The sequence below is a fragment of the Oncorhynchus keta genome, chromosome 9 (genome assembly GCF_023373465.1).
Source record: "Oncorhynchus keta strain PuntledgeMale-10-30-2019 chromosome 9, Oket_V2, whole genome shotgun sequence".
NCBI lineage: Eukaryota > Metazoa > Chordata > Actinopteri > Salmoniformes > Salmonidae > Oncorhynchus > Oncorhynchus keta.
The window spans coordinates 17,093,878-17,238,056 of record NC_068429.1 but is presented as its reverse complement, the minus strand read 5'-3'; the positions used below and the strand labels follow the sequence as shown (position 1 = coordinate 17,238,056).

General features: G+C 43.7%; 2 protein-coding genes across 7 annotated transcripts in view; one reads left to right on the top strand and one right to left on the bottom strand.

Annotated features, from left to right (window-relative positions):
- The first annotated feature begins 31,476 nt into the window (after positions 1-31,476).
- On the top strand, positions 31,477-96,117 carry setx (senataxin). Its single transcript, XM_052525387.1, has 25 exons — positions 31,477-31,661; positions 33,158-33,355; positions 49,987-50,197; positions 50,338-50,444; positions 51,695-51,914; positions 58,212-58,319; positions 60,478-60,658; positions 60,755-60,842; positions 62,469-66,038; positions 66,270-66,378; positions 66,532-66,705; positions 71,882-72,105; positions 72,320-72,472; positions 72,698-72,845; positions 73,070-73,171; positions 73,265-73,377; positions 73,707-73,778; positions 75,475-75,624; positions 78,097-78,204; positions 79,681-79,865; positions 87,508-87,600; positions 88,276-88,431; positions 92,569-92,664; positions 92,838-92,925; positions 93,017-96,117. Exons 1-25 carry the CDS (start codon positions 31,659-31,661, stop codon positions 93,722-93,724), a joined length of 7,365 nt encoding a protein of 2,454 aa, XP_052381347.1. The 5' UTR covers positions 31,477-31,658; the 3' UTR covers positions 93,725-96,117.
- Positions 96,118-117,420: 21,303 nt separating this feature from the next.
- Positions 117,421-144,179, bottom strand: part of ntng2b (netrin g2b) — a 199,409-nt gene continuing 172,650 nt past the window's right edge. For all 6 annotated transcript variants that reach the window (XM_052525382.1, XM_052525385.1, XM_052525386.1 and 3 more), the window contains 3 exons: positions 121,360-121,527; positions 120,028-120,162; positions 117,421-118,510 (listed from right to left, as the gene is read on the bottom strand). In XM_052525382.1, the coding sequence (XP_052381342.1) occupies positions 118,290-118,510; positions 120,028-120,162; positions 121,360-121,527 (524 nt within the window). In that variant the 3' untranslated portion in view covers positions 117,421-118,289. The remainder of the gene's footprint in view (positions 118,511-120,027; positions 120,163-121,359; positions 121,528-144,179) is intronic.

The following is a 144,179-nucleotide window of genomic DNA, read 5'->3' as shown; positions in this document are numbered from 1 at the left end:
TACCCTGCATGTGTGTTTTAATGAACGTTTGAGTTTTAACAAGTGCTATTAGCATTTAGCGTAGCGCATTTGCATTTCCAGATGGCTAGATGGCACGCCTGCGTGTCGGGTGGGCTTAAGAGGTTAAGCCAGTACATGTCCAGGCACGTCTGAAGTTTGCTAGAGAGCATTTGGATGATCCAGAAGAAGATTGGGAGAATGTCATATGGTCAGATGAAACCAAAATATAACTTTTTGGTAAAAACGCAACTCGTCATGTTTGGAGGACAAAGAATGCTGAGTTGCATCCAAAGAACACCATACCTACTGTGAAGCATGGGGTGGAAACATGCTTTGGGTCTGTTTTTCTGCAAAGGGACCAGGACGACTGATCCGTGTAAAGGAAAGAATGAATGGGGCCATGTATCGTGAGAATTTGAGTGAAAACCTCCTTCCATCAGCAAGGGCATTGAAGATAATACGTGGCTGGGTCTTTCAGCATGACAATGATCCCAAACACACCGCCCGGGCAATGAAGGAGTGGCTTCATAAGAAGCATTTCAAGGTCCTGGAATGGCCTAGCCAGTCTCCAGATCACAACCCCATAGAAAATCTTTGGAGGGAGTTGAAAGTCCATGTTGCCCAGCAACAGACCCAAAACATCACTGCTCTAGAAGAGATCTGCATGGAGGAATGGGAGAACTTGCACAATTGGTGGCTGACTAAATACTTTTTTGCCCCACTGTATGTGGTATAGATCAAGGACAGGACAGGTGTTCGAACAGAGGTGCTTAAAGGAAGGCGCACAGGTAGGCCTCTTTTTAAATCACAGTAATAGGCAGTGATTTGTCGGTCACAGTGAGCTTGATCACGTGAAATAATCATTTTCATAGTATCACTTTCATATACTGTACATTAAGACAAATAGAGTATTAGAATGCATTTTACATAACCTGATAATGACTTGATATTTGAGTGCATTCACAACAAGCCACCTGCAGACAACTTACAAAATGCAATATTGCATTTCAGGGTTAGTTTTTCTGATGAAAATAGTTATTTGATGCATGGCCTACTATTTATCTAACTGGGAAAATAAATTCCTATGTCTTGTGTGTAGAATCCTTTTTCCAAAATTGATTTAGGTACTTTTTTTGAAGAGGTATGAGGGTTGTGGTTTTTGGTTGACCCTGATGGACAGAAGGAGAAGGAGGAATCGGAACACACTGCATTCAAATTCTTAGTTATTCCATTGTACTGGATCTAAGTGTAATACTTTTTTATGACATACTGTGAAAAACTCTCTTGGCTGCTGGCTCTGTCACTTTCAGACATGTGCAGAGCAGACGTGAACCACAGGGGTTCTCTGTAAAGAGAGAGTCATCCAAAAGGCACAGACACACCCCAAGACTTTCAACTGGCACCGCTGACCTGTATGTATTCTCTCCTGATTGGCTCTGTGGTGCACAGTCTGGCAGTCTGACGAAAGTGCCAGAGGTATGAGGAGAGACATCCTCCTTTGTATTTATGGGAATAAATATTTCCTAACACTTTGGATCCTGTTCTTGGACAGTTAGAAGACAATGCATCAATGCAAAAAGGTATTACTGTCCATGAGTAACCTCAACCTTGTGGGTCTATGGGTGTTTGGGCCAATAAAGTGCCAACTCAATTCTACCACTGACTAGTCTCTCATCCTCTATGAATGGAGACACGGCAATAGTTTTTAATCTAAATCAGCTTTTTTTTACTGGAGTACACTAACCCCTAATTGGGGCTCTTTTCTTGACACACAGTAGCAGTTTACCAGATAAGAAGTTTAAGAAGATCAAAAAGTAGATTGTTGTAAGGGTGTATTCCATCTTGTGCTGGCCTCATTGTCATATCCATTCTGGATTCTGAGTGGTAAAATCATAGTCGAAAAATGCCTCTATGTATGTGTATACATTTTCCGGCCAAGACAGATCTGCCAAAGGGGGTGGAGTTGCAATCTACTGCAGATACAGCCTGCAGAGTTCTGTCATGCTATCCAGGTCTGTGCCCAAACAGTTTGAGCTTCTACTTTTAAAAATCCACCTTTCCAGAAATAAGTCTCTCACCATTGCCGCTTGTTACAGACCCCCCTCAGCCCCCAGCTGCGCCCTGGACACCATATGTGAATTAATTGCCCCCCATTTATCTTCAGAGTTTGTACTGTTAACTGGGATATTGTTAACTGGGATATGCTTAACACCCCGGCCGTCCTACAATCTAAGCTAGATGCCCTCAATCTCACCCAAATTATCATCGAACCTACCAGGTACAACTCCAAATCTGTAAACTCAGGCACCCTCATAGATATCATCCTGACCAACCTGTCCTCTAAATACACCTCTGCTGCCTTCAACCAGGATCTCAGCGATCACTGCCTCATTGCCTGTGTCCGTAGTGGGTCCGCGGTCAAACGACCACCCTTCATAACAGACAAACACTCCCTAAAACACTTCAGCGAGCAGGCCTTTCGAATCGACCTGGCCCGGGTATCCTGGAAAGATATTGACCTCATTCCGTCAGTAGAGGATGCCTGGTTATTCTTTAAAAGTCCTTTCCTCTCCATCTTAAATAAGCATGCCCATATTTCAAAAAATGTAAAACCAGGAACTGATATAGCCCTTGGTTCACTCCAGACCCGACTGCCCTTGACCATCACAAAAATATCCTGTTGCGTTCTGCATTTGCATCGAATAGCCCCCGTGATATGCAACTTTTCAGGGAAGTTAGGAACCAATATACACGGGCAGTTAGGAAAGCAAAGGCTAGCTTTTTCAAACAGATATTTGCACAAACTCCAAAAAGTTCTGGGACACTGTAAAGTCCATGGAGAATAAGAGCACCTGCTCCCAGCTGCCCGATAAATCTACGATTATCGAGAATTTCAATAAGCATTTTTCTACGGCTGGCCTTGCTTTCCACCTGGCTACCACTACCCGGTCAACAGCTCTGCACCCCCCACAGCAACTTTCCCAAGCCTCCCCATTTCTCCTTCACCAAAATCCAGATAGCTGATGTTCTGAAAGAGCTGCAAAATCTGGACCCCTAAAAATCTGCTGGGCTAGACAATCTGGACCCCCCTCTTTCTGTTCAACCTCTCTTTCTTATCGTCTGAGATCCCCAAAGATTGGAAAGCTGTCACGGTCATCCCCCTCTCCAAACTGTTTCAGACCTATATCTATCCTACCCTGCCTTTCTAAGGTCTTCGAAAGCCAAGTTAACAAACAGATCACCGACCATTTCGAATCCCACCGTACCTTCTCCGCTATGCAATCTGTTTTCCGTGCTGGTCATGGGTGCACCTCAGCCACGCTCAAGGTCCTAAACGATATCATAATCGCCATCGACAAAAGACAATACTGTGCAGCCGTATTCATTGACCTGGCCAAGCCTTTCAACTCTGTCAATCACCGCATTCTTATCGGCAGACTCAACAGCCTTGGTTTCTCAAATGACTGCCTCGCCCGGTTCACCAACTACTTCTTAGATAGAGTTCAGTGTGTCAAATGGGAGGGCCTGTTGTCTGGACCTCTGCCAGTCTCTATGGGGGTGCCACAGGGTTCAATTCTCGGGCCGACTCTTTTCTCTGTATACATCAATGATGTCGCTCTTGTGGCTGTTGATTCTCTGATCCACCTCTACGCAGACGACACCATTCTGTATACTTCTGGCCCTTCTTTGGACACTATGTTAACTAACCTTCAGACGAGCTTCAATGCCATACAACTCTCCTTCCTTGGCCTCCAACTGCTCTTAAATGCAAGTAAAACTAAATGCATGCTCTTCAACCGATGGCTGCCCGCATCTGCCCACCCGCCTAGCATCACTACTCTGGACGGTTCTGACTTAGAATACGTGGACAACTAAAAATAACTAGGTGTCTGGTTAGACTGTAAACTCTCCTTCCAGACTTCCAGATATTAAGCATCTCCAATCCAAAATGAAATCTAGAATCAGCTTCCTATTTCGCAACAAATCAGCCTTCACTCATGCTGCCAAATATACCCTCGTAAAACTGACTATCCTACCAATCCTTGTCTTCGGTGATGTCATTTACAAAATAGCCTCCAACACTCGACTCAGCAAATTGGATGCAGTCTATCACAGTGCCATCGGTGTCACCAAAGCCCCATATACTACCCACCACTGCGACCTGTATGCTCTCGTTGCCTGGCCCTCACTTCATATTCGTCGCCAAACCCACTGGCTCCAGGTCATCTATAAGTCTTTGCTAGGTAAAGCCCCGCCTTATCTCAGCTCACTGGTCACCATAGCAGCACCCACCTGCAGCACGTGCTCTAGAAGGTATATTTCACTGGTTACCCCCAAAGCCAATTCCTCCTTTGGCTGCCTTTCCTTCCAGTTCTCTGCTGCCAATGACTGGAACAAATTGCAAAAATCACTGAAGCTAGAGACTCATATCTCCCTCACTATCTTTAAGCATCAGCTATCAGAGCAGCTGTCACATTCTGACCTTTATTTAGTATAGTCAGGGCGTGAGTTGGGTTGGGCAGTCTGTTTGTGTTTCTATGTTTTTCTATTTCTGTGTTTGGCCTGATATGGTTCTCAATCTGAGGCAGCTGTTTATCGTTGTCCCTGATTGAGAACCATATTTAGGTAGCCTGGGTTTCACTGTTGGTTTGTAGGTGTTTGTTTCCGTGTGTGTGTTTGTCGCCACACGGTACTGTTGCAGTTTGGTTATTTCACGTATTTGTTTATTGTTTTTGTATTTCATAGTGTTCAGTGCTTTTCTTATTAAAATCGTCATGAACACTTACCACGCCGCATCTTGGTCTGATCCTTACTCCTCTTCAGACGAAGAGGAGGAAATCTGCCATTACAGAAACACCCACCAACAGAGGACCAAGAGGCGTGGTAATGGGCAGCCATCAACAGCGGCCGAAGACACAGGACTCATGAACTTGGGAGGAAATTCTAGACGGGAGAGGACCCTGGGCACAGCCAGGGGAATATCGCCGCCCCAAAGCAGAGATGGAGGCAGCGAAGTCAGAGAGGCGCTGGTATGAGGAGGCAGCACGGTGGTGCGGTTGGAAGCCCGAGAGTCAGCCCCAGAAATTTCTTGGGGGGGCACACGGGGAGTGTGGCGAAGCCAGGTACGAGACCTGCGCCAACTTCCTGTGCTTACCGGAGAGCGAGGGGGACCGGGCAGGCACCGTGTTATGCTGTGGAGCGCACGGTGTCCCCGGTGCGGGTGCATAGCCCGGTGCGGTACATTCCAGCTCCTCGTATCGGCCGGGCTAGAGTGGGCATCGAGCCAGGTGCCATGAAGCCGGCTCTACGCATCTGGTCTCCAGTGCGTCTCCTTGGGCCGGCGTGCATGTCACCAGCCTTACGCATGGTGTTCCCGGTTCGCCAGCCCAGTGCAGGCTATTCCACCTTGCCGCACTGGCCTGGCTACCGGGCACATTCAACCAGGTAAGGTTGGGCAGGCTTGGTGCTCAAAAGCTCCAGTGCGCCTGCACGGTCCGGTCTACCCAGTGCCACTTCCACACACCAGCCCTCCGGTGGCAGCCCCCCGCACCAGGCTGTCTCTCTGTTTTCTGCCTACAGGGTCTCCCGCCTGTCCAGCGCTGCCAGAGCCTTCCTCCTCTCCAGCGCTGCCAGAGCCTCCCATCTGTCCAGAACTGATAGTCTCTCATCTGTCCTGAGCTGCCAGAGTCTCCCGTCTGTCCTGAGCTGCCAGAGTCTCCCGTCTGTCCTGAGCTGCCAGAGTCTCCCGTCTGTCCTGAGCTGCCAGAGTCTCCCGTCTGTCCTGAGCTGCCAGAGCCGCCAGAATCGCCCTTCACTCTGGAGCTGCCAGAGTCTCCCGTCTGTCCTGAGCTGCCAGAGTCTCCCGTCTGTCCTGAGCTGCCAGAGTCTCCCGTCTGTCCTGAGCTGCCAGAGTCTCCCGTCTGTCCTGAGCTGCCAGCCAGGAGCCGCCAGAATCGCCCTTCACTCTGGAGCTGCCAGAGTCTCCCGTCTGTCCTGAGCTGCCAGCCAGGAGCCGCCAGAATCGCCCTTCACTCTGGAGCTGCCGGAGTCTCGCGCCTGTCCGGCACTGCCGGAGGCGTCCTTCACTCTGGCGCTGCCGGAGTCTCCCGACCCATGTCTAGGGTACCCAGTCCAAGGTCGGTGGAGAGAGTTGCCGCTTTAAAGAGGCCACGGAGGCGGGCAAAGAGGCGCCCTAGAACTATGGTGAAGTGGGGTCCACGTCCCGCGCCAGAACAGCCACCGCGGACAGACGCCCACCAAGACCATCCCCTACAGGTTCAGGTTTTGCGGCCGGAGTCCGCACCTTTGGGGGGGGGGGTACTGTCACGTTCATAACTTTATTTCCTTTATTTAGTATGGTCAGGGTGTGAGTTGGGGTGGGCAGTCCATGTTTGTGTTTCTATGTTTTTTCTATTTCTGTGTTTGGCCTGATATGGTTCTCAATCAGAGGCAGCTTTTTATCGTTGTCCCTGATTGAGAACCATATAGGTAGCCTGGGTTTTCACTGTTGGTTTGTAGGTGTTTGTTTTCGTGTTTGTGTCGCCACACGGTACTGTTGCAGTTTGGTTATTTCACGTATTAGTTTATTGTTTTTGTATTTCATAGTGTTCAGTGCTTTTCTTATTAAAATCGTCATGAACACTTACCAATGCCGCATCTTGGTCCGATTCTTAATCCTCTTCTGAACGAAGAGGAGGAAATCTGCCGTTACAGCAGCTTACAGATCATTGCACCTGTACGTAGCCCATCTGTAAATAACCCATCCAACTACCTCATCCCCATATTCTTATTATTTATATTTTTTAAATTGCTCATTTGCACCGCAGTATCTCTACTTGCACATTCATCTTCTGCACATCTCAGTGTTTATTTGCTAAATTGTAATTATTTCACCACTACGGCCTATTTATTGCCTTACCTCCCTTATCTTACTTCATTTTCACACACTGTATATAGTCAATAACACAATAGAAAAGTCTATGTTTGTTTACTCCATGTGTAACTCAGTGTTGTTGTTTGTGTCACACTGCTTTGCTTTACGGTCGCAGTTGTAAATGAGAACTTATTTTCAACTGGCTTACCTCGTTGAATAAAGGTGAAATAATATATTTTTTAAATACTGTATGTGGGAATGTCTTATGTCCATCCTACATGTAGTGTTGGTACATGGAATATTCCTCAACTGCATATATCATAAATTGCTATTGCAAATAGAAGTATTATGTTCAACAACTTATATTTTCAGATATTATTTTGACAAACACACTGGTGTTTACAATTCATTTTCTATTGTCATAGATTTGGTGGGCACTGTCATCTGTGATCTTTGTGATATGACTTTCTTTAAGCACGTACTGATGAAACTGTCACTTAATATTTTTTTCTTAAAGTCTACAAACGCTCTGCATTTATTCACTCTCTTATAGAGTTGGATCCTATATGCTACTTTTATTATTGTCCTGTAAATGGTTCAGTGCCTATAATTTAGGCTGTGTGAAGAATGGGGAATAAAGGAAATTACCTATACTAATAAATTACTACTAGATTATAGTTATAAGAAAAACAGCATACAGAGTTGGCTTGTGTATCCATTTGCCTATAACTAATCATAATTCCATTAGTTTTACATAAAAAGAGAATACCTCAAAACAGAAAAGACGACTGGGGACATAAAGTGTAAAGGAGGGGAAATAACTCACAACATGCAGCAGGACACCTTCAGCTGTGGGGTCTTTGTAATGCAGGTTTGATAGTTATATTTTCAATAATAATGGTCCTTCTGTGGCTCAGTTGGTAGAGCATGGCGCTTGTAACGCCAGGGTAGTGGGTTCGATTCCCGGGATCACCCATACGTAGAATGTATGCACACATGACTGTAAGTCGCTTTGGATAAAAGCGTCAGCTAAATGGCATATATTATAATGAATGGTTAGCTGTTATGTCACAATTAGGTCAAAAACCCTCATTTATTTTTTGGTGTCGATGGCCAAGGAAGTTGCACAGAACTTCCCTAAACTTCCACCAAAATCCCCTTCCAAATTGATATGGAACCTTCAAAAACACATGGAGCAACTGCGGAAAGAAATCGCCGAGGATAGACAAAAAATGTCTGGTATGTACGGACGTTTAATTCGAAGTAAATGTAAATTCTTTATTTTTATGTAGTTGTGTGGGACAGCCATATGTTCATACCTATGATTTCAGAGTTCAACAAAGCCAACAACTGCTTCATGTGTGCCACTGATAAAGAACCTGGATGTGGCCCAAAGACTGACTGGGTTAGTAACTTTATTTAACATGTTTATAATATTTTGACAAGAGTGACGGCATGTAAGACCATTTATGATATAACACAATGGATGGCTAATTTATTCCTCATACTGCATTGATGTTTGATGTTATTTATAACGTGTTACGTTTTGTTTTGATAGAACCACCGTTGCAACGCAAAACATTCAATGTGCTGTAACTAGGAATGAGAGAGTTCAACAGAGGAAAGAACACAAACTGGAAGTGCAGTCTGTTGTTGATAATGTCTGCTGTACCCCATCCACACTGAAGAGGCTCTGACATGTACATCAACCAGGGTTAATGTATGCTGTACCCCATCCACACTGAAGAGGCTCTGAAATGTACATCAACCAGGGTTAATGTATGCTGTACCCCATCCACACTGAAGAGGCTCTGAAATGTACATCAACCAGGGTTAATGTATGCTGTACCCCATCCACACTGAAGAGGCTCTGAAATGTACATCAACCAGGGTTAATGTATGCTGTACCCCATCCACACTGAAGAGGCTCTGACATGTACATCAACCAGGGTTAATGTATGCTGTACCCCATCCACACTGAAGAGGCTCTGACATGTACATCAACCAGGGTTAATGTATGCTGTACCCCATCCACACTGAAGAGGCTCTGACATGTACATCAACCAGGGTTAATGTATGCTGTACCCCATCCACACTGAAGAGGCTCTGACATGTACATCAACCAGGGTTAATGTATGCTGTACCCCATCCACACTGAAGAGGCTCTGACATGTACATCAACCAGGGTTAATGTATGCTGTACCCCATCCACACTGAAGAGGCTCTGACATGTACATCAACCAGGGTTAATGTATGCTATACCCCATCCACACTGAAGAGGCTCTGACATGTACATCAACCAGGGTTAATGTATGCTGTACCCCATCCACACTGAAGAGGCTCTGACATGTACATCAACCAGGGTTAATGTCTGCTGTACCCCATCCACACTGAAGAGGCTCTGACATGTACATCAACCAGGGTTAATGTACATGCTGTACCCCATCCACACTGAAGAGGCTCTGACATGTACATCAACCAGGGTTAATGTATGCTGTACCCCATCCACACTGAAGAGGCTCTGACATGTACATCAACCAGGGTTAATGTATGCTGTACCCCATCCACACTGAAGAGGCTCTGACATGTACATCAACCAGGGTTAATGTATGCTGTACCCCATCCACACTGAAGAGGCTCTGACATGTACATCAACCAGGGTTAATGTATGCTGTACCCCATCCACACTGAAGAGGCTCTGACATGTACATCAACCAGGGTTAATGTCTGCTGTACCCACACTGAAGAGGCTCTGACATGTACATCAACCAGGGTTAATGTATGCTGTACCCCATCCACACTGAAGAGGCTCTGACATGGACATCAACCAGGGTTAATGTATGCTGTACCCCATCCACACTGAAGAGGCTCTGACATGGACATCAACCAGGGTTAATGTATGCTATACCCCATCCACACTGAAGAGGCTCTGACATGTACATCAACCAGGGTTAATGTATGCTGTACCCCATCCACACTGAAGAGGCTCTGACATGTACATCAACCAGGGTTAATGTATGCTGTACCCCATCCACACTGAAGAGGCTCTGACATGTACATCAACCAGGGTTAATGTATGTCATCCACACTGAAGAGGCTCTGACATGTACATCAACCAGGGTTAATGTATGCTGTACCCCATCCACACTGAAGAGGCTCTGACATGGACATCAACCAGGGTTAATGTATGCTGTACCCCATCCACACTGAAGAGGCTCTGACATGTACATCAACCAGGGTTAATGTATGCTGTACCCCATCCACACTGAAGAGGCTCTGACATGTACATCAACCAGGGTTAATGTATGCTATACCCCATCCACACTGAAGAGGCTCTGACATGTACATCAACCAGGGTTAATGTATGCTGTACCCCATCCACACTGAAGAGTACATCAACCTGCTGACATGTACATCAACCAGGGTTAATGTATGCTGTACCCCATCCACACTGAAGAGGCTCTGACATGTACATCAACCAGGGTTAATGTATGCTGTACCCCATCCACACTGAAGAGGCTCTGACATGTACATCAACCAGGGTTAATGTATGCTGTACCCCATCCACACTGAAGAGGCTCTGACATGTACATCAACCAGGGTTAATGTATGCTGTACCCCATCCACACTGAAGAGGCTCTGACATGTACATCAACCAGGGTTAATGTATGCTGTACCCCATCCACACTGAAGAGGCTCTGACATGTACATCAACCAGGGTTAATGTATGCTGTACCCCATCCACACTGAAGAGGCTCTGACATGTACATCAACCAGGGTTAATGTATGCTGTACCCCATCCACACTGAAGAGGCTCTGACATGTACATCAACCAGGGTTAATGTATGCTGTACCCCATCCACACTGAAGAGGCTCTGACATGTACATCAACCAGGGTTAATGGGTTAATGTCAACCTGCTGTACCCCATCCACACTGAAGAGGCTCTGACATGTACATCAACCAGGGTTAATGTATGCTGTACCCCATCCACACTGAAGAGGCTCTGACATGTACATCAACCAGGGTTAATGTATGCTGTACCCCATCCACACTGAAGAGGCTCTGACATGTACATCAACCAGGGTTAATGTATGCTATACCCTATCCACACTGAAGAGGCTCTGAAATGTACATCAACCAGGGTTAATGTATGCTGTACCCCATCCACACTGAAGAGGCTCTGACATGTACATCAACCAGGGTTAATGTATGCTGTACCCCATCCACACTGAAGAGGCTCTGACATGTACATCAACCAGGGTTAATGTATGCTGTACCCCATCCACACTGAAGAGGCTCTGACATGTACATCAACCAGGGTTAATGTACATCAACCTGTACCCCATCCACACTGAAGAGGCTCTGACATGGACATCAACCAGGGTTAATGTATGCTGTACCCCATCCACACTGAAGAGGCTCTGACATGTACATCAACCAGGGTTAATGTATGCTGTACCCCATCCACACTGAAGAGGCTCTGACATGTACATCAACCAGGGTTAATGTATGCTGTACCCCATCCACACTGAAGAGGCTCTGACATGTACATCAACCAGGGTTAATGTATGCTATACCCCATCCACACTGAAGAGGCTCTGACATGTACATCAACCAGGGTTAATGTCTGCTGTACCCCATCCACACTGAAGAGGCTCTGACATGGACATCAACCAGGGTTAATGTATGCTGTACCCCATCCACACTGAAGAGGCTCTGACATGTACATCAACCAGGGTTAATGTCTGCTGTACCCCATCCACACTGAAGAGGCTCTGACATGTACATCAACCAGGGTTAATGTATGCTGTACCCCATCCACACTGAAGAGGCTCTGACATGTACATCAACCAGGGTTAATGTATGCTGTACCCCATCCACACTGAAGAGGCTCTGACATGTACATCAACCAGGGTTAATGTATGCTGTACCCCATCCACACTGAAGAGGCTCTGACATGTACATCAACCAGGGTTAATGTATGCTGTACCCCATCCACACTGAAGAGGCTCTGACATGTACATCAACCAGGGTTAATGTATGCTGTACCCCATCCACACTGAAGAGGCTCTGACATGTACATCAACCAGGGTTAATGTATGCTGTACCCCATCCACACTGAAGAGGCTCTGACATGTACATCAACCAGGGTTAATGTATGCTGTACCCCATCCACACTGAAGAGGCTCTGACATGTACATCAACCAGGGTTAATGTCTGCTGTACCCCATCCACACTGAAGAGGCTCTGACATGTACATCAACCAGGGTTAATGTCTGCTGTACCCCATCCACACTGAAGAGGCTCTGACATGTACATCAACCAGGGTTAATGTATGCTGTACCCCATCCACACTGAAGAGGCTCTGACATGTACATCAACCAGGGTTAATGTATGCTGTACCCCATCCACACTGAAGAGGCTCTGACATGTACATCAACCAGGGTTAATGTATGCTGTACCCCATCCACACTGAAGAGGCTCTGACATGTACATCAACCAGGGTTAATGTATGCTGTACCCCATGCACACTGAAGTGGCATGTACATCAACCAGGGTTAATGTATGCTGTACCCCATCCACACTGAAGAGGCTCTGACATGTACATCAACCAGGGTTAATGTATGCTATACCCCATCCACACTGAAGAGGCTCTGACATGTACATCAACCAGGGTTAATGTATGCTGTACCCCATCCACACTGAAGAGGCTCTGACATGTACATCAACCAGGGTTAATGTATGCTGTACCCCATCCACACTGAAGAGGCTCTGACATGTACATCAACCAGGGTTAATGTATGCTGTACCCCATCCACACTGAAGAGGCTCTGACATGTACATCAACCAGGGTTAATGTATGCTGTACCCCATCCACACTGAAGAGGCTCTGACATGTTAATGTCTGCTGTACCCCATCCACACTGAAGAGGCTCTGACATGTACATCAACCAGGGTTAATGTATGCTGTACCCCATGCACACTGAAGAGGCATGTACATCAACCAGGGTTAATGTATGCTGTACCCCATCCACACTGAAGAGGCTCTGACATGTACATCAACCAGGGTTAATGTATGCTATACCCCATCCACACTGAAGAGGCTCTGACATGTACATCAACCAGGGATAATGTATGCTGTACCCCATCCACACTGAAGAGGCTCTGAAATGTACATCAACCAGGGTTAATGTATGCTGTACCCCATCCACACTGAAGAGGCTCTGACATGTACATCAACCAGGGATAATGTATGCTATACCCCATCCACACTGAAGAGGCTCTGACATGTACAATATGATGTCCATATAGTCTGAAGGAAATTATTGTTCAAAAAAACATTCATATGATAACTCAATGATAATTTTATAACTTTATTCATAAGATGAGGGAAAATGTATGGACATTACTGCATAGGACAAAGGCCTCAATGGAATATGCTGGAGCAACCAATGGTAATGGTTGCTCTAGCCCAACAATCGATTTAATCTTTATATAACACTAAAACACCTGAATGAATTAAACACAACCAAACACTTAAGAGCCCCGGTGGTATAGGGGACCTGAAGATTTGATATTCTAACGTCAGGTGTGCTTCTCATGTGTTTATGTACAGTAGGTTCACCAGCCGACCTATATCAAGACACCCATGTTGACTGTATTCCCCCTGTGAAGATGAGTAATGCTGCAGCAGCATCAGTTTCTACTACTTCTTCATCTTTTTCCAGACATGAAAGAAGACTCCCCACAGTTATATGACATGGTTGTCATATGCTGTGCTTTGGACAATTTGAATGATTCTGTTGTGTCAATTGAGTAGAGCACCTTGTCATGACAAAAGTGCCCCCTTAAACTGTATGAATATAATGTATTTGGAACGTTTAAAAGACTTGTTGATATTGTAAACATACTGTACTTTAAGCCATGTTGTTGTCCAAGTGTAAAGACAAGTATTTTGTCATCTTTGCTTTGCCTAGCCCCATTGAATAAAAAGTATTTCTTATGGCCCAACTATTGCCATGTTCCTTGCTTTTCAGAAACATGGTTCTGAAACCAGATGCACCCCATGGCTATCCAACTCCATGGATTCTTCATTCACCGGGCAGACAGAATAGTGGAGTCGGGGAGAGGCTGCCTTTCTGGTTCCGGTGATATTAATTTGGCGTCACTAAATTGAATAACTGAATAATTTTGCACGCCCAATTTTTCAGTTTTTGATTTGTTAAAAAAGTTTGAAATATCCAATAAATGTCGTTCCACTTCATGATTGTGTCCCACTTGTTGTTGATTCTTCACAAAAAAATACAGTTTTATATCTTTATGTTTGAAGCCTGAAATGTGGCAAAAGGTCGCAAAGTTCAAGGGGGCCGAATACTTTCGCACGGCACTGTATCTACCTCCATCACCCCAGTATCCCTGCACATGTAAATATGGTATTGGAACAAACTCTTTTAATATTTCCTGTATATAGTATGTTTGTTTACTTTATTGTGTATTTCATATTTCTTGTGTGCTTTTTTTCTAGAAATACATTTGATTATTGCATTGTTGGTTTTTGAGTTTGCAATAAAGGCATTTTACTGAGCATGTGACATTAACTTGAAACGTGTCATTCCTTTACAATTTAAACACATTTAGTGTAGACAATGTAGTTGTGGTAGTTTTTTAAAGACTATCTTCAATATCACGGTGGTGCCTCCAAGTGCCACTCAGACCCTCTGGGAGAAAAGTATCTGGCATTGAACTTGGTAGTAGTTGTATGTTTTAAGCTAAGGATCCCATCTGCTTCCAGACATTTCACCACCTCGATTGCAAGGGTTGGATATCAACTAAACAATCTTGTCAGCACAAGGCATGTAGAAAATCTAGTATAATGATCAGCCTCATACATTGCCTACTGGTGTAGTTTTTAAATTGATAACATATAGCTGAACAATACAAACATTGTGTGGGTTAAGCTATTATCTAATTCAGATGCACAATGTCAAGGGGTAGAGTTTTATTCTAGCCCCAGACAAACAGACCTGATTCCTCTTGTCAACTAATTATCAGGCCCTCAATGAGTTGAATCCGGTGTGCTGTTGGGGGTACTCAAGGACTGGAGTTGGGATCCACTGCTGTAGGCATATGGCTGCATTGGTGTTGCATGCCATTATCAGCTGCATAATAGGTTTACTTTTTAAAAATTATTTAACCTTTTTTTAACTAGGTGTCACTGGAATTTCATAATTCCTATTAATTATACATCAATTAAATCACTGTCTATTTTATAAAAATGTGTAAGATTCCTATTTACATAAAATAGACAGAGACCAGTCTTATCAATATTAGATAATAGTATTTATTCTCGGAGCGCGCTCCCATGTAACCACGAACAACAGTTTATATACAAAATGATAGGTCATAGGTTATAAAACGTTTCTCCTCCTATCAACCATTCCAACCCCTTTGCTCTCTTAGTCCAGACACACAGTTAAATCAAGATAAACTTCTGAAGTTTTCATCCATCACCATTCAGCAGACAGTTCCAGCTAATGGAAAACCTAAGAAAACACACTCTGCCTTATCTAAACATCCCAGAGCTAAGTTGAGTCTGTTCAACCATAGGTTAACAACCTTTTCTGCTTACTTAAAAACCCACAATTCCAGTCCCCTCTAACCTGGCTGGAATGGTATTTATTTTATTACCCCCTGTTTCATGCTCCACAATCCCTTCCTTATGAAGTAATATTGTTAATCAGATATAATAAAACAGAGTAGAGTTTAATTAGTTATAGTTCTATTTCAAATGTAGATATTGTTTAGTCATTATTCCTATCAATCCCAAAAAATCCTATCACTAGGCAAGTCAGTTAAGAACAAATTCTTATTTACAATGACGGCCTTGGGTTATCTGCCTTGTTCAGGGACAGAACGACAGATTTTTACCTTGTCAGCTCGGGGATTCGATCAAGCAACCTTTCGGTTACTGGCCCAACGCTCTAACCACTACCTGCCGCCTCCCACATGGCTGATGTCCTGAAAAAATTGTGACAATCAAATACATCTAATTGGAGAGCTTATGACTGACAAAATGGTCATGTTCATTTGAGAAACGAACACAAACATTCCATTCCCCTCTTTATAGCAGGATTGTGATCTGTAATTAATCAACATTAACATTAGTTCATCTTGAATAATAGTTAAGTTAACAATTAAAACATGTTTAAACACTTAACTTCAAAGAATCAACACTGTTTCATATCATTTCAAAGTGTACAAGTAAGCTAACTCAAATGTAAAGTTTTAGTAACAAGTAGGCTATTTATCACAAAAGCATAATTACAGGTAAACAAAAATAATTCAATACCGGAGGTGGCCAACCTCACTCCACTGATCCCTGATCTACTGGGTGAGCAGACTTCCTTTCCAGCCCAACTGTCATGTTTTATCATTGGTTATCATGTCTTGTCTCTTTGCTTTCCCTTCTGTTCGTTTCCCCCTGCTGGTCTTATTAGGTTCGTTCCCTTTTTCTATCCCTCTCTCTCCCCCTCCCTCTCTCTCTTCTCTCTATCGTTCCGTTCCTGCTCCCAGCTGTTCCTCATTCTCCTAACTCACTCATTTACTCTTTTCACACCTGTCCCCTATTTTTGCCCTCTGATTAGAGCCCTATTTCTCCCCTTGTTTTCCGCTTCTGTCCTTGTCGGATCCTTGTATGATGTTCGCAGTTCTGTGTCCTTGTCTCGCCCTGTCGTGTTTTACCGTCTTCAGATGCTGCGTGTGAGCAGGTGTCTAGGTCTGCTACGGCCGGTGCCTTCCCGAAGCAACCTGCAGTCTATGCTCGAGTCTCCAGTCAGTCCTTTCTACTGACGAGTGGATTTCAGTTTTCCTGTTTTGTTTTCACCTTGATAATTTCCAGGATTATCACTTTTGTCAAATACTGGAATAAAGACTCTGTTTTGTTAAAGTCGCTTTTGGGTCCTCATTCACCTGCATAACAGAAGGATCCGACCAAGAATGGACCCAGCGACTACGGATTCTCGCAACACTGCCGTCGAGATCCAGGGAGCTATGCTCGGCAGACACGAGCAGGAATTGTCTGCTGCTCGTCATGCCGTTGAGACCCTGGCCGGCCAGGTTTCCGACCTCTCAGGACAGTTTCGGAGTCTTCGTCTCGTGCCACCAGCTACTTCCTGGTCTTCCGAGTCTCCGGAACCTAGGGTTAATAACCCGCCATGTTACTCTGGGCAGCCCACTGAGTGCCGCTCCTTTCTCACCCAGTGTGATATTGTGTTCTCTCTCCAACCCAACACATACTCTGGAGAGAGAGCTCGGATTGCTTACGTCATTTCACTCCTTACTGGTCGGGCTCGGGAGTGGGGCACAGCTATCTGGGAGGCAAGAGCTGAGTGTTCTAACAATTATCTTAACTTTAAAGAGGAGATGATACAGGTTTTTGATCGTTCAGTTTTTGGTAGGGAGGCTTCCAGGGCCCTGGCTTCTCTATGTCAAGGTGATCGATCCATAACGGATTACTCTATAGAGTTTCGCACTCTTGCTGCCTCCAGTGACTGGAACGAGCCGGCGTTGCTCGCTCGTTTTCTGGAGGGACTCCACGCTGAGGTTAAAGATGAGATTCTCTCCCGGGAGGTTCCTTCCAGCGTGGACTCTTTGATTGCACTCGCCATCCGCATAGAACGACGGGTAGATCTTCGTCACCGAGCTCGTGGAAGAGAGCTCGCGTTAACGGTGTTCCCCCTCTCCGCATCTCAACCATCGCCTCCCTCCGGCTCTGAGACTGAGCCCATGCAGCTGGGAGGTATTCGCATCTCGACTAAGGAGAGGGAACGGAGGATCACCAACCGCCTTTGCCTCTATTGCGGTTCTGCTGGACATTTTGTCAGTTCATGTCCAGTAAAAGGCCAGAGCTCATCAGTAAGCGGAGGGCTACTGGTGAGCGCTACTACTCAGGTCTCTCCATCTAGATCCTGTACTACCTTGTCGGTCCATTTACGCTGGACCGGTTCGGCTGCTTCCTGCAGTGCCTTGATAGACTCTGGGGCTGAGGGTTGTTTTATGGACGAAGCATGGGCTCGGAAACATGACATTCCTCTCAGACAGTTAGGGAAGCCCACGCCCATGTTCGCCTTAGATGGTAGTCTTCTCCCCAGTATCAGATGTGAGACACTACCTTTAACCCTCACAGTATCTGGTAACCACAGTGAGACCATTTCTTTTTTGATTTTTCGTTCACCTTTTACACCTGTTGTTTTGGGTCATCCCTGGCTAGTATGTCATAATCCTTCTATTAATTGGTCTAGTAATTCTATCCTATCCTGGAACGTTTCTTGTCATGTGAAGTGTTTAATGTCTGCTATCCCTCCTGTTTCTTCTGTCCCCTCTTCTCAGGAGGAACCTGGTGATTTGACAGGAGTGCCGGAGGAATATCATGATCTGCGCACGGTCTTCAGTCGGTCCAGAGCCAACTCCCTTCCTCCACACCGGTCGTATGATTGTAGTATTGATCTCCTTCCGGGGACCACTCCCCCTCGGGGTAGACTATACTCTCTGTCGGCTCCCGAACGTAAGGCTCTCGAGGATTATTTGTCTGTTTCTCTCGACGCCGGTACCGTGGTGCCTTCTTCCTCTCCCGCCGGAGCGGGGTTTTTTTTTGTTAAGAAGAAGGACGGTACTCTGCGCCCCTGCGTGGATTATCGAGGGCTGAATGACATAACGGTTAAGAATCGTTATCCGCTTCCCCTTATGTCGTCAGCCTTCGAAATTCTGCAGGGAGCCAGGTTCTTTACTAAGTTGGACCTTCGTAACGCTTACCATCTCGTGCGCATCAGAGAGGGGGACGAGTGGAAAACGGCGTTTAACACTCCGTTAGGGCATTTTGAGTACCGGGTTCTGCCGTTCGGTCTCGCTAATGCTCCAGCTGTTTTTCAGGCATTAGTTAATGATGTACTGAGAGACATGCTGAACATCTTTGTTTTTGTCTACCTTGACGATATCCTGATTTTTTCACCGTCACTCGAGATTCATGTTCAGCACGTTCGACGTGTACTCCAACGCCTTTTAGAGAATTGTCTCTACGTGAAGGCTGAGAAGTGCGCCTTTCATGTCTCCTCTGTCACATTTCTCGGTTCTGTTATTTCCGCTGAAGGCATTCAGATGGATCCCGCTAAGGTCCAGGCTGTCAGTGATTGGCCCGTTCCAAGGTCACGTGTCGAGTTGCAGCGCTTTCTAGGTTTCGCTAATTTCTATCGGCGTTTCATTCGTAATTTCGGTCAAGTTGCTGCCCCTCTCACAGCTCTTACTTCTGTCAAGACGTGCTTTAAGTGGTCCGGTTCCGCCCAGGGAGCTTTTGATCTCCTCAAGAAGCGTTTTACATCCGCTCCTATCCTTGTTACTCCTGACGTCACTAAACAATTCATTGTCGAGGTTGACGCTTCTGAGGTGGGCGTGGGAGCCATTCTATCTCAGCGCTTCCAGTCTGACGATAAGGTCCATCCTTGCGCTTATTTTTCTCATCGCCTGTCGCCATCGGAACGCAACTATGATGTGGGTAACCGCGAACTGCTCGCCATCCGCTTAGCCCTAGGCGAATGGCGACAGTGGTTGGAGGGGGCGACCGTTCCTTTGTCGTTTGGACTGACCATAAGAACCTTGAGTACATCCGTTCTGCCAAACGACTTAATGCACGTCAAGCTCGTTGGGCGTTGTTTTTCGCTCGTTTCGAGTTCGTGATTTCTTATCGCCCGGGTAATAAGAACACCAAGCCTGATGCCTTATCCCGTCTCTTTAGTTCTTCTGTGGCTTCTACCGACCCCGAGGGGATTCTTCCTGATGGGCGTGTTGTCGGGTTGACTGTCTGGGGAATTGAGAGACAGGTTAAGCAAGCACTCACTCACACTGCGTCGCCGCGCGCTTGTCCTAGTAACCTTCTTTTCGTTCCTGTTTCTACTCGTCTGGCTGTTCTTCAGTGGGCTCACTCTGCCAAGTTAGCTGGCCACCCCGGCGTTCGGGGTACGCTTGCTTCTATTCGCCAGCGGTTTTGGTGGCCTACTCAGGAGCGTGACACGCGCCGTTTCGTGGCTGCTTGTTCGGACTGCGCGCAGACTAAGTCTGGTAACTCTCCTCCTGCCGGTCGTCTCAGACCGCTTCCCATTCCTTCTCGACCATGGTCTCACATCGCCTTAGACTTCATTACCGGTCTGCCTTCGTCTGCGGGGAAGACTGTGATTCTTACGGTTGTCGATAGGTTCTCTAAGACGGCACATTTCATTCCCCTCGCTAAGCTTCCTTCCGCTAAGGAGACGGCACAAATCATCATTGAGAATGTGTTCAGAATTCATGGCCTCCCGTTAGACGCCGTTTCAGACAGAGGTCCGCAATTCACGTCACAGTTTTGGAGGGAGTTCTGTCGTTTGATTGGTGCTTCCGTCAGTCTCTCTTCCGGTTTTCATCCCCAGTCTAACGGTCAAGCAGAAAGGGCCAATCAGACGATTGGTCGCATATTACGCAGCCTTTCTTTTAGAAACCCTGCGTCTTGGGCAGAACAGCTCCCCTGGGCAGAGTACGCTCACAACTCGCTTCCTTCGTCTGCTACCGGGCTATCTCCGTTTCAGAGTAGTCTGGGGTACCAGCCTCCTCTGTTCTCGTCCCAGCTCGCCGAGTCCAGCGTTCCCTCCGCTCAGGCGTTTGTCCAACGTTGTGAGCGCACCTGGAGGAGGGTCAGGTCTGCACTTTGCCGTTACAGGGCGCAGACTGTGAGAGCCGCCAATAAACGTAGGATTAAGAGTCCTAGGTATTGTCGCGGCCAGAGAGTGTGGCTTTCCACTCGTAACCTTCCCCTTACGACAGCTTCTCGCAAGTTGACTCCGCGGTTCATTGGTCCGTTCCGTGTCTCCCAGGTCGTCAATCCTGTCGCTGTGCGACTGCTTCTTCCGCGACATCTTCGTCGCGTCCACCCTGTCTTCCATGTCTCCTGTGTCAAGCCCTTTCTTCGCGCCCCGTTCGTCTTCCCTCCCCCCCCGTCCTTGTCGAGGGCGCACCTATTTACAAGGTACGGAAGATCATGGACATGCGTTCTCGGGGACGTGGTCACCAGTACTTAGTGGATTGGGAGGGTTACGGTCCTGAGGAGAGGAGTTGGGTTCCATCTCGGGACGTGCTGGACCGTTCGTTGATTGATGATTTCCTCCGTTGCCGCCAGGGTTCCTCCTCGAGTGCGCCAGGAGGCGCTCGGTGAGTGGGGGGGTACTGTCATGTTTTATCATTGGTTATCATGTCTTGTCTCTTTGCTTTCCCTTCTGTTCGTTTCCCCCTGCTGGTCTTATTAGGTTCGTTCCCTTTTTCTATCCCTCTCTCTCCCCCCCTCTCTCTCTTCTCTCTATCGTTCGTTCCTGCTCCCAGCTGTTCCTCATTCTCCTAACTCACTCATTTACTCTTTTCACACCTGTCCCCTATTTTTGCCCTCTGATTAGAGCCCTATTTCTCCCCTTGTTTTCCGCTTCTGTCCTTGTCGGATCCTTGTATGATGTTCGCAGTTCTGTGTCCTTGTCTCGCCCTGTCGTGTTTTACCGTCTTCAGATGCTGCGTGTGAGCAGGTGTCTAGGTCTGCTACGGCCGGTGCCTTCCCGAAGCAACCTGCAGTCTATGCTCGAGTCTCCAGTCAGTCCTTTCTACTGACGAGTGGATTTCAGTTTTCCTGTTTTGTTTTCACCTTGATAATTTCCAGGATTATCACTTTTGTCAAATACTGGAATAAAGACTCTGTTTTGTTAAAGTCGCTTTTGGGTCCTCATTCACCTGCATAACACCAACAATAGCACACTTGATTATAAACTATTTAGGTTTGATACCTTGAATCAGGTGTGTTATTTCTGGGCTGAAACAGAAGTGTGCACACCTAGTATGGTTGGCCTGCTCCAGTTGTCAAAGGTTTATACATTGCATGACTTTTAAACTGTATTTTTGTTTACAAACTTTGCCAACATAGGTACACATATAATATATATATATATATATAATACATATAATATATATAATCCATGGTATACAAGGATGCACCCTTTTTCTCTTGGGACATTCATTGAAACTGCCTGCAGATGTAGAGGTCCCATGGCTCTCTGAGGACAGAAGACATCACAAAGAAACAGGCTGCAGATGTAGAGGTCCCATGGCTCTCTGAGGACAGAAGACATCACAAAGAAACAGGCTGCAGATGTAGAGGTCCCATGGCTCTCTGAGGACAGAAGACATCACAAAGAAACAGGCTGCAGATGTAGAGGTCCCATGGCTCTCTGAGGACAGAAGACATCACAAAGAAACAGGCTGCAGATGTAGAGGTCCCATGGCTCTCTGAGGACAGAAGACATCACAAAGAAACAGGCTGCAGATGTAGAGGTCCCATGGCTCTCTGAGGACAGAAGACATCACAAAGAAACAGGCTGCAGATGTAGAGGTCCCATGGCTCTCTGAGGACAGAAGACATCACAAAGAAACAGGCTGCAGATGTAGAGGTCCCATGGCTCTCTGAGGACAGAAGACATCACAAAGAAACAGGCTGCATTTTTACTCAAATTAGACAGCCCTAATTATGTTACTACATCTCTGTCCTCAGTTTCTTCTTGCTAGGGACTAGAACTGGAGAATATTTGCATAATGTCCTCCCACAAAGGTACCTGCTCTATCCAGAGTAGTCTGCTCTCCCTTCTTTGACATCTAGAACTGCTAGCGAATCCTTTCACCGTCTTCCATGATTGTTAGCTAGCTAGCTACAAATGCATTTAGTTACAACAATAAAAACATCAAGATAGATCTAGCTAATATGAAGTTAGCAAGCTGGTGATATTTAATTAACTTAGCTAGCTATACAATATGTAAAGCACAGGAGGTTGGTGGCACCTTAATTGGGGAGAACGGGCTCGTGGTAATGGCTGGAGCAGAATCCGTGGAATGGTATCAAATACAAACGCATGGTTTCCAGATGTTTGATATTCTATTTGATTCGTTCCAGCCATCATTATGAGTCGTCCTCGCCTCAGCAACCTCCACTGATGTAAAGGCAGTGAACGTTACCTTAGCAGATCATTTGAGTTAGTCTGCACATTACATTTCTGTAGCAAGCTAAGTTAGCTGATAATACATTTTTGATCATATACAGTGCCTTGCGAAAGTAATCGGCCCCTTTGAACTTTGAGACCTTTTGCCACATTTCAGGCTTCAAACATAAAGATATAAAACTGTATATTTTTGTGAAGAATCAACAACAAGTGGGACACAATCATGAAGTGGAACGACATTTATTGGATATTTCAAACTTTTTTAACAAATCAAAAACTGAAAAATTGGGCGTGCAAAATTATTCAGCGCCCTTAAGTTAATACTTTGTAGCGCCACCTTTTGCTGCAATTACAGCTGTAAGTCGCTTGGGGTATGTCTCTATCAGTTTTGCACATCGAGAGACTGAAATTATACACAAAATAACGACCGTGAAGCTATAATGAGAACTGTCCTGATACAAGCAACTAACATAGACAATCACCCACAAACAAACAGTGAAACCCAGGCTACCTAAGTATGATTCTCAATCAGAGACAACTAATGACACCTGCCTCTGATTGAGAACCATACTAGGCCGAAACATAGAAATCCCCAAATCATAGAAAAACAAACAGACTAAATGGCCCCACTGGACTGAGGGGCAGCTCCGGACTGAGGGGCTCCGGCGCCTCTGGACTGAGGGGCTGAAGTTCTGGCAGCGCCGGACAGGCGGGAGACTCCGGCAGCGCTGGAGAGGAGGAAGCGCTGGAGAGGGAGGCTCTGGCGGCGCTGAAGAGGAGGAAGGCTCTGGCGGCACTGGAGAGGAGGAAGGCTCTGGCGGCACTGGAGAGGAGGAAGGCTCTGGCGGCACTGGAGAGGAGGAAGGCTCTGGCGGCACTGGAGAGGATGAAGGCTCTGGCGGCACTGGAGAGGAGGAAGGCTCTGGCGGCGCTGAAGAGGAGGAAGGCTCTGGCGGCGCTGAAGAGGAGGAAGGCTCTGGCGGCACTGGAGAGGAGGAAGGCTCTGGCGGCGCTGGAGAGGGAGGCTCTGGCGGCACTGGAGAGGAGGAAGGCTCTGGCGGCGCTGGAGAGGGAGGCTCTGGCGGCACTGGAGAGGAGGAAGGCTCTGGCGGCGCTGGAGAGGGAGGTTCTGGCGGCACTGGAGAGGAGGAAGGCTCTGGCGGCGCTGGAGAGGAGGAAGGCTCTGGCGGCGCTGGAGAGGAGGAAGGCTCTGGCGGCGCTGGAGAGGAGGAAGGCTCTGGCGGCGCTGGAGAGACGAGGTGCACTGTAGGCATGGTGCGTGGTGCCGGCACTGGTGGTACTGGGCCGAGGACACGCACCTCAGGGCGAGTGCGAGGAGAAGAAACAGGAAGTACTGGGCTCTGGACACACACAGGATGCCTGGTGCGGGGAGCTTCCACCGGAGGGCTGGTGCGTGGAGGTGGCACTGGATAGACCGGCCCGAGAAGGCGTACTGGAGGTCTCGAGCACCGAACCTGCCCAACCTTACCTGGTTGAATGCTCGCCGTAGCCCGCCCAGTGAGGCAAGGTGGAATAGCCCGCACTGGGCTGTGCAGGCGAACCGGGGACACCATGCGTAAGGCTGGTGCCATGTATGCCGGCCCAAGGAGACGCACTGGAGACCAGATGCGTAGAGCCGGCTTCATGGCACCTGGCTCGATGCTCAACCTAGCCCGGCCGATACGAGGAGCTGGGATGTACCGCACCGGGCTATGCACCCGCACTGGGGACACCGTGCGCTCCACAGCATAACGCGGTGCCTGACCAGTATAATCCTACCTGCCTTGGCCACACTCCCCGTGTGCCCACCCCCCAATACATTTTTGGGGCTGCCTCTCGGGCTTCCTAACCAGCAGTGTTCCCTGGTATCGCCGGTTCCTCTCTCCGGCTGCCTCTGCTCTCCTAGCTGCCTCCACCTGCTCCCAAGGGAGGCGATCCTTTCCCGCCAGGATCTCCTCCCATGTGTAGCAACCCTTGCCGTCCAAAACGTCCTTCCATGTCCATTCCTCCTTCGTGCGTTGCTCCTGCTGCTGTTGCCTGTTACCACGCCGCTCTACTACTCTCACCACTTATACCAGTACAGAGGGAGGAGTGGTGAGATTTCTGTCAAATCATAACTGGAATTTCTATTCAAAGCAAGGTTTACAAAAGAAAAACATAAACTCAAATTGTACCTTTTGTAATGACCACCCAGAAACGGTGTTGCTTCTTTTTTGGCATTGTATTCATGTAAGGAAACTGTGGCAAGACATTAGTAGATTTATAATTGAACACATTTATGAAGATTTTAGAGATGTATTGCTTGGATTCCTTACCTATGATTAGAAATAAGCTGAAACAATTTTATGTAATTAATTTCATTATTCTTTTGGCCAAATTTCATATTCACAAATGTACATTTACAAACAAAACACCACATTTCCTTACCTTACAAAAATAAATTGAACTATATTTTAAGACAATTAAACACTCTACTAACAAAAAAATGCTGTTAAGAATTATTGTCCCATTCTGATCTTTATTTCCTTTGTTTTGTCATTATTTAGTATGGTCAGGGCGTGAGTTGGGTTGGGCAGTCTATGTTTGTTTTTCTATGATTTTGGGATCTCTATGTTTCGGCCTAGTATGGTTCTCAATCAGAGGCAGATATCATTAGTTGTCTCTGATTGAGAATCATACTTAGGTAGCCTGGGTTTCACTGTTTGTTTGTGGGTGATTGTCAGTTAAAAAAATCATAGAAAAACAAACATTATTGATTTTTACCGCTTTAAATGGCATTTTATAGATTTTATGTATTTATATGAAATCAAAACAAAAATTTGTATTCAAAACAAAGGTTGGAAAATTATGCAAGACATTTATAGAATAAACCATAATTAATTTATTTTATGTTTCTGTTACAATCAATTCATTAGTTTAGATTTTTACCATTTTAAATGGCTTTTGGCGACTGTCTGTTGACTGTCTGTTGACTGTCCGTTGGCTGTCTGTTGACTGTCCGAATGTGTGAATATAAAACCAACTTTACCTTGGTGATTTTAAAGTGATGTAACTGTGGGGACGCCGATGGTGTGGCATATGGGGGTTGTGCAGTGGTGAAAAGACAGGTGGAACTTGTCTTTTCGTGGACTTCAGGAAACAGCAGAGGGTGCACACCCTTATATACAGGTACAATGGGGGGACCGCAGTGGAGAAGGTGGAAAGCTTCAAGTTCCTTGGCATTCACACCACTGACAAACTGAAATGGACTACCCACAAAGACAGTGATGTGAAGAAGGCACAACAGAGCCTCTTCAACCTCAGGAGGCTAAATAATTTTGGCCTGTCACCTAAAACCCTCACAAACCTTTAAAGATGCACAATTGAAAGCATCCTGTCGGGCTGTATCACCACCTGGTACGGCAACTGCAGCACCCTATGTCACAAGGAGGCCAAAAAGATCATCACCGACATCAACCACCTGAGCCACTGCCTGTTCCCCCCGCTATCATCCAGAATGCGAGGTCAGTACAGGTGCATCAAAGATGGGACTGAGAGAGTGAAAAACAGCTTCTATCTCAAGGCCATCAGACTGTTAAACAGCCATCACTAGTACATTAGAGGCTGCTGCCAGTATGCATAGACTAGAAATCACTGGGCAGTTCAAGGAATGGAACACCAGTCACTTTAATAATGTTTACATATCTGCCATTACTCATCTCCAATGTACAGTTGTGGCCAAAAGTTTTTAAGTCATTTAGCAGACGCTCTTATCCAGAGCGACTTACAAATTGGTGCATTCACCTTATGACATCGAGTGGAACAGCCACTTTACAATAGTGCATCTAAATCTTTTAAGGGGGGGGGGGTGAGAAGGATTACTTTATCCTATCCTAGGTATTCCTTAAAGAGGTGGGGTTTCAGGTGTCTCCGGAAGGTGGTGATTGACTCCGCTGTCCTGGCGTCGTGAGGGAGTTTGTTCCACCATTGGGGGGCCAGAGCAGCTTACAGTTTTGACTGGGCTGAGTGGGAACTGTACTTCCTCAGTGGTAGGGAGGCGAGCAGGCCAGAGGTGGATGAACGCAGTGCCCTATTACTGCACTGTCAGAGCTAGAAGCACAAGCATTTCGCTACACCCGCAATAACATCTGCTAATCACGTGTATGTGACCAGTACAATTTGATTTGATTTGGGTATGACGCTACAAGCCTGGCACACCTGTATTTGGGGAGTTTCTCCCATTCTTCTCTGCAGATCCTCTCGAGCTCTGTCAAGTTGGATGGGGAGCATCGCTGCACAGCTATTTTCAGGTCTTTCTAGAGATGTTCGATCAGGCTCTGGCTGGGCCACTCAAGGACTTTCAGAGACTTGTCCCGATGCCACTCCTGCATTGTCTTAGCTGTATAATTGGGGTTGTTGTCCTGTTGGAGGGTGAACCTTTCATCAAGAAGCTCTCCGTACTTGGCTCTGTTCATCTTTCCCTCGATCCTGACTAGTGTCCCAGTACCTGCCACTGAAGAGTGGCTTCCATCTGGCCACTACCATAAAGGCTTGATTGGTGGAGTGTTGTAGAGATGGTTGTCCTTCTGGAAGGTTCTCCACAGAGGAAATCTGGAGCTCTGTCAGAGTGATCATCGGGTTCTTGGTCACCTCCCTGACCGACCAAGGCCCTTCTCCCCCGATTGCTCAGCTCTAGGAATTGTCTTGGTGGTTCCAAACTTCTTCCAGGTAAGAATGATGGAGGCCACTGTGTTCTTGGGGACCTTCAATGCTGCAGACATTTTTTGGCACCCTTCCCCAGATCTGTGCCTTGTCACAATCCTGTCTCGGAGCTCTACGGACAATTCCTTCTACCTCATGGCTTGGTTTTTGCTCTGACATGCACTGCCAACTGTGGGACCTTTATATAGACAGGTGTGTGCCTTTCCAAATCATGTCTAATCAATTGAATTTACCACAGGTGGACTCCAATCAAGTTGTAGAAACATCTCAAGGATGATCAATGGAAACAGGATGCACCTGAGCTCAGTTTCGAGTATCATAGCAGTGTCTGAATAGTTATGTAAATAAGTTATTTCTGTTTTTTAAATTTTAAATACATTTGCCAAATTTCTAAAAACGTGTTTTTGCTTTTGTCATTATGGTGTCTTGTGTGTAGATTGATGAAAATAAATAATGTAATTTAGAATAAGGCTGCAATGGTAACAAAATGTGAAAAAAGAGAAGGGTTCTGAATACTTTCCGAATGTACTGTATGTCAGTCAAAGACACTCATATTGTAACACAATTTGGTACACATGTTGCTAACACTGTCAAGACTCAACATATGCGAGAACAATCATGTTTATCTCTTGGTCTGTATGAAATTTGTCACACATGCTCAGGGATATGAGTCTAGCTAACCCACACGATATCTCAAACACCACTGGACTGACTTTTACAAAACTCGGGTGAATGATGCGTCTTGCCATAGACATCCGGTATGTACATCATTCGTGGGGGACAACATATTTACTGTTTCCTTGTTTTGGATTGAAAAGGTCTAGGTAGACTAGCAACCTGAAGCTTGAATATATACCAAATTTGATCACATTCACATTTTTCCTTAACACAAAAAAATGGGCCTATTTTAGGCTTTAAATACCTAGTGTAGGCTATACATATTTCAACGCTACCACTTTGTTTCCCCTGGCCATAGGGGATCCGAGCGTATAGGCTTCTCTGGGCTATCTGCAGCTGTGGTTGTTATCGGTTGATCATATTGAAGCACAGATTAATTGTGCATGATTAGATAAATCCTGTGGCAAATCAGTCTAAACAACAGTACTTTTTTCTGCTTTTCAACGCTTTTGTGTCAAAAGTGCTGGGGAAAATGTCAGCTAGCCGTACGTTTGCCAGCAGCCCTGCTGTGCTGATCTCTGCAATAAGAATATATGGAAATCGGCACGCACCGCTACAAATTAAGAAACTTATCCTATATGTAAGCTCTATCTCTATCTAAATGTTTAGATAGTACTGACATTAAAAATGATTGTTATGTATTATTATTACTACATATCATCATTAATGATATTCATTCAACTGAGTTAGTTTCCCTGTGTGTTTATTTGTGTAATAAATAACTAGTCCCTGAGTCGGAGTACTATGTCAGGCCTTACCTAAAAACAGACTGTTAGAATTACAGTCTGACTGAAGCAGGAGTCTTTACAAGTCAGAATGTTGAATATAATTACATTTTAACCGACTCTACCAGTTGTACATGCTGTTGGTCCTTTTGGCGGTAGCAGGTGGAGATGAGTAAACAAGATTTTCCAGTGGATACCCTTGTTCGCCCAACTTTTTACAGCACCAGTAGGTTCTGTAGCATCGCTTATTTTCCATCTCTTGCAATACGTAAATAATAACCGAATGTAACCAAACATAGTCAACCGAAACACACCCACTGGCAATCAGCTGGAAGTGTTTGGAGCCATATTGTGCAAGTGTTTGTCACATGTGGATTGCATCAGTATTGAAAATAAAAACCGGAAATACAAACTGATATGCAAACCAGTGTACTGAAGGTTAGGTTGATAACGCTTCCCTGTAGATATTTTGTATCTGATTAACTCAGACATAGGGACAAAATCTGTGGACAACAGGTGAAGTAAGTTGAAAGAACATTTGTTCAACATTCTAACTTGTTCAAAAATGCTGAACCCACATGTTAGACGAGAGAGTGAGTATTTCACTCTTCGATTCTAAAAGGCTACATCAGGCACACTTCTCTCTAAAATAGGTCCACTTCTCAGTAAGTAAGGAATGTGGAAAGAGCCTCCCTTGCAGAAGGAAGATGGCGGAGAGGTGGTGGGGTGTTGGACGAAGGCCGCTGTGGGGAAGATGGCGAAAAAGGAAATAAGCAAGAAAGTGGAGTATATTCTGACTAAATGAGTGGGGGATTACACAGGCCTTCTGAAATATCTGGTGAAGGAGAAGATGATGAACAAGAAAAAAAGGAGAGACAGAATATTTTTTGAGTGAGTATGGAATGGAGGATTGCACAGAATTTTTCGAAGAGCTTGGGGAGGAATTGGGACAGGATGAGAGTGAGGATACATTTAAATGTAGTTGCAGGTGCAGTGATGACTGCCGAGAAGAAGTTGAGTGTAGAGGGAAGTAGCGTGGTGAAGAAAGTCGGCGTCAAGTGCAAAAACAGGGATATGTGCTCCAGTAGTTCAGAGATGGAACTTGTTGAGTGTGATTGCCGAGTTTGGGCCTAGTCCCAAGGAAGATCAGGATGATTTTGGCCCAGTGGGAGTGAGATTTGTAGAGATAATGGATCCTTGCTGTTTGGTTGATTCATATGTGGTGTCAAGTTGGGTGGAGGAGAGGTTGGGGACTGTTGGTCCTTCTGTAGCTCAGTTGGTAGAGCGTGGCGCTTGTAACGCCAGGGTAGTGGGTTCGATTCCCGGGACCACCCATACGTAGAATGTATGCACACATGACTGTAAGTCGCTTTGGATAAAAGCGTCTACTAAATGGCATATTATTTTTATTTTATTATTATTATTATTTGTTGAGTTGGTGAAGGTAACTCGGAGTGCACTTGTGATGATTTATTGTGTTTCCAAATGCTCAGAGGAGAGGGCGCTCCAGATTACGAGATTAGGGATAATAATTGTGACATGCTTTGCTCTCCGGAGCAGGGTGCCGTTGAAAGGAATGATAACAGGGGTGGCATTAATAAGTGCTGAGGAAGAGCAATTGAAATGGAAGATTGCCGGTGTCTATGACACCCGCAACTTGATAAGACGTAGATCCGGTAGGGAAATTGAGAAGACATTATCTGTCATGCTGAGTTTTGATGCAGAATCATTACTAGATAAGGTCAAGGCAGGAAGTGTCAGTTATCCCGTGAGAGTTATGCTGCGATGAAAATATTACGTTGTTTTAGGTGTCAGGGTTATGGGCATATTACAGCAGTGTGTAGGAGGGAGATGTTAGTTGTACTGCAGAAATGTATCTTAATTCACAGAAAATAGAGAGAAGAGAAGTACTTGGGATTGTGAGAATTTACTGCAGAACAGCTGCAGTAGGTGTTGAGTGGTAGTGATATCCTCTCAGACCTGGTCTGGAGTAGGTCCACATTCCTTACTTACTGAGAAGTGGACCTATTTTAGAGAGAAGTGTGCCTGATGTAGCCTTTTAGAATCCAAGAGTGAAATACTCACTCTCTCGTCTAACATGTGGGTTCAGCAGAAGAGAAGTACTTGGGATTGTGAGAATTTACTGCAGAACAGCTGCAGTAGGTGTTGAGTGGTAGTGATATCCTCTCAGACCTGGTCTGGAGTAGATCTAGGTGGGGTTAAATAGTGGATGGGTGGTGTTTTTTTATTTTTAGATGGGGCTAATATGTGGTTGGGTAATTTTCCTTATCCTTTTCCTAATTTTGTGTCTGAGATTATAATGTAGGTATGCCGTGAAAGGCCTCACACACCAGTACAGTAGGTGGCGGTGTATGCACCTAAATGTTGGATGCGATCTGCCAACCAAATCCCAAAGAAGAAGTAATAAGTAAATTAGCAGGGGACAAGGGGAGTGAGAACATCACTGGTTTGGCTCAGAGGAGGTTTTGTTCTTGAATGACCGCGTGTGTTTGCAGTGTAAACAGCACGTTAGCGAGAAATGTCATTTAATGTTCGTTATATTGGGAATCTATATATCTACCAAGATGAAATAAATTAGTGCAACGTTTGGATTAAGCACTTGTTCAACATGGTGAGTTCTGGTTAAACAATACGCGAATTTGTAGCCAGCTAACGACTTTCCAGACCGCGGCAGGGTTCGACTCATGCCACCAGGTTTACATCCTTGCTTTCACCAGACAACTTTGTCGACACAACTGGAAGCTAGACTACAAACGTCTCTAAAATCGCCAACAATTTGAATGTCGTGACATTTGCTGATAAGGAAAAGAAGTAGCTAGCTAACTATTCAAGTTGGCGTCATATCTAGCTAGTTAAGTTAGTTACATTTAAAATGTTCCTGTTTGTTGTGCATCTAGCTGAAGCTAACGGTGCGTTAGCCAGGTAACTAGCTACAATTTGCGCTGCTAGTTGCTAACTACCTAACCAGCCACTTGACGAATCACTTGATGATTTGCAGATTTAAAACAACATTTAGACAGTCACGCACACCAACATATGGAATATTAGCGATATTGGAGGTCTTTTGTTGGTGAAATGGGGCCTGACACTGCTAGGCCAACTAGATATGGCCTATGTCACTGTAAACGGTGTTGGTAGTACAGTAGACGGCCTAGTAATGTTATTACTAAATGCTCGTAGTAACGGTAACTTGGTTACAACTTTCGCATGTGTCAACATAAAATTTTTCTCAAGCTTTTTCTACTAGTTATATAAGATTTCAAGTTGGCATATTCACTTTAACAGCAGTTACGTTACGGTACCAAAAACTACCTTAAAATAAAAAGGCATACTTACTGTAATTTAGCTAGCTATATCAAGCCCTGTTTACTGTACTTTAGCCAGCTAACTAAATGTACAGTAATTAGGCCTTGTTCTAACTAGCTAAAATACAGGAAGTAGGCCTTTTATTATTTGACGGTAGTTTTTGGGACCGTAACTGCTGTTAAAGTTAATATTTGTACCTGACACCTCCAATTGTTTAGAGTTTTGGGCCAAGTAACCGAAAGGTTGCAAGATTGACTCCCTGAGCTAACAAGGTACAAATCTATCGATCTGCCCCGGATCAGGGCAGTTAAACCACTGTTCCTAGGCCGTCATTGTAAAATAAGAATTTGTTCTTAACTGGCTTGCCTAGTTAAATAAAAAATAGTCTCAAACTGTGGTTTCAAACCATGGTGTTTGAGACAAAGTAAGCTTGAAGTGCCTGTCTTCTGCCAGTTTTCTCACCTCCCGGCCAGGGTTTCACACCCAACTCAATGGGATTGTTTATGTTGGATAAGGCTTCCTGGGGTACTTGTTTCTTGAATGGGAACTTGTGACCTTGCTGTACTATCCACTTAACTATTGTGACTGCTCAGCCAAATCCCAGTGTCATAAACATTTACCAGTTTGTAGCACCAAATACATTTCTACAGATTTGATTTAGGTGGCCAATGCTGCTCATTGATAAAGTGGATGTGTGTAAGCAGAACCAACGAGTTCATTGTCCTCAAAGCAGTACATTCTTGCATGTTGGATGTCAAATGATCACAAGGTCTAGCAACACTCTCATCTTGTCCCTTGTAGATGAGCATGTGCCGTTGGTGCACGTCTTTGGGTGACGATGTTGCAAAACTGCTCCAGAGGTACTGGGATCTGTCTTGGTTAGCAGAGGATGAGGAGGCAGTCAACGAGAAGGTGGCACTCAACGATGACCTCGACAAGTGCCTGGAGTGTGTGGTAGCGTACCATCGGGCGAAGGAGGAGTTACCTGGACTGCACCGGGTAAGGATGAACCAAACAGTGGTTGCTCAACTGAAAGTTTTGTTATACTGCGTGACTTCAAAGTAATTTGTGGTTTAGTACGGTACTCTGCATCACTACTTCATTGCTCCAGAGCAGCGCAAGGGGGAGTTAGAGCACTGATTATGATTTTGGGTCCCAAGGTGCTACTTTGTCAACCTGACAGTGAATTGGCGACATAAACCAAATAGAAACTGATAATGGTGCGTGTCTTCAAAAATTGAATTTCAATAAACTGAATGAGGATGAAGGTGATTGAATTTAGAACAATACTGTAAGAATTGCTAATCCTCTGTCCTGCAGCTCACACCCAGATAAATACACAGATTTTTTTTCAAATAAAATTTTATTAGTCACATGTGCCAAATATGGCAGGTGTAAGACCTTATAGTGAAATGCTTACATACAATCCCCTAACCAACAGTGTGGTTTAAAAATATATGGATAAAAATGAGAGAAGTGATTAGAGCAGCAGTAAAAAAAAATATTATTTGCACACATACATACAGGGGGGTGCCGGTTAGTTGAGGTAGTATGTACATGTAGGTAGAGTTATTAAAGTGACTATGCATAGATGGCAACAGAGATTGGCAGTGGTGAAGGGAGGGGGTGGCAATGCAAATAGTCTGGTTTGCCATTTGACAAGATGTTCAGGAGTCTTATGGCTTGAGGGTAGAAGCTGTTTAGAAGCCTCTTGGACCTAGACTCGGTGCTCTGGTACCGCTTGCCGTGTGGTTTATGGTTAGGTACATTCGTGCAATGTTTGCTTTTGTTAACTCATCCCCCGTTTGGCGAAGTAGGCTGTGATTCGATGATAAATTAACAGGCACAGCATTGAATATATGCAACGCAGGACAAGCTAGTTAACTACACATGGTTGATTTTACTAGGTTATGTGAAGATTGATTGTTTTTTATAAGATAAGTTTAATGCTAGCTAGCAACTTACCGTGGCACCTTACTGTACTCACGTAACAGGTGGTCAGCCTGCCACGCAGTGCTCGTGGAACGCAATGTAAACGGCCAAACTGTTACAGACTTATATCCATCCTGCCCTGCCTATCTAAGGTCTTCGAAAGCTAAGTCAACAAACAGGTCACTGACCATCTCGAATCCCACCGTACCTTCTCTGCTGTGCAATCTGGTGTCCGAGCCGGTCACGGGTGCACCTCAGCCACGCTCAAGGTACTAAACGATATCATAACCGCCATCGATAAAAGACAGTACTGTGCAGCAGTCTTCATCGACCTGGCCAAGGCTTTCGACTCTGTCAATCACCATATTCTTATCGGCAGACTCAGTAGCCTCTGTTTTTCTGATGACTGCCTTGCCTGGTTCACCAACTACTTTGCAGACAGAGTTCAGTGTGTCAAATCGGAGGGCATGCTGTCCGATCCTCTGGCTGTCTCTATGGGAGTGCCACAGGGTTAAATTCTCGGGCTGACTCTTTTCTCTGTATATATCAATGGTGTTGCTCTTGCTGCGGGCGATTCCCTGATCCACCTCTACGCAGACGACACCATTCTGTATTCTTCTGGCCCTTCCTTGGACACTGTGCTATCTAACCTCCAAACGAGCTTCAATGCCATACAACACTCCTTCCGTGGCCTCCAACTGCTCTTAAATACTAGTAAAACCAAATGCATGCTTTTCAAACGCTGCCTGCACCCGCACGCCCGACTAGCATCACCACCCTGGATGGTTCGGACCTAGAATATGTGGACATCTATAGGTACCTAGGTGTCTGGCTAGACTGTAAACTCTCCTTCCAGACTCATATCAAACATCTCCAATCCAAAATCAAATCTAGAGTCTGCTTTCTATTCCGCAACAAAGCCTCCTTCACTCACGCCGCCAAATTTACCCTAGTAAAACTGACTATCCTACCGATCCTCGACTTCGGCGATGTCATCTACAAAATAGCTTCCAATACTCTACTCAGCAAACTGGATGCAGTTTATCACAGTGCCATCCATTTTGTTACTAAAGCACCTTATACCACCCACCACTGCGACCTGTATGCTCTAGTCGGCTGGCCCTCGCTACATATTCGTCGCCAGACCTACTGGCTCCAGGTCATCTACAAGTCCATGCTAGGTAAAGCTCCGCCTTACCTCAATACCTCACTGGTCACGATGGCAACACCCACCCGTAGCACGCGCTCCAGCAGGTGTATCTCACTGATTATCCCTAAAGCCAACACCTCATTTGGCCACCTTTCGTTCCAGTTCTCTGCTGCCTGTGACTGGAACGAATTGCAAAAATCGCTGAAGTTGGATACTTTTCTCTCCCTCACCAACTTCAAACATCTGCTATCTGAGTAGCTAACCGATCGCTGCAACTGTACATAGTCTATCGGTAAATAGCCCACCCAATTTTACCTACCTCATCCCCATACTGTTTATATTTATTTACTTTTCTGCTCTTTTGCACACCAATATCTATACCTGTACATGACCATCTGATCATTTAACACTCCAGTGTTAATCTGCTAAATTGTAATTATTCTCCTACCTCCTCATGCCTTTTGCACACTATGTATATAGACTTTTTCTTTTTTTTCTACTGTGTTACTGACTTGTTAATTGTTTACTCCATGTGTAACTCTGTTGTCTGTTCACACTGCTATGCTTTATCTTGGCCAGGTCGCAGTTGCAAATGAGAACTTGTTCTCAACTAGCCTACCTGGTTAAATAAAGGTGGAATAAAAAAATCTAAATAATCGGCTTCCAAAAATGCTGATTAATTGGTCAACCTCAAGTATGTACAGTTGAAGTCGGAAGTTTACATACACTTAGGTTGGAGTCATTAAAACTAGTTTTTCAACCACTCCACAAATGTCTTGTTAACAAACGATAGTTTTTGCTAGTCGGTTAGGACATCTACTTTGTGCATGATACAAGTCAGTTTTCCAACAATTGTTTAGACCTATTATTTCACTTAATTCACTGTATGACAATTCCAGAGGGTCAGAATTTTACCTCCGCTAAGTTGACTGTGCCTTTAAACAACTTGGATAATTCCAGAAAATGACATCATGGCTTTAGAAACTTCTGATAGGCAAATTGACCTAATTTGAGTCAATTGGAGGTGTACCTATGGATGTATTTCAAGGCCTACCTACAAACTCAGTGCCTCTTTGCTTGACATCATTGGATAATCAAAAGAAATCAGCTAAGACCTTAGAATAACAATTGTAGACCTCCAGAAGTCTGGTTCATCCTTCGTAGCAATTTCCAAAAGCCTGAAGGTACCACGTTCATCTGTACAAACAATAGGACGCAAGTATAAACACCATGGGACCATACAGCAGTCATACCGCTCAGGAAGGAAACGCGTTCTGTTTCCTAGAGATGAACGTACTTTGGTGTGGAAAGTGCAAATCAATCCCAGAACAACAGCAAAGGACCTTGTGAAGATACTTTTGTACCCGTTTCCACCAGCATCTATATCCACAGTAAAACAAGTCCTTTATCGACATAACCTGAAATGCCGCTCAGCAAGGAAGAAGCCACTGCTCCAAAACCGCCATAAAAATGCCAGACTACGGTTTGCAACTACATGGGGACAAAGATCTGACTTTTTGGAGAAATGTCCTCTGGTCTGATGAAAGAAGAATAGAACTGTTTGGCCATAATGACCATTGTTATGTTTGGAGGAAAAAGGGGAGGCTTGCAAGCCAAAGATCAGATCAAATCAAATGTATTTATATAGCCCTTCGTACATCAGCTGATATCTCAAAGTGCTGTACAGAAACCCAGCCTAAAACCCCAAACAGCAAGCAATGCAGGTGTAAAAGCACGGTGGCTAGGAAAAACTCCCTAGAAAGGCCAAAACCTAGGAAGAAACCTAGAGAGGAACCAGGCTATGTGGGGTGGCCAGTCCTCTTCTGGCTGTGCCGGGTGGAGATTATAACAGAACATGGCCAAGATGTTCAAATGTTCATAAATAACCAGCATGGTTGAATAATAATAAGGCAGAACAGTTGAAACTGGAGAACACCATCCCAACTGTGAAGCACAGGGGTGGCAGCATCATGCTGTGGATGTGCTTTGCTGCTGGAGGGACTGCTGCACTTCACAAAATGGATGGCATCATGAGGAGAAATTATGTGGATACATTGAAGCAACATCTCAAGACATCAGTCAGGCAGCCAAGTTAAAGCTTGGTCGCAAATGGGTCTTCCAAATGGACAAGCATACTTTCAAAGTTGTGGCAAAATGGCTTAAGGACAACAAAGTCGAGGTATTGGAGTGGCCATCACAAAGCACTGACCTCAAACCTATAGAAAATTTGTGGGCAGAACTGAAAAAGCTTGTGCAAGCAAGGAGGCCTATAAACCTCACTCAGTTATTTCAGCTCTGTCAGGAGGAATGGGCAAAAATTCACCCAACTTATTGTGGGAAGGCTACCAAAAATGTTTGACCCAACTTAAACAATTTAAAGGCAATGTTACCAAATACTAATTGAGTGTATGTAAACTTTTGACCCGATGGGAATGTGAGGAAAGAAATAAAAGCTGAAATAAATAATTCTCTATTCTGACATTTTCACAATCTTAAAATAAAGTGATGATCCTAACTGACCTACGACAGGGAATTTTGACTCAGATTAAATGTCAGGAAACTGAGTTTAAAATATATTTGACTAAGGTGTATGAACACTTTAGACTTCTGTACGTACTGTCACTGTGAGGACGATGTCATCGATGCACTTATTGATGAAGCCAATGACAGATGTAGTGTACTCCTCAATGCCATTGGGGGAATCCCGGGAAAATATTCCAGTCTGTGATAGCAAAACAGTCCTGTCGTTTAGCATCTGATTCATCTCACTTTTTATTTTTATCTAGTCACTGTTGCTTCCTGCTTTAATTTTTGCTTGTAAGCAGGAATCAGGAGGATGGAATTATGGTCAGATTTGCCAAATGGAGGCTAAGGGAGAGCTTTGTATGCATCTGTGTGTGGAGTAAAGATGGTCCAGAGTTCTTTTCCCCCTGGTTGCACATTTTAACTTGTTGATAGAAATGAGGTAAAAAATATTTAAGTTTCCCTGCATTAACCTCTTGAAGCTAGGGGGCACTGTTTTTATGTTTGGAAAAGTAACGTTCCCAAAGTAAACGGCCTATTTCTCAGGACCAGGTGCTAGAATATGCATATAATTGACACATTAGGATAGTAAACACTCTAAAGTTTCCAAAACTGTCAAAATGCCGTCTGAGTTAAACAGAACTGATATTGCACCTAAACCGGAGGAAAATCCAATCAGGAAGTGCCCCTGTTTTTGAAACTTCTGTTCTTAATCATCCCTATTCCCCATTTTAAAGGGATATCAACCAGATTCCTTTTTCTATGGCTTCCCTAAGGTGTCAAAAGCCTTTAGACATAGTTTCAGGCTTTTATTTTGAAGAATGAGCGTGAACGACCACATTGCGTAAGTGGATAGGTGGGGGCTCTCGGAGTGTTGTGCGCAAAAGAGAAAGGTGGCTATTGTTACTCCCGGTCCTAGTGAAAAGCCAACTGTCCCGGTTGATATATTATCGAATAGATATTTGAAAAACACCCTGAGGATTGATTATGAAAACCGTTTGACATTTTTCTGTGGACATTATGGATATAATTTGGAATTTTTGTCTGCGTTGTCGTGACCGCTCTTTCCGGTGGATTCCTGGGCATAACGCACCAAACTAACAGATATTTGGATATAAAAAATATCTTTATGGAACAAAAGGAACATTTGTTGTCTAACTGGGAGTCTCGTGAGTGAAAACATCTGAAGATCATCAAAGGTAAACTATTAATTTGATTGCTTTTCTGATTTTTGTGACCAAGTTACCTGATGCTAAGTGTACTTATTGTTTTGTCGAGCGACCGATAGACTTACACAAACGCTTGTATTGCGTTTGCTGTAAAGCATCATTTCAATCTGAGACGACAGGTGGATTAACAAAAGGCTAAGCTGTGTTTTGCAATATTGCACTTGTGATTTCATGAATATGAATATTTTCTAGTAATATTATTTGACTGTGGTGCTATGCTAATCAGCGTTGCTGATGACAATTATACCGGATCCGGGATGGGTGGTTCAGTGGTTAAAGTCCTTGGCTACTAGGAGCGCCGCCTCTGGATGAGCGTTTTCCTGTTTGCTAATTGCGGTATACATCTCACTGAGTGCAGTTTTAGTGCCTGCATTAATCTTCCCAATAACTCGTCCATTTTGTCCAAAGATTGCATGTTTGTGAGCAGAATTGAGGGGAGTGAGGGTTTTTTCGCTGGCCTCTTTCTCCGCCTCTTCAAGCAGATCACTGGGGTCGGGGCCTGTTCCCGAGGGAGCTGTATATCCTCTGGCTCGTCAAAGTCATGAAAGAAGAAAAAGGACTCTGCTAGTCTGAGTAATCGCAGTCCTGATGTCTAAAAAATATTTTCGGTCATAAGAGACGGTAGCGGCAACATTATGTACAAAAAGAGTAAAATAAATAAGTTACGAACAAAAAACACTATCGGATGGGGACACGAAAAACATCTGCCTTCTGCACTGGCGCCATCTTATCATTTTTGTTACTACTTGTCAGTATTACTTAATAAAACTGTTACTCTAAGGTTTTTATTCTAAGAGAAACTTGGATTACAATTAGGGTGTTGAAATGTTAGGATTATTTTGCTCCTACAGTAGTACTGTAGCGTACTCCTGACCGGTCACGTTGTACAGCCCCCGAGGGGCGCAGTGGTCTAAGACACTGCATCGCAGTGCAAACTGTGTTGCTACAGATGCTGGTTCTCTCCCTCTAAAACCAGAAATAAATAATTCTATATAACAAACTGGCTTTATTTAAAAATGAGTAACAATGTCTCACCCCATGTTCAAGAATGGGTTTTTCCCCACTCACTTTACGTTATTTGAAAACAAAATAATCTCTAAAATATCGTAATTTTTATAACAAAGCTATTCATTTTAGAATTATATAAAAGCCCCTTAAATATTCTCATATTACCAACCTTTTTCACAAGTGTAGCAGGCTGTGAATTCTGCAAACAATGTTTCTAGCAGGACAATATATATTGGTCATGGCTCCTGAGTGGTGCACAATGAAATTGCCTTGCAGTTCTCCAGCTTTATCCACTGAGATAGCGGTAGGCGCACAAGGTTCAAGGCACAAGTGCAGGAGGCACGGAACGGGCGGCAGAGCAGCACACAAGACTGACCTAGCCCATGGAGAAGGGAGGAGGAGGGTGGCGGGGTGGACCCCCTTCCCACTGGGTAGCACAGAGCAACATTTTAAGGGGCATTGCAGTAATAATGGCGCTGACTAGGTGCCGGTTTGTTTTAGTGTGAACTTGCAATGAAACTAATAATGGTGTGAAAAATGCCCCTTAGATATGAACTCAGAGGGCAGAAATTATTAAATATTAGAGCATTAGACCTGTCACTAAAGGCGTCAGTCAAAAGATCTACTTAAATCCGAACTGGATTGATCTACCATTTCTATCATGGGCTGCTGTAATCGATGGGGGCTCAGGGCGGTACTATTTAGGTCATCTGATGAAGGTGCACATGGATCAGATTCAAACTTTGAAGACCGAGATCAAGTCCTTGAAGGCAGACCAGTAGAAAGAGAAGCATTATCCGAGGGCAGAAAATACAGGCGAAAGCTAATGCGTTGGCGGAGAGTCACGCGTCGTTGGCGGAGAGTCACGCGTCGTTGGCGGAGAGTCACGCGTCGTTGGCGGAGAGTCACGCGTCGTTGGCGGAGAGTCACGCGTCGTTGGCGGAGAGTCACGCGTCGTTGGCGGAGAGTCACGCGTCGAAGAGGGCAAGGAACAAAATGGAGTCACAATCTATGCCAGGCACACCTGTGAGCTCTGGAACTCCACTTCCGACAGGCAGAGCCAAGATGGGCGGCAGCGTAGCCTAGTGGTTAGAGCATTGGACTAGTAACCGAAAGGTTGCAAGATCAAATCCCCAAGCTGACAAGGTACAAATCTGTCGTTCTGCCCCTGAACAAGGCACTGTTCGTAGGCTGTCATTGAAAATAAAAATTTGTTCTTAACTGACTTGCAAAAGGTAACTGCCCCCTCAAAAATAAACTTAATGGTATTTGAATGTTTGGTTTGTTAAAGGTGATATGCCATGTGTAATGTCAATTTTTATAGTTTAATTTGCTACTTGAGTCATCGCTCTCTCTCCATGCCACTTTCCACACTGACCTAGCCATGACCCCGGTCACTCAAGGAGGCCATTTGATGTTCCTCAACCACGAGACACTTTATTTTTATTTTACCTTTTATTTTACTAGGCAAGTCAGTTAAGAACAAATTCTTATTTTCAATGACGGCCTAGGAACAGTGGGTTAACCTGTTAATCCTACCCCCTACTTTTTCGAACATTCTGTTAAAAATCTCGCAACATTTCAGCGCCCTGCTACTCATGCCAGGAATATAGTATATGCATATGATTAGTATGTGTGGATAGAAAACACTCAGACGTTTCTAAAACTGGTTAAATCACGGCTGTGACTATAACAGAACGTGCGTTTCATCGCACACTATACATCTTACCAAAGCGCAGGAAGATCTGATCACTGAAAATTGGAAAATATATCAATGCGCCACTTGTATGTATTGTTGAATGGAAACCACATTACCTGGAGCCGAGTTTGATTGCAACTCTTGTTCCTACAGCTTCAAACATTTCATCACAATGTCACCAGTCTTGTCAATTGCCTAGGCTTTGTTTCAGTTTGGTCAAACGAAGTCAGGATGTCTGTGCGGCGAGTTGTACAGTAACCTGGCGACTGGACTTAAGTTCTGCATTTCCTCCGAACCTTGTCTCCGACAGGATGTTTTGGAGTAGAAATGTCTGAAAATGATTAGACAAAGACGTGCGAGCTATTGAATATACATCTGTTTGTCTTCTTTTCCAGTGTGGTCCCAGGTTGTTTGTGATCAATTTGATAGATTATTAACGTTTACTAATACCTAAAGTTGCATTACAAAAGTTTTTCAAAGTGTTTTGTGAAAGTTTATCGTCGACTTTTTTAATTAAAAAAAATGACGTTGCGTTAAAACGCTGTTGTTTTCCTTGATCACAGTCTTCATAGATCGATATCTAGGCTATATATGGACCGATTTAATTGAAAAAAAGACCCAATAGTGCTTATGCGACATCTAGGAGTGCCAACAAAGAAGATTGTCAAAGGTAATGAAGTTTTATATTTTATTTCTGCGTTTTGTGTAGCGCCGACTATGCTAATTATTTTGTTTACGTCCCCTGCGGATCTTTTGGGGTGTTGCATGCTATCAGATAATAGCTTCTCATGCTTTCGTCCTCTGCCATAAAAGCATTTTAAAAATCTGACTTGTTGGCTGGATTCACAACGAGTGTAGCTTTAATTCAGTACCCTGCATGTGTGTTTTAATGAACGTGTTTGAGTTTTAACATGCAGTGCTATTAGCATTTAGCGTAGCGCAGTCGCTCCACTTGCATTTGCCAGATGTCTAGATGGGACAGGATCATTGTCATCCCGGGTCTGCAAGCTGCAGTCCCTTTCTATTGAGAGGTTAACTGCCTGTTCAGGGGCAGAACGGCAGATTTTGTACCTTGTCAGCTCAGAGGGATTTGAACTGAGTGCAACTAATTTACTGGGTTACTAGTCCAAACTAGTCCATCTAGTAAGCAAGGCTACCCTGCCGCCTTCCCCACTTGCTGTTTGTCAGTCTGCATGGTCAATGCAGCACATCTGCAGAAACAATGTTGATGATAACAATGCTGTTTTCATCTTTGTTTACAGAATTTTAATAAACATACAAACAATCTCTCTTTGCGTATAACAATATAATGACACTATCAGTTTGTTTTCTGGCTGGATGTGTGCATCAGCAAACTTTTTTGTTTTCGCATGACTTGTTTGTCTTTTCTGTTGGTTGCATGATCTTGCAAGTGCTCTCTCCCTGCTTGCCAGGAAACTTGAGACACTAATTGTTATCTGCTAATAGCTAGCTAGCTAATAAATGTACTGACACTACACCCAGTGGTTAAGAGCAAACGTTTAGGTCAGAGCTTCAAGTGAGATTCAGCCTTTGACATAATACCAGTGACGTTGCATCACAGACCTAAATCAGCATGTTTGTGCAACAGTAGCTGAATAGAGAGAACATGCAATGTCAAGCCTTAAAGCTGTATAGGGTCCCCTACTGGAAACACTTATCAACACTTTAGTTTGTAATCCTCTGTCTCAATAACTGCCTGGCATTTTAATTTGTTGTCATATCAAACATTGTATATAGAATAACTATCTTCAAAGTAATGACTCGGAACATCGGGGTTGGGACGTCGGGTTTGAAATGAAAGCTTCTTTTAGTTATACTACTTGTTCACGTCACTTAACAACTTTAGATTCAACAAAACAAAGTTGCCTGCGAGAGTCAGGATAATCACTTGTTCATAACTGCAGAGTTCTCTCTCTACTTCCGGTCGCAAGGCATTCTGGAACTTGCAGTCAAAAGCGTAATCCAATACATATTTTGTTGTATGTAGTTCTCGCAATCTCCAACACACAAATTCTAATACAGTTACATATGTAAATAACTTTAAAGAAAATATCTTTAGATACTTCATTGAGCTGTAACTGTAAACATTAACTCTGTAACCCATTCAAGTTACAACACTATATTCAAAGTGCCCACTATTATATTCTAACAATAGAATTAGAATAGTCATTCTATTTCCAACAGTTTTGCTCTAATTCACAAGTTAAATCACAATTGCAACATATTAAAATTTTCCCGTTTTAAACAAGATATTTTGTCACAAAGATGCTCGGCTATGCATATAATTGACAGCTTTGGAAAGAAAACACTCTGACGTTTCCAAAACTGCAAAGATATTGTCTGAGTGCCACAGAACTGATGTTACAGGCGAAACCCAGATAAAAATCCAACCAGGAAGTGCCGCATTTTTTGAAACCGCCTCATGCCAATGACCCCTTATATGGCTGTGAATGAGCTACGAATGAGCTTACGTTTTCCACGTATTCCCCAAGGTGTGTACAGCATCTTTTTAGGCATTTCCATTGAAGAATGGCTGTAAGGGACCATATATAGCAAGTGGTCACATGTGTCTCCCGCAGAAAATCTTGCGTAAAATACTGAGGTAGCCATTTTTCCAATCGCTTCTTATGAGAAACCAATTGCCTCGACGGATATATTATCGAATATATGTTAAACACCTTGAGGATGGATCCTAAACCACGTTTGCCGTGTTTCTGTCAATGTAGCTAATTTTGAAAAAAGTTTGGCGTTGTAGTAGTAGCATTTTCCGGTCGATTTCTCAGCCAAGGATGATTAAGAAACGGGAGCTTTTTCGCCTACAAAAATCATATTTTTCGGAAAAAGGAACAGTTGCGATCTAACTGGAAGTCTCCTGAGTGAAAGCATCTGAAGTTCTTCAAAGGTAAATTATTTAATTTGGTTGCTTTTCTTATTTTAGTGAAAATGTTGCCTGCTGTCAGCAGAGCCTAGCATAGCATTATGCCATGATAAACTTACACAAATGCTTGTCTAGTGTTGGCTGTAACGCATATTTTGAAAATCTGAGATGAGTGTTAACAAAAGGCTTAGCTTATGCTAATGCGTTTGAGGCTATGATTACGCTCCCGGATACGGGATTGCTAGTCGCAAAAGGTTAAAACCTCTTAGAGCTACTACCCCCCTACTTTTTTAAATTTCCGCCTGAAGACATACCCAAATCTAACAGCCTGTAGCTCAGGCACAGAACCAAGGATATGCATATTCTTGGGACCATTTGAAAGAAAACACTGAAGTTTGTGTAAATGTGAATTGAATGTTGGAGAATATAACACAATAAATATGGTTTAGATAATACAATGAAAAACCATACATTTTTTCTTTTTTGTATCTTCTAAAATGAACAAGATGAAACAAACATTCAGGATGATGGGGACAATTTCAGTGAAAAATTATAAGAGGGCAACAGTACTTGTGCAAAGTTTCAGAATGATAACTTCCAAAATGAGTGTGTTACGTGACATTTATCATGAAGTCACCCAGGTGTCCCACACAAGTAGCCCAAATGTACCCAAGTGGCTAAATTGGTGAAGGTATACGTTTTGAAACCAATAACAATATACAAAATACCCAAATGGTATTCTAACACCCTCTCCCTCCCCCAAAAATTGAGAAAAAAATATGGGGGAAAAAGTATATATACATTTACAAAATAACATGAGTAACTATTTACACACTTTAAATATTTGGAAGACCCTCAGTCCTCTATCAAATCAAATGTATTTATATAGCCCTTTGTACATCAGCTTAATATCTCAAAGTGCTGTACATAAACTCAGCCTAGAACTCCAAACAGCAAGCAATGCAGGTGTAGAAGCATGGTGGCTTGGAAAAACTCCCTAGAAATGCCAAAACCTAGGAAGAAACCTAGACGAACCAGGCTGAGGGATGGCCAGTCATAATCTCCACAGAGAACAGAACATGGCTGAGATTTTCAACCATTCATAGATGACCAGTAGGATAATAATAACAATAATAATAATAATAATCACAGTAGTTGTAGAGGATGCAACAGGACAGCACCTCAAGAGTAAATATGAACAGTTTAGGGTTCCATAGCCGCAGGCAGAACAGTTGAAATTGGAACAGCAGCCAGGCCAGGTGGACTGGGGACAGCAAGGAGTCATCATGCCAGGTAGTCCTGACGCATGGTCCTATAGGGCTCAGGTCCTCCGAGAGAGAGAAAATTAGAGAGCATACTTAAATTCACAGGACTCCGGATAAGACAGAAGAAGTACTCCAGATATAACAAACTGACCCTAGCACCCTGACACAAATTACTGCAGCATAAATACTGGAGGCTGAGACCGGAGAGGTCAGGAGACACTGTGGCCCCATCCGATGAGACCCCCGGATAGGGCCAAACAGGCAGGATGTAACCCCACCCACTTTGCCAAAGCTCTACACAATATTGTGCTGCTGATGCCAGGTGCCATAGCGGTCTCTTTCTGCTGTAAAGAATGTGGCGCAGTTGGAGGACTTCATTTAGCAAAGAACACAGCGACGCCTCCATGCTGTGCCCTTTTGGCACTGAGGCACATCCATGCCTGCAGAAATAATATATATATATATATTTTATTATTATTATATATATATATTTATTATTATATATATATTTATTATATATATATATTTATTATTATTATATATATTTATTATATATATGTATTATTATTATTATATATATTTATTATATATATATATTTATTATTATATATATATATATTTATTATTATATATATTTATTATTATTATTATTATTATTAGGTTGAATATACACTGCTCAAAAAAATAAAGAACACTTAAACACAATGTAACTCTAAGTCAATCACACTTCTGTGAAGTCAAACTGCCCACTTAGGAAGCAATACTGACAATAAATTTCACATGCTGTTGTGCAAATGGAATAGACAACAGTTGGAAATTATAGGCAATTAGCAAGGTGATGACAACTTCTCAGTTGCTATGCTTCCTGGCTGATGTTTTGGTCACTTGAATGCTGGCGGTGCTTTCACTCTAGTGGTAGCATGAGACGGAGTCTACAACCCACACGTGGCTCAGGTAGTGCAGCTCATCCAGGATGCAACATCAATGCGAGCTGTGGCAAGAAGGTTTGCTGTGTTTGTCGGCGTAGTGTCCAGAGCATGGAGGCGCTACCAGGAGACAGGCCAGTACATCAGGAGACATGGAGGGCGTAGGAGGGCAACAACCCAGCAGCAGGACCGCTACTCCTGCCTTTGTGCAAGGAGGAGCACTGCCAGAGCCCTGCAAAATGACCTCCAGCAGGCCACAAATGTGCATGTCTGCTCAAACGGTCAGAAACAGACTCCATGAGTGTGGTATGAGGGCCCGACGTCCACAGGTGGGGGTTGTGCTTACAGCCCAACACCGTGCAGGACTTTTGGCATTTGCCAGAGAACACCAAGATTGGCAAATTCGCCACTGGCGTCCTGTGCTCTTCACAGATGAAAGCAGGTTCACACTGAGCACATGTGACAGACGTGACAGTCTGGAGACGTCGTGGAGAACGTTCTGCTGCCTGCAACATCCTCCAGCATGACCGGTTTAGCGGTGGGTCAGTCAGTGGGGTGGCATTTCTTTGGGGGGGGGCACACAGCCCTCCATGTGCTCGCCAGAGGTAGCCTGACTGCCATTAGGTACCGAGATGAAATCCTCAGACCCCTTGTGAGACCATATGCTGATGCGGTTGGCCCTGGGTTCCTCCTAATGCAAGACAATGCTAGACCTCATGTGTGACCTCTTGTTTTAAGGACATTACATCAAAGTTGGATCAGCCTGTAGTGTGGTTTTTCAGTTTAATTTTGAGTGTGACTTCAAATCCAGACCTCCGTGGGTTGATACATTTGATTTCCATTGATGATTTGTGATTTGTCAGCACATTCAACTATGTAAAGAAAGTATTTAATAAGAATATTTCATTCATTCAGATCTAGGATGTTATTTTAGTGTTCCCTTTATTTTTTTGAGCAGTGTATTATGACAGATCAGCTAGATCTACTGTCTTTATTATATTACAACGGACCAGCTGTATCTACTTTCTCCATTTCACTTTGGCCATTATTGTGGGCAATGCCTTCCCCTCAACAGCCTCAAATAGGCTATATCATGTGGGTTGGGGTGGGGCAGCAGACACACGCATCTCACATTTCATGACATTACATGTTGAAATATTGCTTCTAAAAAATAAAAATCACATTTTATATTATTAATTTCAAACCAAGTGCATTAGCATGAGAATAACTTACCAGTCCAAAACTATGTCCTCTCTCGTTCAAAAAAATATTCCTCCACTTGGGAATCGCAAAATGAATCGTCCTACAACAATCTCTCACTTTCCCAATCAATCTATTCTAAAATTGTGTGTACATATTTAGATTTAGCTTTCCCTGACGTAGTCGCCATAATGATTGAGATACAAATAGCTGAATATGCGAAACAACGCTGTGCGTAATCTGTGTTGCTCCTTCCGGTATGAAACTTCAATAGCGAATTACTCTCTTTACGCCAGAGCTTACTACATGGGTTGGTCTTGCAACACATAAACATGACCTATTGCCGTTTACCTCAGCTCATTGGCTATCTACCCAGCTAGATTTCAAGACGATCAGTTGTCATTGGGTTAAAATAGTCAATCAACGAAACAGAGGGCAAATCATTGGTGCACAATGATGTCATTACTTGTCTTCAAATCGGCTTCTTTCAGTCAATACATCCCGCGAAATGACCCATCAGGTTTGATTGGGAGTCCCATTTGGACATTTCTCTCCCTCTAAAAACATAAATATTTTGCCCTTTATTCAAATTACAATCACTCACTTTTTTGAAAAATGAAGTCATCTCAAATATATTTTATTTTCATATATATAAAGTTGATCAAGTTGATGGCACAGTCATATAGCCCCGGCACCGACATAAGGCTTATGCTCTTAGTACTGTAGCCTACTCCCGATCGTCATATTGTACAGCGCCATACCTTCGGGTTCCATCCGAACAGAAACCCAGAGGGTTTCGTTTTTTTTGGAATAGTAACGACAGAATGTTCATCAAATTAAGAAAAATGTGGTAATCAATCTATGTTCTTACAAAAAGGTTTTAAATTCTCTTGTAATGCCAATTTTAAAGACTATCAAATGCTTCTCGAAGATTCTCTCTGGTGGTAAAAATGTCTGACAATTAAATCATGTGCCATAGAATTCTGCAGCAGCCCGCACAACTTTTAAAGGAGGAACTGTTAAGAGAATTAAGTTCTCATGTTAATTAACCAATTCAATTAAACTACTGTCTGCTATATCAGGATTTGTAGGATATTGTAGACTGACAGAGGCCAGTCTACAATAGTCATGAATGTTTATTTATGAGAGCTCTGCCTATCATTTCCTGTACATTGGTCTATATACCTCACATTTTGTCATAAATGTCCCTCCTCCTCTGAGACAATGACAATATAGTTCACAAGTCTTCTCCTTCTCACACATTGTCTGCCACCTGTTATACAATTTACTACAAGCCCAAGGTCTCTCCCCTCCCTGGGTGGGGAGAGAATGTCATGTAAGTAACACAGTAGTACAGCTTGTCTGTCAATAGCTCCTCTTATCATTTGTTTCACTCTTGCACCCTGCTTACATACTAAAAAGGAATAAAAAGTCATAGTTCTAATTCTGACTAGATTTATGATTCTAATGAATTTCATACAATCGTACAGTGACAGGGTAGAATTCTGTTAGTTATAGTTCTACGTTAAATGTATACATAATTGAGTCATTTTTCATAACAGGAACCTCTATGGTTTGTGGTAGATTAATCCACAAAGATGAGTATTAAAATAAGACCACAATATGGAGAGGCAGGTGTGATCACAAAAGGCACTTACTTGAAATACTCTAGTCAGTGTCCACATACTTTCCCTATGTTTTTATCTACTCCTTTCCTCAACACAACCCCTTTGATCTCTTGCTCTTTCTCCCCCTCTCACTCACTTATCCCCCCCCTCAAAAAACTCTCTCCCACACAGAGTCTATGGGAGTTGGAGACGTCCAGGCTCCTGGACTTGTTTTCACATGCAGCAAAAGACGCACAGCCGGCAAAGGACCTCAGCTATGTAGAAGAGGACGGCCGGGAAATCGGAGTGTCAAACATCAGCCCCGCAGTGTACGAGGACCGTCTTGGGGTTCCCCTGTCAGAGGTCCTCAAATACCCCTACCTGCTGGCATCCCCTGAATTGAGTGAGTACTCTTTCATTTCAATTTGGGTGATGAATTCCCTATAAATGCCCCCAAACCAAATGTAGGAATGAAACATGCTTGATTAAGTCCTGGACTGTGTTCTTGGTGGGAATAAATTCATCAGATGTTCTCTTTTCCAGGTGAAATGTGTGTTGAGGCAATTTGTAAGATGGAGGAATATAACTCCTTCCGGGTGTGTTCTAAAGATCCAGGGATCTACCTCCTCCTCGTCCACCCCAACGAGACGGTAATAACTTGCTGAATTGTTACAAAAAACAAATGTGGACTTTTATGGTTTGATGGTAATAAAACAAAAAATATATACATTTGGTTTATCTAACACGTCTTTATATTTGCTAAAGAGCTTAACCTCTTACTCCTACCCGACACGCAGGTGTCCCATCTAGACATCTGGAAATGCAAATGCGCTACGCTAAATGCTAACAGCACTCGTTAAAACTCAAACGTACATTAAAATACACATGCAGGGTACTGAATTATAGCTACACTCGTTGTGAATCCAGCCAACAAGTCAGATTTTTAAAATGCTTTTTCGGCGAAAGCATGAGAAGCTATTATCTGATAGCATGTAACACCCCAAAAGACCCGTAGGGGACGTAAACAAAATAATTAGCATAGTCGGCGCTACACAAAACGCACAAATAAAATATGAAACATTCATTACCTTTGACAATCTTCTTTGTTGGCACTCCTAGATGTCCCATAAACATCACTATTGGGTTTTTTTCCCCCGTTTTAAATCGGTCCATATATAGCCTAGATATCGATCTATGAAGACTGTGTGATCAAGGAAAAAAAACATTGTTTTTTTAACGCAACGTCATTTTTTAAAATTAAAAAAGTTGACGATAAACTTTCACAAAACACATCGAAATACTTTTGTAATGCAACTTTAGGTATTAGTAAACGTTAATAATCGATCAAATTGATCACGAGGCGATGTATATTCTATAGCTGTACGTCTGGAAATAATGTCCGGGTAAATCTCAACCAAAATATCCGGTCGGAGACCGGAAAGAAATGCGCTGCCTCGTGTCCGTTTGACCAAGAAACAAATCCTAGGCAAATGACAAGACTGTTGACATCGTGTGGAAGCTGTAGGTATTGCAACCTCGGCCCCATTTAATGTGGTTCACATTCAACAATGGGTTCAAGTGGCGCATGGATATATTTTCCCATTTTCAGTGATCAGATTTTCCTGCGCTTTTCGATGAAACGCACGTTCTGTTATAGTCACAGCTGTGATTTAACCAGTTTTATAAACTTCTGAGTTTTCTATCCACACATACTAATCATATGCATATACTATATTCCTGGCATGAGTAGCAGGGCGCTGAAATGTTGCGCGATTTTTAACAGAATGTTCGAAAAAGTAGGGGGTAGGAGTAGCAGGTTAAGGCTCTCGTCTGTCTGACATGGTCACAAAAGCTTCTCGAAGTCTCTACGGTCATAACTTCTGCTGTTTTTTTCTTTCAGGTTAGGCGGTGGGCAATTGGTGCTGCAAGGTCTTTAGGTAAGGTGGACCGAGACGACTTTTATGACCTTCAGGACATCTTCACCTGCATGTTCTACATTGTCGAGCTGAGAATCCCCCAGAACTTCCCAGACATGGATACGTCCTATGATCCGACGACTAAGATGACATTGCTGCAACCGCATCTTTACGATTCCAAAAATGCAAAAAACTACTGGTTGGGTATGTTTCTTTGCCCTGTGTTCACATTTTGGGGTCTTCCAGACCTTTCTCCAAGAGTATGTTTTTTGTGAAACAATTGATAAATGCTTGACGTTAAGTTAACCATTTCTAAAGTGCAAACAACTACTAAACCCGTTATATGATCCACAGCAGTGTTTTATACACCGAACAAAATATATTAACGCTAAAGATTTTACTATTACAGTTCATATAAGGACTCAATCAATTGAAATAAATAAATTAGGCCTTCATCTCTAACTCCCCATCCCTGGTCCGGGAGCGTAATCATCGACTGACACTAATTAGCATAACGCAACGGACATAAATATTCCTATTCATGAAAATCACAAGTGAAATATATTGACACACAGCTTAGCATTTGGTTAATCACCCTGTCATCTCAGATTTTCAATATATGCTTTAAAGCCAAAGCTAGACAAGCATTTGTTTAGTTTATCGATAGCCTAGCATAGCATTTTGTCTAGCTAGCAGCAGGTAACTTGGTCACGGAAATCAGAAAAGCAATCAAATTAAATCGTTTACCTTTGAGCTTCGGATGTTTTCACTCACGAGACTCCCAGTTAGATAGCCAATGTTCCTTTTTTTCCAAAAATATTATTTTTGTAGGCGAAATAGCTCCGTTTGTTCTTCACGTTTGGCTGAGAAATCGCCCGGAAATTGCAGTCACAAACACGGTAAAATATTCCAAATTAGCTCCATAATATCGACAGAAACATGGCAAACGTTGTTTATAATCAATCCTCAAGGTGTTTTTCAAATATCTATTCGATAATATATCCACAGGGACAATTGGTTTTTCAGTAGGACCGATTGCAATAATGGCTACCTCTGTATTTTACGTGAGACTCACTCTGAGAGCCATCAGGGGACCACTTGCGCAATGTAGCCGCTTACGCGTATTCTTCAACATAAATGCGTAAAACTACGTCACAATGCTGTAGACACCTTGGGGAATACGGAGAAAAAGTAATCTGGTTGATAGCCCATTCACTGCTCAATTGGAACGCAGAGCTTTCAAAAGATGAGTCACTTCCGGATTGGATTTTTCTCAGGCTTTCACCTCTGCAATATCAGTTCTGTTATACTCACAGACAATATTTTTACAGTTTTGGAAACTTTAGTGTTTTCTATCCTAAGCTGTCAATTATATGCATATTCTAGCATCTTGTCCTGACAAAATATCCCGTTTACTACAGGAATGTTATTTTTCCAAAAATGAAAATGCTGCCCACTAGTCACAAGGTTAATCTATGAATTTCACATGACTGGGAATACAGATATCCATCTGTTGGTCTTTGTGTATCAGAATCATTCAGTATCTGGTGTGACCACCATTTGCCTCAAGCAGTGCGACACAACTCCTTCAAATAGTGTGGATTAGGCTGTTGATTATGCGCAGTGGAATGTAGTCCACTCCTCTTCAATGGCTGTGCGAAGTTGATGGATATTGGGAGGCAACTGGAACACGTCATACACTTTGATCCAGAACATCCCAAACATGCTCGATAGGTGACATGTTTGGTGAGTATGCAGGCGATGGAAGAATTGGGACATTTTCAGCTGTTAGGAATTGTCTGCAGATCCTTGCGACATGGGGCTGTGCATTATCATGCTGAAACATGAGGTGATGGCGGCGGATGAATGGCACGACAATGGGCCTCAGGATCGCATCACGCTATCTCTGTGCAGTCAAATTGCCATAGATAAAATGCATTTGTGTTTGTTGTCTGTAGCTTATGCCTGCCCATACCATAACCCCACTGCAACCATGAGGCACTCTGCTTACAATGTTGACATCAGCATACCGCTCACTCACATGATGCCTTTGACGCTGTCTGCCACCTGCCCGGTAGAATTTAAACTTCCCTGGGACGGTTTCTGACAGTTTGTGCAGAAATTCTTGTGGTTGTGCAAACCCACAGTTTCATCGTCTGTCCGGGCGGCTGGTCTCAGACGATCCCGCAGGTGATGAAGTCAGATGTGGACGTCCTGGGCTGGCGCGGTTACATTTGGTCTGCGGCTGTGAGATTGGTTGGACCTACTGCCAAAGTCTCTAAAACGAAAGAGGTGGCTTACAACCTCATCAAAAAAAGAAACAACTTTTCAGGACCTTGTATTTCAAAGATCATTTGTAACTTCACAGAGCTTCATTGTGAAGGGTTTAAACACTGTTTCCCATGCTTGTTCATTGAACCATAAACAATTCATGACTTTTTATGGCTGCAGGGGCAGTATTGAGTAGCTTGGATGAAAAGGTGCCCATTGTAAACGGCCAGCTCCTCAGTCTGTTGCTAATATCTTATTATTAGTAGTAGTAGTAGTAGTAGTAGTAGTAGTAGTAGTAGTCAAAATATTGTCTGTCAAGGTGTCAAGTCTTCAGACATAGTTTCAGGCTTTTATTTTGAAAAATGAGCCAGAACGATAACATTGCGTCAAGTGGTCACATGAGTTTTGCTCACGCAACAGAATTTGGACAGCTATTGTTTTTCCCTCTCCTACTGTGAAAGACATTGATTGATAAATCAAATCAAATCTTATTTGTCACATACACATGGTTAGCAGATGTTAATGCGAGTGTAGCGAAATGCTTGTGCTTCTAGTTCCGACAATGCAGTAATAACCAACAAGTAATCTAACTAACAATTCCAAAACTACTGTCTTATACACAGTGTAAGAGGATAAAGAATATGTACATAAAGATATATGGATGAGTGATGGTACAGAGCAGCATAGGCAAGATACAGTAGATGGTATCGAGTACAGTATATACATATGAGATGAGTATGTAAACAAAGTGGCATAGTTTAGTGGCTAGTGATACATGTATTACATAAGGATGCAGTAGATATAGAGTACAGTATATACGTATGCATATGAGATTAATAATGTAGGGTATGTAACATTATATTAGGTAGCATTGTTTAAAGTGGCTAGTGATACATTTTACATTTCCCATCAATTCCCATTATTAAAGTGGCTGGAGTTGAGTCAGTGTCAGTGTGTTTGCAGCAGCCACTCAATGTTAGTGGTGACTGTTTAACAGTCTGATGGCCTTGAGATAGAAGCTGTTTTTAGTCTCACGGTCCCAGCTTTGATGCACCTGTACTGACCTCGCCTTCTGGATGATAGCGGGGTGAACAGGCAGTGGCTCGGGGGGTTGTTGTCCTTGATGATCTTTATGGCCTTCCTGTGACATCGGGTGGTGTAGGTGTCCTGGAGGGCAGGTAGTTTGCCCCCGGTGATGCGTTGTGCAGACCTCACTACCCTCTGGAGAGCCTTACGGTTTTGGGCGGAGCAGTTGCCGTACCAGGCGGTGATACAGCCCGCCAGGATGCTCTCGATTGTGCATCTGTAGAAGTTTGTGAGTGTTTTTGGTGACAAGCCAAATTTCTTCAGCCTCCTGAGGTTGAAGAGGCGCTGCTGCGCCTTCTTCACGATGCTGTCTGTGTGTGTGGACCAATTCAGTTTGTCTGTGATGTGTATGCCGAGGAACTTAACTTACTACCCTCTCCACTTACTGTTCCATCGATGTGGATAGGGGGGTGTTCCCTCTGCTGTTTCCTGAAGTCCACAATCATCTCCTTAGTTTTGTTGACGTTGAGTGTGAGGTTATTTTCCTGACACCGCACTCCGAGGGCCCTCACCTCCTCCCTGTAGGCCGTCTCGTCGTTGTTGGTAATCAAGCCTACCACTGTTGTGTCGTCCGCAAACTTGATGATTGAGTTGGAGGCGTGCGTGGCCACGCAGTCGTGGGTGAACAGGGAGTACAGGAGAGGGCTCAGAACGCACCCTTGTGGGGCCCCAGTGTTGAGGATCAGTGGGGTGGAGATGTTGTTGCCTACCCTCACCACCTGGGGGCGCCCCGTCAGGAAGTCCAGTACCCAGTTGCACAGGGCGGGGTCGAGACCCAGGGTCTCGAGCTTGGAGGGTACTATGGTGTTGAATGCCGAGCTGTAGTCGATGAACAGCATTCTCACATAGGTATTCCTCTTGTCCAGATGGGTTAGGGCAGTGTGGTTGAGATTGCAACAATTATATATTTTAAAAACAACCTGCGGATTGATTATAAAAAACGTTCATGTTTCTGTGGACATTATGGAAACTTTGGAATTTTTGTCTGCGTTCTCGTGACCACTCTTTCCTGTGGATTTCTGAACGCGACAAACAAACGGAGGTATTTTGGATATAAAAATCATCTTTGTGGAACAAAATGTAACTGGGAGTCTCGTGAGTGAAAACATCCGAAGATCATCAAAGGTAAACGATTAATTTGATTACTTTACTGATTTTTGTGACTGAGCTATGTGTACTTAATGTTTTATCGTGCGATCGCTAAATTTACAAACTCTTAGATTGCTTTCGCTGTAAAGCATAATTTCAAAATGAGACGACAGGTGGATTAACAAAAGGCTAATCTGTGTTTTCCTATATTGCACTTGTGATTTCATGAATATTCATATATTTATTATATGTAGCGCTATGCTATTCAGTGGTTGTTGATGACACTTTTCCGGATTGCAGCCATAAAAAGTTAAGACACAAACAGCTTACAGACAGTAGGCAATTAAGGTCACAGTTATGAAAACTTAGGACACTAAAGAGGCCTTTACTGACTCAAAACACACACAAAAAGATGCCCAGGGTCCCTGCTCATCTGCGTGAACGTGCCTTGGGCATGCTGCAAGGAGTGATGAGGAATGCCACAAGGAGGGATGAGGAATGCAGATGTGGCCAGGGCAATAAATTGCAATGTCCGTACAGTGAGATGTCTAAGACAGCGCTACAGGGAGGCAGGACGGACAGCTGATCATCCTCGCAGTGGCAGACCATGTGTAACAACAGATCGGTACATCTGAACATCACACCTCCGTTACAGGTGCAGGATGGCAACAATTGCCCGCGTTAGACCAGGAACGCACAATCCCTCCATCAGTGCTCACACTGTCCTCAATAGGCTGAGAGAGGTGGACTGAGGGCTTGTAGGCCTGTTATAAGGCAGGTCCTCAACAGACATCACCGGCAACAACGTTTCCTATGGGAACAAACCCACCATCCCTGGGCAAGACAGGACTGGCAGAAAGTGCTCATAACCGACGTGTCACGGTTTTGTCTCACCAGGGGTGATGGTCGGATTCACGTTTATCGTCAAAGGAATGAGCGTTACACTGAGGTCTTTACTCTGGAGCGGGATCCATTTTGAAGTGGAGGGTCTGTCATGGTGTGGGGCGGTGTGTTGCAGCATCACCGGACTGAGCTTGTCTTTGCAGGCAATCTCAACGCTGTGCGTTACAGGGAAGATATCCTTCTCCCTCATGTGGTACCCTTCCTGCAGGCTCCTCCTGACATGACCCCACAGCATGACAATGCCGCCAGCCATACTGCTCGTTCTGTGTGTGATTTCCTGCAAGACAGGAATGTCAGTGTTCTGCCATGGCCAGCGAAGACCCTGCATTTCAATCCCATTCAGCACGTCTGGGACCTGTTGGATCGGATGGCTAGCCCCCCACCCCCCCAGGATTGCCCGGGAACTTGCAGCTGCCTTGGTGGGAGAGTGGGGTAACCTCTCACAGCAAGAACTGGCACATCTGGTTGCAGTCCATGAGGCGGAGATGTACGGCAGTACTTAATGCAGCTGGTGGCCACACCAGGTACTCACTGTTACTTTTGTTCAGGGACACATTATTCCATTTCTTGTTCAGTTTGTCTGTTTAATCTTATGTTCATATAAATATTTCCACTTTAAGTTTGCTGAAAATTATCGCAGTTGACAGTGAGAGGACGTTTCAATTTTAGTGTTAGGTAGTGAAATAAAAATTACGTTCTCTGGCAACAGCTCGGGTGGACATTCCTGCCGTCAGCATGACAATTGCATGCTCCCTCAACTTGAGGTATCTGTGTCATTGGGTTGTGACGGCTACGTTGTAGTGTCCTTTTATTGTTCCTAGTACAAAGTGCAACTGTGTAATGATCATGCTTTTAATATGACACACCTGTCAGGTGGATGGATTATCTTGGGAAAGGAGAAATGCTCACTAACAGGGATGTCAACAAGTTTTTGTACAACATTAGAGAAATAAGCCTTGTGTGCGTAAGGAAATTTTTAGGTGAGATTTAATTTCAGCTCATGAAATGTGGGACCAACACTTTACATGTGTTTTGTTCAGTATAGATTTGATTGAGCAACAGGGTAAACAGTACAGAATGTGAATAGAGAACTTGTTCATGAGTAATGGCGTCAATATTAAGCATCAGTTTATGCCCTCTCCCCACCCCCAGGTATCTGTATGCTTCTGACACAGCTGGATGCCCAGGCTATGGACTCCCTGTTCCTGGGGCCAGACAAACAGGCCAACATACTGCTCTGTATCCTTAATGCCTTGAAGGGTAAAGGAATAGCTACTTTATATCTTATCGTAAAATGTTTTCCTATTTCCATTGTGCCAAATTAACATAATGCTGGTCAGTAGAGCTAATTTGCAGTCTTCAGTTTCATCTTTGCAAGTAGTAAATGTAACCTTTTAATTTAACCAGGAAAAGACCTTAATGGTTAGAAACCTATTTTGCAATAGGGACCTGGCAAGCGGTCAGTAGGAAGAAGTCTGCATGTACATACACTGCTCAAAAAAATAAAGGGAACACTTAACCAACACAATGTAACTCCAAGTCAATCACACTTCTGTGAAATCAAACTGTCCACTTAGGAAGCAACACTGATTGACAATACATTTCACATGATGTTGTGCAAATGGAATAGACAACAAATGGAAATTATAGGCAATTAGCAAGACACCCAATAAAGGAGTGGTTCTGCAGGTGATAACCACAGCCCACTTCTCAGTTCCTATGCTTCCTGGCTGATGTTTTGGTCACTTTTGAATGCTGGCGGTGCTTTCACTCTAGTGGTAGCATGAGACGGAGTCTACAACCCACAAAAGTGGCTCAGGTAGTGCAGCTCATCCAGGATGGCACATCAATGCGAGCTATGGCAAGGTTTGCTGTGTCTGTCAGCGTAGTGTCCAGAGCATGGAGGCGCTACCAGGAGACAGGCCAGTACATCAGGAGACATGGAGGAGGCCGTAGGAGGGCAACAACCCAGCAGCAGGACCGCTACCTCCGCCTTTGTGCAAGGAGGAGCAGGAAGAGCACTGCCAGAGCCCTGCAAAATGACCTCCAGCAGGCCACAAATGTTCATGTGTCTGCTCAAACGGTCAGAAACAGACTCCATGAGGGTGGTATGAGGGCCCGACGTCCACAGGTGGGGGTTGTACTTACAGCCCAACACCGTGCAGGACGTTTGACATTTGCCAGAGAACACCAAGATTGGCAAATTCGCCACTGGCGACCTGTGCTCTTCACAGATGAAAGCAGGTTCACACTGAGCACATGTGACACATGTGACAGTCTGGAGACGCCGTGGAGAACGTTCTGCTGCCTGCAACATCCTCCAGCATGACCGGTTTGGCGGTGGGTCAGTCATGGTGTGGGGTGGCATTTCTTTGGGGGGACCGCACAGCCCTCTATGTGCTTGCCAGAGGTAGCCTGACTGCCATTAGGTATCGAGATGAGATCCTCAGACCCCTTGTGAGACCATATGCTGGTGCGGTTGGCCCTGGGTTCCTCCTAATACAAGACAATGCTAGACCTCATGTGGCTGTAGTGTGTCAGCAGTTCCTGCAAGAGGAAGGCATTGGTGCTATGGACTGGCCTGCCCGTTCCCCAGACCTGAATCCAATTGAGCACATCTGGGACATCATGTCCCGCTCCATCCACCAACGCCACATTGCACCACAGACTGTCCAGGAGTTGGTGGATGCGTTAGTCCAGGTCTGGGAGGAGATCCCTCAGGAGACCATCCTCCACCTCATCAAGAGCATGCCCAGGCGTTGTAGGGAGGTCATGCAGGCACGTGGAGGCGACACACACTACTGAGCCTCATTTGGACTTGTTTTAAGGATATTCCATCAGTTGGATCAGCCTGTAGTGTGGTTTTCCACTTTAATTTTTGAGTGTGACTCCAAATCGAGACCTCCATGGGTTGATAAATTTGATTTTCATTGATAATCTTTGTGTGATTTTTGTCAGCACATTCAACTATGTAAAGAAAGTATTTAATAAGAATATTTCATTCACTCAGATCTAGGATGTGTTATTTTAGTGTTCCCTTTATTTTTTTGAGCAGTGTGTAATACATTCAAAATAATTGCAATGGTCAATTTGAAGAAAATGTATCAGGGTTTTCAACACTGACAGCGACGTCTCCTCCAGTTTTTTTAGTCTTTCGTAGTTTGTTCCAACACCAGAGAATGTTATAGGATATATATTTTTTGTTCTTGCACATTTCAGCCCTAGGAACTGCGAAAGAGCCCTGACTGAGCATAGGCTGTGGGATTGTGATGTTAGTTGGGAGCAAAGATATGTAGGGAGTTGCCCAGCACTGCCTTGTACTCAAGTATGTTCCTGTGCTTAACCATAGTCCAACACAGATAAAAATGAACCTTCCTAAATTACTTAGCTAGTAATATGTTAACGTTTATTTCCCCAGATGAAGAACCATCCAACGAGATGGATCCCTTCTGGCCAGTCTTGCAATGTTTTATGGTGATCTTGGATTGTTTGGGCTCCAGGTTTTGGGGTCAGATTGAGCCATCCCAAGCCTTCCAGGCCATCACACAAAGCCCTAGCTACTCTGGAGAGCTCGAAAGCATCCGACAACAAACCATGATGTACGTTTCACTCTTTATCTTGCCTTGAATTATTTCATATTGTTATTTCTTCCAAGTTAAGAATATGGTTGATACTATTCTTCTTTTGCTCCGTAGATCACGGGTTAAAACAGAAACTACATATGATGATGACATGGTGACCTGCAGTCAGATGGTATATGACAGTAACACCAAAGTGACCAAGGTAATAACAACCATCTGTTGCATTTGTATATTATTAGTTGTATCTAATTCCTCTTTGTACATCTGTGGTTAGTGTTGTGCACTTGAAGCTTTCCCAGGACATGACCTTTAGAGTAAAAAGCACGATGCGGAACACCGCTTTAACAAGCTCTTCTCAAGCTCTTCTCCCTCATCTTTGAATCCTTCTGTAAGAAAGCTTGCTTCATGTGCTACCAGTCAAGAGCGTCCACTAGTCAGGGACAGTGTTGAGGTTATTTATTGCGAGCTGTCTTAACAAGTCCAATACAGCAAATGAAAGAGACACATCTTGTTAATCTACCCATCGTGTCCGATTTAAAAAAAAAAAATAATAATAATAATAAATAAAAAATAGTTTTACAGCGAAAACACAACATATATTTGTTAGATCACCACCAAATCCCAAAAAACACAGCCATTTTCCCCAGCCAAAGATAGTCACAAAAGCAGAATTGGAGATAAAATGAATCACTAACCTTTGATAGTCTTCTTCAGATGACACTCATATGACATGTTACACAATACATTCATGTTTTGTTCGATAATATGCATATTTATATCCACAAATCTCGGTTTACATTGGCGCCATGTTCAGAAATGCCTCTAAAATATCCGGAGTAATTACAGAGAGCTACATCATAACAGAAATACTCATCATAAACTTTGATGAAAGATGCATGTTTTACATATAATTAAAGATACACTGTTTCTTAATGCAACTACTGTGTCAGATTTTTTTTAAACGTTACGAAAAAAGCATACCATGCAATAATCTGAGACGGCGCTCAGACGTAAATATATTTCTCCGCCATATTGGAGTCAACAGAAATACGAAATTACATCATAAATAGTCCCTTACCTTTGATGATCTTTCATTAGAATGCAGTGCAAGGAATCCTAGTTCCGCAATAAATTGTTGTTTTGTTCCATAATGTCCATTACAAGAGTCCAATTAGCTACTTTGCTAGCACGTTTAGTTCACATGTCCAAAAGCTGGCACTGGTCCAGGCGAACACGGATAAACTTCAAAAAGTTATATTCCAGGTCGAATAAACTGGTCAAACTATGTAGAGAATCAATCTTCAGGATGTTATTATCATATATCCAATAACGTTCCAACCGGAGCATTCGTTTTTGTCTACAGAGTAATGGAACACAAGGCGATATAATGACTACTATGCGTAACCAGGACGTAGGAAGTGCGAACAGATCCATATTTTATTTGGATGTGAATAGGCGATGAGTTGAAAATCAACCAGCCCCAGAATTTCCACTTCCTGTTTGGAAGTTTGCCTGCCCTTTGAGTTCTGTTATACTAACAGACATAATTCAGACAGTTCAGACAAACTTCAGTGTTTTCCATCCAATTATATAATAATAATAATATGCATATATTAGCATCTGGGACAGAGTAGGAGGCAGTGAGTTAAACATGTGGGGTACATCTCTGTGCAGTGGCCTTTAGTTTGATTGAGCCATTCCAGGTGTGACACATGGTTTTATTACATGTCATATTACAAAATACATTGAGTTGAAGGTGTGTTAACTTCCTATGCATTTCTCTAATCTTATGTAATACCATGATATGTATTACTATTTTATTTTGTAGGGAAGCAGACGCTCACGTGGTGTGGATAGCAATGTGGTCTATGAGGATATGAGTTCTCTGGTCAACCTCCTGCATTCAGACGTTGGACAGGCATTGCGTGTGCACGACAGCACATTTCTCTGGTTCATCCCCTTTGTAAAATCTGTTATGGACCTTGACGAACACAGCGTCCTATACATTACTGAGGTTGTCCACTACCTATGTGGGGAGATCAGCACAGACCTCCCGAAGCCCCAGGTTCGCATATGTGACAAGGTCACAGAGTTCTTCACTCTTATTCTGGTCCATATCATCGAATTGCACCTGGGGAGTGGCCGCATGAATATGCTCTATTACTGCGCTCCCAAGTGGGTGGGCGTGTTAGTGAAATGTGCCACCCTGCCTGGTGACGCTTTCGTCCATACCTCTGAATGTCCAGTTTCTCACTCTGTGTCTTCCACATCCTCCTTGAGGGTCAGTGTGCCCCGAAAGGCCTCTACTAGCAGGGCTGTTCCACAGGCATGCATGCATATCATCCGGTCCCTGCTGAAGGAAGGGACCAGGTTGAACCCCAACAGCAAGTGCCACCACTTCCTGAACCTTCTGAACAAGCACCTCAGAGACGGGCAACAGAGGGAGTGGAAGCTGATTAGGCCAGAGATTCAGGAGCTTCAGATCTGTTTGAAGGACTATGTCAAGATGATGATGAACAGGCCAAACATAAGTACTTCTCCACCTGAACCGCTGGACATTGAGGCAGGGCCTGTGGCACCAACCACACTACCACTTCAGTCAAGCAATGACCCCTCGGGACCTAGCAGCTTAGCTGAATTTAACCCTCCTATAAAACAGGAAGGGTTGTGGGATGATGTCGAAGGCAGTACATCTGGTGGTGGGGATTTTTCTGGAGTTCAGAGGGGGTGGGACATAAACATAGCGTTGGTGAAAAAGGAGCCCCTAATGCCTGAAGAGGAGTTTTTAGAGCCGACTAATGATTCTAGACCAACCCAAGACAACTTAACTTCCTTGAGGGCAGATCCAGAGAAAATACAGGTGATCAAATCCAGACTCGGCCAGCTTATGACCAAGAAGTCCAAGTCTGAGAGAGCGAGGCCCTCTGTAGGGCTCAGTGAATTCGGTAAAGAGAAACCTGAAAATCTGCTCACCAGCCGTAGAGAGGAGGCATCCAACCTCCAAGGCATTAGCAGACACCCTCCATGCCTCCAAGAATCCATAGACAATGTGCCTCTCTCTGTTTTAAAAAGTAATCTTAAAGCGAAAAAAGGCTCCAAATCCTCACGAGATCGGAGTAAAGGAAACTCGAGACAATTTGACCGACCACAATCCCCACCAAAGTCAACTTCAGATGTAATTGTTATATCTGATGATGAGGCTACATTAGATGTTGGTAGAGCAAGAAGGCCTGAGTGTTTGTCTGAGAACTACCAAATTAAAAATGAACCAGATGCCTCTGACAAGAATCGTAGTCCCTGGCGTGATTACGATGGAGACATGAGTGAATCTCAGGTGTTTGAATTTGAAACACAGGAAGATATGGTGTCTGCCTGGTCCAAAAGAGATTCGGAAAGTAACATGCCACCCGAAAAGCCCAAAGACGATAGCCCTGTCAGTCCAACTTCAAGAGAGCCTTTATCAAGCTGGGAATGTGATACACAACCGATCTATGACGAGGATATCGAAAGAGCCTGTCAGCAGGTTGAGAAGGAGCTTGAGAAGCCTAAGACCCCACCTCAAGGGCTCAAACGGGCCATTGTTGTCAAAAAAAGAAATATTCTTGTTGATGCAAAACCATTGGCCTCCAAATGCCTGAGCAAGAAACCTACCGTGGTAGAAAAACGATTCAAAGAGCCTGTGAAGGATGCTCCCCATGCAGTCACACCGCCATTGAGAAAAAGCAGTTCAACGGTACGTTCAAACAGACTGGAAACTGAGACACACTCTTCCTTAACCACATCAGCTATCTCACACAAAACGTCATTAACTCCAGCCATTGTCCCTCCTAAAAAAGTCAGAAAAGCCATAGAGCCTGTGTCCACAGCTGAGAAGCTTGGCCTTAAGAAGAAGGTGCGAAAGGCCTTTGATCTTTCCCAGGGATCACGTGATTCTGTTGGTGATCTGAGGCACCACGGCGCTACAGTCAATGTCCCACAGGCCAAGAAGCTGACCCGACAGACCAAGAGGTCGAAGGTGACCTTCCCTCAGAAGAGAGTGGTCAAAGGGAGTAACAATAAGCTGTTCCAGTTCTTCAGGCAGAGCAAGCAGGCATTGGGAGCCGGAATCTCTGAAAAGGCAGAGCCAATGAAGAGAAATCCGAAAAAGATTGATGAAATTCAAACTCCCAGTTTTGCTACAGAGGAGGACGATGAAGACGAGGACTTGCAGTGTTCCCAGCAAGATCCTGCCCGTCATGAGGAACAGCTGACGTTCAATCGCAGCTCTCAAAGAGCCAATGAGGACAAACCAGCATCCTCTAATACAGTGAGTAGTGTGTTGTCTAACATGGACAGGCAGATCTCTCCATACTTTCAAAGGAATGATGTCACACCTGGACCTTCTGGTCAAGTCCCCAATAGCAATGAAGGTGAAGATGATGATGAAGACTGGATGCACCTCACCCAAATGGAACCAACTGAAATGGAGATGTGCACGCAGTTGGAGGAGGAAGAAGATTTCTTCTACACACAGCGGGACCCTGTAGACATGGACATTGACGCAGACAGCCAGAGGCCCTTTGAGGATAAAGGAGGGTCTTCAGACTTGACATGGTTTAAACAGGCAGACGAAGGTCAAGAGGCTCCACTTGCCACACAGACTTTTAAGAAACCGGCTACTCCGCCACCCTCACGCTCTAACTTGACTCAGGATGATGAGCGCTTGTTCCTGAAACCAGGAATGTCTCCTATGTCAGTTAAAAAGGCCAAGCCGTCCACCACCAAGATCTACGCAACCTCAAGCTCCAGGAGTGCCTCCTTGGTGCAAGAGATGGAGAGAACTGCCAATGCTCCATTTTCGGCTTCTTCTGCACCTGCTGGAAGAGGTAGGCCTGCCCGGCCAGTTGTGCCTGCCCGGCCAGTTGTGCCAGTCCTGCCAGTCGTGCATGCACAAAGTCCCTGTGTACGACAACTTCCTCCTCATCTTGAGGTTGGTCAGTCTCTTCCACTGAATCGACTCTTATACAAACCCATCGCACCACAACCACCACCTAAACCCATTCCACCAAAACAACCACCACCCAGACCTGAACAAAACCTCCCCCGTCCACCTTGCCTGCCCCTCCGCCCTGTCCAGCACAGCAACACATGTTCCACCCCCCAGCCCTCCACCTCCAGGCATGACGCCCCTTTCCGAAGTCAGATACCCAACCCAGAGGTTGGCTTCAGATTTGATACCAGCTTCCTAGTTCAACACATCCTGAAATGGACCTTTGATATGTTCAGTAACTACAAGCAGTTTGGTATACCCTCTGAGGTATGCGAATTACCACTGAAGGAAGTAGGATCCAGCTTCAGCTCTTATGATGAATACTACAAGACCTTTTACCCCCTGCTTCTCACCAACACTTTTGAGGAGGTCAGTAGTCAATTTGTTACAAAATAGATTGTAACTCGTTTAGGTGTGACTTTTGTCCTGCTATGGTGCATTTAGGCTGAAGGCAACTGAAAAGAATGGCCAGTCTAGCATTCCAAAGAATTTACATTTTGGCAAATTTTAGTGGTGAGTAATGAGTCACAAAATAGTTTTTAATGGCGATCTCTTGGAGTTGATGTCTTCTATTAAGGTCAAATTCTCTTCTCATCAAAGCTTGCAGGTGAATGGCTAAAGAACAAGGAATCGGGAAAGGTGGTAACTCAGAATTTAAAAGTTGTCGCACATGAGTACAGCCACAGTGTTTGGAATGTCAGCTTTACAGGTAAGCTTAAGTAACCAATTTTTTATATAGAGTATGCTAACCATTTAAAAACAGCAATGCTTGAAGCTTGCACTAGACTCTACATACTGTAAACAATTGTTAATTGTGATGTTGTCCCAAAGCTGAGCCACGTAACAAACCTATTTTTGTCAGCGAGCATTATTGCCAGTGATGACTCCCGTCAGATGTTCCCACGGGAGGAGGACCTGGTCATTCTGTGGCTGCCCCAGAATAGAGGTGCTTACTCTTGGCATGAGCAGGACCTCTTGGATCCCCAAGAACAATTTGGATATGTGCAGAGATCCAATGTCTGCAACGGAGGCGTGGGTGAGTACATTTGTGTGTAAGAGGCCAAGAAGTGATACATTAACTTCTTATGGTATAGGGGACGGATGCTTCCCACTTGGGCAAAAAACAGGGAAAATGCAGCGCGGCAAGTAAAATAAAAATGATATAAAAATCAAACTTTCATTAAATCACACATGTAAGATACTCAATTAAAGCTACACTCGTTGTGAATCCAGCCAACATACCAGATTTTTAGGCTTTTTGGCGATAGCATAAGAAGCTATTATCTGATGATAGCACAATAGTAAACAAAGAGGGTAGCATATTTCAACCCTGCAGGCGCTACACAAAACACAGAAATAAAATATAAAACATGCATTACCTTTGACGAGCTTCTTTTGTTGGCACTCCAATATGTCCCATAAACATAACAATTGGTCCTTTTGTTCGATTAATTCCGTCCATATATATCCAAATGTCCGCGTTTTGATCCAGAAAAAAACAGCTTCCAAAAAACACAATGACTACAAAATATTTCAAAAGTTGCCTATAAACTTTGCCAAAATATTTCAAACTACTTTTGTAATACAACTTTAGGTATTTTTAAATGTTAATAATCGATCAAATTGTAGACGGGTCTATCTGTGTTCAATACAGGAAGACAACAAACCAACGCTACTTTTCACGTCTTGCGAACTCAACAGTATTACCCAGTTCCTAGATGGCCTACGTCTTCATTGCACAAATGAATAACCTCAACCAAATTCCAAAGACTGGTGACATCCAGTGGAAGCGGTAGGAACTGAAAACACGTTCCTAAGAAATATCATTTGCCAATGAAAACTCAGAACACAGACAGAGACCAAAAAAATAAAACATTCTGAACGTTTAGTCTTCAGGTTTTGCCTGCTACATAAGTTCTGTTATACTCAGACATGATTCAAACAGTTTTAGAAACTTCAGAATGTTTTCTATCCAAATATGCATATTTTTAGTAGATCTTATATTCCTGGCATGAGTAGCAGGGAGTTGAAATTGGGCACGCTATTTATCCAAAAGTGAAAATGCTTCCCCCGATACCTTAAGAAGTTAAGGGGGTTGTAATTGCTATGGAAAGACAAGTTGAATAGAAAAAACATTGTAGACCTCCAAGTCTGGTTCATCCTTGGGAGCAATATCCAAACGCCTGAAGGTACCATGTTCATCTGTACAAACAATAGTACACAAGTATAAACACCATGGGACCACGCAGCTGTCATACCACTCAGGAGACGTATTCTCTCTCCTAGAGATGAACGTACTTTAGTGCGAAAAGTACAAATTAATCCCACAACAACAGCAAAGGACCTTGTGAAGATGCTGCAGGAAACCGGTACAAAAGTATCTATATCCACAGTAAAATGAGTCCAATATCGACATATCCTGAAAGGCTGCTCAGCAAGGAAGAAGCCACTGCTCCAAACCGCCATAAAAATGCCAGACTACGGTTTGCAACTGCTCATGGGGACAATGATTGCACTTTTTGGAGACATATCCTTTGGTCTGATGAAACAAAAATGGAACTGTTTGGCCATAATGACCATCGTTATGTTTGGCGGAATAATGGGGAGGCTTGTAAGCCGAAGAACACCATCCCAACCGTGAAGCACTGGGGTGGCAGCATCATGTTATGGGGGTGATTTGCTGCAGGAGGGACTGCTGCACTTCACAAAATGGATGGAATCATGAGGAAGCAAAATTATGTGGATATATTGAAGGAACATCTCAAGACATCGGTTAAAGCTTGGTCGCAAATGTGTCTTCTAAATGGACAATGACCCCAAGCATACTTCCAAAGTTGTGGCAATATGACTTAAGGACAACAAAGTCAAGGTATTGGAGTGGCCATCACAAAGCACTGGACCTCAAACCTTTGGGAAATTTGTGGGTACAACTGAAAAAGTGTGTTCAGAGCAAGGAGGCCTACAAACCTGACTCAGTTATTCTAGCTCTGTCAGGAGGAATGGGCCAAAATTCACCCAACTTATTGTGGGAAGCTTGTGAAAGGCTACCCAAAACATTTGGGCCATCTGAAGTTGAACTATTTTAAAGGCAATGCTACCAAATACTAACTGAGTATGTCAACTTCTGACCCACTGGGAATGTGATGAAAGAAATAAATCTCTACTATTTTTCTGACAGTTCACATTCTTAAAATTAAGTGGGGATCCTAACTGACCTAAAACAGGGCATTTTTACTAGGATTAAATGGTGAAAAACTGAGTTTAAAATGTATTTGGCTCAGTTGTATGTAAACTTCCGACTTCAACTGTAGCTATGCAGCGACGCTCCCCATCCAACATGAGCTTGAGAGGGTGTGCCAAGCTTATAGCATTTATTGCAATCGATTTCATTTTACCTTTACCCAAGAACTTAAGGCTGTTAAAATTTCCGAAGGTGCTTCAACAAATAATTGAGTAAAGGGTCTGAATACTTATATAAATGTATTTCCGTTTTTTTATTTGTAATAAATTTAAACATTTCTAAACCTGTTTCTTCTTTATCATTATGGGCTTTTGTGTGTAGAATGATGAGGAATAAACATTTTAATCCTTTTTTGAATATGTGGAAAAAGTCAAAAGGGTCTGAATACTTTCTGTGTGTGTATACAGTACCAGTCAAATGTTAGAACAAACCTACTCATTCAAGGGTTTTTCTTTATTTTACAGATTTCTACATTGTAGAATAGTAGTGAAGACACCAAAGCGTTGAAATAACCCACATGGAATCATGTAGTAACCAAAAAAGTGTTTATTCTTCAAAGTAGCCACCCTTTGCTTTGGTCTAATGTCCATTCCTCGTGTTTCCTTCCGTAGTGGTTTCTTTGCAGCAATTCGACCCATGAAGGCCTGATTTCACGCAGTTTCCTCAGAACAGTTGATGTTGATGTCTGTTACTTGAACTCTAGCATTTATTTGGGCTGCAATTTCTGAGGCTGGTAACTCTAATGAACTTATCCTCTGCAGCAGAGGTAACGCTGTGTCTTCCTTTCCTGTGACGGTCCTCATGGCAGCCAGTTTCTTCATAGTGCTTGTTAGTTTTTGCAACTGCACTTGAAGATATTTTCTGCATTGACTGACTTAAAATAAAGATGGACTGTTTCTCTTTGCTTATTTGAGACTATTTGGTAAAATACTTGTTATTTTACCAAATAGGGCTAAAACAACTGATTGGCTCAAATAAATTTAGGAAAGAAATTTCACAAATTAACTTTTAACAAGGCATGCCTGTTTAATTGAAATGCAGTCTAGGTGAGTACCTCATGAAGCTGGTTGAGAAAATGTAGAGGTTACTACATGATTCGATATGTTCTTTCATAGTTTTCATGTCTTCACTATTATTCTACAATGTAGAAAGTAGTAAAAATATAAAAACCCTTGAATGAGATAGGTGTGTCCAAACTTTTGACTGACACAATTTGTGTGTGTATATGAGAGCCATTTATCCATTCACTATAATGGGGATCCAGTTGATGACTAATAATGCCTTGATCTTCTGTGGCTTCATTTAGAGGGGCCAGTCATTTTACCCAGAGGGGTATACTACAAAGGAGAATCATTGTTAGCCAGCTAGCTTTCATAAGCAACCGCAAATAACTATTGATTTGATGGTTCCTTAAAAAAGCTAAACTTGGATGTCTTTATGTACGTTAAATCGATTAGACCATGCCCATATAAAATCAAAGTTTGTCACGTGCGCCGAATACAACAGGTGTAGTAGACCTTACAGTGAAATGCTTACTTACAGGCTCTAACCAATAGTGAAAAAAAGGTATGAGGTGAACAATAGTTAAGTAAAGAAATAAAACAGTAAAAAGACAGGCTACATACAGTAGTGAGGCTATAAAAGTAGCGAGGCTACATACTGATTGAGGCTGATTGAGGTAGTATCTACATGTAGATATGGTGAAGTGACTATGCATATATGATGAGCAGAGAGTAGCACTAGCGTAACTTTATTTTATATAAAGATATCAGAATATTTAGTAAAAGGCCTCCCGAGAGGTGCAGTGGTCTAAGGCAGTGCTAGCTGTGCCACTAGAGACCAGGCTGGTTCGAGTCAGGATCTGTCGCAGCCTTCCGCGACCAGGGGAACCATGGGGCGGCGCACCATTGGCCCAGCGTTGTCCGTGTTAGGGAGGGTTTTTGCCGGCAGGGTTGTCTTTGTCCCATTGTGCTCTTGCGACTCCTGTGGCGGGCCAGGCGCATGCACGCTGACACGGTCGCCAGGTATACGGTGTTTCCTCCGACACATTGGTGTGGCTGGCTTCAGGGTTTAGCGGGCACTGGCTTGGTTTGGTCGTGTTTTGGAGGACGCACGCCTCTCGACCTTCGCCTCTCCAGAGTCCGTACGGGGGTTGCAGCGATAAAACGAGATTGTAACTACCAATTGGAAACCACGAAATTGGAGAGAGAAAAGGGTAAACTTTTTTAAGAGATCACAATTTTTTATAATTTAGTAAACCTCAGCTGGTTGCCTCCTTTTATCCAACTTTGTAGTATACCCCTCTGGACCAGTTTTTGAAGGTAGTTTAGCAAGCCACTGCTAACTAGTGGTAACTCTGAGACTTCCAGTCATTGCGCTGAATTCCTTCAACTGCACGCAGAGACATAAAAATGTTATCCATGACTTCATCTGACTGTACAAGTAGAAAAAGGGCTTAATTGCCAAAATCACTCACTATCCCTTTAGAGGATAGCTGATAAGTCATGTTTTTTTAAACTTCAGTTACCTTTTGTCCATTCATCCTCATCATATATGCATATAAACTGGTTGGTTCAAACCTTGAATGCTGATTTTTGGGCTGACAGCTGTGGTATATCAGGCCGTATACCACAGGTATTACAAAACCATTTAGTTTTACTGCTCTAATTACATTTGTAACCAGTTTATAATTGCTATAAGGCACCTCGGGGGTTTGTGATATATCAACAATATACCACGGCTAAGGGCAGTGTCCAGGCACTCCACATTGCGCCTAAGAACATCACTTAGCCGTGCTCTATTGGCCATATACCACACCCCCCTCGGGTCTTATTGCTTAAGTATGCAATGTATTATTTTACAATATTTCATTATTTTTAATACAATACTGTGTTTTACTGTTAGTGTTGATTTAATTTTAAATGTACTTTATCCAATGCTGGATATGATGTATTTCTCTGCTGCCCTTCAGGCCAGTGCCCAACTCTGAACCTGATGATAAAGACCCTGGGGAATGTGAGGTTGGCGAACAAGCAGGCAGTGCGCTGTGATGTGGTGGGCTCCCTGGTCAGCACCATGAGGGAGTTCAGGGCAATCTGTCTGCTCAATGGCAGCTCTATGCGCAAGCCCCTCTTGGCCCCACATGTCTCCTACTTCCAACCTGGCCCGGAGGTCATCCCCAGCCTCAACCTGCCTGTAAGAAACCGTTTGAGTATGGAGTGTTTAGGGTTTTAAAAGTGAAGTTATTCCTTTGTGGAACTATTGGATAACCAAGTGCTGAAGATTTGTGACTTTACTTTTAAGTCTGACATGACCAATTGTTTTTGTTTAATTTGAGGTGGCCCTTACATGTGTAAAAATGGCCTTGTATAGATGTAAACAGTATGTCTGTATGATGTGTTTGGCCCAGGATTACAACCTAGACCAGATGAGGGCGGTGACAACCGGTTTGTCTGTCATCAGGAACCAGCAACTCACCCCAAAAATCTGCCTGATACACGGACCCCCAGGAACGGGAAAGAGCAAAACCATCGTGGGTATGCTGCAAAAGCTGTTCTCTGAGGTATGCTGTTTGCCTTGTTTCTGGGCACTGTTTTGTTGTTCAATCCTGGGCTAAGGTCATTAAACACAAGACATTTTCAAAAACCAAAATGAACTTTTCTTTTGCTCTCGTGTTCTTTAGTGTTTATTTTTATTTCCTATTGAATAACCTCGGCTTAAGGGCATTGTGAAATTCTAACTTTCGTATAATTCCCTGTGTTCCCCTCATTCTCATAACCATATCCAGGGAGTACAGAGCATGACTCCTCCAGTAAACAGACATTCTGAACCCCGACGCATGAGGGTCCTCCTGTGTGCCCCGTCCAACGCCGCCATCGACAACCTGATGAAGAAGATTATCCCGGTCTTCAAGGAGAAGTGCAGGAACATCCAGGGTACGCTACCTCAACTATGGAAATCCTCATGAATTGGGAAACTGAAATAGATTAATGAAATATGCCTATTTGGAAAAATTTTAATGGGTAAACGTTAAAAGGCAATTCAACCACAAATGATTGTTTCACGGAACTGCTATGGATAAGAGCGTCTGCTAAATGACTTAAATGTAAATGTAAATGTAAATGTGAAGTTGACATTGTCCTGGATGGCTTTCTTAAAGGTAACTGTGGGGACATCAATCTGGTGAGGCTTGGGAACGAAAGGACAATCTCCAAGAATTTAAAACCTTTTAGCCTGGACAGTCAGGTGAAAAACAAAACACGTGAGTCTGGAGAGCGTGCGCGGGCACAAGTATGCACACGCCTTCCTCAAATCACTTCAATAAAAAACGTGTGTTGTCCCTTTTCACCTGCAGAAAGGGCCCAGATGTCACAGGACTCAGACATCCACCGGCGCAGAGCACAGCTGGACGAGAACATAGACAAGATCTCCAAGATATTGCCAAAACTGCAAAAGAAAGAGGAAATGGTACATGCATGCTTCACCCAGCAGAGGCTACCAGAAGGCTGGCCTCACCTACTGTTCTACTCTGGGCTCTTACTTTAATTATGGGCCTCTGTTCAGATGCGTTTACAGTCGACATGGGTTCGATTCTAGCCCACTGCCCTTTGACTCACCCTCTTTCAATCTCCCCTATCTTTCCAACACTTTACTATCTCTTCAATTAGAAATTGCAAAAGGAGTGGGATTGCCCCACTCCTTAAAATACCTTTAAAAATATGATGGAATGGCATGTTTTTACATTTTTCTGCTTTTCATGATTTCTCTTCCTGCGTCTTCCATTGGCTTGTGTGTAGTACCATGAGCTGGCAGCACAGAAGTCCAGAATGCTCCAAGAGAGAGAGACACTCAGCCTCCAACTCAAAAAAGTAAGGCCCTCAATCACATGACCATTATATACACTACATGTCAAAAGATTTAGAACACCTACTCATTCAATGGTTTTTCTTTGTTTATGATTCTCTACATTGTAGAATAATAGTGAAGATATCAACACTATGAAATAACACGTATGGAATCATGTAGTAACCAAAAAAGTGTTAAATCAAAATATATTAGAGTTTCTTCAAATAGCCACCCTTTGCCTTGATGACAGCTTTGCACACTCTTGGCTTTCTCAACCAGATTCAGGTGGTAGTCACCTGAAATGCATTTCAGTTAACAGGTGTGCCTTGTTAATTTGTGCAATTTCTTCCTTTAATGTGTTTGAGGCAATCAGTTGTGTTGTGACAAGGTAGGGGGGTATACAAAAGAAAGTTCAATTTGGTAAAAGACCAAGTCCAAATTATGGAAGGAACATCTGAAATAAGCGAAGTTGAATGACAGTCCTTTAAGACATGAAGGTCAATCAATGTGGAACATTTCAAGAACTTTTAAAGTTTCTTGTAGTGAATTTGCAGAAACTGTCAAGCGCTATGATGAATCTGGCTCTCACGAGCACCGCCACAGGAATGGAAGACCCAGAGTTCCTCTGCTGCAGAGGATAAGTTCATTAAAGTTACCAGCCTTAGAAATTGCAGGTTAAATGAATGCTACAGAGTTCAAGTAACAGACACATCTCAACATCAACTGTTCAGAGGAGACTGCGTGAATCAGGCCTTCATGGTCGAATTGCTGCAAGGAAACCATGATTGAAGGACACCAATAAGAGACTTGCCTAGGCCAAGAAACATGTGCTGTGGACATTAGACCGGTGGGAATTTGTCCTTTGTTCTAGAGTCCAAATTGGAGATTATTGGTTCCAACCGCTGTGTCTGTGAGATGCGGTGTGGGTGAATGGATGGTCTCCGCATGTCTATTTCCCACCGTAAAGCATGGAGGTTATTTAGAATTCATGACACACTTAACCAGCATGGCTACCACAGCATTCTGAAGCAATACGCCATCCCATATGGTTTGCGCAACGTGGGTCTATCGTTTTGTTTTTCAACAGGACAATAACCCAACACACCTCCAGGCTGTCTACGGGCTATTTGACCAAGGAGAGCTGACCTGGCCTCCACAATCCCCCGACCTCAACGAAAGTGACATTGTTTGGGCTGAGTCGGTCCACCGAGTTAAGGAAAAGCAGCCAAGTGCTCAGCATATGTGGGAACTCCTTCAAGAATTTTGGAAAAGCATTCCAGGTGAAACTGGTTGAGAGAATGCCAAGTGTGTAAAGCTGTCATCAAGGCAAAGGGTGGCTACTTTGAAGATTCATCTAAAAATATATATTTCAATGTTTTGCTTACTACATGGTTCCTTGTGTTATTTCATAGTTTTGATGTCTTCTATTATTCTACAATGTAGAAAATAGTAAAAATAAAGAAAAACCCTTGAATGAGTAGGTGTTCTAAATATGACCGGTAGTGTACATGGATGACCTTAGCAACGTTGTCATGTGTATAAGGGGTCATTAGAGGCGTTATTATTCAGGATGGATTAAAGAAAGGGAGAAAAACTAATTTGATGGGAAAGACTTCTAATTAGAAATGCTTCTTTCTCTCATAACCCTCATGCTTTCTCTTCCCTCTGTCTGTCGAACTCATTCTCTACATTTTTCTCTCTTCTTCCTCCCACTATCAGTCTCGTATTAGGAAGCAGGAAACCCAGGCCCAGGTACTGCAAGATGCCCATATGGTCTGCTGCACCTTGAGCACCAGCGGCAGCACCGTCCTGGAGTCGGCGTTCCGGCGCCTGGGACACAAACCCTTTAGCTGCGTCATCGTGGACGAGGTCAGATTTTGGAGCTCTTATACTTTGGCCGCATTTCAATAGTTGTTCCATCTACCAAAGTGGTGCTGGAGACTCACGGTGTGCAAGCACACTAGGCTGCTGCAGCACCCATAACTCACATTGGTGCCACAAATGAGAAGCAGAAATCAATTGTGCCGTTTTTGAACATTGATTAGTGATTGTCAAGGACTCACACACAGACATGCCAAAATATGTGTGGAGGCTACAAAATAACTTCATAGGCTATTTATCTGATTATGGGGTTTGAATATCACGGTACAAAATAATTTGCTAGCTCTTAAAGGGCCAGTTTTACGTAATTATTCAGACCTTTTATTATGAGACTTGAAATTGAGCTTAGGTGCATCCTGTTTCCATTGATCATCCTTGATGTTTCTACAACTTGGAGTCCACTTGTGGTAAATTCAATTGATTGGACAGGATTTGGAAAGGCAAACAACTATCTATATTAAAGGTTGACCGATTAATCGGAAGGGCCGGTTTCAAGTTTTCATAACAATCGGAAATTGGTATTTTTGGATGCCGATTTAAAAAAATATATATATAAAAAATAAAAAAAATAAAAAAAATACTTTTAACACCTTTATTTAACTAGGCAAGTCAGTTAAGAACAAATTCTTATTTTCAATGACGGCCTAGGAACAGTGGGTTAACTGCCTTGTTCAGAGGCAGAACAACAGATTTTTTTACCATGTCAGCTCGGGGATTCAAACTTGCAACCTTACGGTTAACTAGGCCAACGCTCTAACCACCTGCCTCACGGGGAGACTGCCTGTTACGCGAATGCGGTAAGCTGCTAGCTAGCATTAAACTTATAAAAATCTATCATAATCACTGGTTAACTACAAATGGTAGATGATATTACTAGTTTATCTCGCTTGTCCTGCATTGCATATAATCGATGCGGTGTACATTCGCGAAAAAGGACTGTCGTTGCTCCAACGTGTACCTAACCATAAACATCAATGCCTTTCTTAAAATCAATACACAGAAGTATATATTTTTAAACCTGCATATTTAGCTAAAATAAATCCAGTTTAGCAGGCAATATTAACCAGGTGAAATTGTGTCACTTCTCTTGCGTTCATTGCACGCAGAGTCAGGGTATATGCAACAGTTTGGGCCGCCTGGCTCGTTGCGAACTAATTTTCCCGAATTTTACGTAATTATGACATAACATAGGTTGTGAAATGTAACAGCAGTATTTAGACTTAGGGATGCCACCTGTTAGATAAAATATGTAACGGTTCCGTATTTCACTGAAAGAATAAACATTTTGTTTTCGAAATGAAAGTTTCCGGATTCGACCATATTAATATAATACATCAATCAATTTAGCCTCAAATAAATAATGAAACCTGTTCAATTTGGTTAAATAATGCAAAAACAAAGTGTTGGAGAAGAAAGTAAAAGTGCAATATGTGCCATGTAAGAAAGCTAACGTTTAAGTTCCTTGCTCAGAACATGAGAACATATGAAAGCTGGTGGTTCCTTTTAACATGAGTCTTCAATATTCCCAGGTAAGACGTTTTAGGTTGTAGTTATTATAGGAATTATACTTATTATAATTATAGGAATGATACAAACTGAGCAGTCGGGGGAGAAGGGCCTTAGTCAGGGAGGTGACCAAGAACCTGAATCTCAGACCATGAGAAACATTCTCTGGTCTGAAGAAGCCAATATTGTGGTCTTTGGCCTGAATGCCAAGTGTCAGGTCTGGAGGAAACATCATGCTGTGGAGATGTTTTTTGTTGTCAGAGACTGGGAGACTTGTCAGGATTGCGGGAAAGATGAACAGAGAAAAGTACAGAGATCCCTGATTTATAAACCTCATCCAAAGCTCCCAGGACCTCAGACTGGGGCAAAGGTTCACCTTCCAACAGGACAACGACCCTAAGCACACAGCCAAGACAAATCAGGAGTGGCTTCGGGACAGTCTCTGTCCTTGAGTGGCCCAGCCAGATCCCGGACTTGAACCCGATCCAATATCTCTGGAGGGGCCATGAAAATAGCTGTGCAGTCCCTTCACATGCAACCTGACAGAGCTTGAGAGGAACTGCGGAGAAGAATGGGAGAAACTCTCCAAATACAGGCGTGTCAAGCTTGTAGCGTCATATCTAAGAATACTAGACTGTAATTGCTGCCAAAGGTGCTTCAACTGATTAAAGGGTCTGAATACTTATGTAAATGTGAATTTTCAGTTTATAATTTAAAACATTTGCAAGAAATCTACCTGTTTTTGTTTTGTCATTGATGTGTGTAGATTGAGGCGGGGAAAAACACTTCCAAACAATTTTAGAGTAAGGCTGTAATGTAGCAATGTGGGAAAAAGTCAAGTGGTCTGAATATTTTTTGAATGCACTATATGAAAACACCTTCACACTGCCTCAGTATGAATGTGAGAAACCAAGAGCATTTCCCCCCCCCAACACATTTCGTTGTGTGGTGCAGGCAGGGCAGGCCACCGAGACGGAGACTCTCATCCCTTTGCTCTACCATTGCAACGCCCTCATCCTGGTGGGAGACCCCCATCAACTGCCCCCTACGGTTATCTCTCAGGTACTGCAGCTCACTGTCACTACCTGAAAATACACCTGCAAGAGATTTTTATTTTACTTGGCAAGTCAGTTAAGAACAAATTCTTATTTACAATGACAGCCTACTGGGGAACAGTGGGTTAACTGCCTTGTTCTGGGGCAGAAGGACAGATTTTTACCTTGTCGGTCTTTACTGGCCCAACGCTCTGACCACTAGGCTACCTGCCGCCCCTTTTCTTACTCATGTGAGTCTTTCAACACTTCTCAGGTCAATCATTCTGACTAACAATTAAACAGAAACTGTGTATTTTCATTGTTCCCCTGGCTGCTTGTTTCTCCCCATATAGATATCCATTACCAGTCAAAAGTTTGGACACCTACTCATTCAAGGGTTTTTCTTTATTTTCTACATTGTAGAATAATAGTACAGACATCAAAACTATGACATAACACATGGAATCATGTAGTAACCAAAAAAGTGTTAAACAAATCCAAATATATTTTATATTTGCAGTACTTCAATGTAACCACCCTTTTCCTTGACAGCTTTGCTTTCGCTCAGCCAGCTTCATGAGGTTTTCACCTGGAACGCTTTTCCAACAGTCTTGAAGGAGTTCCCACATGATGAGCACCTGTTGGCTGCTTTACCTTCATTCTGCGGTCCAACTCAACCCAAACCATCTGAATTGGATTGAGGCCAGGTCATCTGATGCAAAACTCCATTGCTCTCCTTCTTGGTCACATAGTGATTTTCTTTGCAGCAATTTGACCATGAAGGCCTGACTTACGAAGTCTCCTCTGAACAGTTGATTGTTACTTGAACTCTGAAGCATTTATTTAGTCTTCAATTTCCGAGGCTGGTAACTTTAATGAACTCATCCTCTGCAGCAGAAGTAACTCTGGGTCTTCCTTTCCTGTGGCGGTCCTCATGAGAGCCAGGTTCTTCATCAGTGCTTGATGGATTTTGCAAGTGTGCTTGAAAATTTGCAACGTTTTGGAAATTGTTGAATGACCCTCATGTCTTAAAGTGATGATGGAATGTCATTTCTCTTTGCTTATTTGAGCTGTTCTTATCACCATAAGACCCAGTCCATATGATGGTATCTTCTGTATACCACCCCTACCTTGTCACAACACTGATTGGCTCAAACGTATTAAGAAGGAAAGAAATTCCACAAATGAACTTTTAACAAGGCACACATGTTAATTGAAATGCATACCTCGTGAATCTGGTTGAGAGAAGACCAAGAGTGCTGAGCTGTCGTCATGGCAAAGGGTGGCTAATTTGAAGAATCCCAAATATATTTTGATTGAAAACTTTTGGTTACTGCATGTGTTATTTCATAGTTTTGATGTCTTCACTATTATTCTACAATGTAGAAAAAATAAAGAAATCCTCCAATGAGTAGGTGTCAACTTTTGACTGGTACTGTACATTAAAAGGTTTAGTGTTAGGTAGATTAAGTGTTGCATTTAAATGTGATTTGTCTTCTGTCAGAAAGCGAAGGAGTTGAAGTACGGCCAGTCCCTGATGGCTCGGCTGGTGAAGAACCTGGCTCGCTACTGTAAGGAGAACAAGAAGCCCAGCCCTGTGGTCTTCCTTAGCTGCCAGTACCGCATGCACCCCGAAATCTGCGAGTTCCCCTCCAAGCACATCTACTGCAAGGCCCTTAAAACTGACAGGTATGTTCCCTCCCTGCCCACGCCTTTAAGACACACGGACTTGATTCAGTAGGAATGAATTGTCTAGTTATGGTTTTCATGTTCCTAAAGCTAGAGAGATTGTGAGCAAATATTTAATTACAACTTAATGCACCGATCATTGAACACAATTTGTTTTAGTATAGTGGTGTGCACAGTGCTGCATTATTAATGGTGACTGTTTTTTTATGTTAATGCTATGGAGGTTTCCAGACACTTTCTTTATTTTATTTCTAGTTTTGTCTCGTTTTTGAGAAACCTACCCCAGCCGCAATTCACTTAGTCATTGTGCAGTATCAGGGCATGCAAACTACATTTTTGAAACTGACACACGGTATAGTGATGTAGGTCTTTAATGTTGTACACATATAGTGTCTTGTGAAAGTATTCACCCCCTTGGCATTTTTTCTATTTTGTTTCCTTACTACCTGGAATTAAATGTAAAAATGTTTTGTATCATTTGATTTACTCAACATGCCTACCACTTTGGTGGAAATAAGAAATAAGACCAGAAAAACAGAACTTGAGCGTGCATAACTAATCAACCCCCAAACAAAAAGTCAACACTTTGTAGAGCCACCTTTTGTAGCAATTACAGCTGCAAGTCTCTTGGGGTATGTATCTGTAAGTTTGGCACATCTAGACACTGGGATTTTTGTCCATTCTTCAAGGCAAAACTGGTCCAGCTCCTTTAAGTTGGATGGGTTCTACTGGTGTACAGCAATCTTTAAGTCATACCACAGATTCTCAATTGAATTGAGTTCTGGGCTTTGACTAGGCCATTCCAAGACATTTAAACGTGTCCCCTTACACCACTCAAGTGTTACTTTAGCAGTATGCTTATGGTCATTGTCCTGCTGGAAGGTGAACCTCTGTCCCAGTCTCAAATCTCTGGAAGACTGAAACAGGTTTCCCTCAGGAATTTCCCTGTATTTAGCGCCATCCATCATTCCTTCAATTATGACCAGTTTCCCAGTCCCTACCGATGGATAACATCCCCACAGCTAGATGCTGCCACCACTGTGCTTCACTGTGGGGATGCTGTTCTTGGGTAATGAGAGGTGTTGGGTTTGCACCAGACATAGCATTTTCCTTGATAGCCAAAAAGCTCAATTTTAGTCTCATCTGACCAGAGTACATTCCATATGTTTGGGGAGTTTCCCCATATGCCTTTTTGGCAAACACCAAATGTGTTTTTTGACACTCTTCTGTAAATCCCAGCTCTGTGGAGTGTATGGCTTAAAGTGGTCCTATGGACAGATCCTCCAGTCTCCACTGTGGGTCTTTTCAGCTCCTTCAGGGTTATCTTTGGTCTCTTTGTTGCCTCTGATTAATGCCCTCCTTCCCTGGTCTGTGAGTTTTGGTGGGCGGCCCTCGCTTGGCAGGTTTGTGGCGCCATATTCTTTCCATTTTAATGGTGCTCCGTAGGATGTTCAGTTCGCAAAAAAAAATTAAGAACCTAACCCTGATCTGTACTTGTCCACAACTTTGTCCCTGACCTGTTTGGAGAGTTCCTTGGTCTTCATAGTGCCGCTTGCTTGGTGTTGCAGACTCTGGGGCCTTTCAGAACGTGTGTGTATATATACTGAGATCATGTGACAGATCATGTGACACGTAGATTGCACACAGGTGGACTTTATTTAACTAATTATGTGACTTAATAAGTGATCAAATTGATCACGAGGCGAAGTATATTCTTTAGCTGTCCGTCTGGAAAAAATGTCCGGGTAATTCTCAACCAAAATATCCGGTCGGAGACCGGAGGAAATGCGTTGCCTTGCGTCTGTTTGACCAAGAAACAAAGCCTAGGCAAATGACACGACTCTAGACAACGTGTGGAAGCTGTAGGTATTGCAACCTCAGCCCCATTAAATGTGGTTCACCTTTATCAATGGGTTCAAGTCGCGCATGGATATATATTTCCATTTTCAGTGATCAGATTTTCCTGCGCTTTTCGATGAAACGCACGTTCTGTTATAGTCACAGCCGTGATTTAACCAGTTTTATAAACGTCTGAGTTTTCTATCCACACATACTAATCATATGCATATACTATATTCCTGGCATGAGTAGCAGGGCGCTGAAATGTTGCGCGATTTTTAACAGAATGTTCGAAAAAGTAGGGGGTAGGATTAACAAGTTAAGGTTATTGGTTGTGGCAGATCTTATTTAGGGGCTTCATAGCAAAATTGGTGAATACATATGTATCACCACTTTTCAGTTGACGTTAACCTGTTTATCCACTTGTCCTTCAGACAAGGTGACTGAAAATGTTGTTTGATGCAAGAAACCACTTAACAAAATAAATGCATTATTATTCCAATAGCCTTATTACAGAGAATCAGACAAATTATGCTACCCTCTGCCTATTGGCTACTTGGCTTATTCAAGCCTGTCTCAAAATACAACACTGCCCCTTCAAGACAAAAATGTTCTTTACTTGACTTGCTTTTCAAATAGCTTTTGGAGGAAGCAATCACTCCCCTATTGCTGCCTACAAATTATCTATAACTGGGATAGTAACTCACTAACTCGCAAAGGAAATGAAAAATATTTGCACACATGGCTACATGCAGCTCTGGCTTTGATCTCAAAACAAGTGCATCTCCTCACGACTGCTCATGCTGTAAACACCGTCCAGTTCAACATAAATGGCACAGATCCATATATGACAAAGGTCTTTTTGCATAGTGGCCTATCGCAGCTCTGATTTGGTTATGCCGCTCAGGTCTGTGAGTACCGGCTGAGTTAGAATTGCAATAGAATCCTACACTGAATTTGGCCTACAACAAAATCTCCTGCATAGTTATTTTTTGTTTCAGTATGTTGCTTTGAAAGTGGCTAATATTATGTATATACCCCAACCAGAAGCCATGGATTACAGGCAACATCCACACTTAGCTAAATAGTGGAGCTGCCGCTTTCAAGGAGCGGGACTCTAACCCGGAAGCTTATAAAAAATCCCTCTATTCCCTCCTCCGAACCATCAAACAGGCAAAGCGTCAATACAGGACTAAGAACGAATCGTACTACACCGTCTCCAACGCTCGTCGGATGTGGCAGGGCTTGCAAACTATTAGATTACAAAGGGCAGCACAGCTGTGAGCTGCCCAGTGACCCGAGCATACCAGACGAGCTAACTAACTTCTATGCTCACTTCGAGGCAAGAAACACTGAAACATGCATGTGAGCATGAGCTGTTCCGCTCGACTGTGTGAAAGGCTGGTCATGGCTCACAACACCATTATCCCAGAAACCCTAGACCCACTCCAATTTGCATACCGCCCCAACAGATCCACAGATGATGCAATCTCTATTGCACTCCTCACTGCCCTTAAACACCTGGGCAAAAGGAACACCTACGTGAGAATGCTGTTCATTGACAACAGCTCAGCATTCAACACCATAGTGCCTTCAAAGCTCATCAACAAGCTAAGGACCCTGGACTAAACACCTTCCTCTGCAACTGGATCCTGGACTTCCTGACGGGCTGCCCCCATGTGGTAAGGGTAGGTAACAATCACATCCGCCACGCTGATCCTCAACACGGGGGCCCCCCAGGGATGTGTGCTCAGCCCCCTCCTGTACTCCCGGTTCACTCATGACTGCACGGCCAGGGCATGACTCGCACACAATCATCAAGTTGGCCGATGACACAACAGTGGTGAAATAGCCTAATGGGAGGTGGTCAGAGACCTGACCGTGTGGTGCAAGGACAACAACCTCTCCCTCAATGTGACCAAGACAGAGGAGATGATTGTGGACTACATGAACATTCCCCCATTCTCATTGATAGGACTGTAGTGGATCAGGTTGAGGGCTTCAAGTTCCTTGGCGTCCACGTCACAAACTAACATGGTCCAAACACACCAAGACAGTCGTGAACAGGATATGACACAACCTATTCCCCATCAGGAGACTGAAAAGATTTGGCATGGGTCCTCTGATCCTCCAAAAGGTTCAATAGGTGCATCGCCACCTGGTATGGCAGCTGCTCGGCCTCCGACCGCAAGGCACTAAATAGGGTGGCGCGAATGGGGCCAAGCTTCCTGCCGTCCAGGACTTCTATACCAGGCAGTGTCAGAGGAAGGCCCTAAAAATCGTCACTCCAGCCACCCCAGTCATAGACTGTTTTCTCTGCTTCCGCATGGCAAGCAGTGCCGGAGTGCCAAGTCCGAGGCTTCTTAACAGCTTCTACCACCAAGCCATAAGACTCCTGAACATCTAATCAAATGACTACCCAGACTATTTGCATTGACCTTTTAAGCTGCTGCTACTCTCTTATCTATGCATAGTCGGTCTAATAACTCTAATAACTACATGTACACTACCGTTAAGTTGGGGGTCACTTAGAAATGTCCTTGTTTTTGAAAGAAAGCCCATTTTGTCCATTTAAAATAACATAAAATTAGTCCAGCATCCCGGAGTTGCCTCTTCACTGTTGACGTGGAGACTGGTGTTTTGCGGGTACTATTAATAAAGCTGCCAGTTGAGGTGTCTGTTTCTCAAACTAGAGACTAATGTACTTGTCCTCCTGCTCAGTTGTGCACGGAGCCTCCCACTCTTTCTATTCTGGTTCGATCCAGTTTGCGCTGTTCTGTGAAGGGAGTAGTACACAGCGTTGTACGAGATCTTCAGTTTATTGGCAATTTTTCACATGGCATAGCCTTCATTTCTCAGAACAAGACTGATGAGTTTCAGAAGAAAGTTAATTTGTTTCTGGCCATTTTGAGCCTGCAATCGATGCTCCAGATATTCAACAAGTCTAAAGAAGGCCAGTTTTATTGCTTCTTTAATATCAGCACAGCAGTTTTCAGCTGTGCTCACATAATTGCAAAAGGGTTTTCTAAAGATCAATTAGCCTTTTTAAAATGATCAACTTGGATTAGCTAACACAATGTTGCCATTAGAACACAGGAGTGATGGTTGCTGGCCTCTGTACACTTGTGTAGATTTTCCAATAAAAACCAGCCGTTTTCAGATACTATAGTCATTTACAACATTAACAATGTCTACACTGTATTTCTGATCAATTTTATATTTTAATGGAAGCAAATTTTAAATTGTACCTTTATTTTACTAGGCAAGTCAGTTAAGAACAAATTCTTATTTTCAATGACTGCCTAGGAACAGTCTGTTCAGGGGCAGAACGACAGATTTGTACCTTGTCAGCTCGTGGATTCGAACTTGCAACCTTTCGGTTACTAGTCCAACGCTCTAACCACTAGGCTACCCTGCCGCCCCAAATGTGCTTTCCTTTGAAAAACAATAACATTTCTAAGCGACCTCAACTTATGAACAATAGTGTACATATTACCTCGACTAACCTGGACCCCCCCTGTATATAGCCTCGCTATTGTTATTTTACTGCTGCTCTTAACTTATTTATATATTATAATTTTTTTTGGGGGGGGGGGGTATTGCTGCGTTGTTGAAGGGCTTGTAAGTAAGCATTTCACTGAGGTGACAAATATTTGATTTGATAGTGTTGATTTTATCACAATTGCCACATTAAAGGGAAACGTTGATTGTGTTAACAGGGAGAACTCTAGAGTTACGTCGAAGTTCAATCTCGTGCTGCTTTCCGTGGGCTGATATTTCTAATGCGCAGCAGTCCCAGGGAGCTGCGCGGCAATGTCGGGGATATTGTACGACTGAGCGCGGCTTAGAGGGAACATTGATTATGTTGCGGAGAATGTTCAGAATGACCAACAGTACAAGTCAAAAGTTCAGACACCTAATTTCAAGGGCTTTCCTTTATTTGTATTTTGTTCTACGTTGTAGCTGAAAGCTAGGGGGCAGGATAAATAGCGTGCCCAATTTCAACTTCCTGCTACTCATGCCAAGAATATAAGATATGCATATTATTCATAGATTTGGATAGAAAACACTCTGAAGTTTCTAAAACGGTTTGAATCGTGTCTGTGAGTATAACAGAACTTATGTAGCAGGCAAAACATTGAGGACTAACTGTTCAGAATTTTTTCCCCCATTTTTTTCCCCCCCATTTTTTTAATGTTTTTATTTTTTTATCATATTCCAAATATACTTTCAGTTCCTACATCTTCCACACGAAGTCGCCAGTGTTTGGAATATGGCTGAGGTTATTTATTTGTCGGCCAAGTAGGCCAACTCAGAACGGGGGACCCTTTTGTGAGTTGCACAAGACGTGATGAGCAGAGTTTTCTTTTCATTCATGCATTGAATACAAATTGCCCCGTCTACAATTTGATCGATTATTAATGTTTAAAAATACCTACAGTTGTATTACAAAAGTAGTTTGAAATATTTTGGCAAAGTTTTTATAGGCAACTTTTGAAATATTTTGTAGTGACGTTGCGTTTTTCTCAGCTGTTTTTTTTATGGATCAAACGGGCTTTATAAATGGCCATTTTCGATATATATGGACGGAATTAATCGTACAAAAGGACCAATTGTGATGTTTATGGGACATATTGGAGTGCCACCAAAAGAAGCTCGTCAAAGGTAATGCATATTTTATATTTTATTTCAGCATTTTGTGTAGCGCCTGCTACACTAGCCCTTTTGTTTACTACTGGTGCAGATTGGTGCATGCTATCAGATAATAGCTTCTTCTGCTTTCGCCGAAAAGCATTTTTAAAATCTGACATGTTGGCTGGATTCACAACGAGTGTAGGTTTAATTGAGTATCTTACATGTGTGATTTAATGAAAGTTTGAATTTTATAGCATTTTATCTGCATTTCCCCTGGCAATTGGCCAGTTGAGATGCTAGCGTCTCCCTATCCTCAAGAGTTAATAGTTAAGACATCAAATCTATGAAATAACACATGGAATCATATAGTAACCAAAAAAAGTGTTAAACAAATCCAAATGTATTTTACTTAGATTATTTCCTGTAGCGGTCCTCATGAGAGCTGGTTTCATCATAGCACTTGATGGTTTTTGCGACTGCACTAGAAGAAACCTTTCAGAGTTCTGTATACCACCTTTACCTTGTCACAGCACAATTGATTGGCTCAAACGCAATAAAGAAAGAAATTCTACAAATTCACAAGGCACACCTGTTAATTTAAATTCTAGGTGATTACCTCATGAAGCAGGTTGAGAGAATTACAAGTGTGCAAAGCTGTCAAGGCAAAGGGTGGCTTCATATTTTGTTTAACACTTTTTTTGTGTGTATGTATGTTATTTCATAGTCTTCACTATTATTCTATATTGTAGAAAATAGTTTTTTAAAATGTAAACCCTGGAATGAGTAGGTGTCAACTTTTGACTGGTGCTGTACATCACAATACTGAGACCATGTCAGTTTCTATAAGGATGTTTTTGGGTCTTTGATCTTTTAATGTCCTTTGCGTGCCCTGATACTGCACAACAAGAAATGAGGGTGTGAATTGCGGGAATTCTCCTTTTTAAGTGTTTAGCATTGCATGTGAATTTTTTTATTTATTTATCCTTGATTTAACTAGGCAAGTCAGTTAACAACAAATTCTTATTTACAATGATGGCCTACCGGGGAACAGTAGGTTAACTGCCTTGTTCGGTGACAGAAGGACAGAGTTTTACTTTGTCTAACTTTTCGGTTACTGGCCCAACGCTTTAACCATCACTATCATTTGTGTGTGTGTTCCTGTCTTCAGTGAGACTGCAGAGAGGAGGGGGAACATTGGCTGGCCTCTCCTGCCCTACCGTGTGTTTGACGTGACCGACGGTCAGGAGGTCAAGGAGGGAGCGTAAGAAATGCTCTGGATCATGTTCCTATGACTTCTCCCATTTAATTCATTCTACTGTAGGCTTCATGTTAAAGGGATAGTTCAGTGACTTTGCATGATTTAGACATTTGGTTTCTTATCTCCAACATTCTAGGGCACATAAAAATCATTCCATGGAGGGCAGAGTGTGTTTGTTTTTTCTTTTCAATTAAGCCCTAGACGACCAGGTGTGTGGAGTTCCTTAACTAATTGGTGACCTTAAAGTACAAAGGAGGAGTGAAAACCCCGACACTCGGCCCTCCATGGAATAAGTTTGACACATTTGATCTAGGGCCTTCAAACTCAACTCTGGACCTTGAAGCCAGTTCCACTGCTTGTTTTCATTATTCCCCTGTAATCCGAGACCTATTTAGACCTGGCGTACCAGGTGGGTGCAATTCATTCTCGGGTAGAACAGAAAACCAGCAGGCTCCGGACCTCGTAGGGTAAGAGTTGAATACCCCTGGTCTAGGGACAGGGAGTGACTGCGATCCACACTTTGATTTTGTTAAACTAGCCACGGCCAACAATTGTAAACCATTTTTGGTCCAATTCCCAACCTCTTGCTGAACAATCCCTTTAGTGACATTGCGAAAAAGTGCTTGTGACTGAATACATGTTGAATGACTGTTTGATTGCCGTCTGGCTGGTCACCAGGTCGTTCAGCAACCTGAAAGAGGTGCAGCTGGTAGTGTTCCTGCTGAGGCTGATGGCTGAGAAGCAGCAGGTCAAGGTGGGGGTCATCACGCCGTACAATGCCCAGAAGGACCGCATCAACCGCGAGATGGCCAAGGTGGTCAACAAGAACCTCACGTGAGTCAGGTGCTGCACCATAAATGTGCATTCTCATTGGGGTTAGTAGATTGCCAGGGTCCGTTCGCACTGCTGGTGTAAAAAGAAACCATTTGCCAGAAAAGGAAGCCATTTCAGTAGTCTTAGCTTGCAGAATCATTAGAGCCAAAAGAAATGGCCTTTCTGCTGTAGTTGTTCCCCGCTAGCAGTGTGAAGGGACTCTAGAATGACCAAAAGAAATGGCTTCCTTTCTGCTGTAGTTGTTCCTCGCTAGCAGTGTGAAGGGACTCTAGAATGACCAAAAGAAATGGCTTCCTTTCTGCTGTAGTTGTTCCCCGCTAGCAGTGTGAAGGGACTCTAGAATGACCAAAAGAAATGCCTTCCTTTCTGCTGTAGTTGTTCCCCGCTAGCAGTGTGAAGGGACTCTAGAATGACCAAAAGAAATGGCTTCCTTTCTGCTGTAGTTGTTCCCCGCTAGCAGTGTGAAGGGACTCTAGAATGACCAAAAGAAATGCCTTCCTTTCTGCTGTAGTTGTTCCTCGCTAGCAGTGTGAAGGGACTCTAGAATGACCAAAAGAAATGCCTTCCTTTCTGCTGTAGTTGTTCCCCGCTAGCAGTGTGAAGGGACTCTAGAATGACCAAAAGAAATGGCTTCCTTTCTGCTGTAGTTGTTCCCCGCTAGCAGTGTGAAGGGACTCTAGAATGACCAAAAGAAATGGCTTCCTTTCTGCTGTAGTTGTTCCTCGCTAGCAGTGTGAAGGGACTCTAGAATGACCAAAAGAAATGGCTTCCTTTCTGCTGTAGTTGTTCCTCGCTAGCAGTGTGAAGGGACTCTAGAATGACCAAAAGAAATGGCTTCCTTTCTGCTGTAGTTGTTCCCCGCTAGCAGTGTGAAGGGACTCTAGAATGACCAAAAGAAATGGCTTCCTTTCTGCTGTAGTTGTTCCTCGCTAGCAGTGTGAAGGGACTCTAGAATGACCAAAAGAAATGGCTTCCTTTCTGCTGTAGTTGTTCCTCGCTAGCAGTGTGAAGGGACTCTAGAATGACCAAAAGAAATGGCTTCCTTTCTGCTGTAGTTGTTCCCCGCTAGCAGTGTGAAGGGACTCTAGAATGACCAAAAGAAATGGCTTCCTTTCTGCTGTAGTTGTTCCTCGCTAGCAGTGTGAAGGGACTCTAGAATGACCAAAAGAAATGCCTTCCTTTCTGCTGTAGTTGTTCCTCGCTAGCAGTGTGAAGGGACTCTAGAATGACCAAAAGAAATGGCTTCCTTTCTGCTGTAGTTGTTCCTCGCTAGCAGTGTGAAGGGACTCTAGAATGACCAAAAGAAATGGCCTTTCTGCTGTAGTTGTTCCTCGCTAGCAGTGTGAAGGGACTCTAGAATGACCAAAAGAAATGGCTTCCTTTCTGCTGTAGTTGTTCCCCGCTAGCAGTGTGAAGGGACTCTAGAATGACCAAAAGAAATGGCTTCCTTTCTGCTGTAGTTGTTCCCCGCTAGCAGTGTGAATGGACTCTAGAATGACCAAAAGAAATGGCTTCCTTTCTGCTGTAGTTGTTCCCCGCTAGCAGTGTGAATGGACTCTAGAATGACCAAAAGAAATGGCTTCCTTTCTGCTGTAGTTGTTCCTCGCTAGCAGTGTGAAGGGACTCTAGAATGACCAAAAGAAATGGCTTCCTTTCTGCTGTAGTTGTTCCCGCTAGCAGTGTGAAGGGACTCTAGAATGACCAAAAGAAATGGCTTCCTTTCTGCTGTAGTTGTTCCCCGCTAGCAGTGTGAAGGGACTCTAGAATGACCAAAAGAAATGGCTTCCTTTCTGCTGTAGTTGTTCCCCGCTAGCAGTGTGAAGGGACTCTAGAATGACCAAAAGAAATGGCTTCCTTTCTGCTGTAGTTGTTCCCCGCTAGCAGTGTGAAGGGACTCTAGAATGACCAAAAGAAATGGCTTCCTTTCTGCTGTAGTTGTTCCTCGCTAGCAGTGTGAAGGGACTCTAGAATGACCAAAAGAAATGGCTTCCTTTCTGCTGTAGTTGTTCCTCGCTAGCAGTGTGAAGGGACTCTAGAATGACCAAAAGAAATGGCTTCCTTTCTGCTGTAGTTGTTCCTCGCTAGCAGTGTGAAGGGACTCTAGAATGACCAAAAGAAATGGCTTCCTTTCTGCTGTAGTTGTTCCTCGCTAGCAGTGTGAAGGGACTCTAGAATGACCAAAAGAAATGGCTTCCTTTCTGCTGTAGTTGTTCCCCGCTAGCAGTGTGAAGGGACTCTAGAATGACCAAAAGAAATGGCTTCCTTTCTGCTGTAGTTGTTCCCCGCTAGCAGTGTGAAGGGACTCTAGAATGACCAAAAGAAATGGCTTCCTTTCTGCTGTAGTTGTTCCCCGCTAGCAGTGTGAAGGGACTCTAGAATGACCAAAAGAAATGGCTTCCTTTCTGCTGTAGTTGTTCCTCGCTAGCAGTGTGAAGGGACTCTAGAATGACCAAAAGAAATGGCCTTTCTGCTGTAGTTGTTCCCCGCTAGCAGTGTGAAGGGACTCTAGAATGACCAAAAGAAATGGCCTTTCTGCTGTAGTTGTTCCCCGCTAGCAGTGTGAAGGGACTCTAGAATGACCAAAAGAAATGGCTTCCTTTCTGCTGTAGTTGTTCCCCGCTAGCAGTGTGAAGGGACTCTAGAATGACCAAAAGAAATGGCTTCCTTTCTGCTGTAGTTGTTCCCCGCTAGCAGTGTGAAGGGACTCTAGAATGACCAAAAGAAATGGCTTCCTTTCTGCTGTAGTTGGAGATAGCAGTGTGAAGGGACTCTAGAATGACCAAAAGAAATGGCTTCCTTTCTGCTGTAGTTGTTCCTCGCTAGCAGTGTGAAGGGACTCTAGAATGACCAAAAGAAATGGCTTCCTTTCTGCTGTAGTTGTTCCCCGCTAGCAGTGTGAAGGGACTCTAGAATGACCAAAAGAAATGGCTTCCTTTCTGCTGTAGTTGTTCCCCGCTAGCAGTGTGAAGGGACTCTAGAATGACCAAAAGAAATGGCTTCCTTTCTGCTGTAGTTGTTCCCGCTAGCAGTGTGAAGGGACTCTAGAATGACCAAAAGAAATGGCCTTTCTGCTGTAGTTGTTCCCCGCTAGCAGTGTGAAGGGACTCTAGAATGACCAAAAGAAATGGCCTTTCTGCTGTAGTTGTTCCCCGCTAGCAGTGTGAAGGGACTCTAGAATGACCAAAAGAAATGGCCTTTCTGCTGTAGTTGTTCCTCGCTAGCAGTGTGAAGGGACTCTAGAATGACCAAAAGAAATGCCTTCCTTTCTGCTGTAGTTGTTCCTCGCTAGCAGTGTGAAGGGACTCTAGAATGACCAAAAGAAATGGCTTCCTTTCTGCTGTAGTTGTTCCCCGCTAGCAGTGTGAAGGGACTCTAGAATGACCAAAAGAAATGGCCTTTCTGCTGTAGTTGTTCCCCGCTAGCAGTGTGAAGGGACTCTAGAATGACCAAAAGAAATGGCCTTTCTGCTGTAGTTGTTCCTCGCTAGCAGTGTGAAGGGACTCTAGAATGACCAAAAGAAATGCCTTCCTTTCTGCTGTAGTTGTTCCTCGCTAGCAGTGTGAAGGGACTCTAGAATGACCAAAAGAAATGGCTTCCTTTCTGCTGTAGTTGTTCCCCGCTAGCAGTGTGAAGGGACTCTAGAATGACCAAAAGAAATGGCCTTTCTGCTGTAGTTGTTCCTCGCTAGCAGTGTGAAGGGACTCTAGAATGACCAAAAGAAATGGCCTTTCTGCTGTAGTTGTTCCCCGCTAGCAGTGTGAAGGGACTCTAGAATGACCAAAAGAAATGGCCTTTCTGCTGTAGTTGTTCCCCGCTAGCAGTGTGAAGGGACTCTAGAATGACCAAAAGAAATGGCTTCCTTTCTGCTGTAGTTGTTCCCCGCTAGCAGTGTGAAGGGACTCTAGAATGACCAAAAGAAATGGCTTCCTTTCTGCTGTAGTTGTTCCCCGCTAGCAGTGTGAAGGGACTCTAGAATGACCAAAAGAAATGGCTTCCTTTCTGCTGTAGTTGTTCCCCGCTAGCAGTGTGAAGGGACTCTAGAATGACCAAAAGAAATGGCTTCCTTTCTGCTGTAGTTGTTCCCCGCTAGCAGTGTGAAGGGACTCTAGAATGACCAAAAGAAAAATTGTATTCCAGGGTGGACGTTGACACTGTGGAAGGCTTCCAGGGCCGAGAGATGGACTGTGTCATTGTCTCCTGCGTCAGGGCGAGCCACGAGCAGGGCGGCATTGGGTGAGTGTACAAGCTTTCCTGGTAAGGTCATGTGACCAGGCCGTATACTTGGTAATGATATAACAAATTGGATTTATGTAACGCTTTACGTAAAGTAGTATTCATACTACGAGTACTGTGCTTACCTGGGGTATGGGTATAGTTTCTGATCTATGCTGGACCCCCCCCCCCAGATTCCTGGGGAATCGCCAGAGGTTGAATGTGACCATCACCCGGGCCAAGTTTAGCCTGTTCATTCTGGGCCATCTACGGACACTCCAGGTAATTGGCTCCACCTCCTGTATCTGTATGGAGGCCTGTGTCTGGTTGCATTTCCTTTTCCAGCCTCGTGTTGATTGTGTGTCTGTCCTAGGAAAACCAAGACTGGGGTGCGCTCATCAAGGATGCTGCGACACGAGACGTCATTATATCAACGAATGAGATGACCTTCAAGACGGACGCCAGGAAGATCTTCAAAAAGGAGCTGACCAGGAGCTCGTCTTACCCCCTCAGAGAACCAGGCCCTCCCTCTGCTGCCCCCTGTCCCAACGCCGATCCCCCCAGGCCTGCTCCCTTCCAGCTACGCCGCTCTTCTGAGCCAGCCCTGTTCGCCCAGGGCAGGGACTCCCCCCAGCAGCCCTGGTCGGCATCCCCTCCCCAGGACGCTGACAGGCCCAGAGACCCCCGTCTGGTAGTCCAGACACCCCAGCATAGACCAGACTGGAATCCGGGAGCTGAAAGAATCAGGCTCCCACAAGCCGAGATCAGAAGAGACCCACGAGCTGAGAGGGATCCACGAGGATGCAACAGCCCAGAACAGCGTCACCCAACTGGGTACCAAAACCAGAGATGGGCTGTCAGGGAGAGGGACAGAGAGCAACACCGTTCACCAATCACCGCGCCATACCCAGGAGATGGAGTCAACAGACCACCGAGGGACCCCAGTCAGAGAGACTATAATTGCTACAGTGCTACAGCCTTCAACCACCACACACACACTCACCCCCGGAAACGAGACCCAGACCCCCGATGGATCCCTCCCACCCACTCCAAGAGGGGGAGAGAGAGGACTGACCACTGACTCTGTTTTGGTTTGTTTTTTTATTGGTGTGCTTTCTGATAAATTCAGGGAATGGGAACGAGAGTGGAAGGGCAAGAGATTACGCAGAGTAGTTTGGTTGTCGAACAGTCAGTCAAAAACATCACTGTTCACCATCTCAAGCAGTAATATGATGCTGTTGTATCATTTACAAGTCAGTTAATTTTATTTCTGTAATAAATGTAATTGTTTTTGTAATAAGCTGTTTAATGACTTATGGCTGGAGTATGTGGGTTGGCCCTGGCCTCTCTAAAAAAACTGCCCTTTGTTTGGACAGTGGGGGCGGGGCCTTTTGAAAGGGCACTTGTACTATAACACTGGTACTTGTGTGTTTCCAGTTTATTACTGAGAGATGTAACCAGGGTAATGCACTGTGCCTGTGACTTTTATTCATTTTCTTTTTTTGGTTCACAATTTTATAATTTCCTAATCTCATTTTCTTACGTGCTCTGCATTTGTATAGAAATGTTCTGGACTTCATAAAAGTGCAAAGACTAATGTCACTGGTACTCAATGTTTGATACCTGGTTATTTATTAGTAGTATAGCCCACGTAACAGAATGGCTGTTACATTACAATTTTAAGTACACACTATTTCCGCTTATAGCATATATTAAGTGCAAAAGTATATCTCGTCAGCCATAGTTATTTGACTATAGGCAATTATTTTAGTTTTATTTTGCTTTTAAAGTGTCGTCCTTGTTTAGCACCAGGATGCTGATTAACTGAGGCAATTAAGGTTACATTTTGTGATTGGAATGGGCCTGGTTGTTACATTAAGCATCTTTCTAGAATGTGTAACATGGACCCATACGTAGTCTTAAGTGAGCGCTGTAGCTGGAGCATGTGGGACAGATGTTGCATTTCTAAATAGGGAGACATGTTGTACAGTAGTTAAATGCCATTTTATGCCCCGGAGAAGCTTTGACATCTCTGGTCACTTTCTTCTGCTGGTTTATCTGTACGGTATTGGATGCACTTTTATTTGTTGTATCACACTGTGCATTTACACAAGCTCGTTTTCACACACACAACTCTATCAACAAAACTCATTTTAAGTTACCTTTCTTGTCGACAGAGACGAGGTTATATGTATTATTCACCGCTGTTGGACTTCAGGCCAGCTACCTCCTCAAATGTTGGAACCAAAGACTTCCTGTGACTCTCAGCAACTGCAGTGAAGTATACATGGCTTTATTCCTTCTGCGTGTCACCTGTCACAATACTGTCCAGTGTTTAGAAGGTAATGGTTCAGTGAAGTATACATGGCTTTATTCCTTCTGCGTGTCACCTGTCACGATACTGTCCAGTGTTTAGAAGGTAATGGTTCAGTGAAGTATACATGGCTTTATTCCTTCTGCGTGTCACCTGTCACGATACTGTCCAGTGTTTAGAAGGTAATGGTTCAGTGAAGTATACATGGCTTTATTCCTTCTGCGTGTCACCTGTCACGATACTGTCCAGTGTTTAGAAGGTAATGGTTCAAATAATTTCTTCATTTCAATGCAATATAGTTTCTGGGAGAAATAGTTTTTCTAAGACCTGTGCCCCAAAAGTACCACAGTGCCAGTTTAAACCAAATCAAGTATGTAGATCTTTTTTAAGTTGATAAATGAATCATCTTATTTGAAATTGAACAATTGTTTACATTTAAATTTAATCTGCAAAATTATTTTATTTGTTTGCAATTGGTGCTTGTTCACCTGGGGCATGTTCAACAGGACTCATTGTTTTGGAATGTTCAAAAAACAAACATGCATCTCTGACATGCAGAATAAGGAGGTACACAGGTAGATGGTACAACTCATCATACCACAATCCTTTCACCAGTTCTGATTGGTATAGGTACAACTTTCCTCTAAGGCCATAGTTTCCATTCTCCTAATGCTTGTGTAGGACTGTGTGGTAGGGGAATCTGGTCCTAGATCAGTGCGGTTCAGCCAGGACAACTCCCACGCTGGTCTCTGATCTGTGCCCCATCTCCCAGAGGATCTCCCCCACACGTCTCAGTTCATCCCACTGCCCTTCATGTTAACAATACAGACTTCTTCTGAAGCGGAGCCCAGAATAGAGATGCCTTACAGAAAGACTAGAACAGGATTGTATTTTACCACCGCCTGAATGTCTTTTCTGTCTTATTACATGCTGACACCCACCCACTTTTTTTTTTGTATTTTTTTTTTTGCATTCCTCCCAGGTGTTCGTGGTGCTTTTGTCTAAATGTGTTCATCCTGTTACGGCGTGAGTGCATTTCACCTGTAGTTCTCTTGTTTACATCCAATGTCACCGACTCCACTAACACGGGGAACTACTTTCTCAATGAAGTGTTTATTTTTTAATAAAGTTCTACTCCAAATAAAGGATGCCACACAGTACCTAGGGTGTCATTAGGATGATCCTTTAAACCCTGGGTTTCCACGCCAATGACGATCTCTTAGTGGGAGAAACATAGAAATAGTGTTTATGGGGTCTTTTCCTATTCTAGTAAGTCTATTTGTATGTGGAGACCATTATGTGTTGGCCTATTATTGTCATTTTGTTCTCAGAACCTTATATGGGTATTTAAATGTTTGTTAGGACATTATGGTGCCATTTTTGGTTTAATTTCAGCTGGATGTGTTGGTGTCAATCATGTCCGCTCCTTTTCTGTTTGCATAAAACATGTCTGACCTGAATGAAATTACATAGGTGAGAGTGGAGTATGTTGAGCCATTTTTTTAACATTCAGCATCACTACGTCAAGGGAAATGTAGTATTCTTTCTAACGATATCTACATATACACTATATATACAGAAGTATGTGGACACCCTTTAGTGGATTCTGATTTTTCAGACACACCTGTTGCTGGCAGGTGTATAAATTCCAGCACACATCCATGCAATCGCCATAGACAAACACTGGCAGTAGAATGGCCTTCATGAAAAGCTCAGTGACTTTCAACATGACACTGTCACAGGATGCCATCTTTCCAAAAAGTCATTTCGTCAAATTTCTGCCCTGCTGGAGCTACCCCGGGAAACTGGAAGTGCTGTGATTGTAAAGTGGAAATGTGTAGTCTAGGAGCAACAACGGCTCAGCCTCGAAGTGGAAGCCACACAAGCGCACAGAATGGGACCGCTTATTGCTGAAGCGTGTAAAACATCTTCTGTCCTCGATTGCAACAGTCATTACTGAGTTCCAAACTGCCTCTTGGAAGCAATGTAAGCACAATAACTGTTCGTTGGGAGCTTCATGAAATGGGTTTCCATGGCCGAGCAGCTGCAAACAAGCCATGCGCAATGCCAAGCGTCTGCTGGAGTGGTGTAAAGCTCACCGCCATTGGACTCTGGAGCAGTGGAAACGTGTTCTCTGGAGTGATGAACGCGCTTCACCATCTGGGTTTGGCAGATACCGGAGAACGATACCTGCCCGACTGCATAGTGCTAACTGTAAAGTTTATAAGAGGAATAATGGTCTGGTGCTTTTTGTCATGGTTCGGGCTAGGCCCCTTGGTTCCAGTAAAGGGAAATTGTAATGCTACAGCACACAATAACATTCTACAAATTCTGTGCTTCTGACTTTATTGAAACAGTTTGGGGAAGAACCTTTCCTATTTCTGTGCACAAAGCGAGGTCCATACAGAAATGGTTTGTTGATCGGTGTGTAAGAACTTGACTGGCCTGCACACAGCCCTGACTTCAACCCCATCATATACCGTTGAGATGAATTGGAATGTCGACTGCGAGCCAGGTCTAATTGCCCAACATCAGTGCCTGACCTCACTAATGCTCTTGTGGCTGAATGGAAGTTTGTGGAAATATTGAATCAAATATTGCTCAGATACCGGAAGTTGTAAATTCAAATACACTTTATTACAAAGTAACAGAGCTGAGGAATTCCATTGAACTGACTTTTCTTGTTACAGACCTCAGGCTTTGTAGGTTTCCACCTTCAAATAACACAGTCACTCTTCTCTATGTAGATAATTAACTCCCCTTGGCTTTGAGCCACCAATATTTTGTCTCAATTCTTGCTTGTTAACGCCCACATCTGCTTCAGTTTAGATTATATTGGTGGCGGCGCCATAGTGTTCATCTAAAGAATAATACATTTATTGCATATATACTTTCCCAGTATAAGTGTTTTTCTAATAATACTTGATTAGTACAACCACGGATTATTTTACATTTTCTGCTTCTGTTGTGTTTTTACATTTCTAGTGGTTATTGACCCAGTCTGTACACTCTCTTATGGATTCTGCTTCTGTTGTTTTTACATTTCTAGTGGTTATTGACCCAGTCTGTACACTCTCTTATGGATTCTGCTTCTGTTGTGTTTTTACATTTCTAGTGGTTATTGACCCAGTCTGTACACTCTCTTATGGATTCTGCTTCTGTTGTGTTTTTACATTTCTAGTGGTTATTGACCCAGTCTGTACACTCTCTTATGGATTCTGCTTCTGTTGTGTTTTTACATTTCTAGTGGTTATTGACCCAGTCTGTACACTCTCTTATGGATTCTGCTTCTGTTGTGTTTTTACATTTCTAGTGGTTATTGACCCAGTCTGTACACTCTTATGGATTCTGCTTCTGTTGTGGTTTTACATTTCTAGTGGTTATTGACCCAGTCTGTACACTCTCTTATGGATTCTGCTTCTGTTGTGTTTTTACATTTCTAGTGGTTATTGACCCAGTCTGTACACTCTCTTATGGATTCTGCTTCTGTTGTGTTTTTACATTTCTAGTGGTTATTGACCCAGTCTGTACACTCTCTTATGGATTCTGCTTCTGTTGTGGTTTTACATTTCTAGTGGTTATTGACCCAGTCTGTACACTCTCTTATGGATTCTGCTTCTGTTGTGGTTTTACATTTCTAGTGGTTATTGACCCAGTCTGTACACTCTCTTATGGATTCTGCTTCTGTTGTGTTTTTACATTTCTAGTGGTTATTGACCCAGTCTTTACACTCTCTTATGGATTCTGCTTCTGTTGTGTTTTTACATTTCTAGTGGTTATTGACCCAGTCTGTACACTCTCTTATGGATTCTGCTTCTGTTGTGGTTTTACATTTCTAGTGGTTATTGACCCAGTCTGTACACTCTCTTATGGATTCTGCTTCTGTTGTGGTTTTACATTTCTAGTGGTTATTGACCCAGTCTGTACACTCTCTTATGGATTCTGCTTCTGTTGTGGTTTTACATTTCTAGTGGTTATTGACCCAGTCTGTACACTCTTATGGATTCTGCTTCTGTTGTGGTTTTACATTTCTAGTGGTTATTGACCCAGTCTGTACACTCTCTTATGGATTCTGCTTCTGTTGTGGTTTTACATTTCTAGTGGTTATTGACCCAGTCTGTACACTCTCATGGATTCTGCTTCTGTTGTGTTTTTACATTTCTAGTGGTTATTGACCCAGTCTGTACACTCTCTTATGGATTCTGCTTCTGTTGTGTTTTTACATTTCTAGTGGTTATTGACCCAGTCTGTACACTCTCTTATGGATTCTGCTTCTGTTGTGTTTTTACATTTCTAGTGGTTATTGACCCAGTCTGTACACTCTCTTATGGATTCTGCTTCTGTTGTGTTTTTACATTTCTAGTGGTTATTGACCCAGTCTGTACTCTCTTATGGATTCTGCTTTTGTTGTGTTTTTACATTTCTAGTGGTTATTGACCCAGTCTGTACACTCTCTTATGGATTCTGCTTCTGTTGTGTTTTTACATTTCTAGTGGTTATTGACCCAGTCTGTACACTCTTATGGATTCTGCTTCTGTTGTGTTTTTACATTTCTAGTGGTTATTGACCCAGTCTGTACACTCTCTTATGGATTCTGCTTCTGTGTTTTTACATTTCTAGTGGTTATTGACCCAGTCTGTACACTCTCTTATGGATTCTGCTTCTGTTTTTACATTTCTAGTGGTTATTGACCCAGTCTGTACACTCTCTTATGGATTCTGCTTCTGTTGTGTTTTTACATTTCTAGTGGTTATTGACCCAGTCTGTACACTCTCTTATGGATTCTGCTTCTGTTGTGTTTTTACATTTCTAGTGGTTATTGACCCAGTCTGTACACTCTCTTATGGATTCTGCTTCTGTTGTGTTTTTACATTTCTAGTGGTTATTGACCCAGTCTGTACTCTCTTATGGATTCTGCTTTTGTTGTGTTTTTACATTTCTAGTGGTTATTGACCCAGTCTGTACACTCTCTTATGGATTCTGCTTCTGTTGTGTTTTTACATTTCTAGTGGTTATTGACCCAGTCTGTACACTCTCTTATGGATTCTGCTTCTGTTGTGTTTTTACATTTCTAGTGGTTATTGACCCAGTCTGTACACTCTCTTATGGATTCTGCTTCTGTTGTGTTTTTACATTTCTAGTGGTTATTGACCCAGTCTGTACACTCTCATTTTATGGATTCTGCTTCTGTTGTGTTTTTACATTTCTAGTGGTTATTGACCCAGTCTGTACACTCTCTTATGGATTCTGCTTCTGTTGTGTTTTTACATTTCTAGTGGTTATTGACCCAGTCTGTACACTCTCTTATGGATTCTGCTTCTGTTGTGTTTTTACATTTCTAGTGGTTATTGACCCAGTCTGTACTCTCTTATGGATTCTGCTTCTGTTGTGTTTTTACATTTCTAGTGGTTATTGACCCAGTCTGTACACTCTCTTATGGATTCTGCTTCTGTTGTGTTTTTACATTTCTAGTGGTTATTGACCCAGTCTGTACACTCTCTTATGGATTCTGCTTCTGTTGTGTTTTTACATTTCTAGTGGTTATTGACCCAGTCTGTACACTCTCTTATGGATTCTGCTTCTGTTGTGGTTTTACATTTCTAGTGGTTATTGACCCAGTCTGTACACTCTCTTATGGATTCTGCTTCTGTTGTGTTTTACATTTCTAGTGGTTATTGACCCAGTCTGTACACTCTCTTATGGATTCTGCTTCTGTTGTGGTTTTACATTTCTAGTGGTTATTGACCCAGTCTGTACACTCTCTTATGGATTCTGCTTCTGTTGTGTTTTTACATTTCTAGTGGTTATTGACCCAGTCTGTACACTCTCTTATGGATTCTGCTTCTGTGTTTTTACATTTCTAGTGGTTATTGACCCAGTCTGTACACTCTCTTATGGATTCTGCTTCTGTTGTGTTTTTACATTTCTAGTGGTTATTGACCCAGTCTGTACACTCTTATGGATTCTGCTTCTGTTGTGTTTTTACATTTCTAGTGGTTATTGACCCAGTCTGTACACTCTCTTATGGATTCTGCTTCTGTGTTTTTACATTTCTAGTGGTTATTGACCCAGTCTGTACACTCTCTTATGGATTCTGCTTCTGTTTTTACATTTCTAGTGGTTATTGACCCAGTCTGTACACTCTCTTATGGATTCTGCTTCTGTGTTTTTACATTTCTAGTGGTTATTGACCCAGTCTGTACACTCTCTTATGGATTCTGCTTCTGTGTTTTTACATTTCTAGTGGTTATTGACCCAGTCTGTACACTCTCTTATGGATTCTGCTTCTGTTTTTACATTTCTAGTGGTTATTGACCCAGTCTTTACACTCTCTTATGGATTCTGCTTCTGTTGTGTTTTTACATTTCTAGTGGTTATTGACCCAGTCTGTACACTCTCTTATGGATTCTGCTTCTGTGTTTTTACATTTCTAGTGGTTATTGACCCAGTCTGTACACTCTCTTATGGATTCTGCTTCTGTTGTGTTTTTACATTTCTAGTGGTTATTGACCCAGTCTGTACTCTCTTATGGATTCTGCTTTTGTTGTGTTTTTACATTTCTAGTGGTTATTGACCCAGTCTGTACACTCTCTTATGGATTCTGCTTCTGTTGTGTTTTTACATTTCTAGTGGTTATTGACCCAGTCTGTACACTCTCTTATGGATTCTGCTTCTGTTGTGTTTTTACATTTCTAGTGGTTATTGACCCAGTCTGTACACTCTCTTATGGATTCTGCTTCTGTTGTTTTTACATTTCTAGTGGTTATTGACCCAGTCTGTACACTCTCTTATGGATTCTGCTTCTGTTGTGTTTTACATTTCTAGTGGTTATTGACCCAGTCTGTACACTCTCTTATGGATTCTGCTTCTGTTGTGTTTTTACATTTCTAGTGGTTATTGACCCAGTCTGTACACTCTCTTATGGATTCTGCTTCTGTTGTGTTTTTACATTTCTAGTGGTTATTGACCCAGTCTGTACACTCTCTTATGGATTCTGCTTCTGTTGTGTTTTTACATTTCTAGTGGTTATTGACCCAGTCTGTACACTCTCTTATGGATTCTGCTTCTGTGTTTTTACATTTCTAGTGGTTATTGACCCAGTCTGTACACTCTCTTATGGATTCTGCTTCTGTGTTTTTACATTTCTAGTGGTTATTGACCCAGTCTGTACACTCTCTTATGGATTCTGCTTCTGTTGTGTTTTTACATTTCTAGTGGTTATTGACCCAGTCTGTACACTCTCTTATGGATTCTGCTTCTGTTGTGTTTTTACATTTCTAGTGGTTATTGACCCAGTCTGTACACTCTCTTATGGATTCTGCTTCTGTTGTGTTTTTACATTTCTAGTGGTTATTGACCCAGTCTGTACACTCTCTTATGGATTCTGCTTCTGTTGTGTTTTACATTTCTAGTGGTTATTGACCCAGTCTGTACTCTCATTCTGCTTCTGTTGTGTTTTTACATTTCTAGTGGTTATGACCCAGGATTCTGCTTCTGTTGTGTTTTTACATTTCTAGTGGTTATTGACCCAGTCTGTACACTCTCTTATGGATTCTGCTTCTGTTGTGTTTTTACATTTCTAGTGGTTATTGACCCAGTCTGTACATTTGATTCTGTACACTCCAGATTCTCTTCTGTTGTGTTTTTACATTTCTAGTGGTTATTGACCCAGTCTGTACACTCTTATGGATTCTGCTTCTGTTGTGTTTTTACATTTCTAGTGGTTATTGACCCAGTCTGTACACTCTCTTATGGATTCTGCTTCTGTTGTGTTTTTACATTTCTAGTGGTTATTGACCCAGTCTGTACACTCTCTTATGGATTCTGCTTCTGTTGTTTTTACATTTCTAGTGGTTATTGACCCAGTCTGTACACTCTCTTATGGATTCTGCTTCTGTTGTGGTTTTACATTTCTAGTGGTTATTGACCCAGTCTGTACACTCTCTTATGGATTCTGCTTCTGTTGTGGTTTTACATTTCTAGTGATTATTGACCCAGTCTGTACACTCTCTTATGGATTCTGCTTCTGTGTTTTTACATTTCTAGTGGTTATTGACCCAGTCTGTACACTCTCTTATGGATTCTGCTTCTGTTGTGTTTTTACATTTCTAGTGGTTATTGACCCAGTCTGTACACTCTCTTATGGATTCTGCTTCTGTTGTGTTTTTACATTTCTAGTGGTTATTGACCCAGTCTGTACACTCTCTTATGGATTCTGCTTCTGTTGTGTTTTTACATTTCTAGTGGTTATTGACCCAGTCTGTACACTCTCTTATGGATTCTGCTTCTGTGTTTTTACATTTCTAGTGGTTATTGACCCAGTCTGTACACTCTCTTATGGATTCTGCTTCTGTTGTGTTTTTACATTTCTAGTGGTTATTGACCCAGTCTGTACACTTCTGTTGTGTTTTTCTTATGGATTCTTATGGATTTCTGTTGTGTTTTTACATTTCTAGTGGTTATTGACCCAGTCTGTACTCTCATTCTGCTTCTGTTGTGTTTTTCATTTTATGGATTCTGTACACTCTCTTCTGTTGTGTTTTTACATTTCTAGTGGTTATTGACCCAGTCTGTACACTCTCTTATGGATTCTGCTTCTGTTGTGTTTTTACATTTCTAGTGGTTATTGACCCAGTCTGTACACTCTCTTATGGATTCTGCTTCTGTTGTGTTTTTACATTTCTAGTGGTTATTGACCCAGTCTGTACACTCTCTTATGGATTCTGCTTCTGTTGTGTTTTTACATTTCTAGTGGTTATTGACCCAGTCTGTACACTCTCTTATGGATTCTGCTTCTGTTGTGTTTTTACATTTCTAGTGGTTATTGACCCAGTCTGTACACTCTCTTATGGATTCTGCTTCTGTTGTGTTTTTACATTTCTAGTGGTTATTGACCCAGTCTGTACACTCTCTTATGGATTCTGCTTCTGTTGTGTTTTTACATTTCTAGTGGTTATTGACCCAGTCTGTACACTCTCTTATGGATTCTGCTTCTGTTGTGTTTTTACATTTCTAGTGGTTATTGACCCAGTCTGTACACTCTCTTATGGATTCTGCTTCTGTTGTGTTTTTACATTTCTAGTGGTTATTGACCCAGTCTGTACACTCTCTTATGGATTCTGCTTCTGTTGTGTGGTTATTTTTACATTTCTAGTGGTTATTGACCCAGTCTGTACACTCTTATGGATTCTGCTTCTGTTGTGTTTTTACATTTCTAGTGGTTATTGACCCAGTCTGTACACTCTCTTATGGATTCTGCTTCTGTTGTGTTTTTACATTTCTAGTGTATTTTTACATTTCTAGTGGTTTTGACATTTCCAGTCTATTACACTCTCTTATGGATTCTGCTTCTGTTGTGTTTTTACATTTCTAGTGGTTATTGACCCAGTCTGTACACTCTCTTATGGATTCTGCTTCTGTTGTGTTTTTACATTTCTAGTGGTTATTGACCCAGTCTGTACACTCTCTTATGGATTCTGCTTCTGTTGTGTTTTTACATTTCTAGTGGTTATTGACCCAGTCTGTACACTCTCTTATGGATTCTGCTTCTGTTGTGTTTTTACATTTCTAGTGGTTATTGACCCAGTCTGTACACTCTCTTATGGATTCTGCTTCTGTTGTGTTTTTACATTTCTAGTGGTTATTGACCCAGTCTGTACATTCTGCTTCTGTTGTGTTTTTACATTTCTAGTGGTTATGGATTCTGCTTCTGTGTTTTTACATTTCTAGTGGTTATTGACCCAGTCTGTACACTCTCTTATGGATTCTGCTTCTGTTGTGTTTTTACATTTCTAGTGGTTATTGACCCAGTCTGTACACTCTCTTATGGATTCTGCTTCTGTTGTGTTTTTACATTTCTAGTGGTTATTGACCCAGTCTGTACACTCTCTTATGGATTCTGCTTCTGTTGTGTTTTTACATTTCTAGTGGTTATTGACCCAGTCTGTACACTCTCTTATGGATTCTGCTTCTGTTGTGTTTTTACATTTCTAGTGGTTATTGACCCAGTCTGTACACTCTCTTATGGATTCTGCTTCTGTTGTGTTTTACATTTCTAGTGGTTATTGACCCAGTCTGTACACTCTCTTATGGATTCTGCTTCTGTTGTGTTTTTACATTTCTAGTGGTTATTGACCCAGTCTGTACACTCTCTTATGGATTCTGCTTCTGTTGTGTTTTTACATTTCTAGTGGTTATTGACCCAGTCTGTACTCTCTTATGGATTCTGCTTCTCTTATGGTACATTCTGCTTCTGTTGTGGTTTTACATTTCTAGTGGTGTTTTTATTGACCCAGTCTGTACACTCTAGTGGTTATTGACCCAGTCTGTACACTCTCTTATGGATTCTGCTTCTGTGTTTTTACATTTCTAGTGGTTATTGACCCAGTCTGTACACTCTCTTATGGATTCTGCTTCTGTTGTGTTTTTACATTTCTAGTGGTTATTGACCCAGTCTGTACACTCTTATGGATTCTGCTTCTGTTGTGTTTTTACATTTCTAGTGGTTATTGACCCAGTCTGTACACTCTCTTATGGATTCTGCTTCTGTTGTGTTTTTACATTTCTAGTGGTTATTGACCCAGTCTGTACACTCTCTTATGGATTCTGCTTCTGTTGTGTTTTTACATTTCTAGTGGTTATTGACCCAGTCTGTACACTCTCTTATGGATTCTGCTTCTGTTGTGTTTTTACATTTCTAGTGGTTATTGACCCAGTCTGTACACTCTCTTATGGATTCTGCTTCTGTTGTGTTTTTACATTTCTAGTGGTTATTGACCCAGTCTGTACACTCTCTTATGGATTCTGCTTCTGTTGTGTTTTTACATTTCTAGTGGTTATTGACCCAGTCTGTACACTCTCTTATGGATTCTGCTTCTGTTGTGTTTTTACATTTCTAGTGGTTATTGACCCAGTCTGTACACTCTCTTATGGATTCTGCTTCTGTTGTGTTTTTACATTTCTAGTGGTTATTGACCCAGTCTGTACACTCTCTTATGGATTCTGCTTCTGTTGTGTTTTTACATTTCTAGTGGTTATTGACCCAGTCTGTACACTCTCTTATGGATTCTGCTTCTGTTGTGTTTTTACATTTCTAGTGGTTATTGACCCAGTCTGTACACTCTCTTATGGATTCTGCTTCTGTTTTTACATTTCTGTGGTTATTTTTACATTTCTAGTGGTTATTGACCCAGTCTGTACACTCTCTTATGGATTCTGCTTCTGTTGTGTTTTTACATTTCTAGTGGTTATTGACCCAGTCTGTACACTCTCTTATGGATTCTGCTTCTGTTGTGTTTTTACATTTCTAGTGGTTATTGACCCAGTCTGTACACTCTCTTATGGATTCTGCTTCTGTTGTGTTTTTACATTTCTAGTGGTTATTGACCCAGTCTGTACACTCTCTTGGATTCTGCATCTGTTGTGTTTTTACATTTCTAGTGGTTATTGACCCAGTCTGTACACTCTCTTATGGATTCTGCTTCTGTTGTGTTTTTTTTTACATTTCTAGTGGTTATTGACCCAGTCTGTACACTCTCTTATGGATTCTGCTTCTGTTGTGGTTTTACATTTCTAGTGGTTATTGACCCAGTCTGTACACTCTCTTATGGATTCTGCTTCTGTTGTGTTTTTACATTTCTAGTGGTTATTGACCCAGTCTGTACACTCTCTTATGGATTCTGCTTCTGTTGTGTTTTTACATTTCTAGTGGTTATTGACCCAGTCTGTACACTCTCTTATGGATTCTGCTTCTGTTGTGTTTTTACATTTCTAGTGGTTATTGACCCAGTCTGTACACTCTCTTATGGATTCTGCTTCTGTTGTGTTTTTACATTTCTAGTGGTTATTGACCCAGTCTGTACATTCTTATGGATTCTGCTTGGATTGTGTTTTTACATTTCTAGTGGTTATTGACCCAGTCTGTACACTCTCTTATGGATGATTCTGCTTCTGTTTTTACATTTCTAGTGGTTATTGACCCAGTCTGTACACTCTCTTATGGATTCTGCTTCTGTTGTGTTTTTACATTTCTAGTGGTTATTGACCCAGTCTGTACACTCTCTTATGGATTCTGCTTCTGTTGTGTTTTTACATTTCTAGTGGTTATTGACCCAGTCTGTACACTCTCTTATGGATTCTGCTTCTGTTGTGTTTTTACATTTCTAGTGGTTATTGACCCAGTCTGTACACTCTCTTATGGATTCTGCTTCTGTTGTGTTTTTACATTTCTAGTGGTTATTGACCCAGTCTGTACACTCTCTTATGGATTCTGCTTCTGTTGTGTTTTACATTTCTAGTGGTTATTGACCCAGTCTGTACACTCTCTTATGGATTCTGCTTCTGTTGTGTTTTTACATTTCTAGTGGTTATTGACCCAGTCTGTACACTCTCTTATGGATTCTGCTTCTGTTGTGTTTTTACATTTCTAGTGGTTATTGACCCAGTCTGTACACTCTCTTATGGATTCTGCTTCTGTTGTGTTTTTACATTTCTAGTGGTTATTGACCCAGTCTGTACACTCTCTTATGGATTCTGCTTCTGTTGTGTTTTTACATTTCTAGTGGTTATTGACCCAGTCTGTACACTCTCTTATGGATTCTGCTTCTGTTGTGTTTTTACATTTCTAGTGGTTATTGACCCAGTCTGTACACTCTCTTATGGATTCTGCTTCTGTTGTGTTTTTACATTTCTAGTGGTTATTGGATTCTGCTTCTATGGATTTGTGTTTTTACATTTCTAGTGGTTATTGACCCAGTCTGTACACTCTCTTATGGATTCTGCTTCTGTTGTGTTTTTACATTTCTAGTGGTTATTGACCCAGTCTGTACACTCTCTGTTGTGTTTTTATGGATTCTGCTTCTGTTGTGTTTTTACATTTCTAGTGGTTATTGACCCAGTCTGTACACTCTCTTATGGATTCTGCTTCTGTTGTGTTTTTACATTTCTAGTGGTTATTGACCCAGTTATTGATTCTGCCAGTTTTTACATTTCTGTAGTCACTCTCTTATGGATTCTGCTTCTGTTGTGTTTTTACATTTCTAGTGGTTATTGACCCAGTCTGTACACTCTCTTATGGATTCTGCTTCTGTTGTGTTTTTACATTTCTAGTGGTTATTGACCCAGTCTGTACACTCTCTTATGGATTCTGCTTCTGTTGTGTTTTTACATTTCTAGTGGTTATTGACCCAGTCTGTACACTCTCTTATGGATTCTGCTTCTGTTGTGTTTTTACATTTCTAGTGGTTATTGACCCAGTCTGTACACTCTCTTATGGATTCTGCTTCTGTTGTGTTTTACATTTCTAGTGGTTATTGACCCAGTCTGTACACTCTCTTATGGATTCTGCTTCTGTTGTGTTTTTACATTTCTAGTGGTTATTGACCCAGTCTGTACACTCTCTTATGGATTCTGCTTCTGTTGTGTTTTTACATTTCTAGTGGTTATTGACCCAGTCTGTACTCTCTTATGGATTCTGCTTCTGTTGTGTTTTACATTTCTAGTGTTTTTACATTTCTAGTGGTTATTGACCCAGTCTGTACACTCTCTTATGGATTCTGCTTCTGTTGTGTTTTTACATTTCTAGTGGTTATTGACCCAGTCTGTACACTCTCTTATGGATTCTGCTTCTGTTGTGTTTTTACATTTCTAGTGGTTATTGACCCAGTCTGTACACTCTCTTATGGATTCTGCTTCTGTTGTGTTTTTACATTTCTAGTGGTTATTGACCCAGTCTGTACACTCTCTTATGGATTCTGCTTCTGTTGTGTTTTTACATTTCTAGTGGTTATTGACCCAGTCTGTACACTCTCTTATGGATTCTGCTTCTGTTGTGTTTTTACATTTCTAGTGGTTATTGACCCAGTCTGTACACTCTTATGGATTCTGCTTCTGTGTTTTTACATTTCTAGTGGTTATTGACCCAGTCTGTACACTCTCTTATGGATTCTGCTTCTGTGTTTTTACATTTCTAGTGGTTATTGACCCAGTCTGTACACTCTCTTATGGATTCTGCTTCTGTTGTGTTTTTACATTTCTAGTGGTTATTGACCCAGTCTGTACACTCTCTTATGGATTCTGCTTCTGTTGTGTTTTTACATTTCTAGTGGTTATTGACCCAGTCTGTACACTCTCTTATGGATTCTGCTTCTGTTGTGTTTTTACATTTCTAGTGGTTATTGACCCAGTCTGTACACTCTCTTATGGATTCTGCTTCTGTTGTGTTTTTACATTTCTAGTGGTTATTGACCCAGTCTGTACACTCTCTTATGGATTCTGCTTCTGTTGTGTTTTTACATTTCTAGTGGTTATTGACCCAGTCTGTACACTCTCTTATGGATTCTGCTTCTGTTGTGTTTTTACATTTCTAGTGGTTATTGACCCAGTCTGTACACTCTCTTATGGATTCTGCTTCTGTTGTGTTTTTACATTTCTAGTGGTTATTGACCCAGTCTGTACACTCTTATGGATTCTGCTTCTGTGTTTTTACATTTCTAGTGGTTATTGACCCAGTCTGTACACTCTCTTATGGATTCTGCTTCTGTTTTTACATTTCTAGTGGTTATTGACCCAGTCTGTACACTCTCTTATGGATTCTGCTTCTGTTGTGTTTTTACATTTCTAGTGGTTATTGACCCAGTCTTTACACTCTCTTATGGATTCTGCTTCTGTTGTGTTTTTACATTTCTAGTGGTTATTGACCCAGTCTGTACTCTCTTATGGATTCTGCTTCTGTTGTGTTTTTACATTTCTAGTGGTTATTGACCCAGTCTGTACACTCTCTTATGGATTCTGCTTCTGTTGTGTTTTTACATTTCTAGTGGTTATTGACCCAGTCTGTACACTCTCTTATGGATTCTGCTTCTGTTGTGTTTTACATTTCTAGTAGTGGTTATTGGACCCAGTCTGTACACTCTCTTATGGATTCTGCTTCTGTTGTGTTTTTACATTTCTAGTGGTTATTGACCCAGTCTGTACACTCTCTTATGGATTCTGCTTCTGTTGTGTTTTTACATTTCTAGTGGTTATTGACCCAGTCTGTACACTCTTATGGATTCTGCTTCTGTTGTGTTTTACATTTCTAGTGGTTATTGACCCAGTCTGTACACTCTCTTATGGATTCTGCTGCTAGTGGTTATTGACCCAGTCTGTGTTTTTACATTTCTAGTGGTTATTGACCCAGTCTGTACACTCTCTTATGGATTCTGCTTCTGTTGTGTTTTTACATTTCTAGTGGTTATTGACCCAGTCTGTACACTCTCTTATGGATTCTGCTTCTGTTGTGTTTTTACATTTCTAGTGGTTATTGACCCAGTCTGTACACTCTCTTATGGATTCTGCTTCTGTTGTGTTTTTACATTTCTAGTGGTTATTGACCCAGTCTGTACACTCTCTTATGGATTCTGCTTCTGTTGTGTTTTTACATTTCTAGTGGTTATTGACCCAGTCTGTACACTCTCTTATGGATTCTGCTTGTTGTGTTTTTACATTTCTAGTGGTTATTGACCCAGTCTGTACACTCTCTTATGGATTCTGCTTCTGTTGTGTTTTTACATTTCTAGTGGTTATTGACCCAGTCTGTACACTCTCTTATGGATTCTGCTTCTGTTGTGTTTTTACATTTCTAGTGGTTATTGACCCAGTCTGTACACTCTCTTATGGATTCTGCATTTCTAGTGTTGTGTACACTTTTACATTTCTAGTGGTTATTGACCCAGTCTGTACACTCTCTTATGGATTCTGCTTCTGTTGTGTTTTTACATTTCTAGTGGTTATTGACCCAGTCTGTACTCTCTTATGGATGGTTTTTACATTTCTGCTTCTGCTTTGTGTTTTTACATTTCTAGTGGTTATTGACCCAGTCTGTACACTCTCTTATGGATTCTGCTTCTGTTGTGTTTTTACATTTCTAGTGGTTATTGACCCAGTCTGTACACTCTCTTATGGATTCTGCTTATGTTGTGTTTTTACATTTCTAGTGGTTATTGACCCAGTCTGTACACTCTCTTATGGATTCTGCTTCTGTTGTGTTTTTACATTTCTAGTGGTTATTGACCCAGTCTGTACACATCTCTTATGGTTATTCTGTACACTTCTTATGGATTCTGCTTCTGTTGTTTTTACATTTCTAGTGGTTATTGACCCAGTCTGTACACTCTCTTATGGATTCTGCTTCTGTTGTGTTTTTACATTTCTAGTGGTTATTGACCCAGTCTGTACACTCTCTTATGGATTCTGCTTCTGTTGTGTTTTTACATTTCTAGTGGTTATTGACCCAGTCTGTACACTCTCTTATGGATTCTGCTTCTGTTGTGTTTTTACATTTCTAGTGGTTATTGACCCAGTCTGTACACTCTCTTGTGGATTCTGCTTCTGTTGTGTTTTTACATTTCTAGTTGTTATTGACCCAGTCTGTACACTCTTATGGATTCTGCTTCTGTTGTGTTTTTACATTTCTAGTGGTTATTGACCCAGTCTGTACACTCTCTTATGGATTCTGCTTATGTTGTGTTTTTACATTTCTAGTGGTTATTGACCCAGTCTGTACACTCTCTTATGGATTCTGCTTCTGTTGTGTTTTTACATTTCTAGTGGTTATTGACCCAGTCTGTACACTCTCTTATGGATTCTGCTTCTGTTGTGTTTTTACATTTCTAGTGGTTATTGACCCAGTCTGTACACTCTCTTATGGATTCTGCTTCTGTTGTGTTTTTACATTTCTAGTGGTTATTGACCCATTTCTGTTATTACACTCTCTTATGGATTCTGCTTCTGTTGTGTTTTTACATTTCTAGTGGTTATTGACCCAGTCTGTACACTCTCTTATGGATTCTGCTTCTGTTGTGGTTTTACATTTCTAGTGGTTATTGACCCAGTCTGTACACTCTCTTATGGATTCTGCTTCTGTTGTGGTTTTACATTTCTAGTGGTTATTGACCCAGTCTGTACACTCTCTTATGGATTCTGCTTCTGTTGTGTTTTACATTTCTAGTGGTTATTGACCCAGTCTGTACACTCTCTTATGGATTCTGCTTCTGTTGTGTTTTTACATTTCTAGTGGTTATTGACCCAGTCTGTACACTCTCTTATGGATTCTGCTTCTGTTGTGTTTTTACATTTCTAGTGGTTATTGACCCAGTCTGTACACTCTCTTATGGATTCTGCTTCTGTTGTGTTTTTACATTTCTAGTGGTTATTGACCCAGTCTGTACACTCTCTTATGGATTCTGCTTCTGTTGTGTTTTTACATTTCTAGTGGTTATTGACCCAGTCTGTACACTCTCTTATGGATTCTGCTTCTGTTGTGTTTTTACATTTCTAGTGGTTATTGACCCAGTCTGTACACTCTCTTATGGATTCTGCTTCTGTTGTGTTTTTACATTTCTAGTGGTTATTGACCCAGTCTGTACACTCTCTTATGGATTCTGCTTCTGTTGTGTTTTACATTTCTAGTGGTTATTGACCCAGTCTGTACACTCTCTTATGGATTCTGCTTCTGTTGTGTTTTTACATTTCTAGTGGTTATTGACCCAGTCTGTACACTCTCTTATGGATTCTGCTTCTGTTGTGGTTTACATTTTTCTAGTGGTTATTGACCCAGTCTGTACACTCTTATGGATTCTGCTGTGTTTTTACATTTTATGGTTATTGACCCAGTCTGTACACTCTCTTATGGATTCTGCTTCTGTTGTGGTTTTACATTTCTAGTGGTTATTGACCCAGTCTGTACACTCTCTTATGGATTCTGCTTCTGTTGTGGTTTTACATTTCTAGTGGTTATTGACCCAGTCTGTACACTCTTATGGATTCTGCTTCTGTTGTGGTTTTACATTTCTAGTGGTTATTGACCCAGTCTGTACACTCTCTTATGGATTCTGCTTCTGTTGTGGTTTTACATTTCTAGTGGTTATTGACCCAGTCTGTACACTCTCTTATGGATTCTGCTTCTGTTGTGTTTTTACATTTCTAGTGGTTATTGACCCAGTCTGTACACTCTCTTATGGATTCTGCTTCTGTTGTGTTTTTACATTTCTAGTGGTTATTGACCCAGTCTGTACACTCTCTTATGGATTCTGCTTCTGTTGTGTTTTTACATTTCTAGTGGTTATTGACCCAGTCTGTACACTCTCTTATGGATTCTGCTTCTGTTGTGTTTTTACATTTCTAGTGGTTATTGACCCAGTCTGTACACTCTCTTATGGATTCTGCTTCTGTTGTGTTTTTACATTTCTAGTGGTTATTGACCCAGTCTGTACACTCTCTTATGGATTCTGCTTCTGTTGTGTTTTTACATTTCTAGTGGTTATTGACCCAGTCTGTACACTCTCTTATGGACTTCTCATTTCTATGGATTCTGCTTCTGATTTGTGTTTTTACATTTCTAGTGGTTATTGACCCAGTCTGTACACTCTCTTATGGATTCTGCTTCTGTTGTGTTTTTACATTTCTAGTGGTTATTGACCCAGTCTGTACACTCTCTTATGGATTCTGCTTCTGTTGTGTTTTTACATTTCTAGTGGTTATTGACCCAGTCTGTACACTCTCTTATGGATTCTGCTTCTGTTGTGTTTTTACATTTCTAGTGGTTATTGACCCAATCTGTACACTCTCTTATGGATTCTGCTTCTGTTGTGTTTTTACATTTCTAGTGGTTATTGACCCAGTCTGTACACTCTCTTATGGATTCTGCTTCTGTTGTGTTTTTACATTTCTAGTGGTTATTGACCCAGTCTGTACACTCTCTTATGGATTCTGCTTCTGTTGTGTTTTTACATTTCTAGTGGTTATTGACCCAGTCTGTACACTCTCTTATGGATTCTGCTTCTGTTGTGTTTTTACATTTCTAGTGGTTATTGACCCAGTCTGTACACTCTCTTATGGATTCTGCTTCTGTTGTGTTTTTACATTTCTAGTGGTTATTGACCCAGTCTGTACACTCTCTTATGGATTCTGCTTCTGTTGTGTTTTTACATTTCTAGTGGTTATTGACCCAGTCTGTACACTCTCTTATGGATTCTGCTTCTGTTGTGTTTTTACATTTCTAGTGGGTTATCTGACCCAGTCTGTTTTTACATTTCTAGTGGTTATTGACCCAGTCTGTACACTCTCTTATGGATTCTGCTTCTGTTGTGTTTTTACATTTCTAGTGGTTATTGACCCAGTCTGTACACTCTCTTATGGATTCTGCTTCTGTTGTGTTTTTACATTTCTAGTGGTTATTGACCCAGTCTGTACACTCTCTTATGGATTCTGCTTCTGTTGTGTTTTTACATTTCTAGTGGTTATTGACCCAGTCTGTACACTCTCTTATGGATTCTGCTTCTGTTTTTACATTTCTAGTGGTTATTGACCCAGTCTGTACACTCTCTTATGGATTCTGCTTCTGTTGTGTTTTTACATTTCTAGTGGTTATTGACCCAGTCTGTACACTCTCTTATGGATTCTGCTTCTGTTGTGTTTTTACATTTCTAGTGGTTATTGACCCAGTCTGTACACTCTCTTATGGATTCTGCTTCTGTTGTGGTTTTACATTTCTAGTGGTTATTGACCCAGTCTGTACACTCTTATGGATTCTGCTTCTGTTGTTTTTACATTTCTAGTGGTTATTGACCCAGTCTGTACACTCTCTTATGGATTCTGCTTCTGTTGTGTTTTTACATTTCTAGTGGTTATTGACCCAGTCTGTACACTCTCTTATGGATTCTGCTTCTGTTGTGTTTTTATAGGTCCAATGGTTAACTCTTTGTTTATCCAGCTCTGTCCATTCACCTGAGCTCAGCCTTTATTCTGCTTACACATGTCTTATTCATTAGCCCTATGTTTTCTGTCTGAATATGTCTGGGAGGTCATTTCTAGATACTTGTAAATCAAACAGTCATGAATTTTTCACCTGCAGTAATGTTCCAACATCTCGTGGAAAGCCTTCTCAGGAAGAGTGGATGATGTTATAGCAGCAAAGGGGGGACCAACTCCATATTTATGCCCATGGTTTTAGAATGAGATGTTCAACGACCAGGTATCCACATACTTTTGGTCATGTAGTGTATTTCAGGATGTTGTGTATCCCTGGAAATCATCAGAATTCATGTAAACATAAACTGTTGTCTAAACAGTGGTCTATTGGCACAACTTACTCCGGGTATGGGGTAAGTTTAGCATGGATCCACCTCGGGGGTAAGTGTGTGATGTCCTGTGACATCAGGGCATGGTGCTGGTAGGTCAAAGTTTAATTCATGGAATGTGGTGTGCTATATCGTATATCTTAAATGTAGGGCTACATTCAGATATAGATCTCTGTTCAAAATCACTTACCGTTCCATTTCTTGACCAGTTGTCTGGGACAAGTATGTAGTTTCAGTGTGCAAGGACTCTGCATTGAGGCTACTAAGCCCATGAAATCAGTCTGAAATCATTGACATGTTCATCAAGCTCAGACTCCATGTCATCAGATAAGACCTCGTGTGCCTCTGCTACTCTATCCTCTCCTTCACATGTTAGTTTTCTTTTTTGTCATTGTGCCTCTTCAGTGTCATTCCGTCTATTTTGTCATCCCTTGCTGCTGCTCAAGGGGACTTATTCTCTTATGTCACTAAATTGGCTGCTCTCTCAAGAACCTCAAGGGTGGCTACACCCCTGCTTGTTATACTTTTGTATACATGACACATTGCAAAACTACTATCATAAAATTCATTAGGGATGCAGAATATATCGGTGAGCATTTCGGAATCGGGCGGTATTAATTTAACGCCGATGTGCAAAACCGATGACATGACGTGCATATACCTATATAACGTAGGTACATGACGTGCATATACCTATATAACGTAGGTACATGACGTGCACATACCTATATAACGTAGGTACATGACGTGCACATACCTATATAACGTAGGTACATGACGTGCATATACCTATATAACGTAGGTACATGACGTGCATATACCTATATAACGTAGGTACATGACGTGCATATACCTATATAACGTAGGTACATGACGTGCATATACCTATATAACGTAGGTACATGACGTGCATATACCTATATAACGTAGGTACAGGACGTGCATATATATAACGTAGGTACATGACGTGCATAACCTATATAGGTACATGACGTGCATATACCTATATAACGTAGGTACAGGACGTGCATATACCTATATAACGTAGGTACAGGACGTGCATATACCTATATAACGTAGGTACATGACGTGCATATACCTATATAACGTAGGTACATGACGTGCATATACCTATATAACGTAGGTACATGACGTGCATATACCTATATAACGTAGGTACAGGACGTGCATATACCTATATAACGTAGGTACATGACGTGCATATACCTATATAACGTAGGTACATGACGTGCATATACCTATATAACGTAGGTACATGACGTGCATATACCTATATAACGTAGGTACATGACGTGCATATACCTATATAACGTAGGTACATGACGTAATGATGCCACGAAAAATATGATGAAATCTTGGTTGTGAATGAAACGACTGAACAAATGAACAATGAAACGGCACAGCAAGTAAGTGAAAGAAATAACTTTGGTGTGTGTGTGTGTGTGTTTCAACTATTTTAACTACTACAATCCTTAAAATGACTCCAATGTTTTAAATTGGTTATCGGTGTCAAGTTCTTTGGCAAGGAAAATATCGGATATCAGTATCGGCCAAAAAACGTCATATCGGTGCATCCCAAACACTGACCAAATGTAATATATAATATAATATATATAATATATATGCCATTTAATATATGCCATTTAGCAGACGCTTTTATCCAAAGCGACTTACAGTCATGTGTGCATACATTCTACGTATGGGTGGTCCCGGGAATCGAACCCACTACCCTGGCGTTACAAGCGCCATGCTCTACCAACTGAGCTACAGAAGGACCACAAATGTAATCATTGGTGGCCATTGGCTCAACTTACCCCCAAGGCAAACATTCTGACTATTAGCCCACACAGCTACAAGGATGCACTTTCATGCTAAGTTTAGCACCTCATTTTGTAGCTTGAAGAGAACCCAACTGATGTACAAAACAATCGTAAAACTCTACTTTGGTTTAGACACAAGTATCATGAAACACATTCATCTGACTTTGAGACAATCTATTTTTTATTTTACCTAACTTACTTACCATTTTTTCCATGTGGATTTTTCCTTCACAGACTATGAAATGATGACCTCTTTCTAGATATTTGTTCACATGATTCATTTTGTGTACGGTTTCCTAGAAGTAAGGGATGGCTCAACTTACCCCACTCCCCTACCAATAAATGAGTTAATCTTTTTGTACTTTTCTGCAACCTAGACACTTCCACTGGACTAGACAACTGACCGTTTTGGTCGTGACACATTTTTTTCTCTTGAAAGAATGTACAAGTAAAAACAAATAACACACATTTACTGTGAAGTTTACAGTGTAATAAAATGCTCATCTGGAATAGTTCATTTATTATAACTTCAAACAAAAATAATCTCTACAAAAACTATTCAAATAATGTCATATTATATTGATACTTTTCTTTTTTTTCTCTTCTTTCAGACTGTTGATAAGTTTAAATTCTGTTTTACTCCTGAATACTGTGTGAAGATAAAATCTTGCTAAACTGTGGCGACTCATTCCTATAACAACCATTATAGTGACTAAAATCTTAATATTGATAACCCTCTGGATATTGTAATAATGATGTATAATCTCAGCGTCTGTCGGTGGGCACATAACATACAATAACAACTGAAGAAGATTAAATAAAAAAATGTCAAAGGTGAAAACAAGTCTAATTTTGAGTCGAAGATGTGAAACCTGGTCTACAGTATATTCTACATAGACCTCAGCAGCAGCCCAGCCCTCCCCAAGTCTAGCCAAACACACTCCCCGTCTGTCTGTCTGGAGCAGTAAGTGCAGGGTCTCGAAGAGGGGCACATTAACTCAATGTATTAAGACAAAGGAAATGTACTTGTGTTACATCAGCAATTCCTCCCTTTTCTTCATAGTGAACAGTAGTGATTTAAAGTGTTAAACGAACAGTTGTTTGCTTGTTTAATAATAATTATGCTTTTTGGTATGAAATCGAGATTCCTCCAGCTCAAGATTAAAGGGAGAGAGACGGGGGGTTTGGTTGTATGATTTTCCTCCACCTTCCTCTGTTCTCTCTGAAGTCATTCTCTTGTTTTACTCTCACACGTTCCCCGAGTGAGGTGTGTGTGTGGGTGGGTGTGTATTTGCAGACCTTTCCCAACCTAACCTACTCTAAGGATCCACACACACAACAGTTCCCCCTGTGTTTGAGGGGGCAGCAGGTGACTCAGTGTGCAGTTAAAGTGGCCAGAAGGTGGGGTAGCAGGACACAGAGCAGTAGGGGGGCGAGGAGGTGGGGGGTACAGGCCGTGTTGCAGGCCTTGTCCCCCTCGCAGCGTGACTGTTGGCACAGCACGCCCTTAAACTCTGGGGGACAGATACACTTCTGGTTCTGGGAGCACGTCCCTCCGTTCTGACATAGGAGCAGTTCTTCGTCACACACGTTGGCTGAGAGAGGGGGAGGGAGAAAGAGAGAGAGAAGCAGAAAGAGGTGTATGAAGTGATCGAGATGGTGAGGATGGAGGTAGGGAGAGAAGAGGATGAAAGCGAGAGAGGAGGTTGAGGAAGGTGATTGAAGGGATACAGGAAAGAGGGAGATATAGTGGCAAAACAACACGGTTCCATGAAAGATAAAAGGAGGATGGGGGAGTAAAGAGCAAAGAGAATAAAGAGAGGAGTAAAATAGGAGAGAGAGATCGGGGGAAGATGAGAAGAGGAGTAAAATAGGAGAGAGATTGGGGAAAGATGAGAAGAGGAGTAAAATAGGAGAGAGATTGGGGAAAGATGAGAAGAGGAGTAAAATAGGAGAGAGAGATCGGGGAAAGATGAGAAGAGTAAAATAGGAGAGAGAGATCGGGAAAGAGAGAAGAGATAGGAGAGGGAAAGATGAGAAGAGGAGTAAAATAGGAGAGAGAGATCGGGGGAAGATGAGAAGAGGAGTAAAATAGAGAGAGAGATCGGGGAAGATGAGAAGAGGAGTAAAATAGAGGGAAGATCGGGGAAGAGAAGAGGAGAAATAGAAGATCGGGGGAAGATGAGAGAGGAATAAAATAGGAGAGAGAGAGATCGGGGGAAGATGAGAAGAGGCGTATTGCCACAGAAATAACAAGATGGGGAAGAGAGATGAAGGGAGCAATGAAAGTATATCGATAGAGAGAGGGGGGGAAGAAATAAGAAAATATGAATTATCCTAGCCTCGAGCTCAGCAACGAATAACACCTGCCTTCTCTTTTCTGACATCTTTTTCCCTGTTCTTTTGGAGCAGGCACTTTCTCTGAATCAGAGTAGTGTCTCTATTTTGGTTCAGAAGTCTCTTATACATTTCTTAGTTGTCTGTAAATCATAGGCTGAATGAAAAAGCTGTAAACGGAGTGAGAAATAACATGCTGGTAGTTTTTATACTGTACAAGATATTTGGCCTAAAACACAGTGTGTGTTTACAAGAGAGAGTGTGTGTGTTTACAAGAGAGTGTGTGTGTTTACAAGAGAGAGTGTGTGTGTGTGTGTGTCACAGTGTGTGTGCATGCATCATGTGTGTGCATGTACGGGTGTGTGACGTAAAGACCTGTGAAGATTTGTAAGGCATGATGACAAAAGTATGCTCAAAGCTTTTATGTTCTGGAGCTCTCTGTGTATCATGCATATTTATGCCATGAAAACCTTTTTACTCTCTCACCTTCATCTAATATGGGATCCACTGTGCTCTACTGATTGACCCAATTGGCTAACTAACAACCTGCAGTAAGGAGGGATTCCAAAGCCAACCTCAGAGAGAAAAGGAGGCTGGGGCTGTATGGTTTTGAGACTGGCCCTATCAAATGGGATGTGATAGGGGGAAGGAGGGTTAAGGTGTTACACACGCAACCCCCCCCACATACATACACACACTATCTCCCCCCCACACACACATATCTACACCACACACACAGCCAAGTGCATATCTCCCCCTCCCCCTGTATACTCACAGTAACAGCCTTGTTTCCAGTAGTACCCAGGGAAACAGTCATCACACTTGGGCCCCGTAGCGCCGTCTTTACACTGGCAGAAGCCTGTTCCATTACACCGGTCATGGACAGAACCCATCTGGTTACAGTTACACTCTGGGGGATAGAGGAAGAGGGGGATAGAGGGAGAGAGGGGGATAGAAAAAGAGGGGTATAGGGGGAGAGGAATGGAGAAAGAGATGGAGGGAGGCAGGCATGTTAGAAAATATAATTATTTTTAAGTTCAGTTAATTTGGTGTATGTGTGCATGTGTAAAACTCAATGCCAGTCTCTGTGTGCCAGTAGCCTGGCAGGTGAGCTAATGGGGCCCTCATTTGTGCTGACTCCAAGGCCTGGACCTGCCCCCACTGTGACAGGGTTATCCTCCCGACTCTCCTTGTGCCCCCCTTCTACCCTCCTCCAGCTCTCCTCCTACCTTCTTCCCACCCTCCCACCTCTCACCTGCCTCCAGCCCCCCACCTGATCTCATTCCTGACAATCCAGATGGACTACATCAACAGAGAATCCTAGATCTACATTCAGCTCCACAGAGAATCCAGGAGGATTAATAGTCTGATCTACATTCAGCTCCACAGAGAATCCAGGAGGATTAATAGTCTGATCTACATTCAGCTCCAGAGAACAGAGAATCCAGGAGGATTAATAGTCTGATCTACATTCAGCTCCACAGAGAATCCAGGAGGATTAATAGTCTGATCTACATTCAGCTCCACAGAGAATCCAGGAGGATTAATAGTCTGATCTACATTCAGCTCCACAGAGAACAGGAGAGAATCCAGGAGGATTAATAGTCTGATCTACATTCAGCTCCACAGAGAATCCAGGAGGATTAATAGTCTGATCTACATTCAGCTCCAGAGAATCCAGGAGGATTAAGAGAGAATCCAGGAGGATTAATAGTCTGATCTACATTCAGCTCCACAGAGAATCCAGGAGGATTAATAGTCTGATCTCTCAGTCCAGAGAATCAGTGTTTTTAGCTCCACAGAGTCTATCTGTTTAGCAGGATTAATAGTCTTTTTCTCCACAGAGCAGGAGATTAATAGTTGTTTCCAGGAGATGTCTGATCTCATTCAGCTCCACAGAGAACAGGAGGTATTTCTGATCACATTCAGACAGAGAATCCTCTGATCTCAGTGAGATCAACTGTCTATCTGTTTCAGTTTTTTCTGGCAGTTTGTTGGAGATGCTGATCTCTAAACATTTCTGATCAATGCCTAATGATTATTCTGCATGATTATTCACACACACACACACACACACACACACACACACACACACATTGTGACTGACCGATGCAGACACCCTCGTCATCTAGTTCGGCAGACGCGTTTCTGAAGTAGCCCAGTCTGCAGTGCTGGCAGTTCTGTCCTCTGGTATTGTGCTTGCAGCTGACGCACGTCACGATGTTCAGGTAGTCTATGTAGCTGCAGCGGTTAGAGTGGCCGTAGCACTCACAGTCTGGGAACAGAGAGGATAGTTAGTGGTCGTAGCACTCACAGTCTGGGAACAGAGAGGATAGTTAGTGGCCGTACCACTCACAGTCTGGGAACAGAGAGGATAGTTAGTGGCCGTAGCACTCACAGTCTGGGAACAGAGAGGATAGTTAGTGCACTCACAGTCTGGGAACAGAGAGGATAGTTAGTGGTCACTCACAGTCTGGGAACAGAGAGGATAGTTAGTGGTCGTACCACTCACAGTCTGGGAACAGAGAGGATAGTTAGTGGTCGTAGCACTCACAGTCTGGGAACAGAGAGGATAGTTAGTGGTCGTACCACTCACAGTCTGGGAACAGAGAGGATAGTTAGTGTACCCACTCACAGTCTGGGAACAGAGAGGATAGTTAGTGGTCGTAGCACTCACAGTCTGGGAACAGAGAGGATAGTTAGTGGTCGTACCACTCACAGTCTGGGAACAGAGAGGATAGTTAGTGGGAGCACTCACAGTCTGGGAACAGAGAGGATAGTTAGTGGTCGTAGCACTCACAGTCTGGGAACACTCACAGTCTGGGAACAGAGAGGATAGTTAGTGGTCGTACCACTCAGTCTGGGAACAGAGAGGATAGTTAGTGGTCGTACCACTCACAGTCTGGGAACAGAGAGGATAGTTAGTGGTCGTACCACTCACAGTCTGGGAACAGAGAGGATAGTTAGTGGTCGTACCACTCACAGTCTGGGAACAGAGAGGATAGTTAGTGGTCGTACCACTCACAGTCTGGGAACAGAGAGGATAGTTAGTGGTCGTACCACTCACAGTCTGGGAACAGAGAGGATAGTTAGTGGTCGTACCACTCACAGTCTGGGAACAGAGAGGATAGTTAGTGGTCGTACCACTCACAGTCTGGGAACAGAGAGGAGGAGTGGTCGTACCACTCACAGTCTGGGAACAGAGAGGATAGTTAGTGGTCGTACCACTCACAGTCTGGGAACAGAGAGGATAGTTAGTGGTCGTACCACTCACCACTGGGAACAGACAGTCTGGGAACAGAGAGGATAATTAGTGGTCGTCACAGTCTGGGAACACTCACAGTCTGGGAACAGAGAGGATAGTTAGTGGTCGTACCACTCACAGTCTGGGAACAGAGAGGATCGTTAGTGGTCGTACCACTCACAGTCTGGGAACAGAGAGGATAGTTAGTGGTCGTACCACTCACAGTCTGGGAACAGAGAGGATCGTTAGTGGTCGTAGCACTCAGTCTGGGAACAGAGAGGAGAGTTGTGGTGATGAACAGTGGGACATAGGACAGATGTAGGTTCAGTACATGGCCAGACAGCAGGCCACAGAGACTGGGGGAATGAAGTTTCTAGTGTTTTCTGTATTGCATGTGTTCTAGCGTATTGGTTTGTATGCTGACTTCACAAAATGAATGTCCATATAAATGGACAGTATATTGTATTACATAATGAGCCATAGAGATGGTTGTATGGTGGAGACATGGCATACAGTAGGTGGGGAATGTTAGAGGATGGTTCGGACCAAAGAACGCTAGAGAATGATCCCATTGAGAAACGGTCTCTGGACCACCAGAATTGTTTGAAATCACATCCAGTCGTCACAGTAGCTTTAGGTGTATGAATGATTTGGGAACGCTGCAAATATCGTTTGTCCATCTGCGAGTCAAAAGGCATCCTCATCGATTCATTATCTTAGTGTCTGACTCACAACTTGTTAAAGACAGACTTCAGATAACTCCCCCCTCCCCCACCTCCCCAAGACAGGGGAACGCTGACAGGGCTTTATCAAGCTCTACTGACAGCAGTCTATACTGGTGTGTGTATTTCGGGGGGAGGTTGTGTGTGTGTTGTCCTGTGTGTTTGCCTGTTTGTGTTATGCCTGTGTGTATATTTGTGCTTTTTTTGTGTGTGTTTTGTGCAGACATGCACACGTGTGTGTGTGTGTGTGTGTGTGTGTGTGTGCTGGTTGTGTGTTTGTGTGTGTGTCCTGGTCGTGTGTTTGTGTTGTGGTCAGGGATTTGTTTGTGTTTTAATGCAGGGAAGATTAGAGGCCTGGTGTAAGAAGATCCTCATTCCTGACACAACTTCTACCTCCCATTATACAGTAGGTCTTCATCTATTCTCTATCGATCTGATGCTTATATAGTGTCTTAACTGCATCCCAAATGGCACCCTATTCCCTTTGTAGTGGACTACTTTTGACCAGGGCCCATAGGACTGTGGTCAAAAGTAGTGCACTATGTAGGGTATAGGGTGCCATTTGGAACAGAAGCTATACCTGCTTGTACATATGATACTGTCTGTTCTACACTCCTCAATCTGTGCAGTCCACAGGGTGACTTCCTTCAACTAAGATGAATTTAATATGGTAAACCAGGAAGCTAAAAACCCATATGTCATAATCACCTGGTTTTATTAATGTATTTACAGACCAAATCTCAATGTAGCGCGTCCCCAACCAAAGTGTGTGTGTGTGTGTGTGTGTGTGTGTGTGTGTGTGTGTGTGTGTGTGTGTGTGTGTGTGTGTGTGTGTGTGTGTGTGTGTGTGTGTGTGTGTGTGTGAGTGAATCCTTCCTGTGATATTCTTGGCTGAGGTTTGTACATAATTAAGCTTTTATTAAGCTTCAGAAGTCGGCTACAACGTGTGTGTGTGCGCTACGAGGCATCGCTGTCCTCTAAAGAGGAGTTTACCAAGCATGTTTATGCAAATACACATTTAAATGCACATTAAAAAGTCTAAGTTTAGCTGTTTAATCAGCCATCAAATTATTATTTTATTATTGTTTGGTTGATGATGCCGCTGAAATATTTCTGGGCTGTTTTGAGAGGAGAGAACCGCCGGTGAGAAGAGAGTCACATAAAATACACACATAAAATGCTTCTCTCAGCTATAAAACAAAGGTTAGGGGAGAAACGTTACACGGTAATTATGTATAACTGCCCAATTACTCCACAGACGGCAGAGAGAGAGAGCACCGGGACATAGTTCCACAGACGGCAGAGAGAGAGAGCACCGGGACATAGTTCCACAGACGGCAGAGAGAGAGAGCACCGGGACATAGTTCCACAGACTGCAGAGAGAGAGAGCACCGGGACATAGTTCCACAGACGGCAGAGAGAGAGAGAGCACCGGGACATAGTTCCACAGACGGCAGAGAGAGAGAGCACCGGGACATAGTTCCACAGACTGCAGAGAGAGAGAGCACCGGGACATAGTTCCACAGACGGCAGAGAGAGAGAGAGAGAGAGCACCGGGACATAGTTCCACAGACGGCAGAGAGAGAGAGAGCACCGGGACATAGTTCCACAGACGGCAGAGAGAGAGAGCACCGGGACATAGTTCCACAGACGGCAGAGAGAGAGAGAGCACCGGGACATAGTTCCACAGACGGCAGAGAGAGAGAGCACCGGGACATAGTTCCACAGATGGCAGAGAGAGAGAGCACGGGACATAGTTCCACAGACGGCAGAGAGAGAGAGCACCGGGACATAGTTCCACAGATGGCAGAGAGAGAGAGCACCGGGACATAGTTCCACAGATGGCAGAGAGAGAGAGCACCGGGACATAGTTCCACAGACGGCACAGACATTGTTCCACAGACGGCAGAGAGAGAGAGAGCACCGGGACATAGTTCCACAGACGGCAGAGAGAGAGAGCACCGGGACATAGTTCCACAGACGGCAGAGAGAGAGAGAGCACCGGGACATAGTTCCACAGATGGCAGAGAGAGAGAGCACTGGGACATAGTTCCACAGACGGCAGAGAGAGAGAGCACGGGTCATAGTTCCACAGACGGCAGAGAGAGAGAGCACCGGGACATAGTTCCACAGACAGCAGAGAGAGAGAGAGCACCGGGACATAGTTCCACAGACGGCAGAGAGAGAGAGAGCACCGGGACATAGTTCCACAGACAGAGAGAGCACCGGGACATAGTTCCACAGACGGCAGAGAGAGCACCGGGACATAGTTCCACAGACGGCAGAGAGAGAGAAGCACCGGGACATAGTTCCACAGACGGCAGAGAGAGAGAGAGCACCGGGACATAGTTCCACAGACGGCAGAGAGAGAGAGAGCACCGGGACATAGTTCCACAGACGGCAGAGAGAGAGAGAGCACCGGGACATAGTTCCACAGACGGCAGAGAGAGAGCACCGGGACATAGTTCCACAGACGGCAGAGAGAGAGCACCGGGACATAGTTCCACAGACGGCAGAGAGAGCACCGGGACATAGTTCCACAGACGGCAGAGAGAGAGAGAGCACCGGGACATAGTTCCACACGGCAGAGAGAGAGAGAGCACGGACATAGTTCCACAGACGGCAGAGAGAGAGAGCACCGGGACATAGTTCCACAGACGGCAGAGAGAGAGAGAGAGAGAGCACCGGGACATAGTTCCACAGACGGCAGAGAGAGAGCACCGGGACATAGTTCCACAGACGGCAGAGAGAGAGAGCACCGGGACATAGTTCCACAAATATATGCAAAGTCAAGATGGGACTTTATTTATGGAAGGCTGTAAAAGAAAATAGTAACAAGGGAGATACTGTTATTTTGTAGGTTTTGTAGGCCTATATTCCTGGACAGTTGTTAAATCTGGGGGACGAAATGATATCTGACACAAGAGAGGTGTTGGACAGGGAGCTAATTGACCTGTTTTAACGGTGAATAGTGATAGCAATGACAAGATAGTGACAGTAACTCTTGATGCTTACCTTGTGAGCCAAACAATACCAACATGATAAGAAATGACACAGTCAGAGAAGGAAGAACTGAAACATGAAGAGAGATGGAATCTTTCCACAGTTTGACAGAAATCTGGTCATTCAGACAGAGACCATTTCCAAAAACTGTTTTTTCTTCGATACTACTCTACTACTGACTCCATGCTACTCAACTAACTCTACTGACTCAATGCTATTCAACTAACTCTACTGACTCAATGCTATTCAACTAGCTCTACTGACTCAATGCTATTCAACTAGCTCTACTGACTCAATGCTATTCAACTAACTCTACTGACTCAATGCTATTCAACTAGCTCTACTGACTCAATGCTATTCAACTAGCTCTACTGACTCAATGCTATTCAACTAGCTCTACTGACTCAATGCTATTCAACTAGCTCTACTGACTCAATGCTATTCAACTAGCTCTACTGACTCAATGCTATTCAACTAGCTCTACTGACTCAATGCTACTCAACTAACTCAAAACCACTCTACTGACTCAATAACACTCTACTAACTCTTCACTAGCACCACTGATGGTAAGCCTACAAAACAGGATTCCATGGCGCTCCAGTGTCCTGTAAGCATCCTCAGTCACTCTCCTGCTAGCTATTCTTGTTCAGTGTCTTACCTTTGAAATCATCGTATATGATCCCATACAACTGTCTGGCCTCAGGCTCTCCTCCTGAGATCAAGAGCTTGAGAATCCCTTTAGGAGATGAACGAATCTTTGTTTTAGATGGGTTTCCTGGATCCAACCTGAGTCAATCTACACACAATACCCCATAATGACAAAGCGAAAAAAGGTTTTTGCAAATTTGTTAAATATAAAACAGATGTACCTTATTTACATAAATATTTAAGTATTAAGTCCCTTTGCTATGAGACTCGAAATTGAGCTCTAGTGCATCCTGTTTCTGTTCATCATCATTGAGATGTTTCTACATCTTGATTGGGGTCCACCTGTGGTAAATTCAATTGATTGGACATTATTTGGAAACGATCACCCCAGTCTATATAAGATCCCACAGTTGACAGTGCATGTCAGAGAAACAACCAAGCCATGAGGTCGAAGGAATTGACCGTAGAGCTCCGAGACAGGATTGCGTCGAGGCACAGATCTGGGAAAAGGTGACAAAAAATGTCTGCAGCATTGAAGGTCCCCATGAACAGTGGCCTCCATCATTCCTAAATGGAAGACGTTTGGAACCACCAAGACCCTTCCTAGAGCTGGCCGCCCGGCCAAACAGAGAAGGGCCTTGGTCAGGGAGGTAACCAAGAACCCAATGGTCACTCTGACAAAGCTCCAGAGTTTCTCTGTGGAGATGGGAGAACCTTCCAGAAGGACAACCATCCACCAATCAGGCCTTTTATGGTAGAGTAGCCACTCCTCAGTAAAAGGCACATGAAGGTTCACCTTCCAACAGACCAGCGACCCTAAACGCACAGCCAAGACAACGCAGGAGTGGCTTCGGTACAAGTCTCTGAATGTCTCTGAATTGAGTGGCCCAGTAGTGGCTTCGGGATCTGAATGTCTCTGAATTGAGTGGCCAGAACCCGGACTTGAACTCGATCGAACATCTCTGGAGAGACCTGAAAATAGCTGTGCAGCGACACTCCTTGAAAGGATCTGCAGAGAAGAACGGAAGAAACTCCCCAAATACAGGTGTGCCAAGCTTGTAGCATCATACCCAAGAAGACTCAAGGCTGTAATCACAGCCCAAGGTGCTTCAAAAAAGTACTGATTTAAAAATCTGTTTTTTCTTTGTAATTAGGGGGTATTGTGTTAGATTGATGAGGGGAAAAAACAATTGAATCCATTTTAGAATAAGGCTGTAACGTAACAAAATGTGGAAAAAGTGAAGGGGTCTGAATCCTTTCCAAATGCATTGTATGGAGAGGTAGGTCCATACAGATATACATCTAGAAAGGGTGATGTTATGGCGCAGAGCCCCAATGTCCTGCAATGGAACAGTTTGTCAGACATCTTGCTTGAGGGCAGTTCTAAACCAGCTAGTTTCATCTTTATGGGTTGGTCATCACCTAGTTATACAGTATTAAGGATATGGCTTGGGAGAGGTGGAGTCTACCGGATCCTAGCCTACATGGTATGTACACTACACACTAGCCAATGTACAGTACTTGAGTTCTACCTTTCTTTTTTGAAAACTCTCCCTCCTCTTCACTCTCTTCCTCCTCCCACTTTTTCTTCTTCTTCTCCTCTCTCCCAGGGGGCTCTAAGGTCTCCTGACCCCAGATTTCCCATTCAGGGGGTTTGGGAACTTCCTCTGGATCACCACAGAGGAAGAGTGAGAGATCTGAAATCTATTGCTCTACAGGTTGATTAGTGTTGTCTGACTGTTCCCAGTAGCTCCAACTTCGACAGGCTTCGACTGATCAACAGCTTTACACATTGACTGGTCATGTCTGAAGGAGAATCTACTGTACTCCAACTTGTATTTGCTTTTGAACTATACACATCTATGCACTGGTCTATACCAACTCATACATTCACTAGCACTACACACTAGCTCCATACATGTACAACTCATCTAGGGAAGATACCTTCAGGGTTGCTTTCTGTGTCCTCCTCTTTCCCCTCTTGCTCTCCTTCTTTCTCAGAAGGTTTTCCCATCTCCTCTACTTCAGGAGTAGGAGAGACTGTGAGCACTAACATGTCACATCATTCGTTTTGTTTGTTCATTAGTGTTTTTGTTTGTTCCTTCGTTCATTCTCTTTTCATTCATTCATCTATTCATCCATCCATTATACTATTGTACCTACGATTGTACTAGTCCAGTCTAGTTCATAGCAACACAATGAGTTCTAAAACGACTAACTAATGAAGTCCATTGAAATCCTACACAATGACAGATACCTTCTGCCTCAATCTCCTTCTCTTTCTCCACCACTGCTTCCCTTTCTCTCAGTCCCTCAGAGGGCCACTCTCTCTCTCCAGGGCCCTCTTCCTCAGGTTGGGGGGGAACTGTGAATGTCAGAAAGGGTCCAAAAAACAGACGCATCACAATTTGCACATCACAGACGCATCACAATCCCCCCATATGAGCTAGAATCTACAGGTCACGCTAGAAAGAGAATATTGTTTTTCCCACTTTCTCAAATGATTTCACACAGCTAGAAAGCTATAACCTTTATATCTCTCCTTCTCTGTTGTCTTCTCGTTCTTTTCCTCCATCCGCTCCACTTTCCTAGAGGGCTTCTCGCTTTTCCCAGAGTCCTCTGCTTCAGGTTTTGGAGAGGCTGTGTGCGAGTACCGGTGAAACATGAATACTCTCAGAATGTATTTTTTTTACCATCAGGGTGGGACAGAGGGGACATTTTCTTTGTACTGCACATCATATGGCTACTTCATCATAGTCACGGCTCAATTAACTAATGGCATGCTAATATGAACCATGACAATAGCAGGCTCTTGACAGACCTCATCTATCATCGATTTTCTTTTCTTTACCTGCAAGTTGGTGAGTAATGTGTATTACTCTGTCTGTTCACAACATCATGGCAACAAGTAGTCTTCTACACGTGAATGTTCCATTATGCTCTAAATTCAATGCACAACGATAAGGCCTGTACCTTTTTCCAATCTTTCTCCTCCACTCCCTCTTTCTCCTCCACTCCCTCTTCTCCTCCACTCCCTCTTTCTCCTCCACTCCCTCTTTCTCCTCCACTCCCTCTTTCTCCTCCACTCCCTCTTTCTCCCCCACTCCCTCTTTCTCCCCCACTCCCTCTTTCTCCCCCACTCCCTCTTTCTCCCCCACTCCCTCTTTCTCCCCCACTCCCTCTTTCTCCCCCACTCCCTCTTTCTCCTCCACTCCCTCTTTCTCCTCCACTCCCTCTTTCTCCTCCACTCCCTCTTTCTCCTCCACTCCCTCTTTCTCCCCCACTCCCTCTTTCTCCTCCACTCCCTCTTTCTCCTCCACTCCCTCTTTCTCCTCCACTCCCTCTTTCTCCTCCACTCCCTCTTTCTCCCCCACTCCCTCTTTCTCCCCCACTCCCTCTTTCTCCCCCACTCCCTCTTTCTCCCCCACTCCCTCTTTCTCCCCCACTCCCTCTTTCTCCCCCACTCCCTCTTTCTCCCCACTCCCTCTTTCTCCCCCACTCCCTCTTTCTCCCCCACTCCCTCTTTCTCCTCCACTCCCTCTTTCTCCTCCACTCCCTCTTTCTCCTCCACTCCCTCTTTCTCCTCCACTCCCTCTTTCTCCTCCACTCCCTCTTTCTCCTCCACTCCCTCTTTCTCCCCCACTCCCTCTTTCTCCTCCACTCTCTCTTTCTCCTCCACCACTCCCTCTTTCTCCTCTACGCTCCCTCTTTCTCCTCTACGCCCTCTTTCTCCCCCACTCCCTCTTTCTCCCCCACTCCCTCTTTCTCCCCCACTCCCTCTTTCTCCCCCACTCCCTCTTTCTCCCCCACTCCCTCTTTCTCCCCCACTCCCTCTTTCTCCCCCACTCCCTCTTTCTCCCCACTCCCTCTTTCTCCTCCACTCCCTCTTTCTCCTCCACTCCCTCTTCTCCCCACTCCCTCTTCTCCCCACCCTCTTTCTCCTCCACTCTCTCTTTCTCCTCCACCACTCCCTCTTTCTCCTCTACGCTCCCTTTCTCCTCTACGCCCTCTTTCTCCCCACTCCCTCTTTCTCCCCCACTCCCTCTTTCCTCCCCACTCCCTCTTTCTCCCCCCCTCCCTCTTTCTCCCCACTCCCTCTTTCTCCCCACTCCCTCTTTCTCCCCCACTCCCTCTTTCTCCCCACTCCCTCTTTCTCCCCCACTCCCTCTTTCTCCCCCACTCCCTCTTTCTCCCCCACTCCCTCTTTCTCCTCCACTCCCTCTTTCTCCTCCACTCCCTCTTTCTCCTCCACTCCCTCTTTCTCCTCCACTCCCTCTTTCTCCTCCACTCCCTCTTTCTCCTCCACTCCCTCTTTCTCCTCCACTCTCTCTTTCTCCTCCACCGCTCCCTCTTTCTCCTCTTTCTCCTCTACGCTCCCTTTCTCCTCTACGCTCCCTTTCTCCTCTACGCCCTCTTTCTCCTCTACGCCCTCTTTCTCCTCTACGCCCTCTTTCTCCTCTACGCCCTCTTTCTCCTCTACGCCCTCTTTCTCCTCTACGCCCTCTTTCTCCTCTACGCCCTCTTTCTCCTCTACGCCCTCTTTCTCCTCCACGCCCTCTTTCTCCTCCACGGCCTCTTTCTCCTCCACGCCCTCTTTCTCCTCCACTCCCTCTTTCTCCTCCACCACTCCCTCTTTCTCCTCCACTCCCTCTTTCTCCTCCATGCCCTCTTTCTCTAGTTCTGTCTTAGATGGAGTTTTGCTCTTCGCATTGTCCTGAAGGTGACTGTGAACATTGAGCGATGTAGTCTTTTACAGTCCGATATGCATGTCTCTCTACACAACGCAAAGTACCACAGAACTACAGTACCCACATACTAGAACTACTACACATACTACTGAGGCTACAATACACAAGTTATACCTTTTTCAGTCTCTTTCTCCTTCACCTCTCCTTCCTCCCCCTCTTCTTCAAAGGGAATCTCAGTCTTTCCTGCATCTCCTGCCTCTTCACTATTAGCAGCTGAACAAAAAGCATTGCAACCTCCAAAAGGAGGATGTGCAAATGGATCATTATTGCAAACAGCCAGAAAGTTTCAAAGAGCTCTCTAACAAGTACCTCTAAACAAGGAATTACTAATCAGCCAAGGGAAGTTGGGGAAAGAGTTGTACATGGGAAACGTTCTCCTTTACTTTACATTTACTTTACATTTACATTTAAGATTTAAGATGACCAGGCTACATTTGAGATGACCGGGCTACATTTGAGATGACCGGGCTACATTTGAGATGACCAGGCTACATTTGAGATGACCAGGCTACATTTGAGATGACCAGGCTACATTTGAGATGACCGGGCTACATTTGAGATGACCGGGCTACATTTGAGATGACCGGGCTACATTTGAGATGACCGGGCTACATTTAAGATGACCGGGCTACATTTAAGATGACCGGGCTACATTTAAGATGACCGGGCTACATTTAAGATGACCGGGCTACATTTAAGATGACTGGGCTACATTTAAGATGACTGGGCTACATTTGAGATGACTGGGCTACATTTGAGATGACTGGGCTACATTTGAGATGACTGGGCTACATTTGAGATGACCGGGCTACATTTGAGATGACCGGGCTACATTTGAGATGACCGGGCTACATTTGAGATGACCGGGCTACATTTGAGATGACTGGGCTACATTTGAGATGACTGGGCTACATTTGAGATGACTGGGCTACATTTGAGATGACTGGGCTACATTTGAGATGACTGGGCTACATTTGAGATGACCAAGCTACATTTGAGATGACCAAGCTACATTTGAGATGACCAAGCTACATTTGAGATGACTGGGCTACATTTGAGATGACTGGGCTACATTTGAGATGACTGGGCTACATTTGAGATGACCAAGCTACATTTGAGATGGCCAGGCTATTGACCATTCAATGACAAGGTATTGCTTCTGCAGCACTCCCCCTACTGGGTGTATGGGTTCCATAAAATCTATTCTGCATAATCCTTCTGTTTCTTTGCATGGATCCAAGGGATCCAGAAGTATTCTCTATCAACAGGGGCGTGGTGTGACAGCCTACCATAGAGATAGTAGAGATCTATACAATGTTTTTTCTTTGGCAGAGACATACAAGAGCCCTCTATTCCTCTCGAAGGAGCTTACCCTGTGAGCTAGTGTGTAGCTAACACAGTCCCTGCGGATTCCCCCAAGCCAGTGCCCCCTCCACACCGACTGATCCCAGTACAGACTGTGCTGCTGAGCCCCATTGGGAGGGAACGCTGGCAGCAGTTCCCAACCCCCCCAGCCATCATGTTTCATCAACGTGACCCTCCCACCACCATTCATGTCTGACTCTCGCCCCTCTGACCCATTTTCAGAATAAGTAGATAGCTGATACCCCCTCACATATGCACTCACATACACAGGGAAGCTGCATTTTCCTGTACACACAATGCGCGCACACACCAACACATCCTCTGTATGGGGTACACACCAACACATCCTCTGTATGGGGTACACACCATCACATCCTCTGTATGGGGTACACACCAACACATCCTCTGTATGGGGTACACACCAACACATCCTCTGTATGGGGTACACACCAACACATCCTCTGTATGGGGTACACACCATCACATCCTCTGTATGGGGTACACACCAACACATCCTCTGTATGGGGTACACACCAACACATCCTCTGTATGGGGTACACACCAACACATCCTCTGTATGGGGTACACACCAACACATCCTCTGTATGGGCCGCACACCAACACATCCTCTGTATGGGCCGCACACCAACACATCCTCTGTATGGGCCGCACACCAACACATCCTCTGTATGGGCCGCACACCAACACATCCTCTGTATGGGGTACACACCAACACATCCTCTGTATGGGGTACACACCAACACATCCTCTGTATGGGGTACACACCAACACATCCTCTGTATGGGGTACACACCAACACATCCTCTGTATGGGGTACACACCAACACATCCTCTGTATGGGCCGCACACCAACACATCCTCTGTATGGGGTACACACCAACACATCCTCTGTATGGGGTACACACCAACACATCCTCTGTATGGGGTACACACCAACACATCCTCTGTATGGGCCGAACACCAACACATCCTCTGTATGGCGTACACACCAACACATCCTCTGTATGGGGTACACACCAACACATTCTCTGTATGGGGTACACACCAACACATTCTCTGTATGGGCCGAACACCAACACATCCTCTGTATGGGGTACACACCAACACATCCTCTGTATGGGGTACACACCAACACATTCTCTGTATGGGGTACACACCAACACATCCTCTGTATGGGGTACACACCAACACATCCTCTGTATGGGGTACACACCAACACATCCTCTGTATGGGGTACACACCAACACATCCTCTGTATGGGGTACACACCAACACATCCTCTGTATGGGGTACACACCAACACATTCTCTGTGTGGGGTACACACCAACACATCCTCTGTGTGGGGTACACACCAACACATCCTCTGTATGGGCCGAACACCGACACATCCTCTGTTTGGGGTACACACCAACACATTCTCTGTATGGGGTACACACCAACACATCCTCTGTATGGGGTACACACCAACACATCCTCTGTATGGGGTACACACCAACACATCCTCTGTATGGGGTACACACCAACACATCCTCTGTATGGGCCGCACACCAACACATCCTCTGTTTGGGGTACACACCAACGCATTCTCTGTATGGGGTACACACCAACACATCCTCTGTATGGGGTACACACCAACACATCCTCTGTATGGGGTACACACCAACACATCCTCTGTATGGGGTACACACCAACACATTCTCTGTATGGGGTACACACCAACACATCCTCTGTATGGGGTACACACCAACACATCCTCTGTATGGGGTACACACCAACACATCCTCTGTATGGGGTACACACCAACACATCCTCTGTATGGGGTACACACCAACACATCCTCTGTATGGGGTACACACCAACACATCCTCTGTATGGGCCGCACACCAACACATCCTCTGTATGGGCCGCACACCATCACATCCTCTGTATGGGGTACACACCAACACATCCTCTGTATGGGGTACACACCAACACATCCTCTGTATGGGGTACACACCAACACATTCTCTGTATGGGGTACACACCAACACATCCTCTGTATGGGCCGAACACCAACACATCCTCTGTATGGGGTACACACCAACACATTCTCTGTATGGGGTACACACCAACACATCCTCTGTATGGGCCGAACACCAACACATCCTCTGTTTGGGGTACACACCAACACATTCTCTGTATGGGGTACACACCAACACATCCTCTGTATGGGGTACACACCAACACATCCTCTGTATGGGGTACACACCAACACATCCTCTGTATGGGGTACACACCAACACATCCTCTGTATGGGCCGCACACCAACACATCCTCTGTATGGGGTACACACCAACACATCCTCTGTATGGGCCGAACACCGACACATCCTCTGTTTGGGGTACACACCAACACATTCTCTGTATGGGGTACACACCAACACATCCTCTGTATGGGCCGAACACCAACACATCCTCTGTATGGGGTACACACCAACACATTCTCTGTATGGGGTACACACCAACACATCCTCTGTATGGGCCGAACACCAACACATCCTCTGTTTGGGGTACACACCAACACATCCTCTGTATGGGGTACACACCAACACATCCTCTGTATGGGGTACACACCAACACATCCTCTGTATGGGCCGCACACCAACACATCCTCTGTATGGGGTACACACCAACGCATCCTCTGTTTGGGGTACACACCAACGCATTCTCTGTATGGGGTACACACCAACACATCCTCTGTATGGGGTACACACCAACACATCCTCTGTATGGGGTACACACCAACACATCCTCTGTATGGGGTACACACCAACACATTCTCTGTATGGGGTACACACCAACACATCCTCTGTATGGGGTACACACCAACACATCCTCTGTATGGGGTACACACCAACACATCCTCTGTATGGGGTACACACCAACACATCCTCTGTATGGGGTACACACCAACACATCCTCTGTATGGGCCGCACACCAACACATCCTCTGTATGGGCCGCACAACATCACATCCTCTGTATGGGCCGCACACCAACACATCCTCTGTATGGGGTACACACCAACACATCCTCTGTATGGGGTACACACCAACACATTCTCTGTATGGGGTACACACCAACACATCCTCTGTATGGGCCGAACACCAACACATCCTCTGTATGGGGTACACACCAACACATTCTCTGTATGGGGTACACACCAACACATCCTCTGTATGGGCCGAACACCAACACATCCTCTGTATGGGGTACACATCAACACATCCTCTGTATGGGGTACACACCAACACATCCTCTGTATGGGGTACACACCAACACATCCTCTGTATGGGGTACACACCAACACATCCTCTGTGTGGGGTACACACCAACACATTCTCTGTGTGGGGTACACACCAACACATCCTCTGTATGGGGTACACACCAACACATCCTCTGTATGGGGTACACACCAACACATCCTCTGTATGGGCCGCACACCAACACATCCTCTGTATGGGGTACACACCAACACATCCTCTGTTTGGGGTACACACCAATGCATTCTCTGTATGGGGTACACACCAAAACATCCTCTGTATGGGGTACACACCAACACATCCTCTGTATGGGGTACACACCAACACATCCTCTGTATGGGGTACACACCAACACATCCTCTGTATGGGGTACACACCAACACATCCTCTCTCTATGGGGTACACACCAACACATCCTCTGTATGGGGTACACACCATCACATCCTCTGTATGGGGTGCACACCAACACATCCTCTGTTTGGGGTACACACCATCACATCCTCTGTATGGGGTGCACACCAACACATCCTCTGTATGGGCCGAACACCAACACATCCTCTGTATGGGGTGCACACCATCACATCCACTGTATGGGGTACACACCAACACATCCTCTGTATGGGGTACACACCATCACATCCTCTGTATGGGGTGCACACCATCACATCCTCTGTATGGGGTACACACCATCACATCCTCTGTATGGGGTGCACACCATCACATCCTCTGTATGGGGTACACACCAACACATCCTCTGTATGGGGTACACACCATCACATCCTCTGTATGGGGTACACACCATCACATCCTCTGTATGGGGTACACACCATCACATCCTCTGTATGGGGTGCACACCAACACATCCTCTGTATGGGGTACACACCATCACATCCTCTGTATGGGGTACACACCAACACATCCTCTGTATGGGGTACACACCAACACATCCTCTGTATGGGGTGCACACCATCACATCCTCTGTATGGGGTGCACACCATCACATCCTCTGTATGGGGTGCACACCATCACATCCTCTGTATGGGGTGCACACCATCACATCCTCTGTATGGGGTACACACCAACACATCCTCTGTATGGGGTACACACCAACACATCCTCTGTATGGGGTACACACCAACACATCCTCTGTATGGGCCGAACACCAACACATCCTCTGTATGGGGTACACACCAACACATCCTCTGTATGGGCCGAACACCAACACATCCTCTGTATGGGGTACACACCAACACATCCTCTGTATGGGGTACACACCAACACATCCTCTGTATGGGGTACACACCATCACATCCTCTGTATGGGGTGCACACCAACACATCCTCTGTATGGGGTACACACCATCACATCCTCTGTATGGGGTACACACCATCACATCCTCTGTATGGGGTACACACCATCACATCCTCTGTATGGGGTACACACCATCACATCCTCTGTATGGGGTACACACCAACACATCCTCTGTATGGGGTACACACCAACACATCCTCTGTATGGGGTGCACACCAACACATCCTCTGTATGGGGTACACACCATCACATCCTCTGTATGGGGTACACACCAACACATCCTCTGTTTGGGGTACACACCAACACATTCTCTGTATGGGGTACACACCAACACATCCTCTGTATGGGGTACACACCAACACATCCTCTGTATGGGGTACACACCAACACATCCTCTGTATGGGCCGCACACCGACACATCCTCTGTATGGGGTACACACCAACACATCCTCTGTATGGGCCGAACACCGACACATCCTCTGTTTGGGGTACACACCAACACATTCTCTGTATGGGGTACACACCAACACATCCTCTGTATGGGCCGAACACCAACACATCCTCTGTATGGGGTACACACCAACACATTCTCTGTATGGGGTACACACCAACACATCCTCTGTATGGGCCGAACACCAACACATCCTCTGTTTGGGGTACACACCAACACATCCTCTGTATGGGGTACACACCAACACATCCTCTGTATGGGGTACACACCAACACATCCTCTGTATGGGCCGCACACCAACACATCCTCTGTATGGGGTACACACCAACACATCCTCTGTTTGGGGTACACACCAACGCATTCTCTGTATGGGGTACACACCAACACATCCTCTGTATGGGGTACACACCAACACATCCTCTGTATGGGGTACACACCAACACATCCTCTGTATGGGGTACACACCAACACATTCTCTGTATGGGGTACACACCAACACATCCTCTGTATGGGGTACACACCAACACATCCTCTGTATGGGGTACACACCAACACATCCTCTGTATGGGGTACACACCAACACATCCTCTGTATGGGGTACACACCAACACATCCTCTGTATGGGCCGCACACCAACACATCCTCTGTATGGGCCGCACAACATCACATCCTCTGTATGGGCCGCACACCAACACATCCTCTGTATGGGGTACACACCAACACATCCTCTGTATGGGGTACACACCAACACATCCTCTGTATGGGCCGCACACCAACACATCCTCTGTATGGGCCGAACACCAACACATCCTCTGTATGGGGTACACACCAACACATTCTCTGTATGGGGTACACACCAACACATCCTCTGTATGGGCCGAACACCAACACATCCTCTGTTTGGGGTACACACCAACACATCCTCTGTATGGGGTACACACCAACACATCCTCTGTATGGGGTACACACCAACACATCCTCTGTATGGGGTACACACCAACACATCCTCTGTATGGGGTACACACCAACACATCCTCTGTGTGGGGTACACACCAACACATCCTCTGTGTGGGGTACACACCAACACATCCTCTGTATGGGGTACACACCAACACATCCTCTGTATGGGCCGCACACCAACACATCCTCTGTATGGGGTACACACCAACACATCCTCTGTTTGGGGTACACACCAATGCATTCTCTGTATGGGGTACACACCAAAACATCCTCTGTATGGGGTACACACCAACACATCCTCTGTATGGGGTACACACCAACACATCCTCTGTATGGGGTACACACCAACACATCCTCTGTATGGGGTACACACCAACACATCCTCTGTATGGGGTACACACCAACACATCCTCTCTCTATGGGGTACACACCAACACATCCTCTGTATGGGGTACACACCATCACATCCTCTGTATGGGGTGCACACCAACACATCCTCTGTTTGGGGTACACACCATCACATCCTCTGTATGGGGTGCACACCAACACATCCTCTGTATGGGCCGAACACCAACACATCCTCTGTATGGGGTGCACACCATCACATCCACTGTATGGGGTACACACCAACACATCCTCTGTATGGGGTACACACCATCACATCCTCTGTATGGGGTACACACCATCACATCCTCTGTATGGGGTACACACCATCACATCCTCTGTATGGGGTACACACCATCACATCCTCTGTATGGGGTACACACCAACACATCCTCTGTATGGGGTACACACCATCACATCCTCTGTATGGGGTACACACCATCACATCCTCTGTATGGGGTACACACCATCACATCCTCTGTATGGGGTACACACCATCACATCCTCTGTATGGGGTGCACACCATCACATCCTCTGTATGGGGTACACACCAACACATCCTCTGTATGGGGTACACACCAACACATCCTCTGTATGGGGTACACACCAACACATCCTCTGTATGGGGTGCACACCATCACATCCTCTGTATGGGGTGCACACCATCACATCCTCTGTATGGGGTGCACACCATCACATCCTCTGTATGGGGTACACACCAACACATCCTCTGTATGGGGTACACACCAACACATCCTCTGTATGGGGTACACACCAACACATCCTCTGTATGGGCCGAACACCAACACATCCTCTGTATGGGGTACACACCAACACATCCTCTGTATGGGCCGAACACCAACACATCCTCTGTATGGGGTGCACACCATCACATCCTCTGTATGGGGTACACACCAACACATCCTCTGTATGGGGTACACACCATCACATCCTCTGTATGGGGTACACACCATCACATCCTCTGTATGGGGTACACACCATCACATCCTCTGTATGGGGTACACACCATCACATCCTCTGTATGGGGTGCACACCATCACATCCTCTGTATGGGGTACACACCAACACATCCTCTGTATGGGGTACACACCAACACATCCTCTGTATGGGGTACACACCAACACATCCTCTGTATGGGGTACACACCAACACATCCTCTGTATGGGCCGCACACCAACACATCCTCTGTATGGGGTACACACCAACACATCCTCTGTATGGGGTACACACCAACACATCCTCTGTATGGGGTACACACCAACACATCCTCTGTATGGGGTACACACCAACACATCCTCTGTATGGGGTACACACCAACACATCCTCTGTATGGGGTACACACCAACACATCCTCTGTATGGGGTACACACCAACACATCCTCTGTATGGGGTACACACCAACACATCCTCTGTATGGGGTACACACCAACACATTCTCTGTATGGGGTACACACCAACACATCCTCTGTATGGGCCGAACACCAACACATCCTCTGTATGGGGTACACACCAACACATCCTCTGTATGGGGTACACACCATCACATCCTCTGTATGGGGTACACACCATCACATCCTCTGTATGGGGTACACACCATCACATCCTCTGTATGGGGTACACACCATCACATCCTCTGTATGGGGTACACACCAACACATCCTCTGTATGGGGTACACACCAACACATCCTCTGTATGGGGTGCACACCAACACATCCTCTGTATGGGGTACACACCATCACATCCTCTGTATGGGGTACACACCAACACATCCTCTGTTTGGGGTACACACCAACACATCCTCTGTATGGGGTACACACCATCACATCCTCTGTATGGGGTACACACCATCACATCCTCTGTATGGGGTACACACCAACACATCCTCTGTTTGGGGTACACACCAACACATCCTCTGTATGGGGTACACACCATCACATCCTCTGTATGGGGTACACACCAACACATCCTCTGTTTGGGGTACACACCAACACATCCTCTGTATGGGGTACACACCAACATATCCTCTGTATGGGGTACACACCAACACATCCTCTGTATGGGGTACACACCAACACATCCTCTGTATGGGGTACACACCAACACATCCTCTGTATGGGGTACACACCAACACATCCTCTGTATGGGGTACACACCAACATATCCTCTGTATGGGGTACACACCAACACATCCTCTCTCTATGGGGTACACACCAACACATCCTCTCTCTATGGGGTACACACCAACACATCCTCTCTCTATGGGGTACACACCAACACATCCTCTGTATGGGGTACACACCATCACATCCTCTGTATGGGGTACACACCAACACATCCTCTGTATGGGGTGCACACCAACACATCCTCTGTATGGGCCGAACACCAACACATCCTCTGTATGGGGTACACACCAACACATCCTCTGTATGGGGTACACACCAACACATCCTCTGTATGGGGTACACACCAACACATTCTCTGTTTGGGGTACACACCAACACATCCTCTGTATGGGGTACACACCAACACATCCTCTGTATGGGGTGCACACCATCACATCCTCTGTTTGGGGTACACACCAACACATCCTCTGTATGGTGTGCACACCAACACATCCTCTGTATGGGGTACACACCAACACATCCTCTCTCTATGGGGTACACACCATCACATCCTCTGTTTGGGGTACACACCAACACATCCTCTGTATGGGGTGCACACCAACACATCCTCTGTATGGGGTACACACCATCACATCCTCTGTATGGGGTACACACCAACACATCCTCTGTATGGGGTACACACCATCACATCCTCTGTATGGGGTACACACCATCACATCCTCTGTATGGGGTACACACCATCACATCCTCTGTATGGGGTACACACCATCACATCCTCTGTATGGGGTACACACCAACACATCCTCTGTATGGGGTACACACCATCACATCCTCTGTATGGGGTGCACACCATCACATCCTCTCTCTATGGGGTACACACCATCACATCCTCTGTATGGGGTGCACACCATCACATCCTCTCTCTATGGGGTACACACCAACACATCCTCTGTATGGGGTACACACCATCACATCCTCTGTATGGGGTACACACCAACACATCCTCTGTATGGGGTACACACCATCACATCCTCTGTATGGGGTACACACCAACACATCCTCTGTATGGGGTACACACCAACACATCCTCTGTATGGGGTACACACCATCACATCCTCTGTATGGGGTGCACACCATCACATCCTCTCTCTATGGGGTACACACCATCACATCCTCTGTATGGGGTGCACACCATCACATCCTCTCTCTATGGGGTACACACCAACACATCCTCTGTATGGGGTACACACCATCACATCCTCTGTATGGGGTACACACCAACACATCCTCTGTATGGGGTACACACCATCACATCCTCTGTATGGGGTACACACCATCACATCCTCTGTATGGGGTACACACCAACACATCCTCTGTATGGGGTACACACCAACACATCCTCTGTATGGGGTACACACCATCACATCCTCTGTATGGGGTGCACACCATCACATCCTCTCTCTATGGGGTGCACACCAACACATCCTCTGTATGGGGTACACACCAACACATCCTCTGTATGGGGTACACACCAACATATCCTTTGTATGAGTTGGGGGTGCTCTCAGGGACACTGCTGTTACACCTGGTGATCTTACACAACAGAAAGCATAAATGCATTTAATCTCAGCCTTGGGGGAAAGAGCGTTTCACCGTCCTACTGGTATTAATCTCTATCAGCTCGTCAGCTCAACTCGTACTGTCTGACACAAACACACACACAGACATGCACAGGGAACTGGGGTTAGATCTGCAAGAGTGTGTGTGGGTATTACGACTGTGCACGTGGGAGTGTGTTTGTGCGTGTTTGTGCATGTGCGCACGTGTGTGTGTTCAGGGGACGGCTTAGCAGAGCAGGACAGTGATGGAGCTTTCAAATCATCTGCTCTGGTCACTGGCAGCAGTTTGACACTTTTCACCCTCTAGAGCTTCCTGACTCCCAACACTAAAACAGCAGGCTGCCTCCCTACAGAACGATGTTCACAGAGCCTGTAGGCCTGCCATTCCAGCCACCAAAACACTTTGACATAAATCATACAAGTGTAATACAGCATATCAGGAAGTTGTGACATTTGATGACTTCCTAATATGGATGCCGTAGAGTTGGAGGTTCCCAAAGTCTATGCACAGTCCACCTAGTGTTTAACGTGAAGGACAAAGTTAAATTATTAATTGTCGAATATTAAGCAAATTGTGACTGTAGACCCATGACTTTGTCTGTTGAAGCAAGTCTGATTAAGTCCAAGCCCTCTCTATGAGCTTTAAAACATTCTCTATGTGGTTTGTTTCAGACTTCTCTCTCTCTCCCAGTGACTCCCCAGGGACCCAGTGTTTCTGAACCGTGAACCAGGGCCTTTATTACGACTGTGAAACAGGGCCTTTATTACAACTGTGAACCAGGACCTTTATTACGACTGTGAAACAGGGCCTTTATTACGACTGTGAAACAGGGCCTTTATAACGACTGTGAACCAGGGCCTTTATTACGACTGTGAACCAGGGCCTTTATTACGACTGTGAACCAGGGCCTTTATTACGACTGTGAACCAGGGCCTTTATTACGACTGTGAACCAGGGCCTTTATTACGACTGTGAACCAGGGCCTTTATTACGACTGTGAACCAG

What these genes read in the sequence shown, in the direction of transcription:
- setx (XM_052525387.1), top strand. An exon ending in GCTGGCATCCCCTGAATTGA is followed by an intron (nt 50,198 to 50,337) that starts GTGAGTACTCTT and finishes TCTCTTTTCCAG; the next exon opens with GTGAAATGTGTGTTGAGGCA. An exon ending in ATCCGACAACAAACCATGAT is followed by an intron (nt 60,659 to 60,754) that starts GTACGTTTCACT and finishes TTTGCTCCGTAG; the next exon opens with ATCACGGGTTAAAACAGAAA.